Below are 124,031 nucleotides of genomic sequence, written 5' to 3'. Positions count from 1 at the left end.
AGTCCAAATGCTAGATTGTGCACCTATATGGACTGGGAGAGGAGTGGCTGTTTATGGCACGTAAATCATCTGATAGAAAAAGCAGGTCAGTCAAAGGAGAAGCGGGGGCTATTGGGAGGGACAGAGCAGGAGTGGTCAGGAGAAGGATTATCAAGATAGAAGAAACTCCAGGATAATATCTGTCCACACATATTGCTGCTGAACTGCAGCAGCACACTCCCTTAAGATCTACAATGTAGGAGATGGCCTTCTTGGAAAAACAAATGTAAGGGATAAGCTCTTCTAGGAAAACTAATTCTGATCTCAGACTTCGTTGGTTTTCCTGGTACAGATTTCCTGGTTGCAAAAAGCCTTTTTTTACACAACCCTATCAAAGAGTAACAGAAAAACGTGCTCCAGCTTGTCCTTAGACATGCATGGACCTTATACTTGCCTATAACTGTCAAAGCAAAAGAAGTAGATCCAGGCAGAAGGGAACATTTTGACCATAAACAGAGCCTAGCTAGATCCTTTAATAGATCAAGGACTCTCCAGAATTTCTGGGATATTCTGCCATATACCAAATGTAATAAGCTAGTACGAGCTGTGGGTAGCTTTTGTATAGGGACAAGCCTCTGTAAGAAAACCCAAACTGCCTGACAATGGCATGCTTTCCTGGGGTGGTATCTGTTAGTGTTTTGAGGTTTCCACTCCAGAAGTAGAAACCAGATGCTGCTTGGGAGTGCCTATTGTCAGGACACAATTTCATGGTTAAGGCAACATTCTTTAGCCTTACAATGGGTTAGGAAGGAATGAATTATGTGAGGAATGTGGTGGTAGTCTGGTGGTTACATGTTCATATTATTTTGATCTGCTATACATACTGTGAGAAAACTGCACAAAAGAAGCCAGGAAGTGATATCATAGACTCTTCTAGCCATATTAATAACTACAAAGGTGGAAGGAAGCACAGAGACTGTAAAAATACCCTGGACACAAGGGTAACTGGGCTTTTATCACCTGTTTCTCTGTTGACTAAGAAACAGTATTCTTTTGTCTAGTTCAGACTTGTCTTTTAAAAAGTTGGCACAGAGCATGATTAGAGAGAGACAAAACCAATCGGAGGACCATTTTAAAAATGAAAAAATCACATTCTATATCAGATTAGCCAGGATGTGTGGAGTTAAAGGAAATCCTTTAGTGTCATAAAAGTGCTAACAAAGAGTGCAGAGTTTATGAAGAATCCCACGGTAGGTTATGTGCTCAAAGTCTGAGTAGGTACATCCACCTTGAGGGATGCCCCAAGGTGGGAAGGGGGAACAAATTCCCCCTTTTGCTGACTGGAGCACCTGAATACCAGCTAAAAAAGCTCCTGGGCTACAGAAGTACAGCCCCACTAGGCTCACCTCAACAGCATGCAAGAGTCACGTCCACAGTTTGAAAAGAAAATAGGATTTCAGGGCACAGAAGGAACTTAGAAACAAGGGAAATGCAATACAGATTTACCTAAGCTAGATCGTGCAAGAATTATTTGATAGAATTTATAATCATAGAATGGTCTGGGTTCGAAGGGACCTTAAAGCTCATCTAGTTTCAACCCCCTGCCATGGGCACGGAAACCTTCCAGTAGACCAAGTTTCTCAAGGCCCCGTCCAGCCTGGCCTTGAACACTCACAGGGATGGGGCAGACATAGCTTCTTTGGACAACCTGTGCTAGTGCCTCAACATCCTCACAGGTAAGAACTTCTTCCTTATATCTAATCCCCCTGTCACTAACATAAAGGCGATACTAGCAGCTTCTCCTGGATGGAGAGGGCGATTCGGAAGCCTAGCCCCCACCGCCCAAATCACCTCAGCGCTGGGCGGGGCGAGGCCGCACCCCGCCGAGGGCACTCAACGTCGCTAGGAAGGACCGTCAGACTGGTGACTCGGAGGAGCTCTGGGCAGCTCAGCTCGGGGCTGGAGTAAATAAACCCCTGTTCCCTCCTCTGCTTCCTCCCATTTCCACCGGCACAGGCCTGCGATCCGCCCGGGGAAGGGGGCAGCGGGGGCAGCGGGGGCAGCGGGGGCAGCGGCGGCAGCGGCGGCGGCAGCAGCAGCTGCGGCGGCGGCGGCGGCAGATGAGCTTGGACAGCCGGGCAGTGCATACCGCGGCTCTGCAGGGGGCCCCCGACCGCTGCACCGCCTCGCCCAGGCCCCGCGGCTGCGCAGAGGCGGCGGGTCGGGCACATACGCATGCGCGCTGCGCGGAGGCGGACGCTGGTGGCGGCTGCCGGTCTCCCTGGTGCTGCCGCCGTCGCGGCCGCAGTTCCCGGATGTAGCGGTGGGCGAGCGGGGGTTTGTCGCTGTGGGGTGCGGGCGGGCCGGCCCCGTGGGGACGGTGTTGCGGCGCTGGGGATAGGTAGGTAGACAGGGAGGAAAGAAGCGAGAAGAAGAGCCAGCCGGAGCCTCCCACCGTCCCGGTCGCGTCCCACGGCCCCTTGGGCCCCTTTCCCTCCTCCCCCTGCTCACCGTCGCGTCAGGATTGCCTCCTTCCCCGCCGCCCCTCCACCTCCCTCTCCGCACCGGCATCCGCGGCCTGTGCCAGCCCTCGCCGCGACCGAAGCAGCCGTCCCCATCGGGGTCCCCCTCCGCCGCCTGCGGGCTGCGCGCCCCCTCCAGCCGCCCCGGGGCCCGGCCCCGTGGGGCGTCGCCGGGATGAGCAGCTCGCGGAACAACCGGGTAATGGTGGAGGGAGTTGGGGCCCGGGTGGTCCGGGGCCCGGACTGGAAGTGGGGGAAGCAGGATGGCGGCGAAGGCCATGTGGGCACCGTCCGCAGCTTCGAGAGCCCCGAGGAGGTGGTCGTAGTGTGGGACAACGGCACCGCCGCCAACTACCGCTGCTCCGGGGCCTACGACCTCCGCATCCTCGACAGCGCGCCCACCGGTGAGCCGGGGCCAGGGCCAGGAAGGGGTGAGGTGTGGTGGGCAGCACCCGAGGGCTGGGTTGCCTCGCTTCTTGCCTTTGTAGGGATGCGCCTGTCTGTGGGGGAGTCCGCTATCCTTCTCCCTTCGCATGCCCTGCTCGTGGGTGTCTATAGGTGTGGGTGCATGTGTGTATGTATACGGGAACTTTGAATAAATACATGGTGTGTGGCAGTAGGGAGAGGGGAAGTTGCCCTCGGTTTTAGCTGGCGAAAGCAAAGCAAAAAGTGATCTTCCATAGAGAGCAGTTTGCCGGTATGCTGTGGGGAGTGAAGGGTGGGGACCGAGAGAATCATACCTCAAGGTTTGGTTTTGTTTTTATCCCCCCTCACCCCTTCATGTATACAAATTTATATTTCATAATGTTTTGTAAAATTGTGACAGTCATTCTGTGTCGAGTGTAGGGAGGGTTGCAGAAAAAGCTTGTAACACCTTTTGCTGAAGATTACATTAAGTGGCTGAAATGCTGTTTTGTCTTGTAATCTGCGCGTTGTTTCTTATCTGTGTTGCCAGACCTGCTGTAAAATAGTGAAGGCACTGGGGGGGGGGGGGGGGGAACAAAAATGCATTTATTTATTCTTTTAATTATTTGGCCACTTGATACTTAATGTTTTAAATTCAGTCAGTTTGGACAATGGATTTAGATCTGCACTGACATTATGCGGCAGTGTTAGTGTTGCAGACACTGCAGGGAAATGTTCATTTTAGCATCTGTTTTCACAGTGAAAACTTATAAAGAAAATTATATTGTTCAAGTTTCATCAGAAATACAGTGAGGTGATTTGAGGCCGGGCAGGATTGCCTCAGTAATGAAGCGATTGGGCCAGTTTATTGGGGTGCATGGATGCTGCTTTTGTAGCATATCTTTCATTTAGAATATGATGGAGAGACCATTTTTGAGCTAGTTAGGTGTAGTGTTACAGAAAGGAAGTGAAAACACTTTTGAAGAGACAGAATCATGGAATTCATTGTAATTAATTATAAACATATCGCTGATGGTTAAAGCCCAACACATTGCATGGTGAGCCTTTGAGATGGATTTAATTTTTCTGAGTCTGGGTAGCTTCCTCTTTCATGGCTTCATGGTTGGGGTGTTTTTTTGATTGCTGTTTGGAAGGTAGCTGCTGTTAAAATGAGCTGAAAATCTTTTTGAAATGGACTTTCGAAAAAGTATTGAAGTGTAGTCTTTTGATTCGTCAGTTCTTGTCTTGCAGATATTAATGCTTTAAAACTTTACCTGCATTTGATATCATGAAGAAACCAGTGGGACTGCTTCTGCTTAAAACTGAAGTGTGTGCATATATGTTGAATACGAGCCTTGAATGCTCATTATTCTAGTTCTGCTTGACATGTTTGCAAGCTGACAGTATCCTCTTAACTGCATCTGGAAGCCTAGACTTAGTGCTCAGTCTGTGGTTTTGTTGCTTTTGTTTGCTTTGCTGCTTTATTCCTTCTGATTTTCGGTTAGGTTTATATTTTTTGTATGATAATTTCTGCTTCAAGTAGTATTATATATATTGCTGTGGGAAAAACTCATAAATACTGCCTGTTTCAGGCTTTGCAAGATGGTTTTTATCATCCTGAGGTTTTTGGCCAGTGTGTGCATCATCCTGATGGAACTGTTGCATGGAACTACCCAGGGTTGTCCTTTGCTAGACAGTTACTTTTTAGGTCATGATTCCCTGGAGACAGGGAGAGAAAGAGGAAAAAATAAAATCTGTAAAGTAGTACCAGCAAAAGGGAAAAGTTAACGGAATTGGAATTAGGATGCTGTGATTTTGGACTGAAATCCTGGTTTTACTAATGATTCACTTTATAGTCTTTGGCAAAGCACTTCCCTTCTTCAGTTTTCCACCTTTTTGTAATTGCTTCTTTTTCTCCATGGTGATTACTATCCATTGCTTAGAATAAGGCGTTTTTGTCTTTGGGTGATACTTTGACACTTTCTCTAGGAGCATTTAGAAAACTTTGCAATAAATAATTATGGGAAAAGTGGGATTAGGTGACAGGAATTTCTAATGGAAGTAGATTATGCTGTTGAGCAAAGAAGTGTTATAAAATATGGGGTGAGATTTGGTTTGATGGTACATAATACGGTGTTAAATCATGGCTTTTATAGTTTAAAATGAGAACGTATTTCTCTGGTTCATAAATTTACCGGCACAACATTATTGTAAGTCTGTAGTGAGAATAAATATAAAAACACAACAGTAGAAAGCAGAATTAAATTATTTGTTGATGGGAGTTCTTCTCATTAGGTATTCAAAACTGGACTTGGTTAGAAGTTCTTAGAAAGTGGTGATTGCAGCCAGAGTTGCTGCTTTGATGAGTTCAAGGCCTGTGCAGCCAGAAATGGCAGTGATGCATCAGGAACCTGTTGTGTTTCAGAGTAATGTTTGAAGCTTGTTCTAGTAAAAATAACCAACCAACCCAAAACAAACATAAACCTGAGTTTGATACATATATGTGCATATATATGTATATGCCTTTCCTTTGATGCCAGAACAAAGCTTCATAGTCTTAATGAGGTACTTACTGGCCTTGTATTTAATGGTTGTGTGCTATTACCAGCATAGGAAGACTGTTAACTTTTATAAAATTAGGATGGTCTTCTTTAAAGTAAAAATTTGTTGGTGATTGTTGGTATCTCTTGTAAGCCATATGATGTCATCTGGGTAATGAAGGACTTGTGTAAGAAGCTTTGTTTTGTTTTTAGGTGATGTCTACCAAGCTAACTGTGGTAGACAGCCCCTTGGTGATCATGTTTATATGGCCAACATTTCTTTAGCAAGACAGAGTGATCTAGAGAGATTAGTAAACCTAGGTTAAGTCCTGTGTAATGGGCTCCTAAATGGAATAAGTAGTTGTCCTGGGTTCAGCAGTAGCAGTCATGTTTCTCCTTCTTGGTAGCTGGTGCAGTGCAGTGTTTTGACTTTCGGCCTGGGAACAGAACTGATAGCGATGTTTTGGTTTGGCCAAGGACTTTGTGAGCCTCATGCTCTGCCAGGGGGGAGGGGAAGCCAGGAGGAAGCAGAGACAGGACACCTGACCCAAACTGACCAAAGAGGTATTCCATACCACAGCACATCATGCCCAGGATGTAACTGGGAGTTAGCCGGAAGGGCTGGGAGACTGCAGGGTTGGAGGAGGTATCGGTCGGAGCTTGGTCGGGGCTGGGGGGGCGAGTTATCGGTCAGCTGGTGCTGAGGTGTTGTATTCTCTTCCCTTGTTATTTCCTTTATCATTATTATCACTGGTGGTAGCAGTAGTGATCTGTGTTATACCTTAGTTACTAAACTGTTCTTATCTCAACCCGTGGGAGTTGCATTCTTTTTGATTCTCCTCTCCGTCCCTCCGGGAGCAGGGGGAGGGCAAGAAAGGGGGGGAAGTGAGCGAACGAGTTGCCTGACTGGGTTTAAACCACAACAGTAGTGGGACGTGATAATTAGCAGTGTGGTGTGGTGGCCCATTTACTTGCAAATAAATCCTGCTCTTTCTGTAAAGTAGCCTTTTGCCAGGATATAGAGTCTTTGACAGTCTTCTTTTTCTGGTAGTGTTGTGGAAAAAAGGCAGAAAGGGGTAGTTTTCTGAGTTGCTGAATAGAAGCTAAAAGTTTATAAACCCAAGCTTTATATTTAGAAGGGAAGGCAGTCTTTTGCCAGAGGAAAAGGCTGTACAGTAGTGTGTTTGCAGAGAGCACTTTTGACTATATTTACATAATACTTGTGATCATTACAGAAACTTGCTGGTTTTATTCTCTTTGTAGAAAGCAAAAGAAGATTTGCTTTCTACAAAGCTCAGGCAATAATGCATTTGTCATCCATTTCCTCTTCTATATGGTTGGTTCAAAGTAACAATGTTATTTTCCTTCTTAAAATATTTACCCAGTGGTGTTTGATTAAGGGTAGGTGACAGAGGGGCTGGGCTCAGGAAACAGAATCTTGACATGGAATTATCCTGCAGCTAGAGTAAGCGTCTGAGCAGCATAGAAAGTTGTATGTGCTGTGTTCTGTTACTATTGTAAATATAGGTGTTCTCTGTTGGAGATAAAGCACAGGCTTTCTGTACTTGTATTAATAGTTTTTTGTAACCTGAAGAGTTGCATAAATCACCATGAAGTCCCACATGTCAGAACATTTTAAAAGGTAGACTACATCAGGTGATTTATCCTACGTATTTTTGTTCTTGCTTTTGCTTTTGTTCTTGCTTTTTAGTGTAATTCAAGGCAAATTGTCTTAGTCATGGGTTTTTTTTTTTTAGTGGCTATTTCTACATACTTACAGAACCCCTCGTAAGTGAAAGAAGTCCAATAGCTTCATGAGTAGTAGTATTGGGAAGCCTGCTTTTTTAATAAACGTGTCCTTTGTTCTTCCTGCCCTTCCCCCATGTCTCCTACACAATAATCCTCTCCCTCCTCATGTATCTTGTGATACTCTTTCCAGACCGGACACATGCTTTGGCAAGTCTGGCATCTCTTGTATACAATAATCTGTCAGCTGGTTGCTGCCAGGAAGTGCATTTGGTAGATAAGTTATGTTTGTGGGGACACTGATTTGAGTTTTTACACAATTTGTCAGAATCTGGTTATCTCTAAGAATTTTTTTATTTCAATTTGCCTGGAGTCTGACCATAGTGTAAAAATTACCTGGAGTGGGAGAATGGGAAGACCAAAGCATTGTTGTTGCTCTTTAAATTAGGGTGTAAACATACTGGTTTTCTAAGTACTTTGCAGTATCCCTTGCTTGATGGTATTATGTAATTATGATATGAAAGGATTTGGGCATATGAGAGTTCTGTTAGAGAATAATGAGTCCATTGGAAACCAGATTTTGTTGGTTCTGAGACATAACTGAAATCACTATTGGCTTCTGCTGTGCTTAACAGTGAGTGATATGGATCCCCCTTGTACATTTTATTTTGCTGTATTGGACAGCTGTATCTTGCCACCTAATTAGTACAAAAAATATTTGTTACAAATTCAAATAGCAATTTGAGCAACATTGCTTCTGTTTCCTTCCACAGCTTTAAGATTGAGCATGGCTTTTAAAAATTTGTAGGCAAAGGCTGTAAAATTGATGTATAAATTAATGTTGATGGAGGAATGGTGGCCCAGGTAATCTAGGAAAGATTTGAGAATATATGACAAAACTGAAAATAATTGTGGCAGGGACATAATGGTAGAAAACTAATAGGAAATGCAACTAGTAAAAACATTAATGACAAGTAGAGATCAGGAATACTGGATTTTATGATGTATTAAGGTTGGAGGGACATTAGGAAATGCCAGCTATTTAAAATTAATTAGGCATGTTGAAAGTACCCTTCTTGTTACCTGGTTTCTTTTGTGGTTTTTTTTTTCAGTGCAGTATGGAGTATGACACAAAACCCAGCTCATTTTGAAATAGTCTGCTCACAGCAAATTTTCAAGGCTATATAGAGGTTTAGTTCTTGCATTATCTCGTTTTGGAGCTAAAGTGCTCTTCTGATTCACAGCTGGCCAGCTGCAGGGCTGATGTTTGACTTTTGAAGTTTTTATGGCACTTTAGTATATTCCAGTAGTTTAATTAAGTTGTTCTTTCCTAATATAAATTTTGTACAGGTTGTGTTTCTTGACCTTTCTTAAACAGCCTTCCTTTTGAAGACCGAAAGTGGTTTGTGACAGATACACGTTGTATTTTGGTGAGGATTTCAGTTTATCTTCAGAGCCTACACTTGAGCCAGTGTCATAGAATCATAGAATAGTTAGGGTTGGAAAGGACCTTAAGATCATCTGGTTCCAACCCCCCTGCCATGGGCAGGGACACCTCACACTAAACCATGTCACCCAAGGCTTTGTCCAGCCTGGCCTTGAACACTGCCAGGGATGGAGCATTCACAGCCTCCCTGGGCAACCCATTCCAGTGCCTCACCACCCTAACAGGAAAGAATTTCTTCCGTATATCCAATCTAAACTTCCCCTGTTTAAGTTTGAACCCATTACCCCTTGTCCTGTCACTACAGTCCCTAATGAAGAGTCCCTCCCCAGCATCCCTATAGGACCCCTTCAGGTACTGAAAGGCTGCTATAAGGTCTCCATGCTGCCTTCTCTTCTCCAGGTTGAACAGCCCCAACTTTCTCAGCCTGTCTTCATACGGGAGGTGCTCCAGTCCCCTGATCATCCTCGTGGCTCTTCTCTGGACTTGTTCCAACAGTTCCATGTCCTTTTTATGCTGAGGACACCAGAACTGCACACAATGCTCCAGGTGAGGTCTCATGAGAGCAGAGTAGAGGGGCAAGATGACGTCCTTTGACCTGCTGGTCACGCTCCTTTTGATGCAGCCCAGGATACGGTTGGCTTTCTGGGCTGCGAGCGCAGCAGCCCAGCTGAAGCTGGCTCATGTTCATTTTCTCATTGACCAGCACCCCCAAGTCCTCCTCTGCAGTCCTGCTCTGAATCTCTTCTTTGCCCAACCTGTAGCTGTGCCTGGGATTGCTCTGACCCAGGTGTGGGACCTTGCACTTGTCATGGTTAAACTTCATGAGGTTGGCATTATTCCACCTCACAAGTGTGTTGAGGTCCCTCTGGATGACATTCCTTCCCTCCAGCGTATCAACCGAACCACACAGCTTGGTGTCATCGGCAAACTTGCTGAGGGCGCGCTCAATCCCACTGTCCATGTCAGCGATGAAGATGTTGAGCAAGACCGGTCCCAACACCGATCCCTGAGGGACACCACTCATTACTGGTCTCCAGCCGGATATTGAGCCATTGAGTGTCCTAGTTGTTCCTGTTCAATGTACAGCATGGAATGGGTTTGGAGGACACAAACTCGTTTCCTTTTCTGGTAAATTGAAAGATACAATCTCAGTGTTACTGAGCATTCAGTTCACTGGACTAGAGCAGAGCGACTCTGAAACATTAGAAATAATGTCTTCTTCCCTCCCTAAACGTAAGTAGTGCCAACATCAGGTCCTCAGTACTGAATTTTGGTGAGTAGATGGAGATTATGCTGAAGCAGGTTGTCCCCTTTTAGCCCATGGAGGGCCACAGCGGAGCAGGTATCCACACTGCAGCCTGTGGGGGGCTGTAGCAGGTAGACATGCCCTGAAGGAAGCTGCAGCCCGTGGAGTGCCTGTGCTTGGGCAGTGTTTACCTAAAGGATCGTAGCCCATGAAGAGGACCTATGGTGGGGCAAGGAAGAAGTGTGAGATGCTATTATGGACTGACCATAACCTGCCATTCCCCATCTTCACCAGAAGTTCATCACCAGCAGAGTTGCCAGGCACTGGAACAGGCTGCTCTGAAAAGTAGCTGAGTCATCATCCCTGCAGCTGTTTCAAAGACATGTAGACACATGGTACTTAGGGAGATGGTTTAGGGGTGGGCTTGGAAGTGTCAGGTTAATGGTTAGACTCAATGATCTTAATGTACCTTTCCACGCCAAATTATTCTATGATGCTGTCTCCGCTTGGGGAGAAGCAGGGAGGTGGAGGAGTTCGGAATAAAGGAGTGAAGTTGTGTGTGGGAAGAAAGGGGAGCATAGGGAGAAGGTGGTTTGGTTCTTGTTTTTCTCACCTTTTTTTCTTCTTTTTTTTTTATGTTTTCCTTTAAATTGGCTGTAAGTTTAATTTCCCCAGCTCAAGTCTGTTTTACTTGTAATGGCAGTTGGTCATCTCGCTTCTGTCTTGACCTACAAGCTCTTTCATTTTACTTTCACTCTCCATCCTATTGAAAAATGAGAATGAGAGAGTGGCTAGGTGGGTGGGTGTCTGGCAGCTAGCCAGCCAAGGCCAGCCCACCATACTGTGTGCCTAAAATACGTATTTCAACTTAAAGAAGGTTGAAAGAATTTTTATTATTTTTTTAAACATCAAGTAGTTAATTTTTTTTTTATATTAGGAACATGGGTAAGAATTTAGCTATCGCATTTTGTGAGCCAGTAGTAGCGCCTTGTTTAGCAGATGAAATTAAAACGCTTTTAGTCCACTCTCACTAGAGGCATACAAATCTGCTTCTCCCTTCAGATCTCTAATGTGGTGGCTGAGTGTTCTGTAACAGGATTATTTGCCTGCTAGTGCCTTGCAATGCTTTGTCACGCCAGCAGTGTTGAGCAGTACCATGAAGAGCAGGACTGGGAAACTGATCCAGATGAGTATTCTTCCTCCTGGTTGTTTTCCAGCTGAGTATCTTTCTTGATCCAGTTTACATCTCAACTCTGCAAAAACCTTTTGCTGGCATAATGGAAAGGATGGAGCAGCATGGGCAGGTGAGGCATGGACTGAAGTGGGTGTTGCTGCTGGAATTGGGTCAGGGAATGGATGAAGAAAGGCTCTATGTTTAGATGGTGTTTAGAGGTCTGTGAGGTAGAGATGTGACTCTTCCAATCAGAGACTCCAAATAGAGACATATACTTGTTCTCTTTTTAAATTCCAGATGCTATGGGCTGTGAAATGACTTTTGAGTCAAATACTTCCCCCCCCCCCCCTTGATCTTTCCTAATGATTTTTTTTAATGAGTTTTTCTACAGCAACTTTTGCTTCCCTGAATAGAAATGTTTAGTTTTTATTTAAATTTACATAACAGGAAAGATAGCTTTCTCCTTGATATTAACCCTCCACGTTGAGAAGGTGGTCATTGATGGAGTTGTGTGTGGGAGAAGATGTATGGCTGATTTCCAAGTTCTTGTTTTGTAGAAAAAAACGTTTTTAGTTGTTACCAGGCAACAAATACTCTTTAAATGTAGGAGATCAGTTAGAAAGAACAGTTATGCTGCAAGAGGTGTGTTGCCTGGCACTCGAAGTTGCAAATAACAGTACAAGTTATAGGACTTGCTTGTGCCAGACCTTCAGAATTTCAGCGCAGACTTTGTGGTCAAGGTATGGATGCCACCTTATTCATGAACTGCTCCAGGAATTAGAGTGTCATCTAGTACAATGTCAGCAGTTTCAGGCTTTTTGTTGCCACTAAAGGCTATATTTGATGCCTTGAAGGGCTGCTCAGGTCCCTGCAGTACTATGTGCAGTCTTTGCTCCAAACATGTTGCTTTTTCCAGCCATACCTAAGTATTTATTTCAGTGCTCATGCATCAGGATTTTTTTTTTTAATCATGTGGCCAGAAATCTTCCTAAATACATTTATAATCAAGGCTGGAAGAGGGTGTGTAATGGGAAGCCTTCTTGGTTAGGAGAGATGAACACAAAGTTATTTTGTTGGCATTCAGAGAGACCTTGACAAGCTGGAGAAATGGGCCAACAGTAATCTCCTGTAATTCAACAGAGAGAAAGGCAGAGTCCTGCACAAGTGCAAGCTGGGGACAGCTGCCTGGAAAGCAGCTTTGCCAGAAAGGACCTGGGGGTTCCAATGGACAGCCAAGTAACCATGAGCCAGCAATGTGCCCTTGTGGCAGCGAAGGCCAGTGGTATCTTGGGCTGCGCTGGAAGTGTTGGCAGTTGGTTGAGGGAAATAATCCTTCTATTTAGCACTGGTGAGACCACACCTAGAATACTGGATCCAGTTCTGCGCTCTTCAGTGAGAGAGAGACATGGACATACTAAGTATGTCAAGTGAAGGGCTGCAAATGTATTTTAATATATCTTAAGGCATCTGGTATGAAGAGAGGCTGAGGGATCTGGTGATGTTTAGCCTGGAGAAAAGAAGGCTTGGGGCAAGGGAATCTTAAGGGTGCATATGAATACCGGATGGAGGTGATAAAGAGGACAGAGCCAGGTGCTTTTCAGTGGTGTCAGGTGATAGGACAAGAGGCAATAGGTGCAAATAGAAAAATACAGTAACTTCCACTTAAGCATAAGAAGAAAGATTTTTTGCTATAGGGATGATTGAACACTGGAACTGTGTTGTGGAATCTGTGTTCTTGGAGGTGCTCAGAACCTGTCTGGTTATGGTCCTGAGCAGCTGACTCTGCTGACTCAGTTTACCCAGCTCTGAGCAGTGGTGGTTGGAGTAGATAATTTTCAGAGGTTACTTCCAACCTCAGCTATCATGTGATTCTGTGAAATGATCAGACAAGAAGGCTTTTCCTTCAGTTTTACCTCTCCAGCTGTTGATTATTCTTCACTGCAGGTGACTCAGCTGTTGGACACAAGTGACTAATAGGTTTATAGTGAATTTAGCAGTCATTTCCAAAAGCATCCCTTCTGGAGAGGGCAAAACCTGTTCTTTTTCCTCAGTAATTTCAGTGTGATCTGGGTTTTTTGGGCTGTATTTCTGTTGTGGGTTTTGTTGTTTTTTTTTTTTTGTAAGGGTGAGTGACTGGGAAAAATCTGTTGTTATTCTAACCTTCCAGTGCTCATTTTTGTCTTGTGCTGCAGACTCATTGCCAGTGCTTCTCTCTTCTATTGCTCTTTTTTTATCTTTTTCCCCAAACAGCAGCAGATTTTGATATTTTATTTTATTTTTTAATAAACTTGTGGCTATTCACTATGTTCAGAATGCATGGTTGGAAACAGCGACTGATCACTTTCACTGCTGTAGCTTGGCAAAGCTGCAGGAGTAAGTATTGAGAACTCGGTTTTTGTGGAAGACTGTGTAGAGCACATGGTGGTGGGTTACATCTGTCTGTGGCACGTTCTTTTTGGAAAAGTCAATATATGAAGCAGTATAATAATCAAAAATGGTAACATTTTCAGGAAGCTGATGGCATCTATCCTGGAGAGCTAAATTCTTTCCTATATAAAAAAGAACAGAGATAAGTGCTTATCTTTTGCATTGTACAAAGTGTGTAAGTCAAACCAGTGATTTTCAATCTGCTGCACACAGTTAAGCACAACAGACTTTGTGGTAAAAGGTGTGTTGACAGTCTTAATCCAGAGTGAAAATTCCAGATCGCCTGTGTATTTTGGTATGTGTTTCTGACTCTTTAGCTTGTTAAAAGATTTCTCATTTTCTTTCTCTGATTTGTATAGATGGAAGAAAACAAACACAGTCTCCTTGGCTTTTGTTGCTGAGAAAAGAGAACATTTCAGGAACAGACTGAACCGGAGATAGGATGCAGAGTTCATTGTCATTTCCCCTCTGTTGTGTAGGCTGATGGGGTATCGCTAGCAGCCTTTCTCTCTTAACTTTTTAGTATATGATTACAAATTACAAAGGTGCACAAGAGAAATCTGTGTATTGCTATAGCAGAGTTGTTAATCTCTTGTTTCTCTTTTCCTCCCCACAGGAATCAAGCATGATGGGACTATGTGTGATACTTGTCGACAACAACCCATCATTGGCATCCGATGGAAATGTGCTGAATGCACAAATTATGATTTGTGTACGGTTTGCTATCACGGGGACAAACATCACTTGAGGCATCGTTTTTACAGAATTACCACACCAGGAAGTGAAAGGTAAAAGATAATTTTTCCCCCCATGAAATTAAATAAGAACACTTAATTGTGGTTAGTATTAAACTGCAGATTTTGTTACTGAAATTTGGTTTAGGTAAGATAGTGGCTTGAGGTGTAGATTCTGTTACTGGCTCTGCCTCTTTGTGAGGGAGGGTAGCTAGGACAGATCTTCGTAGCTTGGAAAACACGGAAATTTTCAGAAGAATGGAGTTAAGAAAAAAGGATATGATTATTCAGTTTCTTTGATCTCATTGCAGTCATCCTAGTTCTTGTGTTATCACATAGCAGCTTTAAAACAAAGGTAGTTATCTGTACACAATGTATAATCACAAAATGATTTGTCAATGAATTCCTGAATGTGAAAGCTTAATTAGGCTCAAAAAATGATGTAGACAGATTGAGGGAAAATAACCTGTGGGCTATGAAAAACAGAATGATCTGGAGGCAAAACCTTTGACTTGAATTGCTTAAACTGCACACTGCAGAAAGCAGAGAAAAGATGCTATGCAGGTTGTTCTACCCTTGCCTGGGTTTTCATGTTCTTTGTAAGCATCTGTGCTTGTCTCCCAGCAAAGAACTGAACAGAATGGTCTTTTAGTTTGCCCTTGCATAGCTGTTCTTGTGTTCTTGGCTTTAAATAACTTGTCTAAATCCGTAGCCCTTTTCTGTCAAGGTTTATCAACCAATTAAGTGAGAACAGTAATACTTGCCTGTTGCTGAATGCTTGGAGAACTGCGATAAAACGTTGTGTAAAGGTATATGCTGTGCTGTCACCTCTGTGATGACTCTCCAGAAAGTTCTTTCATAAAATTATTGGAAGCTTTTTTATTAGATATGATAGTCAGTTAAATGTGTGTAGGACATTTATTTCCTCTTCTTGGAGAAGTAAGGTTTACAAATATGTTGTAATTCAGTGATGTGCTTTATCAGTGCTTTTACAGTAAAGGGAAGTGGTTGGAACACACAGACTGTTCTCATATGGTGTTTTGTAGGGGCTGTGTTTATTTTCTCAAATGTTTATCTTGAAGTTTAACTATGGCTCAAATGCCCAGGTCAGTGGCTTTATCAAAATTTAGCTTCTGTTTTTTTTTTGAGATTGATACCAGCAGATCTAGGTACCAAATAGATATAATAAGCTTAGAGACTCAATTATAATGTTTAGTGCAGGACAAGACTTAGAAGTTGGATCCAAGAGTAGAAAGTGCTGGCTTAGTGTAATTAAGTTGTCTGTTACGGTATAGAAAGATAAGCTTTATTTTTGGAGATAGACTGTATGGAAGGTATAGAATTGCAGGAAATCTTTTGTGTCTTGTCACTTTCTCCCATGAGCTCCGTTTTGCAACTCTTTATTGGGATGGCAGCTTCATCTGCCAAGGAACTGTTTCTACTGGAGCGAGCTTAGCTGAGAAAAGTTGGTTGAAGTTAACTGAGGTAGGAGAAAAGGGCAAAGCAATGCTATCGAAGTTGAGGAATATTTCAAAATAGGAAAAATGGCAAGAGGCATCTAAGGACATTTCGATGAAGTGTAAGCTCTGTGTACTTTATTCTTGAGCCTGGGATATCATACAGGTAGCATGTGAAAGTAATGCATGCTGGTTTTTTTCTCAGTTTTGTAGGTGTTGAGGACTTTCTAAAATACTTATATAAACAGAGTATCTTTCTGTTTCCTATCACGCTTTCATATTACTTGGATAAAAACGGCAAATATTTTCATGTGCTCTTTGCATTGATTGTAGTAGTTAATTTTTTTTCCTTGTCTGCCATCTGCTGGATGCTAAAAGCTTAGCAGGAGGGCGATACACTTCTGGAAGAGGTCGGGAATCTTTCAGAATTTCAGATGGAAAAATACTTTTGTCAGGCAGCATTTTCCTGGCATGAAGTAGGAAATCTAGTTGCATGCAAACTGGTAGCTTTTGAGATGGCTGAAAAGGCAGGAAAATGTCTCTTTGTTGCTATTTGTAAGTTAAATACTCATGAATTATTTCGTTTGGGATTATCTGCTTAAATTCTGTGGAAATCAGAGGGAAAGAGGTTTGCTTTAGAAAAATGACATATTATGACTGAAAAAAGAGGCTCCAAGATACTGAATAAAATTTGCCAAGATATGCTATGAGTATATAGAAAATAGATTGAGACATGGAGGGGAAACAGGTGTAAAAGTGTCAGTGCAATTGCAGGAGGGTAATACTGGCCTAGGGTGCATGTAAGAGAAACAGAAGTGTGTTGCTTATATGACTCTCTAGGTTTCTTTAATGATTTTAATAATGAGTATAGATCTATATGTAAGTATACAAGACTATTACTGGTAGTAGCAAGTTTGGAGAAAAAAAATCATTAGAATTAAAAACTAATTATAAACATACAGTAAATGAGATTTAGGAAGATTGTGACTTTATCTTGTGGGCTGCTGTTCAAGTTGAGAATCGAATGAATGTGATTCACTGATTGAAGTCTGTGTTTGTGGGTTTGTTTGTTGGTTTTTTTTTGTTTCAAGATGCTCTCCTTTCTTCCTGTCCCCAAAGATTCGTTTTGGACATTTTTTTTTTTGTTATCTTGACACTTGTGGGTTCTTCTTTTAATAACTTCAGGGTATTGTTGGAGTCTCGCCGTAAATCAAAGAAAATTACAGCAAGAGGAATCTTTGCAGGTGCCAGAGTGGTGCGAGGAGTTGACTGGCAATGGGAAGATCAAGATGGTGGCAACGGGCGTAGAGGAAAGGTAAAATTAAAACTGGTTTAAATAAGAAGATGCATTTCTGCATGCTCATGTAATGGTCTCAGTGGCCTTTCTAATTGTAGAGTAAAAATATGAGCATTAAAGTTAATATTTTAATTTGCTGGGCATTTTTTAATCATCTTCTGTAATGCTCAAGTCTTTAGAAAGAAGAGGGGAAGTATACTGTGACTGGGTCTTTTAAATTTCAATGTACCTTTTTTACAATGCCAGCACAAAATTTTTCAGACTACTAAATTTTCATCTTGGTGGTTTTGCTAAGGGTGGTTTGTAATAACATTAAGATCTTTGGCATATTTCAGCATTAATAGAGAGCTAGTATAGAAATATAACTGTCAAGAATATCCCTTTCTGGTCATCACTGCATTCTGTAGTCTTGTTGCTCGTGGGTCAGGACATTTGTATAACTCTTGCTCTTGGTTTTCAATGCTTGCACCATAGATTTTGGAGGTTTTTTTTTAATATAATAATCATATGGACTTTTCCAGTTTAAATCAAAAGTTCTGCGCGTGTTGGATATGGGTATTAGATTACTGGCTTATGACATTATATGACTGGTTTTAATGTAGTTGTATAATAAAGTGTTTGGATTTATTGAATATTGCATGGAATGATAGGTTGCTAATCATGATCTTTGCAAATTTTCCATTTACAACTTACACGGAGAACTAATGAAGGTTTATTACAAGTATGAACATACAGCAGGAAGTGTAAAATATACTATGACTTTTATTACCAAATATGAGATGTTCTAGGTGAATTGGATGCACTTGTATCTTGGTGAACTAGTGGGTTTTGTTGCATTTTGTTTTAGAACACTTAAGCAGCATTTAAAAGGTCAGAAGTTCCTGGATAAGATACTTAGCCTATTTTATAGCCTAGATATTTACAGAAGCTTTAGGACTTTTGGGGATTTCATTTTGGATTTTATTAAGAGGAAATACTAAATTTAGATTTCTTAGAGCAAAGGCCCTTTACAGGCAGCTTTTGTTCCATCTTAATTATTTACCCCTTGCTTGTGCCCTTGAATTGGGCAAGATATTTTGAGATCTGTGAAACTTTGCAGAATGAGTCTTATACTTCATTGTCTGATTTTTGTACTGAACTTGAATTGGTGGGATTGTTTGCAAGCTGAAAATATATATAAAGGTATATAAATGTTTGCAAAGAGGAGAAGCAGATAGTAAATAACTGGAAAAGATTTAAAATAAATACGGATAAGAATGAAGGCAAATTCTGGAAATGCATTTTCTTTTTAATAATGGAAATTTTTTTGTGATTTGGTGCATGGCTTTAGGATATCAGAAATGTCAGGGAAAGTCCTTTTCACTCTGCTTTTGTACTGTTGAACAGGTTGGCTCTGGAAATAAAACATTGTCTTCTAATATAGCGCACCACCATCAGGCTAATGCAGGTTAAACTAGGTAAATTGAAGCAATTAAAATAGTTTTTGTCCTGGTTTTTGTAGTTAAATGCTGCTTCTAATAAGAAGCATCATAAAATAAATTTTTACAGTTCATATTTTGTTTTCTATTTATGGAGTTAGATGGCCTACCAAATATACAAGAGAGAAATAGGCCTATAAAGTACCTATACAGGCTGCCATCTTCTTAAGATGGGAACGCTCGTATCAAACAGAAACCGGCTTCAGAATAAATTGTATTAAACTCACTGGAACTGCTGTATCCTGAAGTATTCTGGAGAGATGAATGAGGTTTTAAGTCCAAATTGTGTTTCTAAGTCTTTGTTCTACAAGCAATTTTCTTATTTTTAAAACTGAATAGGTAACTGAAATCCAAGATTGGAGTGCGTCAAGCCCGCATAGCGCAGCATATGTTCTTTGGGACAATGGAGCTAAAAACCTTTACAGAGTTGGCTTTGAGGGCATGGTAAGTATAAAAGAACACAAAGGGTAAAATGCATGGTGGGGGAAGGGAAGTAAGGATAACTCATTGTGCTTTATTATCCTGCTTTTGTAATATCCTTTGTCAGTTTGCGTGCTATTAGTCAGGTCATTGTGAATACAGCTGTATGGATCATGCATATGTATTAGTAAGAAAGTCTGATCTGGGAATTTATAAGACCTGTGAGTAACTTCAAGTTAAGGGCTGCTTTTTGCCAGTGTGGTAAATGTTTATGTTGCATGCATGATTATCTTACTGTGCTACTGTTGCGCTTAAAACTCAGAAAAGAAGGTTAGTTATGAAGTCCTTAAAGACCCTATTTGTTTAACTCCTGAACTCTTCATTTCAGGTCAAAATTTGGTGTGATTACTGCAGTATTTTAAATTACTTGCAACACTCGGAACCCCCTTGAGAGCATTTTTGTTTCGTCAGTGGAAGGGTGTTGAATTAAGTTACAATCTTGATTTGTTTTAGCACTATATTTTTCACTTCCTAGCTTCTACAGCTTCTTCTGCAGCTTTAGAGAGAAAATGGGTGAGACTGCAGCTTAAGTGCCTTCTGTTGCTGGGTTTTCTTATCCTAATGTGGGTCAGGGAAGGGTTACTTTGATTATCAACTGCTTTACAACATCTTAATTAGCATTTCTTTGCATGATTTTTGTTTGATTTTGCAGAGGAAAATCATGTTAACATTGAAGTGTCATCTTGTCTGATGTGTATAGTAAAAAAAAGTTAAACAATGGCTAGTCAGCTTACTGTGCCTTGTAGCCTTACTTGAAATAGAGTTTATTTTTATAGTAAAAATAAATACTAAATATCACTTTTGCAGTAAATACATATTTTAGCATCAGGTTTAAAAAAAACAGACATCTTTAGTGCAGGTCAGCTTTTCTGATGAGTGAAGATGCTAATGATAAGATATAAGTCAATATTGAATTACGTGCTTCATGGCCTCCTTCTCCCCTCTGAGTTCTGAAGAAAATTCTCTAAATACTGGCAAAAGGGAAAGAAAGTTACATATAGTATTTTGTAGTGTAATATTATTAAACCAGTTGTTGGTATCTTCTGCCTTGTATTTGACTGTGAGGCATGGTAAAGGAACACGATTACAAAATGTAGATAGAATAAGATACAGATTGTCTTTTTGTTGCTGTAATTTCAGTTACTGTGTTAAAATCTGTGGGCTGCATAAGTAGGAGTGCTGTGGAATCATTAAAGGTTCCTTCTGGCCTCAGGAAAAAATATGTTTAAGATAAGTTAAATTCTGTTCAGATTATATATTCCCATAGTAAGAAAAAATATATTTATTATTTGTAAATCCAACAATATTCTGTTGCCAAACTTGCCACACAAGGAAGTGTTAAACATTTCTAGACTGCTTGATTTATTTCTGAAGCTGTAAATTTCAATAGATAAGTGTGGTTCTTCCCACAAGACTCGGACGAATAGAAATATTAGGTCAATCATTTAGTTAACAACAAAAAAATCTCTAAAATGTGTGTGAAACTACATATATGTTATATATATGGTAATATATAAATAATATGCATACATATATATAAAAGAGTAACTTGAGGCTTTATATGTAGTGTTTACCTAATTGTAATCCATTCCTACAATAATTTTATCTTTGTCAGAGACTTCTCTCAAACGCAGTTTTCACTCCAGACAAAATGGGTTGTTGGATATCTGTGACAATCATTTAAATGTAATACTGAATTTTGTAACTGATTAATTGCTGGCTATGTGTACAACTCATTATGGTTATTTACTACTATTTATGTGCTGTTATGTAAAACTGAGTAATAGTCACAAAATTCACATGAAGTTGGGGCAAACTTCTTTTGAGACTTACAAATTGGTTAAGAATGTCAGGAGAATGTGGAATCAACAATACTGAGAGTGTGTACCCATGTAAATACAGCTGGGAAGAGACCCCTTACTTGCAAATGAATAACACTTGACTCATGCAAATAGAGTTGATTAAAGAAACACAACTCATTATTGTAAGTTGCGGTTGCTTGTTTGATAGCTGACAGGCTGCATCTGGTCCTCAAAATTAATCTATCTGGCCTGCCAGCTTTTCTTTTGGAGTGATGAGAATTGGCTGGTGGGCAGCAGGTGCTGGCTGAAAACTTGCATCTATTTGTGGTCTGATGTTTAGAGTTTTTATCTGAGTTTGTTCTTGCTGTGTTTACGTATAAAGTGGTTGACAGAGGTGCATCTTGTCTTTCTTTGTGAAGCCTGGCATTTAAATCTGGGACTTTCTTCTGCCACAAGGCCACAATTTCCCAAATTAAAATCTGTGTTTATGATGCTCATAGGTTGAATAGCATGTTTGCTACATCTGTAGTGGGAATAAATTGTTGACTAATATGGTTACTGATGCTGTTTGCCTTTCATCTCTATATGTATTCAGATTCTAGAGCCAGACTGAGCTGTTAGCCACCTTGGCTGCTTTAGAAGCATGTGAACATGGCCTTTTGCAATGAAAAGATAACACTATGTTGGAATTGGGGGGTCCATGAGAAGGCTATGATTTAGCTTTTTGGACTTGTTTCTAGTTTTTATTTTTTTGTATCGCACAATAGAGGATGTACAGCTGGTAACTTCCGTTGGTTTTCAATAAATGTTATAGTCTGCTACGTAGGATGATTTTGCTATGAAAACTTCAAGTAACAGTTCCATCAGCAGATGTGCTCTAAATCAGTTTAATTATTTAGGAATTGTCTTTTTGCTACCAATTTTTTTTTGCCCTGTACTACTTGCCTTTTTTTTTTTTTCTGTGATTAACCTCCTCATCTTGTTTTTCATTATGAAGGACCTTGCTTTCTCTGTGAAGTCTCTGAAAGAAGTAGCTGTACTTATAATCCATCATTGTCTCAGTAATCTGTAAGCCATCTGTGTTTGTGTACTTCTTTTCCACGAATTTTGAATGGTTGAGTGCATAAGGGAAATCAAGAAGATTCCTTCCCCTTGTGTTTTTGATGTTGCTTTAAACTGTCTTTTCCTGTTTGACACCTAATGTCTGTTCATCAGTATTTATTTGGGTTACCCTAACAGATAATCCTTGAAATTGCTCAAGAGGATTTTAAGAATGATTTACTCAAACTCTTTTTTAAATAAAACCGAGGTAAATGTCTTGGCATACCAGGCGTTGCAGGTGTTATGAAACATATAGAAAGATGCTTTCTGCTGCAGTTACAACTGTCAGATCTGAAATGTGAGTTAAACCTTCAGCACTCTAGTCTTTTAGTTTGTCCCCTGTATACTCAAAATGAGGGGTTTAGGAAAGAGCAACAGGAATTTTCATTATCTTGTTAGTTTAGTGTCCTGTTGCTTCTAGGAGCTAATCAAAACTGGTTTAAAACACAGATGTGAATTTTGGCCGCTTTTTAGACATGCAGCGGGTGTTTTTTATTACATTACTTGCAGTGTGGCCAGATTTAGGTGGTTAGTTGTTTGGAAATCCAGTGCAGAATTAGTTATTTATGTGTACTATATGCATTTATTTGCACTTGTCAGCAGACCTTGCTTTTTTTGTCTTGTTTGCATCGTCTTATTTTTTTACGTTTCTCCTATAGTTGCAACCAAGCCAAGTTTTTCATCTCTCTATAACCGAGTTGCTTAGAAGCATATTTCTGTTAACCAGAAACATACTTAGTGATCCTTTCCAATGTTGTTATTTACAGTATTAACCCACAAGGAAGACTTCACAATGGTCCTCCTTAAAAAAAAGTTACACATGGAAAAGCTTTATAAGTAACTATCATCAGTAGACCATAAGATTATAAGTAGTTCACTCAGGATTTGCCTGAGGTCTGATTTCTTCCGTGGGAGGCTGTTGCTTAGTTTTTATACCTCACACCTCTCTGTCATTTCAGTCACTTTCTACACCATCTTCTACTTTCTCCTTTTATTGCTTTCACTTTTCTCAATTTCTTGAAATTGAAAGTGGTTTGAGTTCACTAAATTTGAAATACAGCATTTCTTATAAACTTTTTAGCTAAGCTTACAAATTTATCCAGTTCTTGTTGTCTTAGCCAGGTGAGAAAGCAGCATGCACTAGGCTTATTTCCTTGCCAAAAGCTGTTGAGAGTTTGAAAGACTTAAAATGACCTTTAAAGTGTGTATTTGTTGCTACCTCAAACACCTGCAGCTGTGGCACAGTTCCTGCCGGTATATCTAAGATCTGTATTAATTTCTGTCCTGGTATTTGCTGCTAGTGTCAGATGCTGTTTCAGTGTGTCTGGATCAAACATTCTTCTTTTCTCAGCAGAACACCTAGTTTTCTTACCAAGCATGTAGGCTCCCTGGTTTTAATGAATGGCATTCCATATTGATTTGAATAACATAGTAGGCAGCTGCTCCTTCAGCACTGTTTTCCTCTTCGAGGTCAGGGATGATAGCACTTGTACATCATCTGCCAACACTGCTGACATTGCTGTAATATACTTTGTTTTCTTCTCTGAAGTTTTTATGGTAATGAAATTTTTGCTGATTTCTAATGGTGTAGTTGGATGGCAAGTCAGAGCAAACTGTTACATTTCTCATTTGACTGAGCAGATTATGATCTTTATGTAATCCAGTCACATACAGCTGGAATGCAGAGTTTTCCAAGCAAGTCAGAAGGTAGATGCTAGAAGAACAAAGTTCTCCACGTGGGCAGAATGCATTATTACCCACTGCTCATGTGCATCAGCTGTTAGTACTGGTCTGAAGGTCCTGCTGTGTGATGTTTTATGCTCATGCTGTTCCTTGAGTTTTCATTATAGTGATTCCCTCCTTAACTGGGGGCTTCAATCTCTTCTCTAACTATGCACAGATTCCTCAAAATCCACAACTTGTTTTTCTGTTTCTTGAAAGAATCCTGTTCAGGATTCATTGAATGATTTTTCCATCAACTTACTGTATGTTTTGCTTTCACTTTGCACGTTTGTTTCCACCGTGTATTTACACCCAGCCTAACAGTTCTTTTTCCACACAGTGTCACCTTGAGTTTAAAACTCGCACTTTTAACGTCTTTTGTGCTTCTTTACATTCCCTTTTGCACTTGTATGTCTCGTCTCCAAACAGTCTGCTGTTTCAATCCATTTAGAAGACTCATGGAAACAAATATACCTTGTAAAAATCCTGGTGGGTTTCTCTAAAGCATGGTACAGCAGAGGCTGCCGAGTGAGCAGGAAAGCTGGCAGCAATAGGTATGTTTGTGTTGCATCTCACTCCTGCCGCACAGTCCTCAGGGGAGGATGACCAGTAGCTTACCACCACCCAATATTTAGCTTAAACTGCTTGGGCAAAAAGAAAACTTGTTTTCTGATTAAACAGAGTAGCGGAGTGCCAGAAGTAGAATTACAGTTGCTTACCCAGCTTTCCTGGTACTGAAGAACAGCTAAATACAGTTTCCTATCTTAAACCCCCAGTGTTTGGTTATGTTTCTTTAAGACATCTGCAGGCCTTTGTCATGTTGATGTTACTTAGTAGCGCTGTTTGCAGGGTTGCTGAAAGAACTCTGCTGTATATACAGGTTTATACTGCTTTATCTGTGTCAGTGCTTCGTCCTTCTGTGTGTTTTCTGTCCTCAGTAAGCATGTTGCACTGCTTTTCTGTGGCACTCCAGATCAGACTCTTGTTTTACTCCTTAGCAATCTAACATTCACTGCATTATGTAAGTGAAGGAAAGGCAGATGTGAACCTGAGGTTGAACATCAAGCTACCACTTAGTTCTACAATGACGTATATCATCATGCTCCAGAAATAAACTCTGCAGGGCACAGTACAGGCAGGGTAAGAAGGGAGTGCAGGTTTGTTGGTTTCTGTTTGTTGGTTGTTTGGGGTTTTCTTGGTTGTTTTTTGGTGTTTTGGTTTTGTGTTTTTTTGGGGGGGTTCTTTTTGGTATTGTTTGTGGGGTTCCCCCCCTGTACAATTTAAGGCATTTTAACATGTTTCCTAATAATATCTGCTGCAAGATAGTAATTAGCCTTTTTAGTTAGTATTTTATTTCTTCTGCTAGCTTTTAGCCAACAGCCTGCTTTGTACATTAGCACTTGCTGTAGTGCAGGTGTTTGGTTTTTTTTACCCCCGTTTTGCTGGGCTGGGAGACTCATTTAGGACCCTCCCATGCTCTAGCTTAATGCTTTGAAGAATGTGAAAATGGTTCTTGCCTGTATACCCGTTTTTGACTCCTGCACAGACAGCTGGTTGTTGCATGACACGAAGAGTTTGTATTCAGCGGGTAAGACCAAGTGCTCCCGGCCACATTAAATCTCTGTTGGTTTGGAGGAATGAATGAGGTTGCCATCTGGGACGATCAGCGCAGCCCCTTTGTGTTGGCCGAGTTAAAGCCGGCACCTGCCCACCGGGTGGCAGCATTTTGTTGCAGGCCTGCTGCTGCTGCTGAACTGAGCAGACTTTCTCTCATGGCTCAGGGTTTGAAGGGCAGCTAAATCTCGTTATTGTCGTCTGACTGTTTTCATCACTTTTTCAGACGGTGGGGGTACATTCTGTGTAGATGAGGGTGTAGATCAGGATGAACACCGAGTTTTGTATTGTTTCTGGCTGCTTGGCAGTTAGAGGTCACTGAGGTCATAATTGTGTTCAGCAGTGCCTTGATGATTTGTAGCACTCGAGAGTTTTAATTTTAATCCTTTTGCAGGAACACAGTCTGATGATAAGTCTTGGGTGTGGGGAAAAATGATTGTTAAAGTATTTGTTTGGTTCTGGTTGATCATATCATAACCACCACCTGTCCTCCGTTTCCTCCCCCATCCCATAGACTACTCTGACACATTTTGCAAACGGTTTCCCATCTCCTTCCCAAGTCATTGTACACATGAAATGCCCTTAGTTTAGTGAGAATTGTTCCATAAGGAGCAATAGCAGATGGCAGCCATTTGGCTTTAAGGATTACACAGGAAAAAAAAAGAGGAAAAGAGAATTATAGTAACTCTGCTGACTTTTTGAGTAGTTGGTTATCACACTTGAAATATCTGTTTCTCTGATAAAGTGAAAGGGTGAGCTTTAGAACCCTTGTCTTTAAAGAGATCATGTTTAGCTCAGCATATTGTTTGAGCTTTTTTTAAATGTAATATCCTTATGGTTTGTGTATTCTTATTTGGAAATTCTTCCTTTTGTAGAATCTGGGTGCCAGGTTTTCTTCTCCAAGTTAAATATGTATCTGTCAAAAAGGGTTGGGAAGAAGGGGCAGCACTGGCAGGCATTAAATAAGTACAGGAAAGGCTGTGGCCTCGGGTGCTGACTGCAGATAGTTGTTTGTGGGGATTTTTTTGTTATTGCTTTTTTGATTCCTTGCTTGAGTTCTCAGACATTTTAGAACTTCATAGCACAATACGAAGGAGCGTTGTGTTGTTTTAATACCTGCCTTTGAGTTAAAAATGTCTCATCCTTTCTAGCCTTTTATATTGGTAAAGGTTATTAAAATCTTGAGAGTATTAAAGCTGATAGATTGGAAAGTATTTGAGATTATATGCATCACTAATGAATTCACGGGACATAGTTTTTTGTACACATAATTTTAAGCTTTTCTTAATTGAGTACGTTTAAATTCTAATTTCATTGACTTATGTTAATCTGGAGACTGATTCAGTGAGGACTAAAGTTGTCTCAATCTCTCTCCGTAGTCTGACCTGAAATGTGTCCAAGATGCAAAAGGAGGCTCTTTCTACAGGGACCATTGTCCTGTGTTAGGTGAGTGGAAGATAAAGCCAACTTATCTTGCTGTGTGTTAATTATATTTAGTCTGGATTTCTTTCTTTTTTAAATGTCACCTGAAAGTGACATGTGAATGTCACTTACTAGTGAAACGTAAATGATAGCATTTCTCTGCATTAATGATAAATAGTAATGCTTTTCTAAAAGTATTTGGTATCGGTGCCAAGTGGATGGCAAGGGAGTAATATATTTTGTTACGTTTTCACCATATTTCTGGAGAGGCACAGCTGTGCATTCTTAGAAGACTCTCGGGTATTCAGAGGTACTTTATTTGTTTTGGTTCTTGCTTTAAAAATACAGGTCTGTGTTTTCTGCACGTAGCTTTCTTTTAGGGTGGTACCATATTTGAATGCATGAATATTAATCAGTAAAGGTAGCAGGAGACTATTCTTTGTTAAATTCTTCCCCTTCCACTAGTTAAGTTGCTCTTAATGGATGATGATGAGCTCAGTTCATCATTCTTGCCACGTTACTCACCATCTTCTCAGTCTTACTCTTTGTTTGAACATCTGTCCCTTTTATTAGCCTTCTGAACGTAGTTCAGAGATATGTTCATGCTGTGAATTTAAATGTATGCTTGCATTAATAACCTAGAAGGTTATTTTTGAAGCTTTGTGATATTTGAAGTAGAGTGCAAATAATAGTCCAACAGGAGCCTTACTAATACAGAATAGGATGTAGTGGGATCTTCTGTAGTTCTCTGCCGGTTTATATCTCTTACTTTCTTAGACTTCCATGTCTCATCAAAGCTGTGTCTGGGATGTTTGCTGTCTAAGTTTTATATCTAGTTAGTTCCATATCAACAGCTTTTCTGAATAATTAATCTCTGACATTGTCCTCTGCAGAAGTGGCTGTTTGCATGTTCTGTCTGTGTTACTGTGAAGGTCAAGGGTGCAAACTGAAAACACCGTTCCGTCTACAGGTCCTCTAAACAAAGACCAGAACAGGAAGAAGTCATTGGGTGGTCATAGAAGTCAAAGTCTAATGAACATGAGTATTTATGTATTCATGGCCATGTTTTATTTCTCAGCAGTTTCTTTTTTCAGTAGTATCAGATTCTCTTTTTTTGCCATTCTGCAACCTGGAGATTTTTAGCACTGCAACTAGTGCTGCCAACATCTGGTATAACTTTCAGGCTCTGGAATTAGTTGCCTTCCGAATAATGTTGTTGGGGTTTTTTTCCTCTGTGTCAGGCTATTTGTACTTCCTCATTATTACGTTGCAAGGGCTCTTTTTCATTATTATGTTTTGCTTGGAATAGGAAAACAAATTCTTTACTGGGAGGTTGGTGAGGTGCTGGCATAGATTGCCCAGAGAAGCTGTGGCTGTGCCATCCCTGGCAGTGTTCAAGGCTGGGTTAGATGTGGCTTGGAGCAACCTGTTCTAGTGGAAGGTGTCCCTGACCATGGTAAGGGGTTGGAACTGGAAGACCTTTAAGGTGCCTTCCAACCCAAACCATTTTATGAAACACCCCACCCCTCTCCTACTTAGAGACGGCAGTATTACTGACAGAACTCTGCTCTCCCTGTCATTTGCCACCAATGCTGCCATTGAACTGAAGCTATGTGATTTCAGAAGTTGTCATACTCTTCACTGTTCTGTGGATGGCATCAGATACCATCCTGTGTTTATGGCAGTGAGGAAGTCCACAGGTGTGTTCTCTCATCAGTTAACACAGTTTAGTATGTCAGTGTATGCAGTTTCTCTCCAACTAATGACTTTTTGCTATGGCACATCTTTTGAATGCAGGCATTGTCCAAGAGTATTTTAATTGCAAATTGGGTGGGGGGGGGTAGGGATTGTTCTTAGTCATTGTTGGTAATTTTGGAGGTGTTCTTTTGCCAGTGCTTTTTCCAAATTCAAGGATTGGACCAATTCAAAACCACTTTCTGTGGGCCTTCTGCTTATCTTTCAGCCTCTGAGTGGCCGATAGATGGCACTTTGTATGTGATGCTCTCAAAGTTATCAGAGCTTTTGTGTATCTAGATGTCTAATGCTATGTGATTACTACCATACAAGTAAGAGCCCAAAGCGGAGCCTGTCACGAGCATTTAGCATCTGCCAGTGTCACTGCTGTTTGCCTTGAAAATTTGACAAGAAAGGCATATTTCCACAGCCAGAGGTTCAGAGTTATTTTTTTACCTGTTCGCTTCCTTTTACGTGTTGGCTGCTACAGTTGCAGACATTGAGTCTCAGAAATTAACTTCTGTTCTTTTAATTGCATGAAAAGTTCATGTGGTCTTGTAAACGTTTTCTACTTACTCTGTTTCAGGTGAGCAAAATGGTAACAGAAACCCTGGTGGGTTGCAAATAGGTGACCTTGTAAACATTGACCTGGACTTGGAAATTGTACAGTCCTTGCAGCATGGCCATGGAGGATGGACTGATGGCATGTTTGAAACTTTAACGACAACTGGAACAGTTTGTGGCATTGATGAGGATCATGACATTGTAGTACAATATCCAAGTGGCAACAGGTTTGTTATATAGCCTTCATCACTGATTCTCGCAAACTTTCTTTGCCTCCAGCACTTATGAGTGATCACTTGAGGCCAGAAACATTCTGTTCTCCTTTTGTGTCTGTTAAGACTTCCTTGAGAATTTTTATATTCCTGTGTAAGGAGGACTTACCTTTAGTAGGAAAAAGAAGCTTGTTGCCTCTCTCACGTAGTGAAAATTTTGCAAAGTAATGCAAACTAAAGCCGTTTTCTCAGCTAACACAAGCTGAAAGTGGCTTTGCTTCTGAATGTCATAACTGCAGAGCCAGTGAGAGGAGCTGCTCTGCCTTGTGGCTTCCTCCCTGACTTTGTCCTTCATGGAGGTTATCTGGTGCTTCTCAACTAGATCAGATAACTGAATGAAAGTCAACCCCAAACCAAATGGCACATAAAGGAGACATCACTGTATGCTATATATTAGAATATGACTTGGCATAAAACCAGCTAAATTCCTCTAAACCAGTAAAATTTATAGTACAAATTAGGGTAGCTTGGTTAAAAATTGAAGTGTATCTAGACCATTTAATTAAAGAGTATTTTTATAACTAAATGTTGCAGCTTCTGACCTAGGTGGGAGAAGGCAAAATGCCGTGTTGTTTCCTGACAGTCCAATTCTTTGTGAGGCAACTTGGATCTTTACCCTTTCAATCAGAGTTATCTCCTTCTCTCCCTGGAAAAAATAAACAAATTGTGTAGCTGCTTTCAGGACTATTACATTGCTGTTTGTTTGCTTCCCCTTCGGCAGGATGTTTCTGTGTTGCTTTTACAACTGTAGATCTCTGAAGATTACCCTGGAAATATTCAATTAATGAGCCACAAACAATTTTCTGGACAAAAATAGTTAATGACAACTGTGCCATAGTATCCAGTTCTAGAAAGTTTGAAAGCATAAAAGCAGAATCTTGTCCAACAGATGGTTTTTAAACACATATTTAACTTTGTTTGTTTCAAATGTATTTTAAATGATTCATCGTCTAGGTGGACGTTTAATCCAGCTGTTCTCACCAAAGCCAATGTTGTCCGAAGTGGAGATGCTGCTCAGGGCGCAGAAGGAGGCACCTCTCAGTTTCAAGTGGGTGATCTTGTTCAAGTATGCTATGATTTAGAGCGAATCAAGCTTCTTCAAAGAGGTCATGGGGAGTGGGCTGAAGCAATGCTTCCGGTAAGTAGTTGTATGTTTTGACTCGTGAAATGGTAGAACTTGTATAATATTTCTAATTATGATTTTTAATAATACCTGAAAGTTATAAAAGTCAAGTTGATTTTTCTCTAAGTTAGAGAAGGTGTATTTTATCAAACATGGTGGTTACTACATGCTTGGTCAGATGCAGTAATCTGCTTTGCTTGATGAAACTTAGCTAAAGGTATTAGTGACTTCATAAAACTTGTCACTTATTATAAAACATTCAGATTTCTAAATATTTTTAATATTATTTGCATTTGATGTTTTCTGTCATGCAGACTTTAGGTAAAGTTGGTCGTGTTCAGCAGATTTATTCAGACAGTGACTTAAAGGTAGAGGTCTGTGGGACATCTTGGACTTACAATCCAGCAGCTGTCTCAAAGGTGGCATCAGCAGGATCTGCTATAAGTAATGCATCTGGTGGTAAGTTTGAAGAATAATCAAGTATTTTTGTTAAAAAATAGTTAAGTGTCAGCATATAGTTTGTATGCAAGGTTAATAATACTCGAACTTGGAGTTCGGCTAATTGATGTTATGGCTTTGAGAAAGATAAAAGAAAAAGCTTGCAGTTGCTATGGAGATGGTGGTTGTTACTGTGCTAAGATGCAAACATTCCAAACTGAAGCTGGGTTTCTGTTTAGCCACAGTGCAGATATGTCTTTGGAGGTCTCCAAGAGCTTTAAAATTGAAGTGATTGGCTTCATGAGACCAGAATAGAGACTAAGGCATGAGGAGAGTGTTGCTGGCTGTAGCAAGCAGACCCTTTGTTTAATAGGTAGCGTGGGATAGCAAGCATAAGCAAGGGATCTGTTGCAAGCAGTTACTCAGGATAATAATATTTCCTTTAAATTTTTGTCTTAAAATTTAGTCAGACATCCTTTGACTAATTGCAGTGGGACTTTTTTGTTTGTGTTTATGTAACCACACTTTAATTCTGTTTAACCTGCTCTCATTCATCTAATAGCAAGGCAGAAAGACTATGTAATGTGCTTTATATTTTGTTGGCTGTTTCACAGGTCAATTAAATTAGAATGCTTTTCCTCTTTTAAATTTTAGAATGCTTTTCCTCAACATACCTAGTTGTTTTTTTCCTTTTCACATATTTGCTTTAATGCCAAGAAACCTTTCTACATAGTTTTCTAGACTTTTTCTTAGGGAGGCATATATATGGAGTTTTCTGCAATAAAGACAAAGTCATAGTGACCATAAAACTAGCCAAAAGAGTAATATGACGTAGTGCTTCAAATTAGAGGGCAGGATATACCGTAGAAGACTAAAAAGCCTCATATCAATATGTAAATACAAGTTTTTTTACCTGGTCCCCACCCTTATCTATTTTGTGGTAGACAAGCTATTTGTGCTTCAGTCAACTTCAAAGTGTCTAGCGTGACAGTTTTTGCTGTCTAAAGGGTATTGGAATGCAGCACTTAGAGCTGAATAATAACTTACAGCTGCCATTTTGTGGTGGTTTATGTATTAGTATGTACATGCCTTTAGACACATGACAGGTTTAGCCATTATTTTTCTGTTACTTTGTGATTAGAATTGTTATTTTTTTGTTTAATAATTACAGAGAGATTGTCCCAGTTATTGAAGAAATTATTTGAAACCCAAGAATCTGGTGATCTCAATGAAGAATTGGTTAAAGCTGCTGCCAATGGAGATGTTGCTAAAGTGGAAGACTTGCTGAAGAGACCAGATGTAGACGTGAGTGTTGTGTTTTGGGAGGACCTGTTCTGGGGACCTGTAATACTACAGGAAGTGAAGCTGTCAGCCAGTAGTGTATCTGTATAGAAGTACTACAGCTGTTTCCAGTGCCTCTTCTCCCAATTATTGTCCTGTGAAGTGTCTTGGGAGTGCGTGAAAGTAGTGTTTTACACCCTTTTTCGACAGATTTTGTGTTCTATTGTCTGCTATTAATTAAAATACCTTCCAACCTCTGCCTGCCAGAGTTGGAGCGGGCAACCAAACACTCGCAATTAGTGAAGGGTCTTCAACTTCTTTTGTTTCCAGGGGTTTGGAAGGGGAAAAGGGTAGCTTTGGGGGGATTTTTTGGCTGTTGTGGTGGGATTTGTTTTGTTTTTAACTCACAAGGTATATCAACTAATCTGTTCTGTCAGATTTCTTTTACCAACTTGTCTAGTCACCTAGTACTGACAAGTCAAAAAGAAAATGCTTAAGAATTACAGGTTCAGGGAAAATCACAATCAGATGTTTTCTCACTAGAGCAGCAGTAATTCTTGCAGATAAGAGACTAAACTCCCTTCAGTTCTGAGGATTGATTTGTAGCTCAAGATTATGCAAAACTCAGGCTGACTCCTGTTGTTGCCATAAATTAGAAAATTAAAGTGACTACTGTTGACCAGAGGACTAGTATCATCCTGAGACTTGTTCTCAAAATCTTGCCTTTACAGTAGCCCAAAGACAAAGTTTCTAATCCAACTATTGTTAAGGTCTTAATGTTTGAAATAAATCAATTTCTTTGTCCGTTCCTTCAATGTAGCTAATGCTATAGAAATAGAGAAGATGTAGGAGATCATGTATATGTGCTAGAAAGGCAGCTGTCTAAAAATTGTTTGATACTTTCATATGTATGCAGTTGCCCTTTAAGTTTTCTAATACACTTGCATGTATACTTCCAAAGTGTCTCATAGGTGTGTGTATCTTGCAACTTACCTCAAGATATTGATATGCTTCCAGGTGAATGGCCAATGTGCTGGACACACAGCTATGCAAGCTGCTAGTCAAAATGGCCATGTTGACATTTTGAAGTTGCTTCTGAAACAGAATGTGGATGTAGAAGCAGAGGTAACCTAAATTTTTCAAAATACAGTTTGTGTGGTGTTAAGTTTTAAACTTTGCTACATACAGAAATAACAATTCTATTGCAGTTCCCTTAAGTCAGAGTGAGTGAAAAACTACTTTTCGTACTGTGGTTATGTTCTCAAATGAGCCTTCTGTTAACAGTATTACACAGGGTCAATATTTAATTCTTTAGCACCTCTAAGTGAAATATATATAATGCTAATATAAAAGAGCTATGTAAGCTAGTATGTGACTGTAGTAGGTGAGCACCCTTCTTGCCTTTTTTTCAACAGTGAAATGCAATAGGCTAGCACACTGCCTGTGCATTCAGAGAGAAAGATGTCAGATGCTGTATCTCCAACTTCAGTTACTTGCCATTCTTGGTTTGTACACTTTTCAATTAAGAGAAAGTTTTCCATTCTTAACTAAAGCAAGTTTGAGTAAAAAGTAACAACAGTATCTTTGGGTAGGAATTGCCAAGTCTGCTTCCATTTTTTCAGGTTGTGTTCTGTTTTGGGTTGTTTTTTTTTAACTTTTCTGAAAATGAAAGGATTTTTTTTTGTTGAGGTGTTTTAGAGCTATTGTTTGTGAGACAATCAGTATACTGTGCTATTTGCATTTTTGATTTTGTCTTCACTTACACAGAATGCACTGATATTGCAGCCTGTGCTTGTTCTGTGAAGCACAAGAAAGATCTGTCAAATTTCTTGTATTAAGAATGTAAGTTAAAGCCTAACAGGATGCTTAGAAGTTAACAGTGAACCCAGTCATTGTTTGCAGAATAGAAAAATAACTGCATACTTGGGCATTTAGTGTTCTATTGTATTTGATATACTTAAGTTATAGTATGTTTAAACATTAATGAAACAATTCAGTTTCAAATTCTTGGAAATAAAATTATTTTCATATTGACAGATGTGCCATTACTTTGTAAAGGTTTTCTGCAAAATTGCATCAAACATAAGCCATCTTTACAGTGTGTGTTTGCTGTGGTCTTATATCTGTAATGTAGCTTTGTTTTAGAAGTAATGATTTTGCTGCAGTACATAGCATATACTGTTATAAACAAGACTAAGATGCTTTTTGTCTGTACTATGGGATCAAAGATGCCATGTTAATAAAGTGGTGGACTGATGCTTTCTCCTCTGGCATAAAGAAGGGTTAGAAGCATTAAGAGAAGGAACTAGAAGCGCTGCTTAAATAGCTTCAATATAAAACATCTAATAATCTGCTAGCAGTAGAATTGTTAACGATTTTTCATGTTTGTTGATGTATGCTCAGGCTTCAGAAGTATAACATTAGTATTAAAAAAATTTCAGGGATCTTATTTGAGTTTTCAAGCCTTTTCGTGTAACTTCGAGTTAAGAGAAGGTGGTATTCCTACTTAATTATGTAACTGTGTTAATCGCTATCCTATTAATCATATATAATATTAGATTAATGATTATGTGTTTCATACTTTAAAAAATGTCAGCTGTTTATAAATCAGTGATACTAAGACCCAGCAGAGTCATTCCATTAGCAGAGAGCAAAACTTTAGTTTACTTCACTGTTGTGGTCTGTGGTGTGGAAGCAGTGGATAAAAATCCTTACTTTTCCTGCTTTATAGCTAAGTTCCATATATTTACACTTACAGTCCGTGCTGCAGAGTATATACATTCATGATGCCATTTCCTGGGGATGCCTGTATATTCTTCTCTGTGCTTATGTGTCTGACAGTTTAATGTAGTGTACAAGTGGCCTCTGTTTAGTCAGGAAAGAGTGTTACTGACAGAGCTCAAAAAGCCTGGTGTGGATACTGCATAGTAAAAATGTCAAGCCTTCTAGTTTGCAGACGTTAATGGGTATCAGTTATTATGTTGACATTACTGCCAATATTATTTTATTGGCATGTATAGAAATACAGTGCTTTTAATATTTAGATTTATATCTAAATGTAAGTCTTAAGACACATAATTAGTCTTCTTGTTTAAATGCAAAGGAGATGTGGAATATACTGAGTAAAATTAATGTTTCTGCTTTAGGACAAAGATGGAGACAGGGCTGTCCATCATGCAGCCTTTGGTGATGAGGGTGCTGTGATAGAGGTTTTGCACCGAGGCAGTGCAGATTTGAATGCTCGCAACAAACGCAGGCAGACCCCGCTTCATATTGCAGTCAACAAAGGTCATCTGCAAGTTGTGAAGACTTTACTGGACTTTGGCTGCCATCCTAGTCTCCAGGTAAAGCAAATATTAATGTAGATTAACTTTTTAGCTGTAGAATTTTATGATTTGCTGTGCGTAGGTGACAGGGAGAATTCTGGAAAATGGGATTGAAAGGAATGGACCTTGCGAAGTTAATCTGTCCAAAACTCCATCCCAACATGTGATCAGCTGTAATAAAAATGCTGTTAAATCTGTTTTTTTTTTTTTTTCTTGACAGCTACATAGGCACCTGATATATTCTAGCTGGTTGATGGTAATTGGTATTTTTAGACTGTAGTTAGCTATAACTGTTAACTTTCTCTCCAGATTAATTCTTCCTCTATTGAATTCACATCTATTTGCTCCTTCTGCAAGCTACAGCTTTAAATTTTTTGGCTGTTCATACTTGATATGAATAAAAGAAATCTTTTTTCTTTTTTTTTCTCCCACAATTGACCTATCATTAATATTAACTATTTAGCTAGATTCTCTTTTACATGTTCAGCCTTTTATCTAAAAAGCCCTCATGCATAGGGCCTCAAGCACAGTAATTCACAGGGAATTTCATCTGTAATGAATGTGGCAGAAGCTGTAATATCTGAGTGCAATGTCCTATTGAGAAGGTGGAGTAGAAGCCTGCCATCACATAAGCAGGCATCCACATTCTGCATGAGCAGAGTGCAGCCACATGCAGTGCATTACTAAAATCAGAATGATTAAGTTTGAAGAGGTTTGCAACAGAAGGAAAAATCTGTATCATCTGGGTAAATCAAGATACACAGTAATAACATATTTACCTCCTTGCTTTGCCATGTCAATAATCAGTGATTTTTATTTATTTTTTTTAAGCTGTATATCCAAATAAAAAACATGAGCAAATTTGCTTGACATTAGTAAATATAGCAGTTGGATTTTTTATCTGCTTCCACCTGGCTTTCTAGGTACTGTCTTGGTCTTGCTGAGATTGAGTTGTTAGTCAGCTAGTGTCCATTCAAACCCTATTTAGTATTTGTTGGACAGTAGATACAACGAGTCTCATGTGTTGGGCCCAATGAAGGGTGACTATGTATCATGTGATGATGTACGAGTAGCCAAAGTGGATGTGCCTGACTTGAAATTACAGAAGTCATTTTTAATTGAAAAATTCAGTAGACTGTTACTGTGGAATTCCATCTGGAAAATACAATTGTCATTGAAAATTAAGTTCCAGATCCAGTGTGTGTACTGAGGAACTTTGATGTGCAGATGTGAGTAGGTGATTGATTTGGTGGATGAGAGTACAAGGGAGTTGGACTGAGGCATGACTGGAATTTTGCTGGCCAGCAGTCTACTACTCAAGCCAATTCACTGTGTAAACAGGAACACACGTTAGCCTGTAAACAGTAAATTCAGGAAATAGGATCAGTTAAACCAAATAAAAGTTATGTAATTTAGTTTTGGCAAACTGGTTCACACAGGTTTGAGTGCTTCCATATTCTGGCAGTTTTTCATTCTCCCTGTAAAAGCTGTTTTCATATTAGCATATTGCTAAAATGTTCAGTTTCTGTGCTATTCAGTTTGCAGTTGAGTCAGTGTCGGTGACAAAAGACTTCCTGACTTATATGGTGTTAAAATTTTACTGGAAGCATAAATCTAGAGAGTTTGCCTATATAGCAGCAAATAAGCTTAAATGGATGTGTTTTCTCACTGTTAGTCTAGAGCATTCCTTTTCAGTCCAACCATTTGGGTCCTTGAATAAGTAATGTACAAAATCCTTTTAGGAGTAAGAAGCATTTTTCCTTTATTTGAAAAATAAAATGTCAAGCTAAAAATACAAATTCATTGCCTATTCAATTATGCACTGAAATATTTTCATGTACCTTGTGTAATATGGTATTAGCCATAACAAGTAAGATTGCTTATGACACTAGCCTTTGCTTCATAGAAAATTATTTGCTTCAGATAAAACAACAGATGTGCCTCAGTTTATTACTTGGACTTTATTTTGATTTGCTTATGCTTTTATTTCGCACTGTATTTTTTGGTGTTGTCTCTTATACAGTTAATTGCTGGCTCGGTGTTCATTACTCAAAATTCCCAGCCTCTTTCTACCAGACTAGTTTCTTCTCTGGTGTGTTAGCTTTTGTTGCTGTGCTGTAACTCATAAATGGTACCGTGGGCATCAACTCCATCTAGATATGAAGCACAAAGAAGTTGATGTTTGCACCAGTGTCTTCAGTACTATAAGATGCAAGGCATACTTGAGCTCTGAGTGAGTTCTGGTAGTAGTATAATCATAGAATGCTGGAACCGTGAGTAGGATTACACACTGAAACACTAGCAAAATTAGACTAAGTTTGCTCTGAACCCTGCAATAGCTACACTTTTAGGTCTGAAGAGCTGTTTTGTGTTTGTGTAGACAGTTTTCCTAGTGATATTTAAGTATCTTTTTTCTTCAGTGTGGATGCATGCAAAAACTGATGTAAACTGTTTCTGGTTTTAGGATTCTGAAGGCGACACTCCACTTCATGACGCTATAAGTAAGAAGCGTGATGACATCCTTGCGGTATTGTTGGAAGCTGGAGCAGATGTTACTATCACCAACAACAATGGGTTTAATGCTCTTCACCACGCTGCACTAAGAGGAAACCCTAGGTAAAGATATGTTTTTAAAGATCATTTTATCATTTGTAAGGGAAAACAAGTGCATGGGAGGGTAGAATTGGGGTATTCTTTCAAAAGATCCTTAAACTTGCATGTAATTATATTTGTTAAATTTTGAAGCTGTTTAGATATGTATTTTTTCTGATACTTGGGAAGCCATTATTAGAATTGACTAGTTCAGTTTAATTCTGTATTTAGGTAACTCCAAATTGGGAATTTCTTGTGGTAGCTGTAAATGTTAACATTCTGATAAGTAGGTTATTAAGTAAGATCTGAAGATGAGATCTTAACACAGGATTTGTAAAAAATGTTTCCCTTCTTGAATGCTAGAATTGGAAAAGGGGTTTGAGTTTTTAAGGAATACTTACTTTGAATAATTATTCAAGATAACATGTAGTTATAAAGTGATCTTAGGATTGTTAAGTTATATTTTTTAGTATAAGAAACATTTAATTTTGTTTTCTTAGAAGTGTGAATAGAAGGCATTTCTTATTTCAGCTTTTATACAGCAGCTCATATGAAAAAAGTTAGTTTTAAGGCATAATTCGGTTTATGCTAGCTGCACACTAATATACCTGCATTGAATCTGCAGTTAGGATAGCTTTTTAAGCTATGTGGCATGGATAGAACTTAATGGAAAATTTAATGTATTGCTAGTTGCTTATTGTGGATAAATGGTGTTCTTCAGAGCTGTCATTCTATCGAGAGTTCAATAATAGTTTATCATATGGTGGTGGAGAATTCAGTATAGCTTACACAAAATAAGAAATGTATGTGTTTACTTGCATAACTTTACAAAATTCTACTTTTCAGTTGAGTGAAGTTGGGCACAGAAGGCTATACACTAATACATGGGAATAAAATCTGGGCTAGTCTGTTAGAATATAGCTGTCAAGACTGATAGTTAAACAGTAAACTTAAGTATATATGGATATGGAATGGAATCATACTTCACAAAGTCAAAGTAGTAGTTGAAAGTGTTGATAGAAGCAATAAATGTGTTTACCGTTTTCTACAGTGTTCATAAAAGGTCTGTAGGAGAACATGTCAAGGACCTAGTGAAGGGAACTTATTTTTGGCATTCAGAATACGATTCTTTCAAGTGTGACTTTATAACTTCATATGAACTCTCCGTATTTGTATATCAGCATTACCCATGAGTACCATTTTCCTATGCATTTCTGTGGGCTGGTGTTTTAGGAGCGGCAGACTTTTTTTTTGGAGAGATCCAAATTGTCATTCAGACTGGATCAGTTTGACTGTACAATTTTGTAAACCAGTCAACTGGTTGGTAGAACGTGAAGCATAGTGGAGTTTTTCCCAGAATCCTCTCTCCTTTACAAAAGTTTTTATTGGAAGCAAAGGAAAATATTTCCAATATTGGTAATTGGAACCCTGTGTAGGTTCCCTCCGTATATGGGGTTTCACTTTTCTCTAAAGCAGTTAGATATCTAAAGTTTAGATATATACTTTTTTGGATGCAGTTATATCAGAGCACTTCTGAAGCATGTAAAAAGAGAGAATGTTGTCTCCATTACAGAAGTAGTAGTAGTTTCATTTGTTTACAACATCAGATATTTTTCACACTTGCCTGGGAGGAAAGTAATGAAAATGAAACCAAAAGAAATCTATTTTGAAAAACTTTTATTCCCTCCCCACCCAGATCATTACTATAATTTATTTCATTGTTAATTCTGTAGTTCTACTACTGCCATATTTCTGAATGAAACCAAAGGTACAATGTTTGCCACTTTGCTTTTTCTAATCTTGTATAGAACAATGGATATTACTTAATCTGTTAAATGCACTAAGCACAAGCTATTTAAAACACTGTTAAAAATAACCCCGAACTTTAGCTTGTAGCTGGTATGGGTCACGAGCAGTACATAATATGTTCTGCTTGAAACCTTACTTAATCCTAATCTAAGACTTCCTCTTCCACCTAAGCTGGAGTTTTTGTGGCTTCAGGTTGTGATGCCTTGTGTGGAATACAGTGCACTGAATTCCCCTTAAGGTCAAATGTATAAATATATTATTTCATAGATGTTATTTTATAATGCATTTTATAAAAGTTAAAAACTTATGTTAACATATATAAGTGTATATGCATGTCTTTATAACTACTTAAAAAATTAAAATATTTACTATTCTGCAAGTATTGATGAAGTCCGCATCCATCTTCCTTGTTAATGATAATAAAATAAATGCATGTGTTAAATGTTTAGATACCGCAAAGTGCACTAGATTTCTATCGATTTTCAGTTAATACCAAATAGGTATTTGGAACTCACTTCATTTTTGGTGCAAAACCTGTTCTGCTGCTTGCTTGAGTTCTGACCTTTACTACAGTAGAAAGGTAGATCTCCAAGAAAAAAACTCTCACAAACTGTGCTGAGAAAAACATTTGAAAGTTTTTCATTTTTCATATTAAAATAAATATTCTATTTTAAACATGTGAATACTAGATAAATATTATAAGAAAGTTAGCAATTTATGTCAAATAGCTTAGATTTTTCTCTGCACTTAATCTTCCATGACATTTTAGCAGTGTTTTCCAGAAGTCAAGGTATAGTGTGTTTTGGAAAGCATCCTATAGTAGTGGAATATTTCTCCTTTTAATAATTTGCTTTTCTTCATGCCTTGTCGGTTGGCACAGAAACAGAACTTCTGTTTTTCATGTTAAGGTATGATGTTGAAATGTAGGATGGATGTTTTTCAGTTTATGCTATAGATAGGTTTAAACTTATGCATGGAAAGTAGAACAAAAAATAAATTTTGAATGAAGTGTGGGGAAGTTAAAATTTTATTTAATACGTGGCTTTTTGTTCATGATTTTTTGAGTCAGCCATACTAACAGTGCATTTATTTTGGACTTCTTTCAAAGTACTGTGAACCTCAAAGCTTGGCAGACTTTGCCTCTTCAGTATTAATGAGATTTTTCAGACAGAAAAAAATGAGAGTAAAATTTGAAAGTACTGTACAGATTGGTTATTTTTGCCATGGCATCAACACTTGGTTATGTTTGATCTCTTTGCATACCTGTGACTTCAGAGTTTTGAGCTGAAGACATGACTGTGAAGTGTAGGCGTATTTTATATCCGTTGCCCCAGTTAGTTTTAGATTTGCATTGTATCTCGTGAAGAGAGCTTTATTCACACTGCAGCTAGCATCTTAAATAGAGGCTGCTTTTAGAGCTGACCTGACTTCGCACATGTGTACGATTAATTCTTCAGAGCAGTAAGTTCTGCTGTACTTTAAATCAAAAAATTAAAATCTCAGGATAAGGTGCAGTTTTCATGTATTGCTGTCCAATACCAAGAAATGCGTCATCTTTACGTTCATAAACTAGGAAGTAGGAGATTGTGGTTTAAAATAGAATTGTAATTTTTCCTCATGGTTGTCTTATTTAGTAGATGTCTCCTTGCTTTTGAATTAGCAGATGGTTTGAAGTGGTTGGCAGTGGAATTTTTAACTAAGGATTTGAGAGGTGGGGTTTCTCACCTCTAAGTGTTAATGAGTGTCTCAGGGGTTTATGTGCTGTGTTGTCATGGAGGTCCACAAAGAGACAAGTTGTGAGGTAATTGAAGAGTTTTACAATTTTGTAAACCAGTAAAAGTGATTTTTGCTTTCGTATTTGCAGTTCTGACAGTAAGTGTAGGTTGAAGTTTAGTTCAAGCTAAGTGCAAAAAAAGCATGTTCCTAAAACCTCTTATTAAAGTATTAAGTCAGAAAATGCTTTAAAAGAATACTTTTGTTCAGATTGGTTTAGAGAAAGACTATAATCTCCATGAGCAGACCTATAACTAGATCTCAGATTAACCTGTAGCTGTTGAGGTCAGTGACACATATATTATCTTTAAATGGTAAATTATATGCCCACCGTGTACAAGGTGGCAAATACAGTTCCTTCCCTGTGGAGTTTCCTCCCTTGTACAATTAAAAGAGGGAGGAAGGAGGTGGGGAAGAGGGATAGACCTGCCTTACATTATCAGTACTGTTCTTTTGATCAGTGGTTTTTGTTAGGTTTGCTACAAAAGGCAACAGATGTGAGGAAAAATGCAAGAGACAATAACTCATTGGAAAATGTGTTTATTTCACTGTTGACCTATCTTCTTTATGGATGTTGTAAGAATCAGTTTTCACTGAATATGGACAGAATATTAAACCACCAGTAGCTGTTTATATACAAACACAACCTTGAAATTTTGGAATACAGAATGTGCTGCACTCCCTGTTACCTCCCATCTTCAAGCTGCCTAGAATAACTGAACTCGGCTGCAGAGAGGACTGCATAATCACTGAGCAGACTTAAGTGTCTGTTTTTAAAATACGAGAAATCTTGTAGTGATCAATGCATAGCTACAGCTGGTTGAAGGGGACCAAATCCATTGAAGAGGTGATTTGGTTCCATTTTACCAGCTTTAGCAAAGCATTGGAGTGCAGGAAGGTTATAATGCAGTAACATATTTTTAAGTACATGAACAATTCACAATGAATGTGTGGCTTGCTTCTGTGTTACACACCTTGTTTCTAGTCAACACAAATTCTGTCACTAATTTGGAGGCAACAGAATGAAAAGCTGTATACTAGAATGGCCTGTACAGTATCCAGGTTTGTTCCTTCCTCAATTATTTCCTTGAGGATCTGTGGATGAATCTCAAATCAAATTATAGTTATAACTGGTTTTTTTTGTCTGCAAAAATGAAATTCTAGAGTAGCAACCAGACACAGTAGTATTAGAATTTCTACTCACATAGAGCTCCTTTCCCTCTTTATGTTAAACTTTACTGGGGAAGAAGGTTTTGGATCCCCCCCAGTCCTCCCTCCCCATTCATTTGCTGCCAGGTTCCCTTTTGCAGCTGCTTTCATGTTGTAGTTGGTTAGCACAAGTATACTAGTATAAATGTATACTAGTATAACTAAGTATAAATGTTAAGTGTTTTCAATTCTGTATCTCTGCTTAGTATTAACACTGTAGGAATGATTGTATAAAATAGCAGGATAGATTTTTTTTTAACCCTGATTTTATATGTAAACGTGTTTAATGCCAGAAAAATAAGTCTTTTAATGAATTATCTGGGGTTGCATCTGATTTCTTCTAAGTTAAGGTCCTTAATACATTTGTGCATGCTCACATAGCTTTTTTTGTTGTATGCTGAATTCTTTTTGAGCTTTAACTGCAGTGGGAAGTAGGGGGCAACCTTAGTTCAAGCCATTCACTAGTATGTCAAGTATAGTCTGCATCTGTTTGTTGCATAGTCTGATGCTGGTGAAATTTATGTAAATATATTCCCAACGCCATGTATCCTAATAGAAACATAGCAGGTGTGTCACTTGGACTTAAGCATTAAGATGGCTTTAAAATTGGTTTCTATTTTTACCAGTTATACAGGAACTGTTTTACAGATACAGCTGCTCAAGTGCGCTTTTGGATGGCAATACAGTTTCATGTACTGGCCATATCGGGACAAAAAACAGCCATGGAAAAAAAAGCCGTGTAGCATTTGATAATGTCAGCATCTGTTATCCCTGTCAGTCACACAGTTGAAATGTTTGAGTTACAACTGTGTCAGCAGATGCCCAAAGTTCAACGTGTGCTCGGTTAAAATTGAACAGCTGATCTAAGTGATGGATGTGACATTTTAGAGTGACTGGATATGTATTCTTAGAGATATGCTAACGTGAACTAGCAGGAAGCAATGTCAACATATAATTTTAACTTTTGTATCACACTGAACTGTCATTTTGTTTCGGAATAGCATTGCAATCTTATACAAAGAAGACAAGAAAGAACACAACATAATGAATTGTTACCAAAACCCTTTCAAAATAATTTTAAACTGTTAAAAGTTGGTCTTATTATATAGGGGAAGCCAGATCAGTTAGTCATGAGGACAGCAGCCCTTCAGGAAAAGGAATAAGCATGTAGCAATCAACCCCTCTGTAAAGCTGTTGCTAATGCAAAATTGCTTCTGTGAGCGTGATCAAGCTCAGTAGCATTGTTCCATTTAGAAAAGCTACTACCTACAATTTGATTTGTTTTCCACTGTCAACCAGGTTTTAATTTACATGTTAAGACACTGTACTCCTCATGCCAAAATATCTGCTCATAAGAGAAATAGCCTTAAAACAAATACTATTTTACTTAAAATGGTTCTGATAAGATAATGTTTATTCTTGTATATATGTTATTCTGTAGTTTCAGGTAATAAAAATAGCAGGCTATGTATAGTATCAGTTTTCTGAGAGTATTTAAAAATAAGACTCTGCATCTGAAAGTCATGCCTTGCCTTTTCTTATTTTTCCTGTTGTGTGTTTTTTTTTTTCCTCTCACATATTTTAGTAAGCACAGGGGTACAGTTAGAATCTTTTAATCTGGGCCAAATGTGCCCACTTATCCTGGACATATCCTATTTAATAACTGCTTTTAGAAGGCTGCTGTCATGAATAGGAATAGTTGGATTGACGAGCCAGGGGGTCTTTCCTCTTACTTTTCCTTGTTCCTGAATTTGATATTGAGTGTCTTTATTTAGGGATGATACATGCTGGTATATTTTAATTACTACCACTTCTAGAACTTGAAACTGTTGCAGGACTATTTCTCATTTAGTTCTTACAATATTCTGGATGCTACAAAGTCATATTTTCATGGCCAAGTTTCTTAAATTTGGATTGAAAATAAATTTAGCTTATTTGGAAATAGTTTTTAACGTAACTTACCTTTTAGGTAGTAGTTGTCATTTGTGTTTTCATTTAGGAATCTGTCAATAGCTTTAATCTGCTGACTAGCAACTGGGGCCTAGAAATCTCTGTATTGTCACTTTCTGTGCATAAACCTGACGCTGCACTTTGTAGTGAAGAGCTCAGTGAGCATAGTAAGTGCTGATTTGGAGAAAATTCTAAGTTAAGTCTCATATTAAATTGCAGAAGTTACCCTACTCAATTATTTTGGCTATCCTTTTCTTTAAATCACAGTCTTATTTTCTTAGCTGTTTCTACTTGCGTTAGTTGCCACCTGTAAATTAAATATTCTATAGTATATGTAAATTTAACTACTACCATCTTAAGTATGTAAAACTGGCTATGATTAATAGAACAATGGCTTGTGTTTTAATGAGATATATTTTGATAATCAGGCTTTTAAGATTAGTTTAGGATCTATTAAATGAGGGGTACTAGTAATAATAAATTTTGCAGCTATGCTGCAGTCTTAATCAGTGCATTTCAAGGGTTCATTTCCAGCCTTGTTTTTGAATTCTTTATTTACAAGTAATGTTCTGCTTATCAGCTGTTAACAATTCTTCCTACCCACTTTTATAGTCACTTAATTTGATGTTTTGTGATTTGTTACTAACAAGTATGAGTTATTTTGGCAATAGCAGCTGACCCTTAGCAAGCTAATTTGTCACATGAATGTCATTCAAACAAGAGGGAAACCTGTTTCTTCCAACAGCTGTTTAGTTTCCTCTTACTGGTCGTTCCGTGCCTGCCAAAAATACATACTTCTTTACATTCCATAGCATTGTATGTTCATATGGGTACATAAAGAAGTATGTACTCTGAGCAGGTACACACAGAGTTGCTCGACTACCTGTCAGATGAACCTGAGAAGTATTTTGCTGCTTTCTGTTGGCTGTCATTAGGTAAAACCCAGCCTGGCAATTCTTTGGTAGAACAATATTATGACTAGCTTTTGTTAGAAAATAAACTTAGTATTCTGACTGAACTTTACAATGCAATTTACCTGCACAGTGGCTTAAAGCCAGTTTGAGTTCATTGTTCAGGGATGGCATGGACATGAGAAGTGCTTTTCCAGATTTTTGCAGCCTCTTGCTGTTCATTCTGAGTGACCAAGTCTGAGTGGAGAGTTGAATTGCTGGTAGCTCTGCAACATGTTTTCTTGGGATTCATAGTTGTATTCCACTGTGAAAACTTGAGCTTCCTCCCAGGTCTTCTAGCAGATTTCCATGCTGGGGTATGGTTTGCTTCTAGTGTCCTGAAGGGAAGTACAGACTTGTCTAATCTGTCAGTTATAAACTTTATTTTCCTACCCTCTCCAGTCCCATTTCCAAGCTTTTTGCATCCTATCCAGTATTCTGCAAACTCTTCTCAGGTTTATACTTATTTCTGCTGTAGCTCAGAGTGATTTAAAATAGAAAACAGCACATGCCACCAGTGATCCTGCTTATCATAAAGATGATGACATTGAATTAAGAAAACAACCTCTAACTGCTGTGACAGGATTTTGGTTTTTAGGCTGAAGGTTACATAGAAAGCTAATAATTATTCAATACTTCTGCAAACAGCTTTTCTCGCTTTTTAAAATTGGCACTCACCTGCTTCAGTCAAAATTTTGTCCACACTTGAAATAGTTACGATAACTAAAAAAAAAAACAAACACAAAAACCCACCACAAACCCTCAAAGAAACAAACCCCTAGCTTAACCCTGTTTCATAAGATTCTGTGTGTCTTAGTTTGGAATGGTAGTTAAATTATTTGATGTGCAGTATGGGTTTGACTTCTAAGGGCTCTTAGATGCAGCTTGTGGTTCCTTAATTTGTATTTCAGAAGTTGATTTGGGTTACAGTAAAAAGTAAGCTTTGTGTTTACAGCGTTAGAAGGTAAATTTGAAATAAGCTTAACAATTAGTATATGTAATTGTCGTAAGGCAAGCTGAGAGCAGAGGAAGTAAGAATTTCTGCAGCTCATGACAAAACCCTAGTGCAGCTGATAAAGAGCAAATCAGAGTGTAGCAGTAGCTAGCACAGTACTACAAGGAGAAACAGCAATGCAGCATTAGAATCACAGCAGTCACATTCTAGTTTTTAAGTAGGCTGTTTTCATGTACATCTGAGATAAAGCACCTTGAAAATTTTGCTTAGACCTACTTGAGAACTCAGCACTGCAGTACCACATTGTGTATTAGATTTTCTAAGTTGGTCATTTTTTTTATTTTTTTTTTTTAGTTTTGCTTAGGAAGATAAGACTGAATTTCCCTGAAATGAGCAACCACTTCATGGCAATGCAATTTTTGAGTTTATCTTCCTTTAAAAGAATTCTGCCTACCAAGCAAGTTGGGTTTTTTGCTATGAAATTTGGACTAATGTTGTTTTCTTTCAACCTGCTCTTTACACTACAAATGCTTGATACTTTAACACACTCAAAATTAAGCTGTTCCCAGAGTAGAGGGATTAATATAACAATAAAAAATACATTCTAGTAAATAAGATATACATGCAGAAAGTCATAGGCATCCCTTAAACGTGCAGAATAATGCAGGTCTCCTGATGTTCTATTACCTGTAAGCTTAGTATCATGCAGCATTTGCAGTTGGAAGAGAGGTAATGACCTAGAGACACATCAGCAGCAGCCATCTCATCCTGAGTGCTCTCTCATTCTATTCGCTGAATCAGCTCTTCATTACATGGGAGGGGGAAGCAAGGGGGGGGTGAATGTCGGTGCATACAATACCTCACCACCTTGAATAGATAAAACTTAAAAGAAAAAAAAAACCAACAACAGAGGCATGAAGGTGGGTGCCTAATTGGCACCTGCTGCCTTTCTTGGAATGCTGAAATATGGATGGTGTTGTATAGAAATTATACCTTATGTCTGCTGGACTGAGAGTTAAGACTCCAAAGGAAGGTGAACTTAGCCCACTGCCAGATGAAAATAATCACAGGCAAAAAGAAAAATGAAAACCCAACAAAAAAAAAAAACAAAACAACAAAACCAAGCCCCCAAAAGTTGGAGTTGCTTCCAAAAAAAAAAAAGGCACACGGAAAAAAAGCGATCGTCTCCCCCCTCCCCCGGCAAATATTGGTTTCTTCTAGTTCCTTAGATATTGCACTGCATCGTTTCTTGCTTGAGGTTATGTTTCCAGGCTTAACTGTAGGCAGGTCTGTGTTGAAGCTACTTTCCATCTTCAGAGGTCAAGTCTGCTAGCGAGGTCAGGGCTCCTGCATGCACACTACAGAAGGCACTAACCGTATTTCCCACTTAGAGGGCACGAGCAAAACTGTTACGGCTTTATAGGCAGCTAAGCATTTGAAACATGCACTCCCAGGCAAACAGGCTCTCTTGTGCCTCTCTCTTCCCTGACCATATTTAGTCAACCATTGCAAAAAATAGTCTCTCAGCTGTCGATTGTCGATCCAGCAGCAAAGGGAGCCTCTATCCAGCTCTCTGCCTATTGATTGTGCAGCCTGCACTTCCACCGCCGCTTAGCCATTTGTCCCCAGGTTTTTTTAGCACTGCCAAATAAAGCGCTCTCTCGTGTTTCCAGTTAGATTTCCCAGGTTTTCACTGAGCTTGCGCTGCTACTAGTAAACCCTGGTGAGGTTGTCACTATACTTAGAAATGTTGAGGGGGGAGAGGAGAGAGAGAGAGAAAGAGAGAGGAGGAGAAAAAAAAAAAGGAAGGCAGCCCTGCTAGTAGCAAGGCGAGGACTTCATGCAGATAGAGAACAATAAATATCCTGCTCTGCCACGGCAGGTTGTGTAACCTGGTTTCTTGATCAGTGAAGAATGCCATGAGAAACAACATACTGATCAGCCTGAGGTCTAAGTGACCTTGTTCTACATCTAGTTTTAAGTTTTCAACTTAAAAATACTCTTATTTTATAAATAAGAAGTCAGTGCTGATTTGTCATTTTATAAAGAAGAAATTGGTGCTGATCTGTGGCCCCACATTTACATATTCAAATTAAGTTAGAAATCATTTGGAAAACCTTTAATTAGTAAATCCATGTATTTGCATAATATTATGTTTAATACTTGCAGTGTTTTGTTTATAATGCTTAGCCATGAAGTTACTTGTTAAAAATGGAATACACCTGTTAAATAGGTGCTACTGTTCCTTGAAAGAAGTCAGATGTTTTAGAAGAAAAGAGTAAAAATCAAATCAACAGCTCGGTCCATTCATCTTTCATGTGTACAGAATTGGCCTATAACACATTTGAAATATGAAAAGAAGGATGTTCATATTCAGTGTTTCCTTCAGAAAAGAATACTGAAATTGAGCCACAGAAATACAATAGCCAGGAACCCAAATACTTCAAGACTTTCCTTGTATTTTTCCAGACAAAATTCTTTATATTGGTCAGGAGCAAGAGGAATGAAAAAGATTAAAGTATCTCAGTCTAATCATGTCATCCCAATAAATATTGATGTAGTTAGTAGTTACTAATACACTAAATATACTACTCTGCTTCAGTATTGTAGGGTAGAGAGGGTGTACCACTGTCTTGGATTTATACTTTCCTTCCTTCCTCTTTTTGTGTTGACTTTGTCTTGTGTGTAGTTGATTACCCCAACTTCTGTTGCAGTATAGCTTTCTGGTAGAAGTCATGATTTTTTTACTTTCTTCATAATCATGCATAGAAGGCAAAATTGTTGTGTAAGATCTAGGCTAATACAGAATATATTTCTGTGGATTCCATGTAAATGTATATGCCTCATTATTTCTTTAGCTTCATGTATATTGAAATTGACTTTTCAAATGCCAAGAGATACTTGAAAATCTGAGAGTCAAAAAGAAATAAATGGCCTGCCTACTTAAACTTGTTCTGAGCCATCCGTCACATATATTAAAGTCTAATTTCAAGATACAGTGTGCTCTGCAACGCTAGCCTACAGTATTAATCTGTTCTTTGTTACTTGTTCTTGAGGGATATACTTCCTTCTTCATTCTTAGAGTGTTAACTCCCTGTACTGCACAGCAAGTGTGGAGTGATCCAGATCAGGGAACTGATTTGGCTTGAAGTTGTGTGCTGACGTGCACTTCAGATCATATCGTTGCCAAAAATAGCACTGTCCTGCTCCTGTGTTACTTCTTGCACTATGTTGGTACAAATATTTCTCTGGCTTCACAGTGAGCAGGCTCAGAGTACTGTTCTCTGGGGCTGCTGTGAAAATAATCCAACACTAAGGGGTGACACTTTAGATGCTGTGTCGGGATCACTTTTCTTTTGGGGAAGAGGGGAGAGGATAGGAGAGGGATTGGTTGAGCATTGGTGATAGTAGTCTTGATTCTATGGTGCTGTAAAATACATGTCAGGCTATGTAGCCTTAACAGAAAACTTTGCAATGGAAGCTGTTGCTAAATCTAATCTGTTCCTTCAACTGCTTGAGGATGTAACAGGAAACAGGTGAACAGATTTAGCTGAGCCAGGGGTGGGAATAAGCATGTGGTGGTGGGGTTATTGCAGAATGGGGAATACTTCAAGCCAGGACTGCTGTTAAATATCTTATATTTAGAAACCATGTCCCACTGAGACAGTGGAAAGCTGACCTGAGGGAGGAGAAGGAGTAGGGAGTCAGGGAAGTAGAGAAACTTGTAGTAGGAAGTGTACTGAATCATTACAATCCCTGGAGATACGATTCCTGGTACGTTTGTGCTGATCTAAGACTTTGTGTCTGGAAAGGGCAGTCTGCCCTCCCTGCAACTCTAGCTCCGTCATTTCTTTATAACTATCACTTCTAGTGATCATAAAGTCTCAGGGTAAATTGGATTATCTCAGTGATCTGGCTGAAAGCAAACTTGCCAAATCAAGAATCTGGCAGGTTGCTTCACTCAGTAGACAATGATGTGTCTGTAGAGGCAACATAATGCAGGAACTGGAGTGCAGGGACAATGTAATGCAGGAATTGGAGTGCAGGGAAAAGTGGGATTGTGTCTTTTGGGAGCAATTGAAGTTAAATGTGCTCATGCCGATCATGAAGTAGATCCTCTATGTTATTTTTTTTTTTATGCTTAAGTAGCTGTTCTTAAAAACAAAAAAAACACCAAACACCACAAAACCAAGTAAACACCACCCCCCCACCTCCCCCCCCCCAAAATAACCAAACCAACCACACAAAAGTCCAAACAAAAATCAGCAAAACCCCAAAAACCAACCAAAAGTCCATAGAAACAAAACCACCCCACCATCATCCCACAAACCCTCAGCTTTCCATGTTTAAGTAACTCTGTAGTCAAATTGCAGTTAGTAGCAGAGAAGGATGGAGCAGGTAATGCTCAGTGTTGAATCTTTTTTATACAACGAGGTGCTAGTTTCATCTTACTTGCAAGTACTTTTATCTTTAAGATTTTTCTAGTAACTACATTATTGTATGTGGCATTCTCAGATAATGCTGATGAGAGTCTGTAAAAATCCTGTGAGTAAAATACAGCATGAGTAAAGAGACTGTATGTAGGTTGATAATGAATAATATACCATATTAAAACTTTTGGTCATAACATTTGGTATGTCTGATGTTAACTGGTGTTGAAACAACTGCTCTGTGTGGCTAAAAATGGATTAGTCATTGTTCAGATCTGTGATGCGTTTTATTTCATGTTGCAAACATAAAATTCATGCTATTGAATTCTCATTCTCCTATGATTTATATTTAAAATATATTATTTATATATGTTAAGGTGTGGTTCCAGACTCTCTGAAAATGTGTTTTTTTTATTATTTTTTAAAGAAAAATATTTATGTGGCAAGGTCAAATTAAAGGTGCATGCAGCAGCAGCAGCATTTGTTGTCATTCTACATCTCAAATTAAATGTAACATAGTATAAGTGGGTATTCCTTCTACCAAATCATTTATAACTACTAGAGCCTGGACTGTCATTTTATGGGAATGAATTATATAAGTTCTGGTGGACTTCATAAGTTAGTGGTACCACCAGCAGCTGGGTCTGGGAATGCAATGGATATCTTGATCTCAGCACCCTATACCCACAGGGCTTTCACTAAGCAAGTATTTAGCTCCTGTGAAAGAAGAACTAGCTTCCTCACCTGCTTCAAAACCTTACAGGCAATTTCCTCAGAAAATTGCACTGGAGTTTTTCTTGTTGTAACATCTAGAAAATGTCAGAACTTGCAAAAGATCATCCAACTCAAAAACCAGCTTCCTGCTAACTTGAAAATACTGCAGGCCAACAAACGCCAAAGCTTGCTGGTTACAATTTTTATTTTTTTTTCATTAGTAGTGCTTTAGTAATAACCTTTAAATTAGCATAATGGTGATGTTAATTTATCAATAATCTTTGCATCCTCTCAGCCATGTAATCTGTAACACTTGATACATGAGAGATGATAGTCTGAAGAGTGTTCTTCAGCTGATTGCATGGTCAGGGCTACCGTCAGACCTCCTGATTTCTTGATCTTTTTCAGTACAGTTTACAATGAAAGTCTGTGGTCTGGTTTAATGTATACAAGATGAAACCAAGTTTTCATGACCACATCTGTGTTGCGGTCCTGAAAATGGAGTGGTACAACATGGCGGCTTCTTTAATACGTTGTGTGGAAAAGTGAATTAGGAATTACCATGTAATTGGCATGCAACATTAATTCACTAATATCACTTCTTATGATACAGTGTATTCCTGTTCCAGTGAGCACTGTTCTGAATGGTAGCCACTTAGCTGTCAAAATTTTGGCAGCAGCTCTAGAAAATCCTTCAAAATAGAATAGCTACGAAGGAAGGCTGCAGTGTGAGGGATCAGGATTTTGTGCATTGAAAGAAACTACTTCTCAGCTGATGAGGAGGAAGATGCAGCACGGAGCATCATAGAAGTATTTGTTGTTTGTAGCATATTAATATCTTGCAGAATTTTAAGGTGTTATGTCTGTGGAACCATCCTTCATCCTGCTCTCCAGTAAATTAGTGCAGTGTGGAAGAGAGAGATATGTAGTCTCTACTTGGATAGGCAGAAGGAACTGAGGGGTAGCTACTGGCCGTCTGGTGCTTCACTGTGACAAGGTAAAAATCTATTACACATAGCAGCTGTTTGTTTCTTTTGTTTGTCCTTCCGTTGTTTTGTTTTTTTTCAATATGGCCAATGCGTTCTAAAAGCATCCAAAAATGTAGCAGGCATCTCATTTATGTGAAAGCAAGATGTACCCAAATATTTGACAGTTGAACTTCAGATGAAAACTTTCCTGGTATTTAACATCAAACTAAGTAAGCAAATATTTGAAAGAGGATCTAGTAAGGCTAGACCTCTTGCAAATATTAGGATTAGCGATTTTTTTTCATAGCATACAAAATACTAAGTCAATTGATTTCCTGCTCTTTCAAAGATGAGAGGTGTTGAAGAAATGGCAGCAATTATGTTTCTGAAGTATATTCGCTTCTCGATGCATCTGTTAAAGTGTGTGAATGTACTTTAAATTTTACTTTATTTATCTGTGATGTTGGCGGTTTCCTTATTTCCTTACTGAAGAAAAGAACATAAAATATCATCTGAGTTGGTTAGGACTGTTCCTTGTTTAGTGACTAGAACTACTTTGGAAACAAGCTGGCTATAATTAGAGATTTGAGTGTTGGTACCTTCCCATAGTGTTCCTCAAGTTATACTTGAAGTTGTAAAAAATATTTCTTGTGCCTGGCTTTTTTTTTGTAGGTTATTGTAGTTCCACATTTTACTGGATGCTCACAGTGGTCGTATTGCTTATGCCAGTCATGAATTTTCAGGTGATTTTTGTTGTGCTTTTTTAGATGATCAACGGGAGATATTGTAGAGCTTCATGGAGTCTTTAGAAGCACTGAGCTTGCAGGTGAAGAGCTTTCATTACATGATACCCTGTGGGAAGCCACTGTAGCAAGTAGACTGGTTTGTGCTGCTGGTAGTGTATGCTCCTCTTTATCAGCCAGTTTTCTGAAGAGCTGATGGTGGTTTGCCCAGGTACAGTCCAGATACGTTGTGAACCAGTGTTCCAGACTTGCTCCCTCTCTAAGACAGCTAGAATCAGGTCTGATGTAAACCTGATATGTACCTATATCCAGAGTTTGAGAATACATCATTTGATTACAAAATATTATATTTAACAGTGGAACTATTTATTTTGCTACATTTCATAAAGCTTTGGTAACTTTGGGTTTTACTAAATTATATCCTTAATTTTGGAAACGCCTGCATAAATGAATCTTTCAAAAAATTAATGTTGTGGTCATCCCCAGCTCCCCCCCACCAAGTATTTTAATCTTTTTTCCTAGCATGTGACAGAGCTGTAGAAGGTGTTATGAATAGAAGCTGAGCAATGTCACACAATGAGCAATGTACAATCTGTTAAGTGTTGTTTTATTTTGCTGTGTTACAAGTGATTTGGACTGTGAGAAGTCAGAGGCTTAGTCCTGCCAGGAAAACAAAATCCTGAGAGGCTGAGAATTGTTTCTTATTTGCTTACCTTGGGAAAACTGATTAGATGGAGTCTGAAGGACTGAGAGAAGCCACAGAGAGCAAAATGCATTCAGTTCCTGGCCAAGTGCTTATGTCCACTCTGTGAGAGATAAACCTTCAGAGCAGCCTGGCTGTGAATGCTCCATGTAACAGTTGGTCATGGGTCTCCTGTGGGTCTATGTGATCCTGTGGCCTGAAGATGCAGTTGCTTAGTTGTGGTTCCTTCAGACACTCTGAATCTGGGAAGAAAAGCAACAGTTATACCGCAGTTGTCAGGATGGTGTAATGAGTGTAAAACTGAGGGTTTACATTGCATTCTGAGTGCAGTAGCAGGAGAACAAAGAGGTCAGGGTCTGTTAGGATAGCATCCAAGCAGTGTGTGGGAAGGAGTGCATTTTCTTACTGATGCTTCATGGGCTGATCTCCCTCATGGACTCTAGCTTCTCTTTTTCAGGAAGGCTGACTGGAGTGAGTTATCCCCAAAACCACAAGTTTTTTTTTTGTTTTATAGGAAACTTGTTGGCTTACTCTAAAAGATCATTTAGAAGTGAATAGCACTTATGCAGTGTGGATGTTAAAGGTAACAAATTATTGGAATGAATTAGGAGCTCCGTTATTACTTGATAGTGCAGTCACCTTACTGCAATCTTTTGAGAATAGTTTTAAGAAAGAGCTGAGAGGCTTGTTTAAGGATGGCATTTCTGAGGCTTATTGAGATCCCATGTTTTCAATATCGGGTCGCTAATGAAGAACTGCTTAATTCAGTAATAGTATCTGCCTTGCAGTGGATTCTATGACTGAGTGGTTCCACTTGCATTAGCTAGGATTAGATGGATTTTTGAATTTTGTGAAGAAGCTCTGTTTCTCCTCTAAATAACATGTTGCTTCAACAATAGCGAAAGATAAATGGCAGAAGAGGCTTCCCGGCACAAGACTGTAGCAGTTTCTGGTTTTCTGTTTGTCTTTGAGGAACTGTCATAAGAGGACTGCATGTGCTGTTTATAAAGATAAGACAATAAGGGAATTAAGTTTGGTTACTTACCTATTCCAAAATACATATGTACTTAAGAAAAGTGTGTTTCTAAGAGAACACAAGATTGAGCCATTTGTTTATCTCATACTGTGTTGTTAATACCCTTAACACTGCAGTCTTTCGACTTCATGGATTTTAGTATGTTTTTATTCTCTAGTAAATAAGTTTATTTTTCCAACCTTGAATTTGAGGTTTAAGATAATAGATCCCCTTCCTTTGGTATTCATCTTGGTAAGTATGTACAGAAGTGTGTTGAAGCACTAAACACTGCCATGGTATATTACAGTTAGCCACTATCTGTTATGAAAATATTCCACTAATACTTGCTTTACAGATTCAGCATTTATTTTGTTTGTGTCTAAGAGGTCTTAGTCCACTTTTATCTCAGAAATTGAAAATCTTAACTGTTAAAGCCTATGGCAGCAGTTTATAAAGTGATGATTTTAAAGAAATCTAATGTAGTGGAACTTGTCCATTAAATAGAGGATGCTATGAGGATTTTGAGGGAGAGCAATTCTATCATCTATGTTGCAGAATTTTTGTGAATTTTTTTTTAAGGTAATCTTTACTGTTAGACAGCATTCTTCTGGGGGAAAAAAAATCTGATTCATACACTCTGTGTGTTGTATGGTTTGTTTGTATGCTGTAAGTAGAAGGAACTGAACATGAAATTACTATGCTTTGGAACTGTCAGTATAGCTTTTCACCCATGTTCCCTTTTTGAAAAAATACTAACGTTTTAGCTACTACTACTTTGTAGTTCTGAGAATTAATATGGATTTATTGTTGTCTTGTTCTCATTCAGCAAATAAATTATGGATGCGTTAGTCCATCTCTGCATGTTTTATTTCAGTGCAATGCGTGTATTGTTGTCCAAGTTACCACGACCATGGATTGTTGATGAGAAAAAAGATGATGGTTACACTGCATTGCATCTGGCAGCTCTCAATAATCATGTAGAAGTGGCTGAACTTTTGGTGCATCAGGTAGGACTCTTTTTCTCAGGATCACACTTCAGTTAACTATCTGATGTGAAAATAGTTTGCTGCAGTCGCAGTGCAGAAGCAATGGGGCAGGGAAGGACACATGGTCAGCTCTAAAGGTCAAGCTTGCCTTTGAGACCATTACAGTGGCCTAATGGTGCAGAGGACCTGAACAATTTGATACCAGATCAATAGTTTGATTCAACAGATCAACATCTGTACATTGCATAATTAAAAGCATTTAATCACTTCTGCTCTCAAAATCTCCAGATTAGGAATCATATTCAGGGTTGTATTCAGTGCTCTAATGGACTGCCTTGCCTGTAGATGAATTGCTGGGATGATAATGCTCTAATGCTTTGAATATCTTTCAGGGCAATGCTAACCTGGATATCCAGAATGTTAACCAGCAAACTGCTCTGCACCTTGCTGTTGAACGACAGCATACGCAAATTGTTAGGGTAAGTATCTTACTTGCAATAAGCCATATGTTAATGGTACTTGACTTGAACTCATAGTAGCTGTTAAGACATGGGTAGCTCATGAACATTTAAAAAATGATTTAACAACATGTAGCCATTGAATGCTTGTATGATTAATTTTCATCAGTTCAGAAACCTGCCAGCTTGCACAGAAGGTCAGCCAGCAATGTGAAGGACGTTTCAGGAATTCTGAATTTTTGTACGTGTTCATTATGGTTTCCTTTACACGGTTGCCAATTCCAGCATCCCCCTTTGTTGAGTAAGGGAGAATCCTCTGTTACTTATCTGAGTCTTGTGGTCCTGTAATGAGACCTTCAGATAGCATTTTTGATGCCTCTTGCTGTCTGAGTAATTATTCTTACTTACAGCTTTTTCAAATTGCAGGTAAGTGAAACATCTTTTCACAAGTTTAACTACTTTTCAGTCTTCTGAGAGTGTAACTCCCTGTTCTTAGCTTGGTAGAGCAATAAGCAGTAACAGAAGTACCTTACAAGTGAAAGTAATGCTATTTATTTTTTCGCTTGCGCAGTTGCAAAAGTTAATACTCCCAGCTCAGCAAAACTGTGTTACTGGCACAGGAGGCTGGAGTCTGGCACAGCTTACCTGTTCTGGCTTGTGTGCTCTGTCCATAAGGGACCTATGTGACTCAGTGTTTGGGTTGCTAACAGCTCAGTGGGCTGTTAAGGCTCAGAGAGAGTGCTCACTGCTGTAGATGATGTTTCCTATTGAGTGAATCCATCAATCTGGCCTTGGCCCTCTGTATAATTGTTTTGAATTTGTCATTGTGGAGTGATAGTCGTATTAAAAGCTGTCTCTTACGCAGGCCTGCAGAGAACTGTCTTCCCTATGCAAACCTATATCTGCAGTTCTGTTTAGTGATATTTTGCCATAAGGTTTCTCCATCTCTAAGAGCTGATGGGTATGATTCCATTACAGTGAAATATGTGATATGGCCCTCTACCTGGAACTGCTTGCTACCAAAAGAAAGGTTTCCTAGAGTTAGTGTCGCTTGCATCCTGCAAGCTATTTGGCAGCTATATTTGGTGAGCTCTTGTGCCATTCTGAAACCAACATGGTACCTAGGAATATAGTACTAAGGTAGCAAATGAACAGGAAGGTAGGCATGTAGGAAGACTAGTATATGTATTAGACCAACATGCCTATATCAGAGAATGTTTAAGTGAATGACCCTGTAGAGTATCCATATTTCAGTGTTGGATTAACTTTGAGAAGTCCTAAAATAACTCATGCAGCCATGCAAAGATCATGTTGGCTCTGTATTTCAAAATTAATTCCTATTGGATACCTTCCAGGGCTGGGTTGTACCCTCAGGCATCTGTGGAATAGTGGTCAAAGGTAGCAGGGTTCTTTTAAAAGCCCTGCTGCCATGACAAGGGCTGGTGGTTGGCTTTTTTTTCATTTATTTTTTAGTTTATTTTATTTTACTTTTTTTAATGTCTACAGAGGCATTGAATTTCCAAGTAGCCAAGGATTTCCAGGTTCCTCTGAAAGGAGTTCTGTCACAGATTTTCTTCCAGGAGAAACTTTTAAGCAGTAAATAGCTGGTTGCAGACACAAAATAGGAATATAGGGAAGAAAATTTGAACCAGAGTAAGTCCATCTAGAAAGTGTAAGAAGTTGGGGGAAGACTGTTGCAACTATTAGCTGGCTTCCTTGGTTTCACTTGTAGAAGAAAAGGTTAGGACAAATGGTAAACTGCAGTCAGCTGCAGGCAAGTATTTCCTTGAAAAATAAGTTCTGAATTCCTTTTAAGCTTTTTTTCCTTTTAGCCTTTTGTAAAGTCCAAGATTCTTTGGTTCGGAGGGGCTGAAATCCTTGCGAGCACATGGGTTCTGAAGAGGGAGATTCTCCTCCATGTATTCCTGTTTCTAGGCTATGCCTTTTGTCTCTACTGCTAACCTGAATTTTGCATAGTAGCAGAAGCTCAAAACTAAAGTTAAAACCTCAGCTGCTATCTACATGTTTCTGAATAGCAACAGTGAGGGAGTTAGAGTTTTAGGGGCAATTGTTACTTGTCAGCATGTGTGATTTGTTGTGTTTAACAGTGTGTTTAAGAAAGTTCTGGCGCATTGAATTAATGGGAGGGCTGGATGCAGAGAGAATATGAGGCCCGTGCAGCCTTACACTTGCTTTCATGTCGTGTGACCTGGAACACGTGTCTAAAATTAGACTTAAATATGAGTCTTGCAGTTCATTACCTTCCAAAGTGTTCTGAGATAGTATTTAATAATGATGTTAGGTTTTATGTCTTGTGCTGAATAAGGGTAAACCTAAGTACATGCTTAACTGCTTTGCTAATGGGAGGATACTGTAAATTATGTTTAGCGTGGTATAAACATACCTAAAGTGTTGTCCTCTTGTTCTGTTTCTGATATATTGCTGTTCCGTTTCTGATATATTGCTGTAATATATTACATTGTTTGTAGGCTATCTTGTCAGAATTGGAGGTTTTGGACTCTAGGAAGACTCCTCTAAAATAGCAACTCTTGTAGCATTCAGAGCATAGGCAAGCATTTTCTGCTGAAATAAGCTTGATATTTGAAAGAGATGAATGCATCATTTGAGGCTAAGTTCAAAGTATGGAAAATGAATTTAAAAAAACTCAACTGTGAATTGTAGCAAGATGAAAGAATAACCCTTTAGGACCTCCTGGAGCATCCTAAACCCTAGTTTCCTGAAAACAGTTTTAAAAGGAATAAATAGCCTTTTTTTTTTTTATTTTAAACTGTTTTCTCTCTCTTTTCAGCTCTTAGTCCGTGCAGGTGCTAAGCTGGATATTCAGGATAAAGATGGGGATACTCCCCTGCATGAAGCCCTGAGACACCACACCCTGTCACAGCTCCGCCAGCTCCAAGACATGCAAGATGTGGGCAAGGTAGATACTGCTTGGGAGCCATCAAAGAACACAGTAAATAAAATGCATTTATTTATTCCTTCTTTTTTTCTGTAAATTTGTCTCTTTTGTTTGTCTAGTTAGTCTAGTTCTGTACTGTTGAACTGTTTTTTGCCAGCATAAGTTTACGTTGACATTCTGAATTAAACTGCATTGTAGGCAGAAATCATATTGTTATACGTGGCTTTTCACATGTAGTCATTATCTTTGTTAAAGAAAAATAAGGTTATTTAATTCAAAATGTATCTACAAATCTCTCTTCCATAGTGAACAGCCTGCCAAAAAATTAAAAGCAGCTTTTTGGGAAAGAGAAATAAACAGTATTACAGTACAGAATAAAACTAAAATTATTTTCTGGTATTTGATGTCTTGCATGATGTCTTTGTAGCTTTAATTATTCAGCTACTTCTGTAACCTTCTAATCTTTATATATTCATTGTTACGTATCTTTCTGACAGAGTTCATTTCAGGAATTGTGCCGTAATAAGGAAACCGTCAAAGAAACTCCAAGTAATAAAGGTCAAAATGTTTTCTTGAAAGAAATGCTCACGTTCATATGTGTAAACCCCATATGGAAAGATGAAATTTATAGTTTTGCTGAAAGGCAAAGGAGAAATAAAATTCTGAAGTGATTTGGATTGAGAAAACCAAGCAACATCCGTGTCTTTTGTTTTTTTTTCTTTAAATATTAGAGGATCAGATCTGCTGAATCATTAATTATCAGTATTTTAATAAAAAATTAATTTTAATAAAAAATAATTATCATTATTTTTTCTAATTTTAACTGTGGGTGATTTTTTGCATTTTATTTAAAAAAAATAAACCCAACACCTATTAAAAAGCCTTTGTTCAAAACAATAATTCCACTGTACAGTAAATGTTTTCAGACAGGTTACTTCATCTCACTGAAATACACTGGAATAAGCTTTGACAAGAGGTTTAAAATATGGCTGGCATACATAAGAACACACTTGTGTCCTTTTAAGTGAGAGGAGGAAAGTGATTACAACTTAGTTATTTTCATGATCTGAAATGGACTCTGGGAGGTGGTCGAAACACTTTATGTGCATGTATTTAATTGTGAAATGAGTGAACAGAGAATTTATTTTTTTCTGATTCTACATTTCAGAAATAGGTTTTTCTGTTGCCCATCTTATTAGTAAAACCTGCTGACTTGCATTGGTGCCTGTGAAGGCTAGCACCCTCCAGGGGGAGGGTTGCAGCCATACTAGGCACTAAGACATAATGGTTTGTTTTGTGCATTGCTTGTTGGGTGTTTTCATTCTGTGCACCTGAAATATTGTAGACTACCAGGGAAATGTCATGGGATGCAATGTTGCCCTTGTGTTCTTAAAGCGTTCAGCATTCAGAGGCATTTTAGGACTCAAGATTTTCTTGAATAATGTTGATGACTGTTAGAGGTGGAGGAGCCATTCTTGGCATCATGTATATCCACTCCAAATGAAGGAAATGATTTGAGTTCAATTTTCCTCTTGAAGACACAGTAATGGTTTCGTTCAGGGACAGCTTGGAGCCCATAAGGTACAAGTATGGAGGGCAAGAGAACTCTTGTCCCAGCAAATGAGAAGGGACTATAGCAAATTGTTTGGTATACCCATGCCTTAAAAAAAAAAATGGCCACTCTGCCAGCCTTAGGGCAAATAGGCTTTCGCCGAGCCTTGCTCTGACCAGGATTACTGACATGGTTCAAGGTACCTGAACTGAAGCTGGATAAAATTTCTGCTTCATTTCAGCCAGTGCTGTAAATTGAGGTGCAGAAAAATGGTCTGAATTTATAAACAAAAATGTTCTGTGATCTGCAGACAAAAAAAAAAAAAAAACAAACAATTTCTCTCCATAACTTAGTGGTTTTCCTCATATGAAGTCTTACAAGCTTTACTGTTCTTACCTGATCATAAGAGTACATCAAAAGGACTATGAGTATATGAATTCATGAAGTGATCTTCAAGAGTCTCGGAGCACCTCAGTAATAATACTTATAAGAACTTTTAACTGAAAAAAAGCATGTAGACTGAGGTTTTAAAAAAAAGTTGTTTCACTGGGAAACTGTGTGGCCGTATGTTGAGAAGAATAATCTTGCAGTTATCAAGGCAGGGTAAAGACTTTTAATACATTCTTCAGTGCTGCAAGACATGGACCCAAACCAAGCCTTTTTCTTCACAAGTCACCTCTGAGGGATGGGGGAAATAACTAGAGAGGTTTTGGAAACTGTTTTCTTCATAGTTCAGACTTCAAAATATGCAGCCTTTCAGGCTGCAGTGACAGGTGCTACCTGGTATTTAAATTTATTCCTTTATGTTGCTCTGCCTAACGTATGTAGTTATTTAAATACTAAATGGTTGTTAATCAAGCCCGTATTACTGCATTTTTAGGATTAATATTTGATAGCCAGCTTTTAGAAGACCAGCTGCAGAGATAAATTGTACAACCTGAAAGTGGCATAGAAAGATGTACATCAGTCAAGTTGAGCACTGTTGCCAATTAGTGGGAAAGAGGTGCATGCAAAATCCTGCCTCTGTCCTAGTGTTGAAGCCTTTACAATTCTGGAATTCAGCACTTAAAACCCTCTGAATTGGAGCTGTCCCAGCTGTGCCAAAGCTGTTCCTTTGAATATAGTTTCATGTAGTTTGCTGAGAGATTTGTAGTGGTTGCCCAAAGTTTCATATTCTATATAGTCTCCATTACACTTACGCTTTTTATCTGCTTAAGCTGTAACATAAAAGACGTTATGAGCAGGCCTGTTATGCTCCAGAGTAGGTGAATCCTTGCCTTGCTTGGCTATGCTAGTGAGCCTTTTCATTTTTCTGCCTGTCCCTGTGAATGGTGTGTAATAGATACACTGATAAAGAAATGCAGTAGTACTTACAAAAGGGCAAAGGAGCATTACATTATTAGGATGGGAGGACAGGTACATGAATTTAAACCCCTCCAGGCTGAGAATGCAACTCAAACCAAGTCTTTTCTGGGCAGGTGCTTTACTCACTAGATTAAAATTAAGTGCACATTTGTTTCTCTGCCCAACTATGTTTTCAGTCCAAGTGTGGTGATTGTAGCTGAACTCGGCAGTTTCAGTGTACTTAAAAGCGTATTCTTGATATACCCAGTGGGACTTTACAGTGCTCATGTAGAAGAACAACAACTTCACAAGTGAGTATAGGTGTGCAGGAGATTGAATGCTTCAGTACCTGAACTATTCCTTGCTGAATTTTAGTTCCTTAAAGGCAACTTTAGTATAGCGGACTCAGTACTAAGCAACCACATGATTGCTTTGATTTTAGTGCTAGAGACTCCTCCTTGGGCTTACAGATCTATGCATGTATGTGTATATGTGCATGTTAAGTAGTTTTCGTTTAGCCAGACTATTCCTAACTGTTAAGAGTGTCTCTCAAATTGCTTGCATATTTGGTTTCTTACAGTTAATAATGGGACTTGGCACTCAGGGAGCAGAGAAGAAGAGTGCAGCATCTATTGCCTGCTTCCTGGCCGCCAACGGAGCTGACCTCAGCATTCGTAACAAGAAGGGTCAGTCTCCTCTTGATCTCTGCCCTGATCCTAGTCTCTGCAAAGCATTGGCTAAATGTCACAAAGAAAAAGTCAGGTTTGTATATTTGTATATGTAAAATATGCAGTTTCCAATTCTCTGCTTTCCACAGATTAACCGTGATGTATTTAAAATGTTGTGTCTTTTTAGCAATAGTGTTAAAACATACAAGCTTTCTCTTGCCTTTCAGTGAATTCTTTCTTTTCTGTGGTACGTTGAATGCTGTTTGCAAGTACATTAATAGAAACTTACACAAGTCTTTCAGGACTTTCATACATGTTAAGATGGGAGGGAAGAAAATGGGGACAATGTGCAAGTGGAGGCTGGTAGAACTTCAGGCTATCCCAGAAAAGGGCAGGGGGTGGGGTTGGTGGTGGAAATCACTGAAAGAATAAGCACTGCAACAGGGTTGCCCAGGTAGGTTGTGAAACCTCTGTCCATGCAGGTTTTGGAGACTCAAACAGGCAAAGCCCAGTATAACTTTGTGTGAATTAACTGTTGACTCTGCTTTGAGCTGGTGACCTGAGTACCTGTCAATCTGCACAACTGCAATTCTGTAAAAAGAGGAGGGGGATAAGTCTGATGTCTCGGAAGCACTTTTCATTGAAATCATAATTCCTAGAGATGTTATGTTACCAAGTGCATATAGCATGAGAAGTTTCAGCTTGCTGATAGTCCTAGTTGTGTTCCTGGTTGTGAATCTTGTGTGGCTTATGTGATTCTCCTCCTTAATTCCTCTGTGGAAATCAAGACTGACACGCATACCATTTTTGTTGATGCTGCCCTAGTGTTTAAGGTGCTTATTTTCTTCAGGGTCTTTCTGTCTGTCTGTCTTTGCCTTGTCCCTGTGTGGCTGTTATTTCTTGCCACCTTTTATGGGCTTATGAGGGCTGTAGGAATGAGCTGGTTAGGTTCAACAGGCGCTCCCTCTGCTGGATGAGCAGTGGCATAGGACAAAGATCCGAGGTGAGTACACCGTGTGAGTTTGCAGGTTCTACAAGCCTGTCCTTTGCTAAGTTTTGGACGTGTATTCAAGATTAAGGTTTTACACCGTGCAGTTCTGAATCTACAGGGTACGTATCTCAATAGCGTAAATCCTTAGGATGGGAGGGAAGGGTTCTCTACATTCACGAGATGTTATTTTAACTTGTGTGGCCTGTTTTCTGTTCAATGTCTTTATCTGAGTGTGTGACCTTGCACTCTGGCGCCAACTATACATTTGGGAAAATGCAGTTCACGTTGGTTTATGATGATACTGTGATGCTTGAATGCATAGGAATATATAGATACAGCAAATTGATATTTCTTAAAATGAGTTTGACTGCAGGTTTCTTTGTAGTGGCCAGGTTGGTTCCCGAAGTCCATCTATGATCAACAATGATTCTGAAACCTTAGAAGAATGTATGGTGTGTTCAGACATGAAGAGAGATACTCTGTTTGGCCCATGTGGACACATTGCCACATGCTCTCTGTGCTCACCACGGGTGAAAAAATGCCTCATCTGTAAAGAACAAGTTCAGTCTAGGACAAAGGTAAAAAAATTCCAAAGTCTATTGGTTCTCTTCCTGTTTTTAATGGAAAAGTAAAACAAAGGTCAAGGAAAAGTTTAGTATGTTTTAAACGGTATTTCACCTTAACAGGTATCTCACTGGTTGGAGTTAATTTTGCATTATAATCCTGTCATGTTCCAACATTATAGGTTACTCTCTTCTGTTTGCCTGTACTCATGTCCTCCCTGCACAGGTACTCAGAATTGCATTTTGAGGTGCTGAATTAGTTAAAATAACACTGGATGGAGCTTCTTACAGTCCACATGCCTTGCCAAAAAGAATGTAAACGCAAATTACTGTAGGGAGCAGGAGGTAAACTTCTCTCATATGTATGTTCATTGTTCTTTACAGATTGAAGAATGTGTAGTGTGTTCAGACAAAAAGGCAGCGGTGCTTTTCCAGCCTTGTGGTCATATGTGTGCCTGTGAGAGTAAGTAAACTTGATGGAAGTTCTTTTTGAAGTAATCTTGAAACAACTTTTTTAATTCCATTGCTAAAAGTTCATTAGTAATCTGATTTCAGGTCAGATTATTTTCTGGACATCTTCAAGTAGGATGGGAGAGAGTCTCTGAATTTGTGTAGTTTATAGGACCCACTCTACTGATTCACAGTAACCGTCATCATGTTGATCATTGTCATCATCAGATGATCATTTGCCATTTGTAGAAGAATTACAGCCTCCTTTCTAGGTTTATATCAGAAGATACAGGTTTGCTCTTTAAGAAGCCATACCTCTTTGCCCCTGGAGCATTAGGACAGTAAATGAGATCCTTTGTTCTAAAGCAAGAAGCAGGTAGTGATGACATGCTTGGAAATTCTGGTTTCAAATGTGTGTGATTTTACTTAATTTCTGTAATTCTTGTGGAATAGATATCCATTTGGAGCAACAGGAGCCTGCTTGCTTAAAATAGAATAAGATAAACAGAATAGATTTACTTTGATTCCCAAACAAGACATTGTTTATAGGTGTGATTTTTACATAAGATTATGTGAAGATGAACAGAAGTAGTTATTTGTATTATAAGCATTTATTATGGCATTGCTGTATAGTTATTATGAATAAATAAGCTCATGGTAGGAAGGGATAAAAATAAAATAGTGGGATTCAGAGTTGATTTATTTCTCTGTCCTCTCAGACTGTGCAAGCTTGATGAAGAAATGCGTACAGTGTCGGGCAGTGGTTGAGCGAAGAGTGCCTTTCATAATGTGCTGCGGAGGGAAAGGTACAGAAGATACCACTGATGATATTTGTGAGTGACTCCAAAACCCATTCTCTTTCACATTCCCCCACCAGCTTCGTACTCTTTTAAGTGACCTAAATTTTTTCTCTCCTTTTTAAAGAAAAGTTTAATAAAAACAGTATTAAGCCGGTGTGCTGTTTGTTCTGCTTTCTACATTGGTAGCAGCAGATGCAATGGTAACACTAGTCACTACACTAAAAGGATTCCTTGCAGCTGAAACGTATGACACTTGGATGCTTATTAATGAAGGAAAAACTGAAAATAGTCAGTAGTTTTCCAAGTGAGCAAATAAATGTATCTTTTTTACTTCTGGAACTCTCTTAATTGATAAAGGAATAGTAAATATTTTGCATCTAGGTACAAGCAAGTTTCCTGACAGATTGTTCAGTTTTACATCTCCTGCTTTGACTAGGTTTTTAAATTTCCTGTGACATCTCTCAATTTCTATTTATTCTGTATGTGTGGTATGCAGTGTTTGAATTGAGTTTATGTGAATTGGAATATTAGATCATTCTTGTCATACTGTTCCTAGATAAAGATAAGAATAATCTTTTAAATCAGGTTTTTAATACACAGAAATTTAAAATTTGTCATTTGAAATACTTATTTCTCTTGTCTTAGAGTAGCATTGCTTTCCGGATCAGTCAAATATAGGGATATTGACTTGAGCTTGTTTGAATTTTGAACAAACTACTTCTGAGACACTTGTGCAATTCCCCAAAGAGAATTAGCTATGTAGATAAGAAGTCTTTTCAGTGTGAAAGGTTTGGCTTTATTTTTGACATGCAAAGAAATTTATTCCAAGAACTTCCCTGGCAGATAAGAACCCTGAGAATATTAAGGGGCTACAGGCATGTTGAGCATCATTATTGAGGCAATACTTGTCAAAAAATTGTGGCTGTTAAATGCAAAGAAGTTCTCTATGAATTGAGCTGCAGTGATGTCACAGGGAATTTAATTAGATTATCAAATATGTTTGAGTAACATTACTTCAGATAATGGACAAACTGTAGTCAGTACACTGGAAATAGTTATTCCTGTTTCACTGGATTGATGCATAATCACGTATCTTTATTTTGTCTAAATTACAGCAAGTGGAAACATTCCAGTTTTGCAGAAAGACAAAGACAACACCAATGTCAATGCAGATGTACAGAAGCTGCAACAACAGTTACAGGACATCAAGGAACAGGTAAAGGTCCTGGATACAAATTTTATTGACCCCTGAAATAACTGAAAAGGCCAATGCATTTTCTGTTATTTAAACCAGAATAACGTGTTGAAATGCTTCAGTTTTAACTAAATAACCAATAACTTTTGTGTGTGATGTGGCTTGTATGTCTTCTATATACAGGTTAAAAAAAAATAATCGAGAGGCCATGTTTGATAATCCATCTATTAGAGCATTTGTGTTGGTGTGACTAAAGAAGGATGCCTTGCCTGTTTAGGTGACATGAACAGTAATGAAAGCAGAAGTTTTTCAGTATCAGTCTCTATCTGGGTTCAGTGTAGTAGTCCGCTTTATTCTGTGTGCTAGTACATTGCACACATAAAGCTGTTTGTATTATTTGTTCCCTGGAAGATTATGTGACATAAAGGGAAATGTTTCTGAAGCACATCTTAATGTTGCAATCTTGGGTAGTGATACTGAAAATGTGATGTCAGCTTAGTACTGGATTGTCTTACTTAGATCATTTTTGGAAAAAAAGCTACTTGTTTTTTGTGTCATGGTGGGGTAGGAAGGTCTACACACATTAAATCAATATGAAGTAAAAATATTATTTAAAAAATATTAAGCTTTCAGGTTAGTCTCTGGGTTATGCTATAGCAGTGATCTGCTATGCTTAAGATTTATTTATTGTTAAATTTCCTAATATATATGTTGCATATTTCATATTGCATCGCTACTGCCATTGACTGTGTAACCTGTCAAAATCTTTCACAGACTATGTGTCCTGTTTGTCTGGACCGTCTGAAGAATATGATCTTTCTCTGTGGCCATGGAACATGTCAGCTTTGTGGAGACCGAATGAGTGAATGCCCCATATGCCGCAAGGCAATTGAACGAAGAATCCTTTTGTATTGAGTAGCGGAACCAGTGTATTTTATTGGCTTATGAAATTGTAAGGACATTTTGATGGTTTAAATCTGTAAGTTTGAAAGGTAGTAAAGGGTTCTAATGAAAACATTTCTAATACTGTAGCACAGATTCATTACATGGTAATTGTTTAAAGACTGTGAACACACCAAACAAGAGAACAGTATTTGAACTTTACTCTTAAAAACCATCTAAGCCTGAAACTAATTTACAGCAATCTTTTGGGGGTTTTGTTTTGTTTCTTTCTTTCTGTTGCCGCCTTCTTAAATCTTAAAGGAACAATCTTATTTTGGTTTCATTCAGGGTTTGTTTTTTTTTTATGTATGCATCAGGTGCAAGTGATGTAAAGGTTTTTGGGGTTGGTGCTTTTTTTGTTTCTTTTTTGTTTGTTTTTATTGTCAGTTAATATCAAATATAAATATTTAGGGTTTTTTTGTTTAATGCTTTTCTGGAGAACTTTGACATTTTTTGTGACGTTTATGATTCACAATAATTTCTGTCTTGAAATATACAATATTGCAAAATCAATACTAAGTGTATACACAAGAGTAATAAATATAATAGTCCCATAAGATCAGGTCTCAAAATACAATGCTAAGGTAATTCTTACTTTATCTTGCCCTTCATTGCTGAGGATGTGTTGGGAAGGAAACAGTAAAAAGAAAAAAACTAGTTTAGAAACATTATGTTCCCAAAAGTGCACTTTAGTCTGTCAGGTTCAAGCTAATTTAAATAGTCAACTTCTTAATTCTGCTAGCCACATAATTTTGTATGGAATTACTTTTTACTTAACTGAAAAGGAAAATATTTGAGCAACTGGTTAGTTATCTGTTTCAGATGAGTGAATTTGATCAGTTGTAAAGGAACACGTGTACGTATGCAGGGCCATTTAAAAATTGTGGGTTTAAGAATTAGGAAAAGTTAGAGATTTTTGCAAGATTTCCTTGCTTAAATTAGTTTTATTATCTCCAGGCAGACAGTGTCAACAGCAAAAGAGAAGATTTAACTTTGCTTATTCATCTGAGCAGGGTGTTAATACCAGAACGTACCTGTGAACAGTACTGGGTCATACTGCAAATGAAGATGTTGACAGAGCAGTGGATTTTGTGAGCCATGTTTAGGTGAGTTGAAGTTGGCTTAAGGAGTTAGCTGTCACTGATGTGAGAAACAGATGTTCTTGACCCCAAAAATGATACTGTCAGGAGCTGCATACTGTTAACAATTTGATAACAAGTACATCCTTCTGTCTTTTTTGAATGGAAGAATGTATGCCGATTTAATGATCGTGTAGCTAAAAGGAATGTGTTCTTACTCCTAAGTGATTTGGCAGATTTTTGAGTACATAGTTTATGTAGCCCTTTGCTATTGTGCGTTTAGATGTGCTCTTGCAGAACAAGAAGGAAATCCATACTGGAGTCACTTAGGTGCCTTACTTGCAACTAAGATTAATTTCTTATTTAATTCTAATTGTATATGTCAAAAATGTGGAAAAAGGAATAGTTCGGGAAAAGGTCCAAGTAAGGATGAAGGCATAAAACTGTGATCTCTACAGATAAATCAACCTCAGTCTTTTGAAGCTTATGTTGATATGCCTGAATTGTGCAAACATTGGCAAAAGTCTCAGAAGAATGCTGCTAGTAAACTGTAGAGACAGGTGAACTCCTAACCAGTAAGGTTTAAATACTGAATAGAGTTTTCCAGGACACAGCTACAGTGATACATTTTTCCAATGTATGTAGAGTGACTTTTAACATAGCAAAGTGATGGAATATGTAGCCTTTCTATAGCCTTCTTTAAACCCGATCTGGAATTGCAAATGTTCATCATTCACTGGACACAATCTGAACCTGGATTCAATATAGTAGTCTGCTTTATTCTGTATACTAGTAGTCATCTGTTCTCAGATAATCTGTCTATCTGTCATCTTGGCCAAATGAAATAGCCCTCCCTTTTCTTGCTTTTTGGTTCCCTATTCTAAAATACCAAAATTTTGAGGAGCTTTGGAAAGTTTTTTGATATAAGGCTGGTTTTTAGTTCAGCATTTCACTGTCTCCACTTAAGTTCTGAGTGCACCTGAGTCTTCACTGCCATTTTCATTTGGCCAATATGCATGTCACAAAGTCTGACCTTTTTTGTGGCATGTTTGGCAGCTGAGCTTTCTGTAGTAGGCTTTGGTTTCCTGTCAGTCTTCTCCTAAAAATAATTCTTTAATAGGCTGTGCCATTTGACAGTCCATTCCGAGTTTTAGTTTGTAAGCATGAGATCTTTACCTGGGTTTCCTCTGGTTCTGGTAGACATGTTTGGAATATTGTGTCCTATTTATTCTTCAAGGGGACCTCTATAAACTGTTGTCAGCCCAAAGACAGGGTGGATTTCTTCTTGATAACACAGCTCAAAACTGAAACCTCAATCTAGCAGTTGCGATCTTCCTAATTCTTTTTCACTGGAACAAGCCAAAACTACTTGAAAGTATTCCAGTTTAGCATCAATTGAATAATTCAGCTGAGTAAGAATTGATGATGTCCAGCATCCTGGATGGGAGACTGGAGTTGAATGTTGAATACTCCTTGTCTGCAGGAGGCATATATTGTAGCATAGATAGGTAAGTGCTCTGTTTGGCTTGTATTTTTCAACAGAGAAGCTGCAAGTTACTTATAACACTCCTAATACGTGGGTACCATTACAGTCCTGTGGGAGTAGAGACAATAACCAAGGGTATTGCTATAGGAGGAGCTTTAGTCTTCTATACTGTGGTGACACTAGATGTATGTGACTGCATGCAAGTTTGTGATTGGACTCATTCAACAATGTTGTGTGCCAGTTGAAATTCAAGTATGTCAACTTAATGGTACCAAGAGAAACAGCTGAATTAGAAAAACTAGGTGAGCTAACCAAGTGGCTTGAATTACTAATACAGCCATCGTATTAGCAGGTGGAAGAGCTGTGTCTTATATTGGGAAGGCTATACAGTGCTTGCCTTTCAGAACACTTACTGAGGAAAAATATTTGTAAATCTATATAGTTTATGGAAATAGATATTTAGATTCACACACTGTGTTTGGATTCTGATGTAGAAGGTGAACTAGTGTGTTGAGGAAACTATTAAGCTCATTCAATTTAGCCTGGCATCGTCTGTGCAACTTGCACAGAGTGCAGTTTAGTTGTATAACAAGCAGTCACAGGATGAAAAACAGAAGCAGCTCAGCTGCAAGCCAGAGGGGTAATAACAAGTAGGGGAGTTAAGCTATGTCACTGAGCCACTGTATTCAGCAAAAGCTGAAAGTGTAAATCTCATTATTATGTAAAGTCTGCAAGCTTTGTTTATTACTATTATCTCCCAGTACTTACTAGCAGTTTGTTTCTTGAAACCATCAAGAAGGTATATAATAATACATATTTTTCAGGTGTGAGGTATGCTCAGATGTTTGGTTTGGGATTTTTTTAATTTAGTAAACTACGTAAACAGTCACATCACTACACAGTGATTTAAAGTATGAAGGCTACCTTAGAGGCTATCAGTATATGCTAAATAGCTGTAGCTTGTTCACTTCTGTATGACTATATTTGACATTTTTTCCCAAAACCAACTGGCTATCACTTACTATACCCCAAGCTCATATGGCACTTCTCAAAATTTGGGCTATTATTACCTACTTCCCATTTGTTGAAATACTGTGCACTTGCATGTTGGAGTTTGGACAAATCCCAATTTGCTGGAGTAGATACTAAAAATTACTCTGTCAAGAGAATAAACAAGTTTATTTGTAAATATCAAAGTTTGAGGAGGTGTTGTTCTTAACTTGGACTGAGTGAGGATATGGCAGATTTGCACAAGTACTTGTGCCTTGTTAGCGTAGTCTTACAATTGGTATTTTAGCCTCTTACAAAGACATGAAATGGTCTTTTAAAAATAATCTAAGTACTTATTGTATAGATATTTTCTAGAGATGGGAGTTTTCTGTATGCCTAATTATTTTTAGCAGTATTAATTGCAGTTTGTGTAAACACTAAATTGTTTGAAGAAGCTGCTTTGAGCTAGTGATCTAAGCTTCCTCTGCAAATTAAATGTCAGAAACTTCATTTTACTCTTTTGGTAGCAGCTGGTGAAGAGCCTGTCCTGTTCTTTGTGCTGCATGGGTCAAGTTTTCACTTAAAAAAAAAACAACAACACTACAGCCTAACTTTTAGCAGTGCTACCTCCTTTCTGTCGAAGTACTGAATTCTTCTCTAATCGGTCTGTGTCTTTGGGAAGGGATGGCGAAACACATCAGTTTTGGTTTGCTTCATCAGTTTCAATGTCTGAATACAGTGAAGGTTTGTTGTTTTGTTTTTTTTTTTTAGTGACTATAAACTTCGCACGATGGAAGTGTGATTTGCCACAATGTACATTGTATTTCATTCTTGTGTAAGTTTCTGGAATTTGTATTATTGTATTTTTACATATTTCGTAATTTGTGTTGACAAAGAAAAACTGTTAACTGCAGAAGTGTTAGCGTGTGCCATTTTTATAGCTAAGCCTGTGGTAAATATGAAAGTTCTGACTCAGGGCTTTTTAACAGCTTAAAAGTTCAGAATATCCTTCAGCCCATCTTGGAGAACGTCAGAGATTTAATGACTGTACAGTGCCTTGAATAGAACTATTGAATGGGCAGCAGCCATAGAGTCCTTACAGAATGCAAGTATCTTTCGAATGCAGTTAGTTGATAATATAATTGTAATAACTCTGCCATGGATTTATAAACTTGTATATACTTTCTCTAAAGGAAAACTGGCAAGCTTGGGTATTGTTAAGCTTTCTGAAAGTTGTTTGTTGCACCAGTCATGGGAGCCTGAAGGGCATAGTCAGTTTTACAGAAGCAGTATTTGTGGCAGACAGCTGATAAAATATTCTGTATGTGACATTTTTAGGGTGGGGGGGGAGGTCATTGTATACGCAAACATGTAAAAACACCTGCTTTACTCTGGCCCAGTAAGTCTTTGTAAGGGGGAGAGAAATAATTGCAACAAATCTGTATATTTGCATGCCATTTCATAGTTACAAAAGTTTTAAGTCTCATCTCTGAGCTTCTAAGAAATACTTTTTGTCCCAAGCTTTAGTGTCCTTACGAATGCAGACTGTTCATATTAGGGAAGAGGTTTGATTGAACCGCAGGAACATTTTTGCTTGTGTTAAAAACAACTTTGTATTTTCAGTAAATTGTAGATTTTGACTTTACTGTTTATTGGAAAAAATTAAGGTTGTCTGTGTGACTGTAGTGGATTTCTGTATGCAGATAGAATTATGTAATTGCTTTCATGAAAACTGCTTAGCAAGGTCTAAGCTTTTCAAAGAAAATGCTAATGTACTGTATGGTTAATAAAACATTATATGTGATGTATACTGACTTTTTCAAAAGCTTTGATTTAAAAGTGTAATTGGACTGAATTGATACTGGTTTTTGTGTACGCATCATTGGGAAGGGAGCTGTGGCTTGTTTGACTTCTTCCTCCTTAGCTGTAATGATGTCTGATGTCACCACAGAATTAGAAGATCATGTACCTGAAGCAAATGTTTGGTAAGCGTGTTAGTTCCTGACATACAGTGTTCAAAAGCACACCAGAATTTGTTTATTGAGAAAGTTTGCATTCCAAACTTCAAAAAACCCTCTGGTTCTTTATAATGTGTCCCTGAAAAGTGAGTTTGTAGCAACATCAGAAATTCTACGTGCCTTTGAATCTCCCAGGTACTCAAGTATTGTCTAAGCAGCTGTGTAGAAGTATGGGAAGTGGATTATGTTGTAACAACAAAAAGATGGATTTAAAATTTTCATCTGTAGTGTAGATTGCATTTTTTATGCAATTATGCAGTTCATAATAGTGATTGGAGCTGCTGTTAAGTTTTTATTAGACTCCTGGTTTACTTATAATTGAATGGCCTTTACAGATCTGGCTATGAGAATGTGATCATCTAAAAATCTCCTGCCAGATACAGTAACTTCTATATTCTGAGACAACAGTTGCTGCATCATTGTTTATGCTTTTAGAATTAATTTTAACGGATGCATTAAAAATATGTATCTATGTAATGAAAGGAAACAAAACAAACCAGACTTTAATGGCTTAGTGTTTTAATATATCATAGTGTACAGGTGAAAAATGAATTGACAGAATAAAAAGTTTGTTGCTCTCCTTCTCTGTTTCTTTTCATTTTTCAAGATTTCTTCAGCTTTGGTTTATATGATACTTCGATATGAAAACATATTTTCAGATACCCTTTTATGTTCTATTTAAAAACAATTGATGCAAATTGGCAAATACATTATAAGTAGCTACATGATCTTTGCTTTGAGACTTACAAGCTGTTACACACCTCTCCATACCTGTTCATTGAAAGTGATGGGGAGCAGCATTGGCATAAGTTTAAGACTTGGTCTCTGTGAGCTATGGGGTTTCAGCCCCTACTGGTGGTTACAGTGAAAACTGCTGGTTTTGCTAGTATTTGATATTGAAGTTTTCAGATTTTGAGAAAGCTGCTTCATACTGTACAATGAAATTAATATAATATTTTATTTTGTAATTAATTTCTGTATAATGCACTTTCCTGTTCTAGCTAATCCCAGCTGTATCCACTATGCAGCCCTCCATTTGGACAATGATGATGAAATTCCCTGAAGATTTATTTTGGGAGTGACATTTAATTAAGGGCAGAGGGTGGTTCTTCATGGGTATACTCTTGTATTTTAGGGAAGAAAAATTAGTAGCAGTATTTCAATAAAAAGCTATAGCCTTCCTTTTCCTAATATGGAAAGGGGGTTTCAGTTAGTCAGAAACAGTATCATTGAAGATCTTGTTCTTGGGCTTTGTGCAGCCCTATTAGAGTCAACAAAGTAGCATGAATTGGAAAGCTTTGACTTGAAAGAATGAAGCCTAGCAACTGTTCTTAATACCTGAGAAGGTTTTGGCTGAAAAATATTTTAGGAATTTAAATATTTTGTTCCCTTTGCAGTAATGAGAGTAGGATGTCCAGGCTCTCTAGTGGTTAATAAGGTTGTGTTTTTAAAAGCAGTCTTTACAGAGTGATGCTATGATGAATTGCTAGTTGGTAATATATAAACGTTATTCTGCAGCAATGCACATTTTCAACTTACAGGAAACTTAGTACAAAATCTATTTCTTACAGTTAGGATTTGTTGATGCTTAACTGCCCTAAAGAAGATAGTAAAAACCTCAATTTCTGCAAAATTTACTAAAATTAGGAAAATATACTTGTGAGACTATACTGACCCCTTGCAACATTATATAACAGCATTTCATTGAGTTTTCCTTAAAAATAAATCTGCAGGAGGTACGTAGGCAAACTTAAGTCTGAGCCCATTTCCCCAGTGACACTTGCGCGTCCTGTGATGCATGAGTATTTCTTCCACACGGGGTCAGTAGCACCCTCCGTTTGTGACAAGGGTTTTTGTACTATAAGCACAAAGCAAACAAGGGATAAGAATAATGATTGCATTAATATGTGGGTGGACCAGACCTCACTTGTCCCCTTCTTCAAGCAGGCTAAGTATAATTAGCTTATTTGCTGACTTCAGTAAGTACCATATTCTATCCTCTGACTCTCATGTGACATGAACATTGCTACTATTGATTAGGGCAAAGTTCCAGTGGAGTGTTTACCTTTAGGCTCTAGTTGAAAGTATTCATTTAGTCTAGCTCTTTTTCAAAAGCATGCAGTTGGAGCAGATAAACTATATGAGACGGCTTGTCCAGCAGGCAGGGGGAAAGAATTCTTGTAAGTGTCCCACATATTCTTAATGATAACCACAGTCTCCCTAGATGGCTAGAGCTGATTAATATTTTTCACCCTATAGTAACACAGCTTCTAGTTAAATATACTTTGAAGCCTATCGGCCTGCTCAGTGGAAGGAATGTCCAGCTTCTCAAGGCTTCCTGGAGTATGCAAGTTTCTTGGAGACAGAAGTTTGAAGTAACTCATTATCTTTCTACCAAGAGGCTGAACAGACCAGACAGCTATTCCCTAGAAAGAGATTTCCAGCCCTTGTACGAAAACCATGTCTTACAAATGGGAATCTAAGATGTCACTGTCATTCAGGTTGGCACAGGTTCTTCCTTAAAACTTCTGAATTAACAAGGGACCTTCCTTACCTTCATGTTTGCAACTCTTGTTATTCTCTGTTTCGCATCTGTTATGTTTCTGTGTTTCATGTCTTCAGTGCTTTTATCCCCCAGTACTCAAGGCCTTCATTTCAATTCTTTGTGTCTCTTCTTTGGTATCAGAACTGTGTCCCTTCCTTCTTGATCTGCCCCTTCGCGATGTAGTTTCTCCATTACACTGAGTCATTGTCACAGAGCTTTGGCATAAGCACAGTCGGACCGTGTCCTTGTGTTTGCCTCCACTCTTAATAGCATTTACTGACGTGAGGGATTCCTGAATTCAGTCATAGGAAAATTTTGTATGAAGTTGTAGACCTCTCTTATTTCTGTGCATTGGCAGCGTAAGAAAGAAGCTTTGGCTACCACCTGAGGAAAGAGGAAGGGTGCTTCTTTTTGGTCTTTTGGCAAGTGTTCTCAATCATATGGGCAAAATCAGGAACAAAATATTTCATGGTTGGTTGGTTTTGGTTTTGTGGGTATTTTTGGTTGGTTGGTTGGCTGTTTTTCTCCCTGTCATGGTCACTCCACACCAAATCTCCTTGGAGTAACAGGTCCTGTAACATGTCCTGTAACTTCTCCATGAGTGGAGAGGGAAGGTGGGTGAGTTACAAGCCAGTCCCTGATGCAGAAGTTACAGATCTGTGGTTCTACCTAATACAGTTCTCTTCCCATGATGCACACGGAGGATCTGAAGGGCTAAGTGATTGTGACTTGGATTTACTGTGAACTGTATCTGACTGCAAACAGGCAGTGGTGTAAAAAAGCTACTGCAGATCAACTGCTCAATACTGAGCAGTGTGAGGCGCTTGTCTTGCAGCAGGCAGTAGTTGGAGGCCACTTACACTTCTAAAGTGTTGCAGCCAATTAGGGTTGAGTGGGCCAAGCCTTTTGGGAATCAACTTGTCCTGAGCTGACATTGCTTTGTTGGTAAGTAACATGGAAATGAATCCAATATGAAAAGCATATCTTCATTAACAAGGCTGGGATACCAGACATTTAATTTTAGGCTTTATTTGCTATGATGAATCAAATGGTGACACCAAGATTTGGCAAGCCCTTGTTGAGCACTCCAGGAAGAGTAAGTCATTGGCTGACTTCATAGTTTTGCTTTTGCAGGAGTTTCTCAACTTTGAGGAGGTAGTCAAATAGTCTTCAGAGAAGAAAAAAGTCTGGACAGGAGGATTTAACGGGAGAAGTGTTTTTATTTCTTTTTTCCCCCATCACCCTGTTTTGGATGGGAGCTGTGTCTAGCTTTCACTTCCTGTGCCAATTTCCATTTGGCAAAAAAATGCTGCCATAATTACTACTTGCTGGCTGGATTAGCTGGAAGCAAACATATCCCATGTGTGTCTGTCCCATCTGTTTGCCACCGCCACCCTACTTCTCCCCAGAATGTCCTTTCACAGGGCATGAGGGTGCACTTGTGGGCCTGTAAGTGTTATCCTCTTAGCTTTGCCGGACAAGGAAAGACTTTTATTCTCTAATGTTGATTTGGTCTGGCCTTTTTCTTTCTGTCCGTCTTCAATTATCAGATGCAGGACTGACCTTTTTCAGATGGCGTGTCATTTTGAGATGAAATCAAAGGGAGCATCACTGGAATTTTTGGGTTTGGCTTGTCCTTTCCTACAAAATTAAGCCTGATTTATCAGGTCCAGATGTTTAACCATTAAGCTAGCCAGCTTGCATGCTCACAGGAGTATTAATAGAGATGGCTGGGGTCTGGCAGGTTTTTCTAGGGAAGATAGATAAAGTCTTGGCATATCCTAGGTTACGCTCTTCCCTGTCATGGCCAAATGCTAAGTTGGGCAATGCTGTGTGAGCTGCAGTGTTACACCTTTGCTTGAAGGGTAGGTATGGCTTAAGAGGTCTTCATGGCACAATGCCATGCAAGTACTGTCTAGCAGTGAAAGCAGAGGTGCAGTCATCCATGATAACACAATATTCTTCATTAGTACATCTGGGCTTTCATGAAGGGTAGCCTGAGAAGAGGTCAGTAGTACTGCAGGGAACCTGGATGTGGACCACTGCATGGTGCAAGTAACCCGAACTAGAGAGAGGTTGCTAAGCAGCTGTGTGTTTCCTTGCACTGGTCATCAGTGGATTAGAAACAAAGAGTATCTAAAAGGCACCAACTTTCAGTGTTTGAGTGAAAGTGACCCACCCCACCACCCTTCAATAATTTTGATATGGAAAGAACATCTGAGGTAAGAAGGGAAGCTAACAAGCCTGCCTTATTTTGCTATGAACTGTGTATATGCAGCACTGAAGGTAGCTGTGAGTCTGGGCAGGCAAAGAAAAATAAGGGGGGTGGGAGGTGAGAGAAGTCTTTAATGACAGGTTATTGATGGAATTTCTAACCCGGAGAAGAATGCCTGCCTTGGAGCTGAGGTGGGTAGTGTTAACCACAGCAACTGCTTGCTTATGCACGGTTCATTTTCATTTCATTGTTCAGGTCAAAGATAAGCTGGTGGCTCTGTTAAGTGTGGTGACTAGCTGGGAAGAGCAGCACGGTTCTGCTGAGCAGGACTCTTGCTGAGCACGGCTGCCAAAACTGGAGCAAGCTGAGGGAGAGCAGTTTGTCAGGACAACTGTGGTCTGACACAGCTTTCTTATCGAAGGTTTTTTCACTTCGGGAGGAAGTTTAGCTGGGAGTGTTGGATAACTCTTTTTTTCAGCTCTGGGGGAAGTCCTGTATAAATGCCTTTTCCATTAATGTAATAGTCCTGCTTCTGACCCTCCTCTGGAGAGAACGTCAGTGGCCGTAGATGCGGGAAGTAAAGTTGACTAAAACGTTTTTAATTGGACTAGGTCAGCAAACATACCTTGCATGCTCACAGCCAGGAGCTACTTGGTCTTGGCTCGTGCCACAGGGCAGGCAAAAAGTAGTTCTCTTTTCTTTCTTTCTTTTTTTTTTTTTAATTCCAATATTTCTAACATTCCCCTTTATCCTTTCCAAGCCACTGGGTTGTAGTTGACTTAAAACGTAGCCTTTTCTTCTGGTGAACACTGTAACAGGAGCTATTTGTGTTCCAGCTTAAACTTGGATAATTTTGTTTAAACAATAAAACATATAGTGTTATAGAGAAATTGCTCTAATAAAGAAACAAGTCATCTTCCAATTGAGGCTGTTAGACTGGGGTTTGTTAGATTTAGTTTCTGATGCATTTACTCAAGTCACTTAGTTCTGTTTCCCCTCTTTCCTATACGTAAAATGAGAAAAAAACCTGCTTGAGGGTACTAAAAGAAATCTGCTGGTGTATATACAGAAGCCTACAAAAACATAAATTAGTTCCTGAGTAGTTAGAAAGTTAAAATGTCTCTCCTAGCAGCTAGGCATGCAGTGGTGTACCAGCTCCCTTCAGTGTTTCCTTATGAAAAACTAAAACTTAATACTAGTGCTACTTCATGGTCTTGAAGAACAAATAAGCATAAAATGAACTACTATGTTCCATTCCCAAGCAGTGGGAATCATTAATTCTATATAAATGTGTATTTTATTATACTTAAGTACATAATGACCCATGGTTACTTATTAAAGCTTTAATGGAAGAAAGCTGTATGGGATATAGGTATTGGGTTACAATATTAAGCGAGCTGGCAAAACAGCAGCTTTTTGCTGGCAGTGTTTTTCGGAGTTTCTCAGTGATCTTGTCACTAAATTGGAGCGTTTTAGTGATGACTGAAACGAGACTTGCCACAGCCAGTGGGTGTCACTGCAAGCATTGGAGTGAGGGAAGAACAGTTTGGGGGAGAAAGAATAAAAGTTCAAGTGTAAATTGTATTTTTTTTTTCTTTAAGCTAGAAATAAATATGGAAAAATAGATAAACTAAATCCTTGCTTACTGAGTGTGCAGTTGCCAAGGTGTTTCTTGGAGATGCTTACAAAGGTTTTGAATTATTTTAAGAAGTATCCCAAATGGGCAAGGCTAGATTGTCTGATAGAAGTCGTGTCACTGCCAACTTCCGTAGTCATGCTGTCCTCAGATGCCCACTTGCTGCCTACAGCTGAATGTTATTCACCTCATGGATGATGATGGTTATCCACAAAAAAAAAAAAAAGAAAAAAAAAGGCAAAAGAAAAAAAAGAAATCAGAGCAGGCTTTCCTTAAATCCTTTAAAACCACTTATATGGAATTCTTACTGTTCACGGATCTAAGTGCTAAAGGTCACTGACTCAGAGCGCCTACCTTCCCCAGACTGCTCACCATCCCCAAAACCAGACAAGCTCTGAAGCAAATGCCCTTTCAAGCTGGTGCTGGGAGAAGATGTGCATATACCCTCTGGGCCAGCCCTCCACCTCCCACCATTGCACAAACAAACCAGCCGTGCAAGCTTTGAACTGTTTACATGATATACATTACCTAACGGTGCCTGCACTTTTGGAAGGCCTTCTCTTAACACAGGTCGTTGCTAAGGCCCGCGTTGTCTCTGCCTGTGTTATCATGAGGATGACAGTTTAAACAGGCCTTATCGCTGTGTATTCAATCAAGGTTTATGAGGGCTGATAAAGATGTCACCTAGTTGCTTTGTGTGTTCATTAAAACCCTATTCCCCAGTAGGACTTTGCTGTATTATGTTCTTTTTCTGTCTTTCTTTCTTCACTGATTTTTAGCTATCTTCTGAAGAGGGAAGTACATATTGAAATGGAAGGCATCATGCTTACTTAAGTATGTCTAGTGTTCCTGCAGGGAAGAATTTAACCCAAACCCAGTTAATAGCATGGTTGACACAACCCTATCTGTATTTAATATCTTACGCTATCAGAATTGCTTATTTAATAATTCAGTAAACTTTCCTAAGTTTAGCTTACGTGTGGCAGTAAAGGGACTTACGTGCACTCTATCTGCTGTGTCGTGTTGCTGCTGAAGGTAGCTCAGGAGGGGCTTGGTGGCATTTGGCTATTATACAGGATGTTCCAGATAGAGCTCATGTTTTCGATTTTCCTGATGGATGGAGCCTGCATATTTACAACACAGAAATGTAAGCCTCATTGACTTGTTTTGTTTGTGTCAGCCATGAAGAAATTGCGATAAATAAATCGGTAGCTTATAAAATGCATCAATAATTTTCAGGTTATCTGGTTGTGATGAACAGTAATAGAAAATAGGCAAGGATTAAGTCTTCTTTTTTGTCTTGTCCTCTAAGCTCCTTCATTCCAGAGTGGTTTTTTTTCTCTCAACCTATGTCCTTTTCTTAGCTATATTTAAAATAAATACATTGTCCTGATTGTATCTGACACCATGTCCAATTCTTCCAGTCTTCAGAAAAATCTCAGTTCTTCAGTGAACAGAAGTTGCTCAAATGCATTTTTGTCATTTAAGTAAAATTTATTGTGGAAAAAAAAAGCCATACAAAACCATAATGAAAAATGATTAGTTGCAGCTGTTTGCTGTATTATGAAAAAGGGAAATGTTGAAGGAATCTACTGGCTAAAAAGAATTGAAAATATTTAGCAGACTCAAGACCCTAGTTCGGGCACAAATCAATTGAGATTAAGCATGTATGTTTAGGATCTTTTGAAAAAACGGCAAGAAACTAAACATCCTATTGATTCCTTAGATCCCCAGGTCATAGTAAATACCTGTTATTTATGCTGCAGCATATTAGCTCTCTCTCCATCCTATAGACATTGTGAATACTAACAGCTGTCGGCATTTCGGATATGATTCTTTCACTTCATTTACAAATTTGCTGCTGCTGGCAAGCATTGCGCTATCAAAGGCTTTAATGGTGTGCATGTGCATTTCATAATAAAATGTTATTCTATGAGGGTAATAACACTTACTAGAGATAAGTAATAAAATGAAAACCAGAGCCTCTCCACCATCACTTGTTAACACTTTGAATGATTGTTTGCTTATTAACACTAATTTGCTATATGCTTCCATTGTAGTGCTATGCTGGCTGGCCTAAGCATGAGGCACGTGTGTATATGTAATACCTATGAATAGCTGTGCTGGCTTACTGATTCCCTGCAATAAAAGTTACTGTAGCATGATCTGGTCTGCCTTTTGTGAAATGTTTTACATCAGAACCAATTGTTGAGTCCTGCCTTAGCAATTCACTCTATCTGTTTGCCTTTAAATAGTAGTCACAATGCTCTCTAGAGTATTTGCCTGAGATGAAGTTATTTTGCCTGGTGCACTGGTGTCCATTTAGCCTTGACCATGAAATACTCTCTGGTCATTCAGTAGTACAGTATTTTTGGAAGCAGAACTGATATTTTGTGCTGATAAGATCCCTGGAATAAGGCAGATTGGAGTCCAGTGTGGCCTTTAGGTCTTGCACCTTAGTGCTTCATGAAGACAACACTCTGCTTTCTGTGTTCCTTATTATCACTGCAGAACATCTGTGGGCTCCAGAAGAAGATTGAGTGTCCACTTTACTAGCATACTGTGCAGACATACCACAAGAAAATAGGTTTTGCTGAAGACTGTACACAGCAATGTCATCTACCTACCCTCTTTTCTGAAGGAAACTTATTTGGGCAACTCCATCTTCTGATTTGGGTATCTCTAAGAAACATTCCTATTTAAGATTTTATATCATCCTTTTCTGTGGTGGTTTTTTTTGTTTTTGGTTTTGTTCTAGCAATATCTCTTCCCTCTGCTTGCTTCAAAAGTTAAAAAAAAAAAGTGGTTCTCAACCTCTTGTTTCTAGCTGGCTGAATGGGAAGACATTCTCAGTGCTAAGTAATTGACTTTTTCCTTCTATTCTTCTTTGGATCAGGCAGCTTATTCAGTCATGTTTACACAGCTCTCATTTCAGCCATGCCTTGTAGTCATTCCACATACAGTATTAAACCATGTATGTCAAGCTTAATAGAAACTAGACTTCACTACAGTTCTTAGCATAAGCAGTTGTCTTCACAGAGGGAACTTGGGCTGCTATCACCATCCTTTGAAGGAGTGTCAAGAGGTATCGGAGGGTTGCAATCACTTCTCCTGTTCCATATTGAGAGGGAGACCTTGGCAAATCAAAAGAAAGAGGTACTACGTTAGGGGAAGAGCTGTGACTAATTGTGTGCACCAGCACCACTGCCTTCCCAGAGCATGCTGCTGCCTTGTGAAGGGAGGTGCGTACAACATGCTAAAAGCACAGTCATGGTACCATCGCTTTGCTGTGGTGTGTTGCGTTGTAGCCATGGCACCTGGTGATAGGTGAATGTGTGTGGGCTGTTGCTATGTTGAGGTATGATTAGATATTTGCTGGTAACAGCCGTGCAAGTCCAGTCTAAAAGATGGCTGAGGCCTCTGGAGATCTGGTACGTAAGACTTGCTTGCAAGTTTGCGGCATCCATATGTTGGCTGGTGTTTAGAGGCACTCGAGGGCTCACCAATGGCCAGCCTGGTTAGTGCAGCTCCTATAGAGAGGTTAGTAGCCCCACGCTCTGGGAGATTGCCAGCCCTAGTCCATGAGGCTGTGGTAATCAATTTTCTCAGTTGAGAAAGAAGAGGAAGAAATCTTTTCCCCATCTGTCATTTTAGAGCAATTGCTTGCAATAGTGCATGATTTATTCTTTCCTGCCCACCAGAAATATTCAGGGATATACAGTGAATGTAAGTTTAGGGAATAGGCTTGTTTCATCTTAAGATACCTTTCACATATCTTTAAAGCAGATCTCGAAGGCTGTTGATTGAAAGCCGTTACTCTAGAGAGCAGAACAGCTAAATCCAATCAAAGAGTTTATCCCGCAGGTATTTGTGTACCTCCCTCAAATTTATGGAAATGTCAATAGCACTGATTTATTAACTAGAAACATTTCATTTTTCTTAATTAGTGAAGTTACAACGCAGGCCAGCCACAAGGTTTTGTTGTTGTAACCCTTATCCGCCTTCCCTGCAATGTTACTGCTACTTGTGCTAATCTAAATGTAAATTGTGAGCTCTGTGGGACAGGGTCTGCCCCTTGCATTTGAAACAGCACTCTCCCTTCCTTTTATGTATGTGCGGGGAAGGGGGGGGTGGGGGGTAATTTTATTTTATTAAATGTTTGCACACGATCTCCAGAGCTAAGCACCTATCGCTTGCCTTATGTGCTCCTTGGTGATTCCTAAATTCACGTCCTTAATCGAGACCACTCGTGTCCTCCCTTTTCAACCATGAATCAGAGTATCTACAATAAGCCAGCAGCACAGAACATATTTTAAGCTCTTTACAGCATGTCCCACCAGAGCCCCCTCATTTCCCCCATGACCAGGAAAAATGAATTGCCTGTGTGAGATGCCTGATGATCAACAAGCTAGAATTGTTTGGGAAAGAGAAAAAGAAATGGGTGGGTGGAGGGACTTACAAAAAGCCAGAGAACACCCTGCAGTTGTTTCTCCCCCTCTCCTGAATGGAGGTTCTGCTCCAACACAGCTGTGGTGGTAGAGCCTGGGCTGGGAGAAGGCTTTTGGACATGTAGGCCCCCAGCCGTAAAGGGATTTTATGGGTCAAACCCAATACCTGTACGCTACTCCATGTAAATAAATCATATGCCTGTAAAATGCATGCTATAGTTTGCTGCTGGGTCCTGGGGGAGTACGAAAGTAATTTAGCACAGCTGGATGCTTGTTCGCCTCTAAACTGCTTTCTACAGTTTAAAAGAACAGCTTCTTAGAGCTCTGTTGTATGAAAGCACGGGATGCAGGGCTGTGCTGGCGTCATTTTAATTAAAGCTCTGCCCTCACTCACCTTCCACAACATCCCCGTTCCCTCCACCGAAGGAATTTTTACCTAATCCAAGCGAGCAGCTGCTGTCTGCCAAATGGCCAGCCCGTGCCCCTGGCGGAGGAGCGCACTAGGGCAAGCAGCGCTTCCCTTGCTCCCATGCTGCGAACAGCTCTGTGTGAAACCTCTTCCCTCAACTTGAACTCCAGCGAGAGTCCCTGCGGCGTGCAGACTCTGAACTGGTCCTAGCAGCAGTATATGCTCATTTACAAGGTGCCCAAAGACCTGGTAAGTGCCCAATACAACCCAAGCTGAGGACCCGCTGGAGATACTGGGATTCCGAGATCTGCTGCGCTGGTGCTAACCTCTGTGCTTAATGGGCCGAGTAATTTCTTCACCATCATGCTTGTCAGTGAAAAAACAGGCTTTTGTGAGCCGAGTGAAAGCTGTGTGAATTATCTGAAGGGCTTTGAAAACTGGAAGTATGGAATCGGTGCTAGTTACGAAGGTGCTTCATCCTAAGGCTCTGTTGTTTCGGTGCCCGTGATCCATGTAAGGGAGCAACCTGCGACAGAGTGGATGCTGCACCCCATGTGCTTATAACCTGCAGTAAATGCTGTGTAAGTGGCTGTGTATTCAGCTCAGCTACCTGAGGAAAAGTGGGGAACCAGCCCTGGTGTTTGAACTATATGCCCAGCAGTTGCTTTCGGCAGAAGACTCACAGCTGCTGGCCTGCCCTGCAAAATGTGGTTGTGCGAGCAGTAGCAGTGCCAAGAAGTTGGTTTCTCCTTGGTTTCTGGTCTGTAAAATGCCCTGATAGGTTTTGGCAAGGGCAAATTGGAAGAAAACCGCGTGGCCCAGGGTACATGGAGAACGTGGGCCTTTGTCAGATATATGCCCCCTTTTAAAAATGCAAATTGATAAATAAACACTGAAACAATAGGGCTCTGCTAATCCTTTTACAAAGGGTAAATTGCTAATCTAACTCCCCAGTCAGGATGGCTGCCTCACCTTAACAATAGCTGCATTTATACCTTATGTTTTACTTGTAAACTGACATGTAGCAAACTGGAAAGGGTTTGGGCTCACCTGCTTGGTGGGGGAAGGCGGCTAATCCTTTCATGCCCTGCACACTCAGTAAGCAATGCTGCCGTTTGATCACGCTGAAGCAAAAAGGCCAGCGTGGAGCTGCCAAATTTCCAGCCACGTTAGACTTGGTTGTGCTTGTGCTTTAACAATGTGCCAGTGTCTCCCGTAAGGACAGACAGAAAGCTCTATTCATGTCTTCATGCGGCAAGTACCCGAGAGTCTGATCTTCAGAGGCACTGAGCACCCCCAAGAAAGGATGCTGAGCTCAGTGAGCCTGCTTTTCCTTGCTTTGCAAGTGTGCTGAGTCCTTGCTAATGAATATTGACAGCCGAGCATGTGTGTGCCCGCCTTTAACATCCTGCTCCTGGCTGACGAGGCCATTGTGGCAGACCAGCGGGAATGGAGAAGGGTCCAAGTGCCCTTGTCCACCACGCTGCTCTGACAGCGGACTGGGAGCTTGAAGAAAGTTGTATGGTGGGTTACCAGAGAGGTGGACTGGTGCCAACGAGTTGACTGATGAGTTGTGCGAGTCCTTTGCCTTGCCTAGCATTCATGCAGATTTTATTAGTTTAACAGAATTGCTTGTGGTGATATTGGATAATCCTGGCTTGGAGTTTTGTCCTCAGCTGCTGCAGCTTCTCTTTCTTTCCTACCTGCTTTTTTAGTTCCCAGCATTAGATCTGATCCAAAGAGATGGAAATAAGATTTTTGTTACTGTGTTTAGTCAGTAAGATGTCTCCAAACCCATGAGCCTGTTTGGGAATGGAGGAAACATGCACAATCCATAGCTGTAGAGTCACAAACGCGGGGCAGCTTGATGCAGAAGGAGGATTGAACAAATATATGTCAGAAGGCAACAGACCTATGGTGTGCTCTCTTCCATGTAGCCGGCTTTATATGAGGATTGAAGAGGAAAATCAGGATGTTTTCTGTTGGTTAATTTTTTCATCCCCAGAAGGATTAGGTTTGTAATCTGCCCATGTCGTGGGAGATTAATATCACCTTGTGTGTTTCCCAGGAGAAACTGCAACTAGCATCTGGCAAAGCAATTCATGAAACTTGTATTTAAGGGATTATTTGGAGAGGGGGGTAGGAGCAGTCATGGCCCAAATGTGCCAGACAGACTGTGCAAAAGACTTGAAGGGTCTCAGTTAGATATTGCTGGTCTGAGGTCATCTCCTCGCTACAGGAGCATGCAGCATCAGCTCAAAGTAAAGTCTAGCCAAGTAAAGGATACTGGGTTTGTGTATCTTAGCAGATTTAATTAAGGACTGTTGGAAACGAGTTATTAGAACTTAAAACCCGTTCTCATGAATATCTTTCTGATTTATAATATTGATTATTTCTTTAAACACAGGTTTTTACCTCAGCTGTTCCTTTTGCTTTGGTTAATGAAGTCAGAGCTGTCACATGTAACACCAATAGAAGAGTTATAGAAGGAAGCTGTTTCATCTCTGTTTCTGTCTCACAAAACTAAGAAAAACCCACACATTAAATTCTTGGTCATGATTTTTATTAGAACTTTGATTCAAGCTATTGAATTTGGGAGTTCAATGTGTGGTTAATGTAAAGCAAATGTAAGCACCTGTATCTAAGAAGGCAGTGTTTGGGGATTTTAATACCTACCCCCTTGTCAATCCAGCCTCAAATACTAAAAAATATTCAGTACAGATTTTGAGGGAAAGAATTATTAAATAGACGCAGGCCAAGACCAACAGAAAAAAACTCAACCCAAACCAGCAACAACAACTTGTGACAGACAAGCAGCATTGTTCCTTTTTGTCATATAACTGTATTTATAGATAGAAAGTACATGGGTTTTTAATATTTCCCAACTTTATTGGGCATTTGTATTTTTTATTTTTAATCATATTTTAATTCTGCTACAGTTTAACATGGGAAATGAGCTAGCTAATAAGGCAACAGCAACGAGTTATGTGGGAAAAAGAAATAGTATATTTGAGGCAGTTTTCTTGGCAGAGTTTCATAAAAACAAATCTGACAACCAAGTTGCATTTATTTTTCACCAAGTATCAATGCAGGAGTATGTTGATGACCTGGAGTTGGGAAACATCACATATAAAGAGTGGGATTTGGGTCTCCACAAGGAGAATGAAATAATCACAGTAGCAGAAATGACATGAATATGAAAATATGATACTGCAGAAGATAAGATCCTGCAGCATTTAGGGAGAAATAATAAACATGTTGGCAATGAACTGAAGACAAAGTGTTCAGAGGAGGTGAAAGCTGGGGTGCTGTAGTGAGTCACAGGAAGTTTGAGTTGGAAGTGCTATCAATGCAACCCTTTCCAGGGAAGAGGGGAGCATTGGAGCCATGCTGCCCAGACAGGTGCTTGAGAAATACTTCATGGGATATGTTGGGTATCGCTCTGGGCAGCTGCCTTCATAAGAAGAATGACATAAAAACCCCAGTCTGGGCTGAAAGTAAGGGCAGTGTAGGGCTGGGAATAACCAGGAGGCTGGAAAACCTGTCTGGTGGAAGGCTAAACCAGCTTCACTGACACGTTGTAACTACGGAAGAGTGCAAAGAGGAGTAACTGGAGCTAAAGGACAGAGAGTAGAAGAAAAACTTAGTATGGGACGAGTATAAATTAGTATAGAGAGTGATGAGCTGTAGATTTAAGGAATATAGGCTGTAGATTTAAGAGGAAATTCCTACCGTTTGAGCAGTGAGGTTCTGGATAAGCCTTCCCAGATGAGTAGCTTAGACAACCAGAATATTTAAAGTGTTTAATACATGCCTTATCAGATTGGCAAAGACAGCAGGCAATTAAGCTGGCAGCAGGAAGGGCAATATTCATTGTAAGGGTGGCTTATGTTCGAGGGTCCTTAGGACAGAAGCAGTCATGAGCCAAACAAATTGTGCTGGAAGGATGGAAAAGGTGTGGAGACTTTAGGTCAGATAATACTTGTCTGAGGTTTTACCTTCCCTGCCAGGAGAGTGGTATTACGCAGTTCAGAATAAATGTGGTCAAGTTTGCTAGATGGTAACTACTTACCTGGTGGTGGAGAAGAGCGACTTGTGGGAAGAGATGGAGAAAGACAGCAGATTTTATTTCTATATTATTTTACACATGCATACACACAAATATATATAGGTTTCATGAAAAGCCTTGATATGTCTGGGCAAGGAAGGTATTCCTGCCTCAATATGAGACTTCAGTTCCCTGAAATCCTGTCTGAAAATTTGCAAAATAAAGGAAGAACAAATTGCCTTTCATGTAGCAATCCTTACTTGTGATAGGCAGGGGCAAGAATGAACTCCTGAGTTGCTGAGAGCAACAGCTCTTGTGCAGTCTGCTGGGAGGTGTAAACCTGCGTGTGGAGTAAGGTGAGAACCAAGCACTGGTTGAAGCCATGATGGGAGCTCTGAGACTTGCAATCTGTCCAGCTAAGTCCCTGTTTGGACTGGGAGCACAAGCATGTTGAAACCTCCTGTGAGACCCACAAGACTCTTGCTAAAAGAGCAACTGCACAAAGGTCAGACTCAGAAAGGGAGGAAAAAAGTCCTGACATGAAACTCTCAAATGTGTGGGAACAATCATGGAAGGAGAGGAAGGAAGAGTGTTTTCCTGGAACATAAAGAACCTCATTGAACTTAAATCTAGCCCAGACACCCAGAGTTGGCCCTGTTGTGTTAGAAAAGCTTAATCCAGCAAAACTGGGGGGAAAAAAAAGAAAAGAAGTTAAAATGCTGGAGGAGAGAATGGTAACAATTTGCCCTTGTTTCATATCCTTCGCATCCCAACCGTGCTGCGTGCCACAAAGGGATGATGTGTGCAGCAATCCCTGTGACCAGGCTTTGTTTCTAGGTAGAGAGGAGAGGGAAAATGTGTACATGGAGCTGAAGTGTCTTGCTCTGGACCATCCAGAGGAGGAGGAATGCAACGCTGGACACACAGCTGTAGCTGGCCTACAAAACGCAGTCATTTGGCTGCACAGAACCCCCTAAGCACACACTGCACTGAAGTTGAAAGCAATCATAATGCCATATTAAATGTTGATTCACGTATGGCTGGAGCCGCTGTGACCCGGAGGGTTGGTGTTTGATCCAGCTCCGAAAGTGATAAATTGATCTGTAACTTATGCTGGTTTCTATGAAAGGCAAAAGTCATCTGATAGGGACCAGCGGTGAAGGGTGTGACTTGGAGCCGGAGCCATGTCCTCCTGGGGTGGGTATACGAGTGGCAGCGTGAGTCACTAATTGCCTTTGGGAATAGCCATCAGCACAGGAATGTTATCAACACACCCTCCCCTGCTGAAGCAGACCCCAGCAGCATCTCTGGTCAGTAACTACACCCGTGTTCAGTTTCTCCTGCTTGAGAAAGGAGCAGCTGAAGAGCTTTAGCAAAGAATTGCTCCCAATCTGGTCCACGCCAATGGTAAACAGCTTTTGCCTCTGATCACAAATGGCATCGAAAAAGACTATCCTGTTACCTTTTTTACTGTTGTGGTTTGGTTTTGATCACTCAAAAAGTAAGGAATATTTTTAATATTTTTTTTAGGAAATGAATGGAATTTTAAATATATATCAGATGTGTAGGCCAGATGCTTATTGAGTCAATGAATCATTTGCGATTGAGAAATATTTGCTTTCTCCACATGTTACTGACATCAAGAGTGCTTTGTTATGGAGCATATGGAGGAACAAGTTGCTCTCTGAGCAATGGAGTGAAATGAGTCAGATTTTCATCAGCTTTCACCAGAGTGGATTCCCTGTGCTTCGGCTGCTCCATCAGTGAACCATGCTGGTCTCACATTCACTCCCTTGTTCTTCCCTTTTTTGGAGCTCTATATTTTTCTCAGGCTTTGTTGAACCTGGTAGCTTTGAGTTTGTTACATTTGGTTTGCCCAAGTTTCAGTTCCATGGCATGCTGAGCTAAATACAAAATGGTGTAAATCTGACAGCTGTTTTGTGGTCTTTAACATAAATAAGGGGGATTTTCTTGAAGTCTTTGACCGCTAACGAGATTTGGGAGATCTGTGTTATCTTCTAACCAGCAAAAGTTCTCGTGGGTAACCAGTAATTACTGTCTGCCTTGTTTTCCCACACCTTTGTATCAAGGACAATATCTACAGAACCCCAGAGGTGCTGAAGTTATTGTCCATACATATTTATAAGATATTTACAGGTAGATAGTTGTACATCTTGAATATATTATTAATATCCTAGCTAGAGTGGCAGAGAAGAAGAACAGTTTTTAAAAGATTCAAATAGCAGTCTTTATCTCAAATTAATGTTGGATAGCGAGAAGGTAAAAAGATCTTGAAATAAACTGCGTGGAGTTTAATGGGCCACTGCTCTTTTGTGACACCTAAATTGAAACTAGCTGTAAAGTTTTGGCTGAAGCTTGTGTTTGGGTTATCAAGAACCCAACAGCCTTGAGGAGTCTGGCAATGAGGAGCATAAGGAGTGTTACATTGATTTAGCTTGCTGCTTTAGTCTTGTAGTTAGTTCCTTGATGCTATTTGGGCAGTAGGTCATATAAGCGTTTCCCCAAAACTATCTGCCCACAAAAGCATTAGATATGTGCCAGCTGAAAATCCCCTGCTGAAATGCTGTTGGGTTTTGTTCTTTCTGCAGTAGATGCTTTTCTCTGAGCTCATGCATGAAGAAACCTCCCAGACTGGAGCTGGACCAGAAAAGAGAAGCTAGACAATGTGGCAAAGTTGACGTTTTGAAACTATTTCCAGTTATTTAAACAAATCCATTACCTGTTTGAATACCTGGAAGTACTCCAGAACTTCAACAGTTTATAATTTTCTCTTGTCTAATTCCCCCGGTTTACTTTCCCAGGCCTAGTAGCTGCTGTCTTGAAACATTCTCACTAAGAAGGCAGAGAGGTCCCTGTTTTCTCACTGTGTTCATCCCCACAGTAGCAGGACTGGTGTTACGGTGTCACTGCATTATGCATCCATCCTAAAAGTCTAATACTGGTCAAGATTCAGGTCTACAGGATGGGAGCAAAGGCTCTAGGTCAGCGGTGAGCAGCAGCCAGAGTCCTTGCCTTGAGGAAAGGCTCTAAAATCTGACTACAATGGATGGCTATCAGCACAGGGCACTGCAGAGCTGCATTGCCTTCCTGGGACAGGGGAGTAAGGAGCTGTTTGAGGGGTCTTGCTCCTGACTTTTAGAAAAGATAACCCCAATGTTTTCTTAAGCAGTGTCTGGGCACATCATTGCTTTGGTCACAAGGGGAAATCACTGAGGTGTGCGCTGTTTAGAAGGATTTAAAAGCAGCTTGATATATACACACAAGCGCTCTGTGGCATAAGCAGCTGCATTCATCTAACACGTTAAGAAAAAAACCCAACAATAGTGTGAGAGCTGACAACTCCCTTTCCTTTGGGCTATAAACCAATTTCTTGTTGTACCTTTAATTCCCCTTCTCTCTCAATAAAAAAATGATCCTGTTGGCCAGGTGCAATGGTAGAAAGTAGTCCCTGTCAAGCAAAGGCATTGGCCAGTGTCCCCGGGACTTCATTAAATAATAGAGTACCACAACAATATATGACAGAAGTCTAATGTTACTGACCGCAAATAAATAAAACACCAGTCTTTGACCACAGGGAAAAACTGAAGCTATTTTGCACACAAATCTCTGGCCCTGGAAGAGGCTGGGGGAAGGGAAATTTAGCTCCTTTCATAATGTTAACCAGACCTTCTTCCTAGCCAGTGCTGAGCTTGCCATTTTGTCTTTCTGGAGTGGTTTTTCCTGAAAGTAGGAAGTAGGAATCCAGCTGCAGGGGTCCAGTCTGCAACTGAGCATGGTGGGAAACTCTTTCAGCCCTCAATATTGAGGGTTTCTTCTGTTTTCTTTTTCGCTCAGTTGCAGCATATACTTCCCATATCTTTAGGGGAAAGCATAGCATCAGAATTCTGCACCCTGTCTTCTCCTATCTGGCTGGATTAATAAAATCAGTTTTGACATGCCTTCCTCCTCAAGTCACTTCACCAGCAATGTCTCTCCATCTTCTACCAGGTGGGAATGGCTTTGCCAGTTTTTGGTTCCCTGGGGTTTTGGCTGTTTTGTTTGTGAAGTAGGAATAAATTGTGGGTGGAGACAAATGTTCCCAAAGAAAGCAGTGGTGTGGAGTAGCTCCTTGCTGACATACCAGGGCAGCATTTTGCTACAGATTATGCAGCTCTTTAGGCAGTGAGGACAGAGGTCCTCCAATGGACACTGGTGCAGTTAAGAACCGAAATCACCACCTGAATTTGAACATTTGAACCAACACCATGGGAAAATGACTGGATTATGAGGTTGGAAGTCCTAATTCCCTCTCCGCCTTCTACCTCCATATCAGACCGATTTCCAGTGGGTTTTACACCTCCAAATATTCCATAATTTGTGTTCTTGAGTTTACACTTTGAAGTGGCAGAGGAAGTCTCATATGTGCCTTTGGTTCACTTTCTTATTGCTTTTTAGTCTGATATTTCTCATCTCAGCATGTTCATTTATATAGTTTCTGTGAATAAGGAAATGCTTTCCTGCAGAGGAGCATCTTCCCCTGCAGCTTGAGCCGTGCCAGTCACTCAGTTTGAACACCGCTCCATCTGGGTGATACTGAAAGACCAACATAACTATTTTCATTCCATTTCTGTTGATCATAGTTGGGTCCCACAATACAGTGATATAAACCTGATCTTGCTCGTGTTTCTGATGTGCTTGCCTGCCCCACTTTCCTTGTTCCTGCTTTCACAGTCCTAGAAAAATGACAGTCACCATTTGTCAGTATAAATGCAGCCTTCGTGGATCTATGTTCCTTGATGTCCATTTGTATGCTTGCTTTTTATTTAGGATGGAATGTTCATAGCACTGCAAAAAGTTGAACACTTCTGGAAAATACAGTCTTTAACACATGCCTTTGCCCACATCAGAGGCCAAGGGAAGTTGCCTAATGAATGAGATGTGTGGAAGGAGTTAACTGCTTGCAAAATAGATGGAGACCTTACAGCACAAGCAGAAAACAGTTCCTGGCAATATTAGAGTTTGCTTTTCCTTTCTAAGTCAGTTGGCTATGGCTCTTGATCTTCTCTTCCTGACCAGTCACTATAGAACTCATAAAGGTTTGCAGAGGCCACATTGGAGAAGAAATCCTGTTCTGTTCAAAGCCCACTTGTATTCACATTTTCTTTTAAATGGTACGTAGAAAATTAGTCAGTCATGTGTGAGGAGAAAAGCTAACATCCCTTGTAACCAAGCAGTTGAATGCTCTATATACCTGGGCAAACAGGTTGTAGAAGGTGCTATTAACCACCTTTGACTGTATAGTAACTTCAAGTTTTCAACTCTCATGGCTGCTGGCTGGTGTTTGCAGAGCATTCCTACAGCATATGGTAACTTTCAGCCCAGCACAGGCCTTCAGGAATAAGTGCAAAATCTCTGTCAATCCCATATGGGGCACTAGTTAATATTGCACTGTGTCATAGCTCTTTTTTGTTTGTTTGTTCATTTTTGCTCTAAGTACTTCTGAGTCCATCAGCTCCCATTCAATATCATCTGTAGGGCTGCCACCACTGTGCCACCACTAAAATACAAAGCTTCTCATTTGCAAGACAGTTGCACAGAGGGTTCTCATTATTTTGGGCACTGTGCTAGCATTATAAAAGGAACAGCTCCTGTCCTGAGACGTGCTCACCATCTAATGAAATGCAGCAGAAAAATGGGCAGGAGGCGGAGGCACAAAGTAATCCTGCAGTGACTTGGGTGAGATGACACAACTGATGGGGCCAGGACTAGGACCCAGAAGTCCTTGTCCATGTTGCTCCTCTTACTCATTATGTTCGCAGGGTGGATTGTTATTTTAAATGTTTGTGAAACATCTGCATGTATAAAAGAACAAATCATAAACAAATTGAAGTTTTCTGCCTTTCTGTTCTGTCAGAAACATTGTTTTAGAACCAAGAAAGAGGGACAGAAAGACTTGTTAAGCAATATCCCACGAGCAGTTTAAATCTCTTGAGAAAATAATGAAGCTTCTTCATCCTATCTGGTTTCTGAAAGGCTTTCATCTCCTATAGGATGGTGTATCCATCCTACCTGTTCCTGAGCAGAAATGCTGTGCTGGGCAGATGGTGGAGCCCAACTGGGATCCTGGCAGGGCACAAGAGGAGGGATGAAAGACAGTGGGTGTCCTAGCTGGCTTGCTGGTGTTTGAACACTGTCACTTCTTTTCCTGAAGCTTAGAGGAGACAGGGCAGCTCTATAGGAAGTTAAGTGTCTCTCATTTCCTTAGCCTTGAAATGGGAGTGTTGCCATACCTGTGCCTCCTTATTTAAATTGTTGACTTCACATGATGTTTCACCTTAGTGTCTGACAACTGTTTAATTTGCTCTTCTGTGCCCCTTGATGGCGCAGTTCATGTCCTCCTTCTGCTGCCCCAGTGCAGGAGCCCAGCAACTGGAAAGGTGGCAGCAGCAGATGATCGTGCTTTCAATTGCCATTCTGTCTGCCCAAACTCTTCAGCTGGGCTTTCTGCCTGTGGGTCTTTCTGCTCCCTGTGAGCACGAGTGACCTAGTCCCTACGGCATTCCCACCAACCTCGTAGGTTTTGTCCCTGCCTAACATGATTGGGAGCCCTGGGTTCCTCAAGAAGTCCAGCCACAGGCTTTTAAAATTATGCACTCAAGCAGGGAATGACCCAAATTTCAAAGACTCTTTTGAAAATCTGAGTTCTAACAACTTTCCCCAGAGCTACAGTGAACTGGTGGGAAAGTCACGGTGCTCCGTAATGCTCAGAGGCAGGCGGTTACATGCGCAGAGAAAAATCAATGCCCCCCACAGGTAATTTTAGCATTGAACAATTGATGGGGTTTGAAAATACAAGTCCAAAAATATTGCCTGCGTCACGGAGGGGTGTCAGCTCTTCAAACACAGATTGAAGCGCTGTTGGGAGAGATACTGTAGAAATCAGGCTGGCTTCTTTCCCTCTCCTCCCCTCAAGCAGCCATTCAGTCAGGATAAAAGCTGAGTCAAAGTTACCTTTCCTGGGACTTTTTACTGTGAAGACTTTGATACAAAAGGCGGGTAAATGATTGAAAAGTATGTAATCTGAGAGATTGCTGAAGGGGCTGAGGTGTGGGGAAGTGAAGGAAGACATATTGTCAGTGACTGATGATTTCTTCTTAATTTCCAAGTCATGGGAAACACAAAGGTCTGCCTGATTGTGACTGCGCACTAATCTAAAACATTAAGATGAGCAGCTAAGAAATGGGTGCCTAAATTTAACCCCCTTAAATCTATAATTAAGCATTTCAGTAGTGAGGCTGCTAAAGTCTGTGGCAGGAGACCCCTTTGCTGCAGTGGGTTTGCTGGACTTTTTCTCTGCCCTGAGCATCCAGCAGCTCCCACCAAAGACCCAGTTAAAATGTTTTTCCACTTCCCTCAAGTACTGAATTATACATTTAAGAACCCAACTCTAGACACCGTTTTTGTCTGTGCAAAACATCTTGTTACAAGTATAATATAATAAATTGTACCAAAAAGGATTTATGGCTTTTTTTGCCTTTTTTTGCCAGTGAATAGATGGAAAAAATTTGATTTTTTATTTTTTTTTTGTTTCTCAGTCAGTAGGGATTGCTCTGGGAATCATGCTAGGAACTCTTGCCTCCCAAGCTATTCTTCAAACAAAGCTGTTTTCCCTGAGCTGGGCTCACTCAAGCGTGGGCACTTCTGGCTCCCAGCACACACCAAGTATGCGCAGGAGCCCATTGCTGATGCTCTGTGCCAGTAGGAAGTGGTGATGAGCTGTCCCAGCCCTCCAAGATGAAGGAAGGGCATGTTTGAAATCTCCCTCCTCATGTCCTCTTCTTTTCAACTTCCAATCTTTCCCATCCAAGCTGTGCCCGGAGCTCTGCCCACAGTGAATACCACTTGAGCAAAAGAAGACAAAATGCAGAAAAAAGCCCACGGACATGGCAGATCTGTGAAATTTTAAGGCAGCTTTGCTGACAGCAAGACTTCTGCAGCTTCAGCAAGCGGTTCTGGTCCCTCTGGCTGGAGAGCCATGTTTCGTTATTCCTAATTAATAGCAACTGAATGGACGGGCCAGTGGCACCATTGGTACTGTACCGGAGCTCTGCTTCTCTTGACACCCCCTTCCCCTGCTTTCTCCTGCCTGCCACTTTGTCCCACCTTTTGTCACCATCTGTACATGGTTAGCTGGAGGATGTTTATTATATAATTTAGTTAACTTTGGAGCTGCGAGCCTGCCCGTTTGATGTGCCCTCCTGTTAATGCAAAGCACACCATTACTAGTTAATGATCATGAACTGTCATCACAGCCACTTTGAAAAGGTGACAGTGATGAATGGAGCCAGTGGCTCCCAGGGAGGTTGATCACTGAATGGACAGTAAAGTTTATTTAAGCCCCGGCCTGATAATGGCTCTGCATATTTCAGATGGGTTGTTTCCACTCACTTCTGGGATAGCAGACATTCCCGAAATGATGCGTCCTGCTGCCCCCCCCCCACTCCCTGCATCCTGCTCTCTTAGGTAAGAGAAAGTTTTCCACCATTTCTGCATCTGCTGCCCTAACTGCTTCCCTGTCCCTGTGTCCCTGCTGCAGATCTCCAGCCAAAAGAGGGGAAACCCTAGGGGAAAATTTCCTGTGTGCTTTGAAGAAAGGAAAAGCCCTCCTCAGAGCCATTTCCCAAATGGATGCCCACAGCTGCTCCACAGGCTGGGGAAGGGGCTCAGGCTCTGATTTAGCTCACTGAAGCTTTTGTGGCAGGATGGCGGCTGTGTGCCTAGTGTGAGGTCCTGGGGACTGGGCTAAAAACAAAGCCTGCTTCTCCCTAACAGGGGCTGGCAGCCAGCACCAGGAGGCCTTGGAGCTGGGAGACAAGCCGGTGCTTTCGGGCTGTGAGGCTCTCGGTCCCAAGATAAACAAATCTGCTGGTGAGAGTGACCAGCGTTAGGTCAGGCTAAGGGTCGCTCGAAGGTCAAGCCGCCCTGAGCTTGGATATTTGGGTTGTGTATTTACCTTCCCAAAATGCATGGTGCGTTGGAGGGCTCCCTGCTCCAGGTCGTGGAGCTGGGATCAATCTGCCAGCCAGTCCAGGGGGGTGACATCCCTAGGGAAAGACCCCAGGCAGAGCAGGGTCTCGGTGGTGTGACTGGGGAGAAGGAGGGAGAGGGCCCCTGAAGGATGATAGTTCTTGGAGTAGGCATGGTCTCTGTGCATCTGTGAGCAGGCAGAAGGTGCACAGGGTGATTTGTGCTGACACAGCCTACGAGCTTTCATTTTAATGTATGCTGTGTGGGAAATGCTGGTGGTAAAACACAGACATGGTTTTCTCAAGCTATGTAAAATCTGGAGCTTCATCACCTGACAGGAGCTCAGGCTGCCACATTGTGCTGCCAGAGCCTCACAGATGAAGCAATCAGGTCTGGTTTAAAGAGCTGGAGACTCTTGCAAATTTGAAGAAACAGAGGAAAGTCCAAGATGCTCCTCTGAGCATCTGTCTGAGATTTTAGTCTTTGGAAGATCTGTCTGTCAAGCTTTGCTGTGCATCCAGGAAGGCCAGAAATGCCTCTTTCTCCAAGACACAAAAGTAGAGATATTTGATGAAGAGGCTCCAATAAAATCCTTAAGGAATCTTGGTGTCCACGAAGAGCTGACAGCTGGCAACACTGCAGCTGCACCCAAATACTCCAGGGACAGTTCTTGGGACTGTTTGGGGCATGGTGGCTACAAGAAAGCCAGTACCTCTTCCAGTTATTACCATGATTTTGGTGGACAGTACAGCAAAGATGTATGTGGTGGATGCCCCATGACATATATGGTGAATATCCCATGAATGCCACTTTGTTCTTTTGCCTCACACACTTATTGGGGACAGCTCTTCTCTACTCCATGGGGCTTCCTGGTCAGACTGAGAGTAAGGCTGACAAAGGGAGATGAAAAAGAAATGACCCATACATCCATCTAGACAAAATAAGTAGTCCTCATAGCTTTACTACGGGTGCTCAGATGAGAGTAGGGAGGGAACTGAGGGACACAAAAAACTGTGTTGGGGGTAAGAATGACTGTTCGTTACAGCTTGGTTAGAGTCACAGCCCGGAGGGAAAGGGTTGGGGAATTTCTAGAGGCACACACACATAAATGTCTGAAGCAGTCATACTGAAAGCATTTATTGCTACATAATATTTGATCTGTTCTCTGTCATGGTCATAGAATGCCTGACAGTACTTCAAGACCTTATCCTTGTTAGAAAGATGAGAAGGAGCCAGTCGTTCAACAGTAGCTTCTGAATAATCTGCTGATATATAGTACTTGCATGACATGGTCAAAACAAGGAGGTGTTAGGTCTCAGCTCCACAAGAAAATCATTATCAATTTGAGTAAGTAATGAATTGTCTAAAGTTTAAACAACGCGGAGCTTTACTGTCAAAGCAAAATAAGGACAGTGACACAAGGGAGCTACATTAGCCATCCCATTTATAAACTGACACGGCTTTTTCTGTCCAGAAGTCTATAAACCACTTGCTGGTATCTCAAAAGGCAAGTTATCATATGCTAACAATGGGCTTTTAGGGAAAATAAATCAATGGGTGGAATTATGATCTCTTTCATTGTCAAAATAAATGCTTTAAGTGAGCCGCAGAGAGGGAGGCAAGTTATTCTCATGGAGTTATGAGGTCTGGGGGCGATGCCAGGGAGCAGCCAGTAGCAGAAGCCTGGGCAGCGCAGGTGTTTGCAGCACTGTTTCAAAGCAGAGCGGTGTCCTTCTGAGAGAGCTCCCCATCGGCAGTGCAGGGGAAGAAGGAAGGCCACGCTTCACCAGGAGGCGCCTTCCTGCGACCTTCGCAGCACAGGGACGGGGATGAAGGAAAGTCACCCTCATCTCGCTGCTGCCTCTGCAGCCCGGTGCACCGAGGGGAGGTGACTGTCCTTTTAAATGTGGGTTGAGACATTTCACCCCAGCGTCTGCAAGCATTCAGACACAAGACTGCTGCTGTTAACTGCCAGCCCATTGTCTGCAGTGACAGCTTTCTCTGAAAGTCAGTTACCAGGGGGTGAATGTGGATTGAGCAAATGAACACAAAGCAGCCGAAGCCGCTGGCTGTGAATTGTGCTGCTGTTAGTTTAAGCAACTTGAATAGAAATGGCATTATCCAGTGTGACCTGGGGGAGCCGGGAGGAATATTCACAGAGAGCAAAATTTGCCTGCAGTGACTAACACAGCGAGTTGGATGGAGTCTTTGGCCTTGATTGAGATGTCACCCTGAGTATTGCCTATTGTACCCAGGCTCCCTCCCTTCCAACGTGATTTAATCCGAGACTTCTCCCTCCCAGTCTTTCCTTGCTCTACAGCATTGAACCTGTGCCCCCTCTTACCAGCACAGCCAACCTAACCACACACAGCCGATGGATCTGCTCCAGTCTCAGCCCATACATTTCCAGCTGTCCGTGTTCTGCCTCTCCTTTCTATGGGTTGTTTTATACCTTTAGTGGCTCGTCTGCTGGCCAGCTGGTCAGAGGAGCTCACTGGGCTTCAACAAACCTGGGGCAAAAACTCTAGCTCAAATGTGGCTGGAGGGTGTCCCCTCACTGGTGCGATAACACTGACAAAACTGCCTTCAAGTGGGGATTGCAGATTCTTTGATACATGCAAAATGCTCACATCAGCTCCCATGGCTGATGGAGAAGGTCCATGATGGGAAGGAATGGTGAAGAGAAACCTCTGCCCAGGCAATGGCTTGGCCACTGCCATGCTATGGGGAATGGCTGCACGAGTGAGAGGAGTCTCCAGGACCTGATTTAGAATACCATTAGTGTTACAGACTTCACACAAGAGCAGCTTTGCCTTAGCTGTGTTTGCCACATCCTTTTCCTAAGGCCTTTTCCATCCTCTACCACCAGGCTCTCCACCATGTGTAAAGCAGCACCCTGGGGCAGATGGGTCTGTCCCCATGAGGGGTAAAGAAGCATTTTGGAGAAGATGGCAGTGCCTGGATAGGATGAACTTTCTGGCCGATGAAGTGGAAGGAGAAGAATGAGAGCCCTGAGCACTTAAGGGGGTGGGGAGAGACTGAAGCAAATGGAATACATGAATGTTTCCTGATCAAACAGCAGTGAAATGAACTTTTAAGAGAGATGAAACATCTGATAAATTAACTTCATGTTAAAGGGGATCTGGTCTGATTCCCACGGCTAGGTAATCTTGTGAGTGTGAGGCACTGAGGCTGCAGATAGAGGCAATCAGGATGCTTTACTCAGGTTATTTCCTTATTTGAATTTGCTCAGAAGATGGGGGATCTTCCTGCTTTGCAGTCCCATGGCAGTAGCAGCATTGGTGCTCAGTGTCTGAGTTTCATGGGGAGCAGGATATTTGATTATGGGAGACAGACACCAGTAGCTGATAGCATTAGGGCTGTTTTCCCAAGCTGGTGCGAATGCAGTAAAGCAAATACTGCATAAAAGTGAAAGTCTTCAGTGCTTTATCTGGAGGCCACACCAGCTTGGCTTGCTGAGGGATGAATGTAGCATCCTACAGCTTGTAGCTCCATACTGGAAGGAACAGGAGGTGCCAATAACAGTAAGTGTTTCATATCTCACACATAGTAAGGTCTAGCCACCAAACCCTCAAGATCTTGTTTGAATGAATTGCCCCTACCACACTTTCAGCCCTGTCATGCTCAGGCCCACACTGAAGCCATCACATGGCCAGACTTTAGTGAGCTGCCAGAGTGGTGGGGCAAAGGACAGGGAGCCAGCAGTATCACTGCCTTCCTCTCTGAAGGTGCCACTGGGCAGCCTCATCCTCCTTGCGAAGTCGATCTGTTTACTGGGTAGGCTGTGGAGGAGGAGCTCTCCATGCTGGGAGAAGGGACAGCACCAGGGACACCTTGTAAGCCCCCCAGGGTGCATGGGGAGACTGCCATTTGCTTCAACAGTACGGTGTAGCCATAGGGCTTCATGTGAGTCCAGGTGAAATACAGCTTCTTCTTAACACCTCCCTGCCAAGTATCAGCACCCATGCTGAAAGCAGGGGGTTGTCAGTTTTCAAGGTGTGTGCCTCTGCTTGCCTTGAGACTGGTGCTCCCCGCAGCACGGTCCCAGTGCCCTGCTGGTGGGAGGGACTGTGCCCCCTGCCTTGAACCAAAGCAATTAACCAGACCCAACTGATCTCTTTAGCATCAGCCTTGGCTTTCATGAAACTGGCAGGAGTGGTCAGGGCAGTGTGATAGTGGGAGTGATAGACTTTGTACTTTGATTGGTGGGTCTGCACATAGAAAGAATCAGGGCAGCTTGGAGAGCATCCAGTCTGGGCTGTCACCCACGCATGAATGATCAAAAAAAGAGGATTTTTTTTCCATGCTGTCAGGTAAAGCTTCCATGTCATCAGCAATATCTAGACCAATAAATTAAATGAGGCCAGGATGTAGGTGTTCTGTATCATGGAATTGCTAGCACTGTACCTGCATGGTTTTGGCACATGCCAGTTACCACCCTCTCTGAGATGAGAGGTTTCATGTGTTTGCAATAGCTGTGCCCACTGAATGCATGGGTTGTGGCAAGTCTGTTTTGAGAGGTCCAAGGGCTGGCTGTGAACTGCACTGGTCTAGTAGGCTTCAGAGCTAGGGGACAGCCCTGGAGCATTTTGTTTACTGACAGAGATGCAACCGTCCTTTATTTCTCTGCTGCAGTGCGCACTCAGCTCTAGGCAGAGCCCAGTCCCTGGGGTAATCTCAGGCAGCATGGCTTGGAAGAGAGCCCTGGCTTCAGGGAAACTCTTTCAGGGCTTCATTCCCTTCAGTTTTACACTGAGCTGGGTATTACCCTTTGCTGTTTCATAGTCTTCCCAGAGCACTCCTTCTCCATCCACACTGCTTCCTGCTGCAACTTTGTGCTGCCTATGTCCCAGGAGCTGGATCTTAAACCTTCCCATGCCTGTGCTACCCTCTCCCTCATCCCCACACTTCATCCTTCTCCTGACCGACTGTCCACACCTACTCTTGTATCACCTCTTTATGAAAACACATCCCCTCCACTGCTTTTCTGCTCACGAGAGCCACACACAGAGCCACGTCATCACACGCATTGGCTGGCACGATCGCACTGACCACTCAGGCAGGGGGACGGGCAGGGAACACACGCTAACACAGAGGTGTCACCCTGCTGCCCACCATCCACACTGACAGTGAGACAGACAATGCAAGGTCAGCTTAATGCAGTTTTCATGGCAAGGCCTTCATTTACACGTCAGTTGGTAAAAATTACGCCAGGTTTTAGCAGTCAATTTAATCCTTTTACTTCTGGTGTGAAGGAATGTGTGCTCGACGGCTGGGGCTGCCTCAGACAGACCCTTCTTAGCCTTCACTTTGCTGCTGGAGGTAAAAAGTTCACCGTGACTCTGCTTGCTGAAGGGTTTTCAGCATCCTCAACTCGCTGGGGTAATGGTCAGTGTGCGGTGAAGCATCCTCAGTCACAGGGATGAGAGTGCACCCGCCTTGGGCTGGGCGGGCATGGGCTATACATAGCTCAGGTCCTGGACCGGCGGACAAAGGGAGCCTGTGAGGTTGCTGGGATTTGCTGTTATCAGCGGCCAGGGCAGGAAATGTCCCACACCACAATAACCTCAACTCCACCTTATGTCAGCAAGCCCTACAAACAGAAGGACCCAGCCACGGGCTTTTGCTCAGCCTGGTACTGTACACCAGAGCCTGCTCACATGGTGAACGGACGGAAAAGCAACATGACTGGCCTGTTCTGATGGCAAGCAGATAAACCCTAGCTCCACTCAGACGGGTATTGTTTCCTTCCCACAGGCTTTCTTGCTGCCACCACCAAGTACACGATAAAGCTTTGGCTTTTTATAGGGCTTCTGTTTGAGTTTGTGCTGATTTCAATGCAGTCATTCAAAAGGAATATGCTCGGTGAATTGTTAATTCAAGTGCCTGGAACACGGCAGTTTGGAAAACTGTAAAGATTATTATTAACTGGTTAATTCTGGGTGTGAATTCCCACCACTGCTTGCACAAGAGTTGGAGTTCCTTCAGGTTTCCACAGCAGCCAGCTTTAGACCCAGGGCTGGCAAGGAAAGGAGGGAATGTAAGCAGATGCAAAGACCTTTTAAAAGAGTACTTTTGGTTCTAAAGGTCATCATTTTGGTCAAGCTGTGCCGATATTGCTGTTTCCCTGTCCACCACCCAAGATGACAGGAGTGGTTGCTGCAGCCTGGATTCTAGCAGAAATTAAACCAGACATTCACATAGGCTCTGTCGGGTACTACATCCTGGAACATCCAGTATGGCTAGAGACAGGAAAGACCTATGGGACTTTTTAGACCTGAATCCTTGTGTTGCTCATTCCTTAAAGTGTTGATGATGAGGTCAGATATTTTGCCAAATTCTTGGTGCATTACATCAGCACCCTGGGATCACCATCCTCGGCTGCCTGCTCATATCCTCTTCGCATGCTGTGGCATCCGGATGGCAGCCACGCACGCGGGCACGCTCAGGCAAGAAAGGAAGGTGGGAAAATGCCTGGCACATTGGGGCAGGAGTCTGAGTTTTTAGCTGGATGGTTTAACACAACAGCCTCTGGGAGAAAGCATAGCACAGGTACTCTAACTACTGACAGCCTGTTTCCTTGCTTTGCAGGAGTACGGGTGTTTGCTTTAATTGGTGCTTCCTACTCTATTTTAAGGCTGAATGCTCTTTCAGGATAAATAAATGGGAAACAAGATCTTTGCAACACAAGCAAGTATTATTGAATGCTCTTCTCCCATGTGCAGCTCAACCATAGGCCTTTCCCTCAGTATGTCCTTCATGCCCTTGCCCCTCACTCTCTGGAAAGCACCAAACTCCTTTAAATATTTCCTGAGAGGCTGAAGTGACTTCTGTCACTAGCATGGTCACATCTGGCTGTACGTTCCTACGAGGAGGATGCGACTTCCTAATCCTTCCAACTGGTTGGGATTCCCATCTGTCATGTACTGCCCAGGCAGTTGAGTCTTTTTTCCAGCTGAGGTAGCTCTCTGCAGCTGGTCCATATTTTTTTGTACTGTATTATCTGCAGCAGCTTTTTATGCTTCCTCTGTCTGTGAAGAAATTTGTTTCCACTCTGTTCCTCCTCGCCGCATCCACCACGCTCACCATAGTTCTGCCCACACTAAATCTTTGCCTCCTGTGAAGAGGTTAGTTTTGCTTGACTGAAATATGCAGTAGGAACATGGGAGAATCTCCCTTGTCCTTGTAAGTCATGTGTTTCTCCTCTTTTCCCAAGCCAAACAATACAATACAATTGGAAAAGACACAACAGCCTGGGTTCTGATGCACTACAAAGTCTCCTCTCCGTCAACACAGTCACCAGCGGTACTTGTCAACATTGATTGTGCCCAAAGGTTTGGTTTGCTGCTGCTGCTACTCGTGCTGCCACTGCTCAGTTGGGGAAACTTGGCTGCAGCTTCACTGCACTGGGAATATGTAAAACTCCAGTGAGAAACAGTCCCTGGCCTGAGGAACTTGCAGCCCTATTTGACAAGACAGAGGCAGGGAGAGGAGGCATGGGGGGCCAGAGTGAGGAGTAATTAAATCCAGGTTCCTGCTCATGAAGGGCTCTGCAGTTGCCCACTGAACCAGACACCAACTCTAAAGAGATTTTTGTAGCCCCTTTTACTTGATCAGTGGACATTTGAAGCCATGTTTTGACACTGGCTTTTATTTTATTGTATTTTATGTGTATTTCTAGGAAGTCTGGGTTTGTATTTTTTTCCTTTGCTGCAGCACTACCTCAACAAGCAGAGGATTTCAAGCTGATCTGATGTGTCCTGGTTGTCAGGTCTTTCTATGGACACGCCGTGATCCACCTGTGCAGTGGCATTTCTCTGGTATCACCTGAAACTCTCAGGCTGGCACACACAGCTTGTGAAAGGTGCCGAGAGGCTTTTGCATAGGAGCCTAATAAAACTAAACACTGTGGCAGTTGCTGTGGTCAGAGCAACATCTGCTTTCCCTGAAATATGATGAGCATGGAACATAGCATGCCAGAAGGGACAGAACAGGGAAAAAAAATCATAATTCTAGAATTATAAAGAAAATACCCTTCACAGAGACAGCGTGTCAGTGGTATGTCCTGGCGCCCAGGCTGGCCCAGCATGAGTGTGTACATGCCTACACACCATGAATGTCATGCTGGCTGGCACTCAGCCTCCCGGGAGCCACACATCATCCTTGTGGGCCCATCTGCTGCCTCGTGTCCTTTCCCTCATGCTGGAAGGGCAGGAGGACCCTGGCGAAGGAGCAGCTCCTTGTGCCTCAGGTCCTTGTCCTATCTACCTCATGGGTACATGTGTAAGGACCTGGAGCACAGGGACTGGTTTTGGAGACACAGAAACCTGGGATTATATTTTTTAAGGACATAGCAGGGCCTGCTGTGATAGTACGAGGGGAAAAGAGGAGAGGTTCAGGCTGGATGTGAGGAAAAAATTCTTTACAATGAGGGTGGTAAAATACTGTAACAGGCTGCCCAGAGAGGTGGTGGAGGCACCATCCCTGGAGACATTCAAGGCCAGGCTGGATGTGGTTCTGGGCAGCCTGATCTAGCTGAAGATATCCCTGCTCATTGCAGGGGTACAGACTAAATGACCCTTAAAGGTCCCTTCCAACCCAAACTGATCTATGATTCTATGATTCTCCATGGTGTACAAATGCAGGCTGGAGTAGCTCTGTACAATAAGGTTGGGTCCTCTGGCTATTTCTGTATCTCTCGCACTTTTGTTGTCCTCCACAGGAGGCACACAGGGACCCCCCCCTGCACGTCCAATTCTTCCCCCTTGCTGCAGGAAAGAAGCGTTTGGAAATGTTTTCAGCCTGATCCTCCTTGTTAAATTTAGCACAAGCTTGTGAAGCACCATCAGGAGCAGGAACAGCAATTAGAGTGCTGCATGTTTTGGTTCATGGTTATCTGCAAGGTCAGAGAGAAGTACAGCCTGTGCGTGTGCTGAACTAGTGGGTGGGTTCGTCAGTTCTCCTGCAGTTTAAACACAAAGGCATATATTCAAAATAAGAAGAAAAGCAGAATGCGTTAGTTGGTTCTGACTCTCACAAACCTAAACACTTTCCCAAACACACACCCACTGAAATTGCTCCTTCATTTGCAGTATTGCTAAAACATAATCAGTTTAATGGAGGTTAGTTTTGATGAAGGCTGTGAAAACCAATGAATACCCTGCCACCATGCAGGGCTCCCAAAACATACCTCCATCTAAACGGGGATCTCCCTGGGGATCTTCAAGCTAATGGCATGACATCTGACAGAGAACGAGGCCAGAAGATTTTCATGTTTAGAGTGTTTTATCATCCTTTGCTTTTTTTCGTCTTCTTTTACCTTTTCCTTCTCCCTTTCTCTTACTGCCTGCTCATCATCACCCTCCCTTTGCTTTCAGTCCTCTCCCATGCTCTGTCCCCACTGTCTTGTGTGTTCTCCCAACATTTTTCTTTGAGCCTCCTCCATTTCCATATCAGATCACCTTTGTTGTGACTCTTTCCTGACTCCCTTTGGTCTCTTGGGCTTTCTCCTGCCTTCATCTTAGTCCCCCTCTCCTTCAGGCCAGCTCCCTGCCTCCCCGCAGCACTGATGGGGGACAGCCCATTGGCTGCTTCCTTTTCCACTGTCATGTCAGTAGCACCACATGCAGCAAGCATGGCAAGAACAAGCGTGTTCTACAGCATGAGAAGGGATTTACATCCATTCATACAGCTGGGCCAGCACCTCCCTCAGGCTCAGCCTCACTTTCACTTGCTATGGGCAGCTCTCCAGCCTTCATCTCATCTCATTCCCTCTGCCTCCCTCTCCCTTTCTTCCCTTGCCTTATCCACGTCATTTCCATTGCAACCAGAATATGCTCTTTCTTTTCTTTAATAAACCCAGGGTGAAATGTGCCTGCAGGGTATTTTTAGCAGGAGGCTTGGCAATCTGGCAGCCCCGGGCATTTTGCCACCTTGAACAAAAAATGTGCATCAACCAGATAAGAGTTACAATGGGGTGCTTGGGGGCCGCCAGTGGGGAGCACCCTTCTTGCTGCCTACCTGCCCTATAGGGCAAGGGAGGGTGGCCATGGAGCTGCCTCTGCATCTACACTCACCACTATCCCACACCCTGCCATGCAGGATGGCTCAATGCACCCGCCTTAGCTTCTTGTATTGTTTAAATGTATAGCAGGAGGGGTTCTTGGGGAAGCTATGGGAGTTCAGTGGAAGAAAGCTGTCACTGGGCTGGAGTAGGGGTATCTGCTGGGCACAGCATTGCTGCAGGCAGCATGTGTGTACCACCTAGTCCCCAAAAGTTACCTTGGTATGTATAGGAGCCAGGTAAAGGCTCAGGTAAAGCACCGCTCCCAGTATCATAGCCTAAGGTTGCACCTTTCCCTCTGCTTCATCCCTTTGGCAGCGCCAGGGCTGGGGGAGGTGGTGGTCCCCTCACAGGCACAGGGTGAGTTCTGGGAGCCAGCACCATTTGCCCCAGTGTTGTGGCTGGCACAACTTGCTTGGAGCTGTTGTCCACTGACATGTCAGGCAGAACATTTGCAAGTGAGGATGGACTGCCATGGTGATTTCCAGCTGCAATCAATAGGGAGCTGCTGGGATTGTAATTTGAAAGGTAAATATGACATCCTGCTAATGCTTTAAATATCTAATCTCAAGTTCAAGGGTCAACATCTTACTAGAGAAATGGAATTATTTACTAGAGCAATTAAATGTCCCAAGGAATGTATGCAAAAATTATGCTTTTTCCAAGCAGGGCATTTTGGGGGAGGGCGATATTATAAGGCAATGCACTTATTTTATTTATGTAGCCCCTTGATCACCTTAGCTACCTGTATAGTTAAGGGAGGGAGAGAAACTCCCTCTGGAAGTATTTTCAGGGGTAACACAGATGCTCTAAATACTCTTCAAATAGGCCTATCTTTCCCATCAATGCCCCGGGTGAGTATCTGGCTGGCCACCTCAGGGACCGGCAGCTGTGACAACCTTTTCCAATCCACACTGCTCCTACCAGACCTGCAAGGACTGGGCCAGGCAAGCATCATCTCTGTTTCCTGACAAATGGCACCTTTTGTGCCAAGTGGAATAATGTCAAAAGGAGCCATTCCTGAAGGTGGGTGTTGAGGATGTTTGTTTGGCGCTGGGTACATGAGGGTGGCTGCCTGCCTGTGTGTATGCAATGGGGGATCCTCTGCCTGGAGCACACTGATGGACAGAGGGAGTGGAAGAGGTCTCCAAAAGCATCTCTCTGCTCAAGAAGTGACCAACCGCACACGTGCTGTGTTGTGAAAGATGTTCTTACATTATTCTTAAGGACCTTTGACTCCACTAGAAAGGTTTTTCACCCATCCAATAGGAAGAGGGGAGCAGACTTGTTCCCCTCGTCATCTATGAGCTGTTTCATGAGTTTTGTTACTACATCCCCACCAGTATGTTTTTACACCTAAGCCACCCAGTTCTTTCAGCCCTCCCATGCAGGTCACATTTCTCAGACCTCTGCTGTCCTTGGACTCTCTCCAAAGGGTCCACTTCTTTCCTGAGGTACATTGCCTAAAACTGGCTGCACTGTAACAGCAGCAGCATACCAGGACTGCGTTGAACAAAAGGGTAATTTCTTCAAAAGAGCAATGCTTCTTATTATTCCTCCCAACATGATATTTGCTTTATTAGTTTTGGGTTTGGTAAAAGTGTGATTTAGAATCTTTTCTGCAGAACTGCTGCTTAACTAGCCGTTTCCACCTGCTATTTGTTCGGCTGATTATTCCCACCTAACTGTAGATCCTTGAACTCTTCCCCACTGAGTCGTGTCACACCATCTCTCTGAATTGCCAAAACAATGTGTCTTTTTTCCCTTTTTTGCCTTTTTAAAAATCTTAAATTCTGGTCCTCTATCCTGAATACCTGCCAGGTTGGGGACTGCAATCCATGTTCCTTCATGCTTTGACAAATGATGCCAAGTAGAGCCAGGCACCAAGCCTGTGCCCCTTTCTGTGTTTCTACACTTGCCAACCATGAACCATGAACAGCTGCTCCTTGGACTGGGTGGTCCAGCCACTTTTGCATTGAAACTGTATTTCTCCGTTGTGCTTGAAGATACATGATTCAGATTTGAAAGCACGTGAGACAGCACCAACACTACCTCAAGACTGTGCTGGGCAAAGAAGATGCTGCTGGCAAGCCAACAAGAAGTAAATCTTGTGACAGACACATGCAGGGCTTAGGTGTTTCAAAACTCAGCTTGGCTATGCCTGAAGAAGCCAGGTACATCCCAGGTGTCTGAAGGGTGTAGTGCACTTGGGCAGAGAAGTGGAGCACCCAGCCTATGTATTTAGGTGCCTCTGGAACTGTTAAGATTTGGTTTAGGTGCCCATGCCTGTTTGCTGGCTCCAGCTCTCACAGTGCAGATCTCCCTGATAGGCCAAAGACACTATTAGGCACAAAAGTACATTGTAATATTTCAGCCAATAATGCTCACGTTTTGGAGATGCTCTTCTGCGTGAGAAAGGCTTTCAGTGTCCACGAACTTATATTTTTATTTTGGAAAACTTCTCTGTCCAGGAAAATAACTAAATACTGACAACTTTTATCTTAATTCACCATAAGAACCAATAACCAGGTACCAGAAATGTCTGCAGCCTGTAAGGTCATGATTCTTGAGCAGCTGCTGGATTTTGGTTACCATTAGTGGCTTGCATTAAGAGCCGGTGAGTTGCTTCACAAGATGGGATTTTGAGTTACTGTGAAACCTGCATTTTGCCTTCCTCTCGCCCTTTCCCAGTATTAAAACCTTGAAGAGCTGCAGCACACAGGACAAAGGAGAAAGCAACAGGAGAGCGGCAAGGTCACACATCTGCTACTTTCCACACTTTCTTATCTCTGACATCACAGGCCTCAAGGTCTTTTTTCTCATTAAAACAGCTGTATAATTTCAAACCATGCACAAACTGTCTAAAACTGTGACCTTTTGTCGTAGTCATAATATGTGATGTCTGGCCATGAAGATGTCTCTTGGCAAAGCTGGGTGAAGGGGCTGAGGAGATAAGCAGCTCTGCGCAAACACATCAGGAAGCTTTGCCTCTGCCACCATCCCTTGGGCTGAGAAGCTGCAGCACATCCAGCCAGGGAGCGTGGTGCCATCGATGGTGCTACTGAAAGCACTGGGATGTGGCCACATCCCACCCTCAGGAAGTGCAGGGCCAGCTCTGAACTGACTTTGTGGAGCACTGATTTGTAATGACCCCATCAGTGCAGCCTCTGCTTGAGGTGCACTTAATTAGCAGTGGAGAAATCATAGGCCAAAGGTGAGAAGAGGAAATACTGGGAGGAGGACTGGGAGAACTGTGGAAAAACAAATAATAAGGCGTGTTATAGGTGAAAACACATCAAAAAAAGAAAGTAGAAAAGGAGGAAAAAAGTACTCTTAATCAACAAATGTCTCAAGCAGCTTGGATTTTCTCAAGCAGTGGCAGCCTAAGCTGAATTCAGAACACACTGCCTCTTGCATGTCTTCACGCCTGTCTTTTGGATGCTTCTCAGGTCAGATCATTGCACACACCCCTGCTGGAGTCTCTGTGGCTGCTGTGCTCAAATAGCTGCTGCTGGGATCTCAAAACCACACCTGTGACCACCACCCTGCTAGTCCTGGTGAAATTCATTAACGGCAAATCATTTGTCATGACACAATGTAGGATGTAAAAGATCTATTTCTGGTGGTTTTACACACCTCCCTGCTTGGCGATTAGTGTTTAGCATCTGGGAATGCAACAATCTGGGAAAGCTAAGTGGTTAGCAAGTGGACGGGGGTGGTCTGCGCTGTGAAAAATTATACGTGCGCTGAAGTAAGTGGATAAAGATGTTCGTGAGGTTCCAAAGCTTTTCCTTCAGGAATAGAAATGATTGTGAAAGATGGAAATCAGGAAAAATTGTGTAACAGGTGGCTACTGACAGCAGCAGCTAAACACAAGTGTTAGTAGTTTTAGTCCTTCCTATGGTATTTGTGAAAGCTTGGCCTCACAGCTTCTCCCTGTGTTTCATCCCCACAGTGAGCCCAGCAGCTTGCCTTTGGCTGAAGCACATCTCCCAGCAAGGCTCCCACCCTTTGCTGGCATACTGTTCATCCTCACCAGTAAGGATGAGCTCTTAGTTCTCACAGCTCTTACTACTTACATAGCTCTTTTTCTTTTTAATACCTGGCTTCAACTTCCAGCTGTTTATGTTGCGTCTTTTTCCACCAAAGAGAGGTGGGCTTTGCCACGTGACACCATTTCCTTATGAATGAAATGGTACCATCAGCAAGTCAACTCAGCTTTCTTTTAAAAAGCTGAACACTGGCAGATGCTGCCTTTCATCTGCATTTTTCTGAATATTCCCTACGTTTTTTGGTGGGTTTGAAAGTGTAGACACCATAACCAGGAGCCAGTTACCCACTAGCGTTCTCTCCACTTCCATGTCTCTACTTGGTGGAAACCCATTACACCCGTAGCAACCTACTAGAAGTGGTAGGGACAGACGTAGAGCTTTGTCCTCTAGAACAAGAATGCACTGTTCGCCAGGTGCATTGTGGTTTTATTTTATCAACCTTTTTATTTCAAACACTGGGTCCTGACTGCTGCTGGAAGGAGGTTGACAAAGTTTCAATCTGATCAGATTTTCTATGGAAATAAGCCATCTAGCAAATGATCTCTTTCTGACAGGTCCAGATCAACATGGTGCTTCTCTGATAAAACATTTATCAGAGACAACCTGAGGCACATTGCCCCAGTCCCAGTGGTGCAGTTCCTGTATCTTTACTCAATTGCTTGAAGACAACAGAAGACGACACTGCAAAAGTCAAACAGCAAATGTTACCAATGTGCAGGTATTGTCTGGGTATTATTCCACAGCTGGAACAAACTCCTGATCAAATGTGTACTGAAAAACAAGGAAAAGTTGGCATAACCAAATGGTCCTCTGGAATAATGAGTGGAATAACGAGTGGGAGTACAGTGGAGCATCCTGTCAGTCAGAGCTGGACCACTGTGGCAAAAATTCCAGCTCCTCCTAGACATACATGGTTTATTCATGGATTACTAAGTCTTTTAAATTACCTTACTCTGGGCCTTGCTTCTTGAATATTAGTACCTGTGTATTAATGCCCTGGGCAAAGGGAAAAGAGAAGAATAGGAAATACACAAACTAGCAACAGTGCTACTTGCTATAACAGTAGGATAGAATAAAGCCCGGGTGGAACAATTATTCCTTTTGAAATTTCTAAACATTTAATGCAAAATAAATCCAGTTCTGCTGTCACTGAATATATTGAAACAAATCACTAAACCTTCTGCATTTTGTGTGGATGATGAAATTGAAATCTGTTGCTTCAGCATTTTTCTCTAAGTAGCTGCAGATTCCATTCAACTACTGAATCATCTTTGGTGAAGTTTCCTGGAATTATCCCAACAAAGCCCTCCGGGATATCCATTCTGTAATTTAAAATAAGAAAGCAATTCAGGTTTTTACTTCTGTGTCAGAATGGTGTGAAATTTTGCAATGGCAAAATAATCTGGTGAAGACAAATTATCATTTCTAACTGCTACTAATGAGAAAGAACAATAATTAACATCTGTCAAACGCATATCTGCTGATATGGATACAGACACATCTCTTTTATATATGTATAGCTTCAAACCCATGGAGCCAAAGCCACCCTGATCCTCAGGACCCTTAGTCTCCCTCTCTTCTCTCCTCTTCACATTCTTCCAAATTCAAAAGCTGAAAAATACAGCCAGAGCAAGCACGAGAGTGTCAGGGATAAATAACCCTATGAGTACAAACTCACTGGTAGGTCTTTCCTGATGAGCAAGGTGGGACTCACAAGATTTGAAAGGTGTCCCCTGTGCTCAGACCATCCAGGTTTGTCAGCATTTCCTCAGCATCTGGCTTGAAGAGCTCAGCATGAAAACGTTGCCCTCCCACCCCCAAACACTTCTCCCTCACTAACAAATAATGATAGCATTTATTACAATGTCATCTGTAATGGATTTCAGCTGCCTGGGACCTGAGCAGGACTTCACAGCCTCTCACTCCTCCTCTTGTGAGGATCATTCATGTCACTGCCACACCTTGAGAGCTGGGCATCTGTTGGTCTCACTGTCACATATACACACACACAAAGGCAACAACACCACCTCTTGGATCTTTGTTATCTGAGTAGATACCATAGGAGAGAGGCAAGTGAGCCGGTGAAGTCCTCAAGGCAGGTCAGATGTAGAGATGAGCAACAGGGCCAGAGTTCCCACACTCCCATGCCAGTGCCTGCATCATTGGCCCCAGCTTTCCCATCCTTAGTGCCTTCCCAAATCCCATCTTCAATGTGTACCTGTATGGTCTAGAACACCTTGTCTTTTGGTTGCGTCCAGAAATTAATGACTTCTTTATTTTCTTCAGGCGTTACTGAGGGCAGGGATACCATCATAGTTAGTAGGGATTTCTGCTATCTGATGACGCTGTGTCCTATGTTTGTAGCTCCTTGTGCCTGTCCTTCCTCTCTGCCTATGCCAGTGCCTTTCAGATAGGGAAGTCCAGAGCACTCTTTCTGAGGTAATAGCTATGAGGTATGGTTTTCATTTTCACAAGGAAGATGGAAGAGGCGAGAAGAGAGACATCCTGATTGGAAACAGAGAACACTGGGGGTCCTGATGGAGCAGGCTCAGCAGTGGGTACTCCAGCAGGAAGGTCAGGAGGATGTTGGGCAGGAAACTGAATACCTGCTAAGTCACCCTTGTGTTGAGTGAGACCATAGCAGAGCAAAATGGAGTGGGATGGATGGAGAGGTGACGAGGAATGCCTAAACAGGTCGTGTGGGACCTGCCTGCCTGCGTGTGCTAGGATTAACCTCCTGACAGCAGGCAGCTGGAGAAGCAGTGTGGGACCCTGGGGACCAGGTAGAATCCCACAGGGACCTGTTAGCACAGCTGTGTGGAGACAGGTCTTGCAAAAGAGAAGCAGCTGTGGGAATCAGAGAGGAAAGTTTCTATGTGGATGAGGAGGGGAAGAAGACTGGATGCAGCTGAGTAACAGGTCAGGGAAACAATTTCAAACCAGGAGGACAAAGCTTGTGTGTAAAGTTACATATCTCAGAAGACATTTAAGAGAGGTATTGTATAGAGATGTATAGGGAAGAGCATTGCTTTCTTAACAAAACGTGGGGACTGAAATCCCTCAAAGATTATCCTACTCTTCTTCAACTGGAACAGACTCCATTTTGTTGTCAGAAGTCACTGAGGCCAGGCAATCCAGGTAGTTACTGGGTTCAGTGAGGATGCTTTGTTGCTAAAGATAAAAGCCACTTTTGAAAAGTATCTGCAGAAGTTAAGCAGGGACCTAGGGAGCAAGACTCACTTGGGTGAAAGAGTACAAGTGTTCCTTTTGGAAGTAAAGGCTGCGAGTTAGGCATTGGCTGCATAGCTTAGCGGTGGGTCAGAGGAAACTGGTTGTAAGCTTCTGACTCATTATTTCAACAGTGTCATGTTAAATGGGTTGCAAATTGACTCCAAGAGTCTCAATTTCAGGGTGATTACCTGTCTGTGTTACCAAAAAGAGCATCATGGATTCTGAACCTCTGCTCTATGGAAAATTAGTTCAGGTATTCTTTCCATATGTAGCTTTGGGTGCCCATCTTTTGAGCTGTCACCCAATTACATGTCCCCTTGGCTGGAGCAGGAGCTCTGTGGTTTGTTTCAGCAGGCATAGGATAAAACATGAGATGTGACTGCTGGTTACATCAACTGTAGGGCCAAATTCTGTGAGAGATTTCTGGAGTGGAAAATGTGGAAAACCTGCTTCTTGCAGAAACTGGTGAGGAGTGAGAAAACAGGAATTAAGAACTGGTGAAAGATCCTTCCCTGAAAAATAAGAGGCCAAGCAAGACTGAAACATGATTTATGGCCCAAAAATGAACCAGAAGAAAAAATCTGCACCAAAGTGAGATTCATGTATGCTTCTCTGAAGCTATGTTGTCTTGCCACTGCGATGCCAATATGCTGCTTCACACTTTAGGCTTGCTATTCTCTAATCCTTTCTTGCGACTCCTTGCCTCTGCATAGGCCCTTGCTCAGCACATTTAGTGGTTCTGCAGGTTTAGGAGTGTGAGCAGTTGCATTTCTAGGGTGTTTCTTGAGAAAACTGCATTTTCAGACAGTGCCTCTGTCTTGGTTCCTGTAAACAGTTAAGGCTCAGAATGGTTTTACAGAAATAAAACTGGTTTGATTACAGTTAAAAGCAAAGGTGGGGCTCCGTTTCTTTTTTCTAAAGTCCTTGCAGCATTCTTTTGAGCCATAAATGTTGATTCTCTATGGAATAGCTGTGAACAGCGCAGAAGGACACATATGGTCCTGATCCCAGGGTTCATCTACGGGCTGTGAGGACATCAAATGGTGCAGTATTTACATACTTCCAAGGCGAACTGGACCCTAAACTGTAATTATAAATAGCTGTGATTTGGTTCTAGTTTAACTGATGCAATTTCTACTAACCATATGCTGCATTTTGTATTGATTTAAACTGAGAAAGTAACTCCAAGCACATTTGGACCATGCATATTAACCAAGTCCAGGGTTAGGTTAGGCATGTTTATAAGGTCCATGTCACCTTGAACCCACTGTGGTTTGGAGCCAAGGTGGTTCATATCAGTCAACTGTGGGATCTCTGTTCTGCAGTCTCCTGGGCTTCTGGACCTAAGTTTGGAAGCTGCTGCAACTGGGATGTAAAATCACATGTGTCACATTTAAACTTGGGTTATGTGGAGACCTTTCCACAAAGGAGAGTTTTTCCAGAGCAACATATTCCTGATGAGCTCCGCAGCTTCCAGAACACCAGATCCTTTGCCAAATTCATGTAATCTGCCTTAGAGCTGATCCTTAGGTTTTCTGCATAGAGTGGCTCTTCTGCAAGAAGAATGCACACAGAGAAGCCTTAATTAGGTGGCTCTTTAATTATTTATTTATTCAGAGCACACATTCATTCACATTGTATTCACTGAGCTTTAGTCAAATCCCAAGTCATTGTCTGCCTGCACACGAGTATTTACTTAAAGGTATGGGTTTAAACTGATTAACTCACGCTGGAGCAAGCACCTAATGTAGGCACTGATACTGGCTTAATACCTTACTCAGAAGTACTCTGAAGTTGGCTAAGGTCTTGTACGGATCCTCTTCTTTGAGAGTAAAGTGTTTGCACAGTGGCAGGACTCAGCTTTACTGGGTTGTACAGTGGCTGAGTTAAACTGATACAGCGCTGAGGTGCATAAAAGCAGCGTGTCTGGAAGCGGGCTGCTGGAGATCTGGAGGACCTCAATTGCATTCTTGGTAATGGAGACTGACTTTGTTCTTTCAAAGCTTCCATCAATATAATGATTGCTATTTTAGATCAAGGTGAGTAAAAGCTGCCGGTACCTTCCCCTGATGTGATGTGTCCTTGCCCTGTCCTGGAGCAAATTCATTTGCTTTGCAAAGCACTCACAGATGCCTGGAAGTGGAAAGGGCTACAGACCCACCCCTTCTGACCCAACTCCATTGCTAATGAAGCACACACACGTTTTCTGCCACTGGGGTTGTTTTCCTGCTTGGGTGGATTCAGGCTGACTCCTGAGTATTTTAATCCTCCTCACCCACGATAGAGACCAGAAGAGCAGAAGCAGCACTCTGTTTTATCAGCTGCATTTCTTCCTTCACCTTATCAACAAACGAACTCCCAGTTGGCTCTGTTTGACTTCTAGGGTTTATGGGATTTTGATGCTTCCCTTCTTCATTTTCATATTAAAGACTAAGGCTGGGCTGTGATCCTGCTACTGTAGCCTCCAGCTCCTGAGCTGATACGACTGGCGCTAATTGCTCAGCTGCCTGATGTAATCACCAGGAGGTATATTGTATGTGTGGCTACAGGCACTTCATATTTCCCCCAGCCAGATAAAAAAAATAAAGTAGAAGGAAAAAAAAAAGGAGTCAATTGGCTCCAGGTCTGTCAATAGTGACTAATCAGGTGCTGTACAATTAATTATGAAGGGGTGTCATTTTAAAACAATTCTGAGGTGGGAAAGAACAGGCCTGGGCCCTTTACCTGCTGGCACTGTTTGTGTTGCTAAGCCAATCCAGGCTGCGTCCTCTATTTCATTTACCTTTTAAACTATTGCCCCCGCATAAGTAAACACTTTCTATAAAGTGTGTGTGCATGCATGTGTGTAAGTGGGTGGAGGGTGATCTGGGAAGCTCTCCACCCTAGAAAAGAAATTACTGATGGAAAGGGGGGGGGTGAATAAGAGCAGCATAATTTGGCAGTAATTTCGGAAAAACAGTAGAAGATAATAGCAGGTGGATGAAACAGAAATAGCATGAAACAGTATGGGGCTGAGTCCCAGAAACCAGAATTGCTATTAGATACGGGAATGGAGGTGAGAGATGTCCTTGCAATGCAAACGTGAGACTGCTGCCCTCAGCAGCATGTCGAGGGGGCAAACACCTTTAACTAAGCTGGATCACCCATGCTCTGTTCCCCAGTGGTGGCCGGCATCCCCCACCTGTTCCCCAGGGGATGCGGCTGCTCAGAACAGCATGGCGCTGGCGCTCCTCCTCTCCATCGTGCAGGCAAAAACTGTCTCTCACAAGGCAACACTCATTCTTCAAGGAGGATGGTAAGGGAACTGCTACTGCCCAGTGCCATGCTGCGGGCACTGAGGGCCCAGTGCCACACTGAGGGCACTAGCTTCACTGACTTGTGACATTAGTGAGTGTGCATGTGTAAAGAACACATTTCCGTGTGTTCATGAAAATGAAATGCCCTTTTTTAAATAGCTTAGTAGAAGCAAAGTGATGGTGTTAACTGACTGGTCCAGTCTGAGAATTGTCATGCTTTGAGACCATGATCACACCTTGAATGCTCACGTCTGGTAACTGGGGTGGCAAGAGAAGAGGGCTGGTAAGGCAGAATGGAGGATGCTGAGGGAAACCACCTCCTTGAAGATTCTGACTGTAAAAGAGATCTTCTAGAATGGGACAACGAACAAGTGTCTTAAGGTCTAGTAAGAAAAATTAGAAATACCCTAAGCGCTTAGCTTTCTGACACAAAAGCTCCAAAATGCCTTTTGGTCGAAAGTCCTCCCTGCAGCCTGCAGTTCTGTTCCATGGGCAAAAAAAAAAGGCGAACTCCTGTGTGAGTGTGTGTGCGTGTTGAATTGCTAACATTGCTTTTCACTGTAATAAATGTAGAATTAGATGGATTATTCCGAATGATTTATTTACTAGAAAACATATTTTGGGGAGCAAAATGCCACGGGATAACAAGTTCTGCATTGAACTTTTCAAAATAAAGCATGTTGACTTTTTTGTTTCAAAATTAGTTTTCTTCACTTTATTGGCTATTATTTCAAAGGGGAAAAATCATAAAAGGGAGAGCAAAACGATTGAAATGCACATACATTTTACTTATAAGATTTCTAAAATCTCATTCGAAGTTATTTTCACAGCTCTGCATGTATCTCATGATCACTGCTCACAAAGTCCTCCTTTTCTCCTCACAAAAACACATTACATTGGCTTTATTAACAGCAAAACATCATTGCATTGGCTTCATTAACAGCAAAACATTTAGTACCTTTAACCTCAGTTTCTGTCAGCATTTTGATGACAGCAGCTACTTTATCCCTGCCACAGCATTTCCTCGCTGTAATGAAATGTGGTGGCTGGAGCTCTGTGTCAGAGGACTTTGAATTATGACGTGAAGGGTTTAGTGTGTTGGGGCTATACATAGGGTTACCAGCCTGATTTAGATGAAGAGTCTGTTCAATTCAGTGTCCTGGTTTCGAAGCCTCAGGAAGTCTTGCACTGAGAGCATGAGAAATATGTTGCCCAGAGAAAGGGGTTTAACCTGTATCGTCCCAGACGCAGACAGTCTCTGCAGGAAGGCACCCCTGGCACCATGCAATAGGTAGCACTGGTTATACAGCAGAGCAAACTTAACGGATCTAGAAATGGAGGTTACAACATAAACATATGCTCGGATACTGGTGTAATGAACGTAGTAAAAATATTTAGATGTATTTCTACATTTAATCCTCAGCCTCATCATTCTTGTATCAAATGGTTTACAAGAGGCAAAACTGTATTTCAGTTACAGGCATGGCTTCATAATTCTTCAAGTTAATTAAGGCACCTGAATGTGCTTCACGTCTGTTGGCTTCCACTTCATAAATGGCACAAATCTGTAGATAATAAAAGGCTTTTCATATCAGTGACAATAATAGCAGTTTAGGCTGTAGATGACCATCCACAACACATCTGTAGCTGAGTGTCCAGCCTGGGAGAAAAGCAGCAGCTATGAGTGTTGTTCGTATACCTCCTATAAACAGATCCTTGCTTGTGTTGTGTGTGCATCACCACATCCCATACATCACGTATGGGAGTAATTACTGTGTTTTGGATCTCTTTATATTAAATACGAGTGCACCATTCTCAGAGTGTTGCTGTGTAGGTGCAGGTCACACCAACACAGTGTGTGTCCCTGTTGCCCAGACCACGACTGCTTCTCCAGTCTGGAGCTGTCCCTTGCAGCAGGGATGAGGACAATGAATTTCCTTAGCCTCAGTGTTGGCATGGTACAGCAGCGTGTCGTCCTGGTGCCAGTGCAGATGTGGAGTAGTACTCCAAAGCCAGTGTCATGCCAACGAGTGTCCAGAGGCCAGGGATGCCTCCACCAGCCATGGGGTAGGAGCAAGGGTTCAGCGGTCACCACCTTCCCAGTATAGCTGTTGTGCTGCATCGCTGGAGTCAGCCCAAGGCACTGTTTATTGCTGTTTCTATCTTCATCTTGTGCTTTTATACATGACTTACTGCACAGCAAGGGAGGAGGAAGGGTGGCCTGTGCCCAGTTGGGAAAAAGGGATGAGGTGAACAGGTGCCACGCTGCCAACCACAGCAGGGGAGCCACAGGGGATCTCCATTAAGGCCTGAGGCTGGGCTGCCTGTGGTGGTCCCAGAGCCTTGAAGGCAACTGGGATCAGCTTGGTGCCAGGCAGGGAATCCCCCTTTGCAGGGGAATGCCTACCTGGCCACTTCATAGTGTTTTTAAGGACAGCAAGGAGCCTTATCACACCTCCCCATCTGCCCCAGATGTTTCACATTCCAGCGATGCTCTGCAAATGTGCTGAACCCTACAGCATCTCATCTCCCCACCTCTTGCCACCTCTGGAGCTGACAGCCTCTGGGCAGGCACCCAAGCCCAGGTGAACAGCCCCACTCTCAAGGATGTCCCCGCAGAGGCAGCAGCAGGTGACACAGCCCTGCCCTGCATCCATGTCAGGGGGACCGCTGTGTGGCAGCGGGTGCTGTGCATGCAGGTAGGCTGGACCACACACAGCCAAAGTTCAGGTAAACATGGGGGGAGGAGGAATGGCCTCCAGCCCAGTGGCACAAAGGCCACTTTGGCCACCTCTGGGTTTCACCTTGAATTGTACATAGCCAGAGTGTGGGGTTCTGTCAGCCGCAGCGCCTCTGCAGCAACAGGCTTGCAGTGGGGTATGCCTCTGGGGGAGCACTCTGCTCCCAAAAGAGTAAATAAAGACCTCTCAGCATCTTCAAAGTGCTGATATCTGTCAGTCTGGAGCCAGACCCCAGTGCTTTGCTGTCTCATTGCTGTGCAGAATATCAGCACTCCTTATCCTCCACCCCTCTCCCTCTATCATCTCCCATGTCTGTACTGTTTCAGGGCTTCTTTCTCTTTAAGAGGAAACTCAGCGGAAGTCTACCTATTCAATATTGTTTCATATTATTTGGTTGTGAAACAATTTAATTTGTTTATGACTCTAAAGGTCAGATTTGACTGTTGTCCAAATTTCTGAAGAATAAAGAATGAATCAGGCTGAAGGGAATTTTGTGTCATGATCAACTGGAGAAAGAGAAGGGGGCTAGTGAGAATATTTAACTGGAACAGCAAGGCAAACTTACCTTCAGCTCAGGTTTAAAAGCCTAGTCAATCATTACACATTTTTTATTATTTGCCTGGTACAAAATCCCCCCTGCAGAAGAAGTAGGAAAAGTCACAGGCCACATTCTTTAGAATTGTCAGTAGCGTGCTCAGCATTTTGGGGTGGTTTTGTTTTTTCTTATACCTTGGGACAGTTGGAGTGATATGGATTGCATTGGTGCCTGGATAGATGAGAAGTGGAAGCACATCGTTGTTGCAGCTCCAAGCAGGGGACGTTTGCAACAGTGAAGAGAGGAGGGCCAGCCGGGGACTTTGAGAAGGAAGGTAATTCTCACACAGTCATCAGAAGACAAAGGTTGCATTTACACCTGGCCAGAAGGTTTAATCATCTACTATTTCCAAACATTGCAGGCTCACAATCTGTTGTGTCTGAGATCATAAAACATATCACAAACTGGAGACAAGAGACCTAGGGCTTGACTGACCAGAGCTTATCTTTTCTTTTTTCTTCCTTCTTATTTTTCACTCCATTTTCTCCTCTGCTTTGGAAAGGACTTGCTTTGATCAGAAAATTCTTACCTGGTATAGCAGGAAACGTAAGGCAAAACCTTCTGAAAACCCAGGGATTAATGGGCAATTTTCATTCCTCTTTGCCTCTCTATGTCAAGAGCACTTGGGAGACAGATTACCTGTTGCTAAAACCTCCCTCCCAGGCTTGCAGGGAAAAGAAATTGTGGGAAAGGGACCAAAAGCAGAGTAGTATTCAAAGAGGAGCAAGTAGAAACTTCTCATAGGTTAGTTTTCCAGGTCCTACCACAAAAATCACTAACATCCAACCACCTGAAACATTGGGTGTAGGTGGCTTTCATCTGGTTTTGGTGGAGGGTTAAATTATGGTAACGCTGAAAGAGTGATGGGAGTGTTTTGGGGTATCATTAGCCGCATTTTTCCAGTTTGAGTCTGTAGTTGGTTTTCTCTGTACCTGTGAGGTTGTCAAGGAGGTTTACTGAGCAAGATCAGAGACACCCATGACAAAGAGAGAGTTGGGGAGTGATATTTCTACCTCCTTCTCCCCATTGCCTCTGCAGGATCATCACCCTTCCCTCTCTGCCCATGGCCAGGCTGTGGAGAGGAGACGGGACATAATGGGGGCAATGTTTCCCACTGGTGTTCCATATATATCGGAGAAAGGGTGGAAGGACCATGCCCCAGCCCTGGCTCCAGCCTCACTCAGAGGGGTTATACCTGTGATGGGGAGGGACCCTGGAAGAGGTGATGCTGCTTTGCACCTCGTTTGGGTGTTACAGTGCAGATTCATCAAAGCACTCAGCGCTGGGAGGAGGTTCTGGCCCTATTGAGGTGAAGGGTTGCCCTTGTTGACTTCAAAGGGGGATGAAGTTAACCCTTTGACTTCAGTTGGGTTTGAGCCCCTCGTTGGAGTTAAGCATGTGCTGTTGCTGGGTTGGGACCATCCTTTCTCTGTTTGGAAGGGGAAATAAATAGATTCAGTTTATTCACTATATATCATCATCTCCCTGAAGATGCCTCAGTGTGTTTTATGACTGTCAGCTCTGTAAACTCCCCCCCCCCCCAAAAAAAAAAGAAAAGAGCAGAAGCAATAAGAGATTCCCCAGGAGAAGCTTGTTAAGCAAGGCAGGCAGGAAGGGCCATCTCCCCTGGCACTGCCAGGTGCCCTCAAGGTGTCCCCTCACTTAGCTGGGGCTGCTGGCCACCTGATAACAAGAGTGGCATCTTTGATGTTGCCCGGGGCAGCAGGCATACACAATTGCATAATCAAGGTCACTGGAAAATTACACAAAACTTGTCCAAATCTATCAAAAAAAAAAAAAAAGAAAAGGATTTGCAAAAGGAAAAAAAAAACACCCACACTTATATCACCAACGTGCCACTCTGTGCAGATGGCCACGCCAAGCTGTCCCTTTGCTATACCCTGGAAGCACTGATGAAAAAATAATACTACCCACATAAAGGCAATTTGAAAGTTTCTCTGGTAGCCACCTGTATTCAGCTTTGTGGTTTTTCCTCTCCTTCAGCTACAGTTTCAGTTAGGTAATGATGATGTGCAAATACAAGGAGTAATAGTCTCATGCTTTGCATTGATGAATACTGCCTTGAGGATTGAAGTCTCAGGATAGTGAGTGAGTCTAGTTTC

The 124,031-nt window shown here is 41.0% G+C and overlaps 1 protein-coding gene and 1 long non-coding RNA gene across 4 annotated transcripts; one reads left to right on the top strand and one right to left on the bottom strand.

Moving 5' to 3' along the window:
- Window positions 1-2,383: 2,383 nt before the first annotated feature.
- On the top strand, window positions 2,384-68,565 carry MIB1 (MIB E3 ubiquitin protein ligase 1). 3 transcript variants are annotated; one of them, XM_061448670.1, is made up of 21 exons: window positions 2,384-2,905; window positions 14,103-14,274; window positions 16,863-16,992; window positions 18,792-18,896; window positions 26,551-26,617; window positions 28,914-29,118; window positions 30,118-30,301; window positions 30,601-30,745; window positions 31,896-32,029; window positions 33,023-33,130; window positions 35,152-35,349; window positions 37,796-37,947; window positions 56,017-56,149; window positions 56,521-56,607; window positions 59,396-59,524; window positions 62,980-63,161; window positions 64,444-64,636; window positions 65,006-65,084; window positions 65,791-65,904; window positions 66,987-67,087; window positions 67,841-68,565. In XM_061448670.1, exons 1-21 carry the CDS (start codon window positions 2,677-2,679, stop codon window positions 67,979-67,981), a joined length of 2,988 nt encoding a protein of 995 aa, XP_061304654.1. In that variant the 5' UTR covers window positions 2,384-2,676; the 3' UTR covers window positions 67,982-68,565. The 3 variants fall into 3 exon arrangements, with proteins under 3 accessions (XP_061304654.1, XP_061304653.1, XP_061304652.1); XM_061448669.1 differs by having other exon boundaries at window positions 59,396-59,557; window positions 65,791-65,877; XM_061448668.1 differs by having other exon boundaries at window positions 59,396-59,557.
- Window positions 45,821-47,605, bottom strand: LOC133266928 (uncharacterized). The gene is made up of 3 exons (XR_009742579.1): window positions 47,563-47,605; window positions 47,257-47,451; window positions 45,821-45,952 (listed from the first exon to the last, which is right to left on the bottom strand). It is a non-coding gene; the product is annotated as an uncharacterized LOC133266928 (long non-coding RNA).
- Window positions 68,566-124,031: the final 55,466 nt, after the last annotated feature.

Source organism: Pezoporus flaviventris, unplaced genomic scaffold (assembly GCF_033815535.1).
Source record: "Pezoporus flaviventris isolate CSIRO_AGI_PZ_B2104156 unplaced genomic scaffold, CSIRO_AGI_Pfla_v1 ptg000007l, whole genome shotgun sequence".
NCBI classification, from domain to species: Eukaryota; Metazoa; Chordata; class Aves; order Psittaciformes; family Psittacidae; genus Pezoporus; species Pezoporus flaviventris.
Note: the sequence above shows the minus strand (reverse complement) of the source record. Positions and strands in the feature narration are given on the sequence as shown.

Coding starts and splice junctions, on each gene's coding strand:
- MIB1 (XM_061448668.1), top strand. CDS start 2,677: ATGAGCAGCTCGCGGAACAACCGGGTAATGGTGGAGGGAGTTGGGGCC. Junction 29,119..30,117: donor CAATATCCAAGTGGCAACAG/GTTTGTTATATA, acceptor TTCATCGTCTAG/GTGGACGTTTAATCCAGCTG. Junction 30,302..30,600: donor GGGCTGAAGCAATGCTTCCG/GTAAGTAGTTGT, acceptor TCTGTCATGCAG/ACTTTAGGTAAAGTTGGTCG.